Source organism: Rhinopithecus roxellana, chromosome 4, assembly GCF_007565055.1.
Source record: "Rhinopithecus roxellana isolate Shanxi Qingling chromosome 4, ASM756505v1, whole genome shotgun sequence".
NCBI lineage: Eukaryota > Metazoa > Chordata > Mammalia > Primates > Cercopithecidae > Rhinopithecus > Rhinopithecus roxellana.
The window spans coordinates 124,677,986-124,798,777 of NC_044552.1; the positions used below are offsets into that span (position 1 = coordinate 124,677,986).

Consider the following 120,792-nt stretch of genomic DNA (forward strand, 5'->3'; position numbering starts at 1 on the left):
TCTTCCCTTGGCAACCTTAACATTTTCGTATTTGGAAATTGACCAAGTATGAGGATACATTCTATTACATGCAGATAACTCTTTTCATGTTGAATACTTCCAAATTATTTCCTGAGTACATGAGGAGGTTTGAATTTGGTCTAGAGTTCTTGATATCCCTGAAACCTCTTCATGGGATTCTTCAACGTAGGCCAGGGTCTGGATAGCTAAAGTTGTTCCAAAGGGTTTAATTTTACCCCCCTTTGAATAGCCAAGAGTTTCCACATCTGTAAAATAGTATTTACCTAATAGAATAAAGGAAAGGTTAAATGAAATAATGTACGCAGAGCACTTGGTATAGTGCTTGGAAATAGGGGCAGATAATAATCAATACACAGACTATGACCCTATGCAAGCAGTGCTAGAAGGATACACATCCTGATATTAGCGGGGATTTGTTCTGCTTGGTGGCACCACGAATGCTTATTTCTTTGGCCTATCAATATTTCTCTGTTTAAAGTAAATATTTATAGCTTTATAATAAGTAGAATTAAGAGGTTATTTTTAGTCCTTAGGATAATATTTTAAATTCAGTACAAGCGTTTAATTCATTTCTCTTTACTCCTGAGATTTTCCTTTTAACTGGATAGTCCAAAATATCCACTTATAAAATGTCCTAGTTCTCCACTGGAAATGTAAGAAGTGCTTAAATTTTTGTTAGTGACATAAAGATATAATACTAAAGTACATGGGGAAGAAAATGCTCACCTAGGAAAGTAGTCTTTTTTTTCTTTTCTTTTTTTTTTTTTTTTTCCTTCAGCATTCTAAACTTGGAGGGAAAGTATTAACAACAGATAACTTGGTACTCCCAGCAGCATTTTCAGTTAAGAGGAACTGGATCACTGCCTGAAAGTCCAAGTGACCCACATGTGCCTGAAATCCCCTGGTAGTTTCTCTTCTCACCCTGTGCCCGTTCTGAGGCCAAACTCAGCATTTTACCACATCCCCCAAATAAATCCACCACCACAGTGACTTTGTTAGTAATACCAATTTTACTGAAGAGGAATTCTAGGGGAATTGAGAAAGAGAAATCACATCATCCACCACCCTGCAAGTTTAAAAAAAGTGAGGCTTCAAGATTTTCCCCCAAACTCCTTTCTCTCAAAATCCTGTGTATTGTCCTGGAATTCAAATCCAGCCTTTGACATGATTCCTTAGTTACTGAAAAAGAAACTCAGGCATGTAGTCAACAATGCCCTCCACAGACAACATCCATCACCACCACAGCAAAAACAAACCAGAAAACAGATCAATAACTATCTAGTGTTAGTCAAGTCTGACCCCTGAATATTTTACCCTCCATCTAAAGCAATTTATGACAATATTTACAATATTTACCCAGCACAGCAGTGTGTGTGTGAGTAAGGGTGGGAGGTGTGGTGGTGGTGAAATTCTGCAGCAAAAATAATATAATTTTCACCAGATGGGTAAATACACAAAAGGGTTATATGTCCATAAACACATAGGGATAAATATACAATATGAAAGTGACAGCGACTCTCTCGGTTCTGCTCTCAGCCTGTCTTTTCCCTGAGTTTTGGTTTCTGATGACAATGATCTGGACAGCCCTAAAGTCCCAAGTGATGGGACTGGGATTTTTGACTTAAGTTCCCTCTGTGTGAGAGCCTTCACCTGTATGGCCTCTTAAAATTGAGGATTTTTACTAAAAGAGTAGATTTTAGATGCTCTAGCTACCAAGAAAAAAAGGGGCAACTATGTGAGATGATGGATGTGTTAATTTGCTTGACTCTAGTAACCATTTCACTATGTATATGTATATCAAAATATCATGTTGTACACCTTAAATATATATAATCAAATAAATAAAATAATTGTAAACGCCCACGACAGTAGTTTCTGCAAACACATGGACCTCCAATGCAAGTATTTTTTAAAAAAACTTTTTGAAAACTCTAAAAAAGCCTTTCCTCTATATACGTTTATATAACACATTTGATTAAGTTGAATTTTAATTGAAAATACAGAGACAATTTCTACTTCTTCTTCAACAGCAGTGTGTCCTAAGAGCATATAAAACTATATAGAACATGAGAATTAGACTTATCTGATAGCTGTCATGAATCCAAATTCAAGCTTTTTTCCGACTATTTACACCATCACTCAGCAACCATTTAGTAATTGTCCAGTTACTGTTTCCAAGTATGTGGACCTTGGCTTGTAAAGTCAAGTTGGGGAAAGAGGAAAACCTGCCCTACAAAGTTTCCATCAAATAAGTCTAAACTCCAGACAAGTCTTGAGTCACTCTGACTCTACTTGGTTATTGAATTATATGGAAACTTTTCTCTACTCATTGGCACTGCTAAAACCTCCAGACAACGGGTTTCCAGTCTTATGGTGTTGTGTGCTGTTTTACTTTAATTGCCTTTTGAAACACAAGATAGTTTTATTTTCCACTTTCGCCCTGCTGTTTTGGGATTTCAGAATTTATATTTGCATATTATCTAGGTTATTCTTATTTTTAAACAAAGGCAATGAGATTTCAGATTTTAATATTTGATCTCTTTGTTACCCATTGCTTCTTAACATATCAGCCACCCTGACTGGGGCAGTCACATTCCATGGTTGTCCCAGACATACCTAATAAATACAGCTCCCCTGCAGCAAATATATGAGGGAGGAGAGAGTATTTGCCCTGGAGAGCTCCAGTCTGCCATTTTGCTGATCATTCTCCCATTATCAGCATCTTATCCTCAAAGCTTTACCCAAAGCATTTGTGTACATATTATCTCTCCATACCCCAGAAAAAACAAAACTAAGAATTGAATGCATTAATCTCTTAGGAATATATACAATTCAAAAGAGGCATAAAGAATGTGAAGAATTTATCTCCTCTCCTATGGGAATAGTTCAGGTCCCAGAAAGAAAAGTTTTCAGAAAGGGCCTTAAATCCAGTTGGTTTCACCCTGTTGGTCATCCCATACTCTGCACAGAGGGGGATGATACATAAGACTAAAAACAATACTCTAAATTCCCTAAACCTCACTTGCTGCATCTGTACCTACTTTCAGAGTTCCTTAAAAAAGTTGGTTGTGTGAACTTTAAAAAGTAGTATCTTATGAGTGCACGTAAGAACTGATGGAATCTGAAAAAGGTCTGTAAACTTGTTAACAGTATTGTACCAGTGACATGTCCTGGTTTTGATATTTTACCATAGCCATGTAACATGTTACCAGCGGTGGAAGCTAGCTAAAGGGTATACTGGGCTCTTTGTGCTATTTTTTTCAATTTTCTATGAGTCTATAATAATTTCAAAAATAATAAAAGTGATATATACACTTTAATTTTAAGAGCAGTAGTGTCATCAGTTCTGACATTAATAAGGTACAAAACATATGCAATTGACAGTATTCAAGAGTTTTGGACTTACAAAAATGACAATTTCATATGGTATCCTAATACTATAAAACGTGTAAAGTGCAGTTATACTTGGGGTCATTGCCAATAGACTTGTTTTTGCTAACAGAAAACAAACAAACAAAAAACTCCCACAAAATCTGAACACTTTTTTTAGTTGACTGTAATTTTAGAAAATAAATTCCCCTCTATCTAGTTTCTTACACTTTTTTTTTTTTTTTTTTTTTTTTTTTTTTTGAGACACAGTCTTCCTCTGTTCCTCTGTTGCCCCAAGTTGGAGAGCAGTGGCAACATCTTGGCTCACTGAAACCTCTGCCTCCCAGGTTCAAACGATTCTAGTGCCTCAGTCTCCTGAGTAGCTGGGATTACAGGAGTGTGCCACCATGCCCAACTAATTTGTATGTGGGTGTGTGCAAATTTTTAATAGAGATTGGTTTTGCCATGTTGCCCAGGCTGGTCTCAACTCCTGGCCTCAGGGATGCTCCTGCCTCTGTCTCCCAAAGTGCTGGGATTACAGGCATGAGCCACTGAACCCAGACTAGTTTCTTATTCTTGAGATGGATCCTAGGAAATGGTTATAAGAGGTCTGAGAGGACAAGAAATGTGTTCTAACAGCAGTGCCGGCTTCCACTGCTCCTTGAACACAGTGCTTGCTCCTGTGTTGACTGCTTCCCCATGTATCGGCCTAGTTAACACTTTGCCTCCTCTAAATCTTTGCTCAGATTTCAGCATCTCAAAGAGGCCTCCCCTGACTGCTCTGCTTAATATTTCTTGCAACCCACATTTCACAACGTCCCTACATTCAATTTTTCTTTCTTTCTTTCTTTGGAGACGAGGTCTCGCTGTGGTACCCAGGCTGGAGTGCAGTGGCATAATCACGGCACACAACAGCCTAGACATCTTGGGCTCAAGTGATCCTCCCACCTTGGCCTCTGGAGCAGCTGGGACTACACAGCTTCTTTTTACTCTTATTTACTTCTTTTCTTTTCTGTGGCATTTATCACTTTTTGTTTGTTTGTTTTTGTTTTTTGAGACGGAGTCTCCCTCTGTTAGGCTGGAGTGCAATGGCGCAATCGCGGCTCACTACAACCTCCACCTCCTGGGTTCAAGCGATTCTCCTGTCTCAGCCTCCCGAGTAACTGGGATTACAGGCGCATGCTGCCACTCCTGGCTAATTTTTTGTGTTTTAGTAGAGACGAGGTTTCACTCTCTTGTCCAGGCTGGTCTCAAACTCCTGAGCTCTGGCAATCCACCCGCCTCGGCCTCCCAAAGGATTACAGGTGTGAGCCACCGTGCCTGGCTGCATTTACCACTTTCTAACACATATAATTTAATTTTCTCATTTGCTGTACCTGTTGTTTACTGTGTCTTCCCTGCTAGAATATAAGGCTGTAAAGGGCAAGGATATTTGTCGAGTTTGTTCCCTGATTATCCAAAGCCCCCTAGAACAGTGTCTGTAACATAAAAGGAGCTCAATAAACATTCACGGAACAAGTAGATTTAAGGAGATCTTGAATAAGCAAGAATGTCTAGTCTTGAAAGATTAGACATTGGAATGACTACAGAAGACAGTTGCTCCAGATTCAGAGATAGCAAGAGAGGAAGACAGTTTGATGAACTCCGTTATATCAAAGTAATCAATTGAAGATTTGATTCTAAATTTCTGTTCTCAATTTGTGGAAAACTTTGCTTAAATGCTGTAAAAGGCTGACGTCAGAATCTGAGGTGAGAGTTGATGATGAAATCTCTGCAAACTAAGCCCGTTTTCCGAGATGAGATTCAGACAGATTTGGAGGATGTATCCACTGCCATGGCCTGTTTATCTGAGCCACTGTGGCCAATCTGTTGCAGTTTTTTGTCAATATCCAAAAGTAACAATATTGCCATGGTTCCTTTTTGTAAAATTGTTAATGTGGCCACAAGATAAAAATATCCTTGGACCTAACCAATAAATGGGGATTGTAATAGAGGCTGACCAAATTTGAAGATCAGGGCAACCACAAACCATGATGAAGGATGCTATTAATGTGACTAACTCATCTGGCAGGAAATACGGAAGTCAAACCTCCAAATCATAGGGCAAAGATCAATCTGACACAATCCACAAATTTGAATCACTTGTGCATAAATCCAAGTGAAGCGGAATTGCCTAGTTCATTCAAAAAGCCTGCTTTATATATGCCTGAGAAAGGATAATGCTACCACGTGGCAGCCTCTGTTGGACACAGTTTATATCTGGTAAGTTATTGAATCCTTGCAACTACTCTCTAAGGTAGGTATTAAATGATCCCCCTTTTGCAGAAGAGAAAAACAAACTGTAGAGTTTAAGGAACCTGTTCCAGATTAAGGAACCTGTTCCAGATCACACAGACAGGATTTAAACCTTGGTGTTTATAACTTAGGAACCCATGCTCTTATCAATACTCTACTGCCTTCTAACACTCAAATGAGAGCAGATGATTCCTTAGGAGATGATTATAAGCAACCTTTGTGGTTATCACTCTAAGGAGACAAGACAGAAGGAAGTCATTGTGTTAATCATTACACGTCTTTTCTTAATTTCAAGGAATGCGAAAACGGTTGTCAAGTCTTCGTTAGAGATTGACATTATAACGCATGAACAATGTTAACAGAATGTTATTTATTTAGTCCTTAAGAAATGGACTTGCTGGCCTCTCCAGCTTTCTCCTAGACCTACGAATCTCTACACCTTGATACACACGGTGTGCTAGGATAACAGAACCAGCCTAGCTCTAAGTCCAGTGTTGCCCTTTACTATGAGTTGTTATCCAGCTAAGTTTATCCTGTGGGTTTGGATTCTCTGTCATTGGAAGGCTGAGGTTTGTTCCTGTCTGGAAGTTTGTTCAAGCGTGAGTCCACTGATTGAGGGAGAGATTGTGGTCTGCCAGGGATGCTGTGTAAAGAGGAAGTCCTTTCTTCAAACAGCCTTGTTTGTGTTTTTAAAAACTGTTAGAGTTTATGTCCTGTTTCCATTCCCATGCCCAGCCCTCCCAAAGTAAACAGATGACAAGTGGTGGTGGGAGAGTAGTGGTGATACAGGGGTGGGGATGGGGAGGAGGAAGGAAAGAGATTTCCCTAGGGGAAGAGGAGTTTCAAAGAACCCAAATATAATTTGGAAATAAACTCAAGTGCCAAAACCAGATGGAGTTTACATCAAGATCAACCCAATTTATAAGCATAAACACAACTCCTAAAATCTTCATGTACTGGTTCTAAAATGACCAAACACTGATGGATACTCTCAGACTAAATTCCAGCTAAATGAGTGGCTAGAGGTGAATCCTTGGACCATCAATAGGTGCACCTCTTTATCCAATTTATTCCCCTCTCTCTACCTGACCCTACCTACCAGCAGGAGAAGCAGGTTTCTACTTGCCCAGAAAATTCATTTGTTTGTGACATTTTCTAGAATAACAGACCCAGAGCATTCTTAATTCCGACTATGGCACTAAATATCCTGAAAGAGAAAAAAAATGCAAAAAAGTGCATAAAAATAAAATTTCAGAATTTAAACTACATCTGGAATATAAGCCAATGTTGAGAATTTCCCCTCTTTCCAAGTCTGCTCCCAAGATCTTAGCTGACCTCACTTGAGTTAGAAAGTCCCCTTTCTACCAATAAGAATTCATTGTAATCCCTGATTCAGTAACATTGGAATTCACAAAAATATCCCTCTTACATGCCTGTCTCCCAAAATACATACAACTGAAAACTGCAGTAATACGTGGTTCCCTCTATTCAAAAGCAAGCAATTCTGTTGTATTAAATGCTCATCTATATGAAAAACACTTGTCAATAATTTGGCTTATTATGTATTTCATTGTCATCAGAATAAAAAGGAAAAGGAATTACTTTGCTTGGGATAGTTCTATCACCTGAAAGTCAAAAAATAGCTTGAGTCACGTGATGATTGGTGATGGAAGCTGACGTTATAGATTCTTAACAACACCTGCATGACTCTACATTAATTCTCAGCTACACATGTCTGGGATAATTTGTAAAAAAAAAAAAAACGCAGTTATTGAAATGTCAAGCAGTAATTTCCTTTTGCTCAGATAAGTTACACTTTCCACTAGAATACATTTTCTAAATATCCAAGACACAAGTGTTTTCTGAAAAATCTGAAATTCCTCTGAGGAAAAAAACACTGAACCAAAGTAACATGAATCGACATTTCCCAAATCCCATATTAAAACACAACACTTCAAAGAAGAGATATACCCAAGAGCCATGTATTAATAGGGTTTAGTCATTGTAATCATTGCTTGTGGGATTTTGTGTGATTTAAATATTTGCATATGTAAGTATAGATATTTATATACACATTTCGGATAGTCTTACAATGAATATGTATTACTTTTATAATTAACAAAAATAAATTATTTTCAGTGAATTAAAATTTTAAATGCACCAGTTTAAGGATTACAGTTGTGCCAATATAGGACTTTTAGTTTTTCTAAAATGAAGCCACAATATATGTTTACCCACTTATAGGAGCTTACCCAGAAGATATACTTCCAATAATGGAAAACTGCATATATATATAAAATATTATTTACTCCTGGATATTTGTAGTTACACAATGTTGGAAACAACCTAAAAGGTTTTACATAGGAGACTAATGTAATGAAATGATACATCTACACAATGGAGTACTATGCAGCAATAAACTAGGATGAAGAAGACCTATATGTATGGAGTGACTTCCGGGATACACTGTCAAGTTTTTTAAAAAGTGCAAAAGAAACCCAGGTGTGGTGTAATCCCAACAATTTGGGAGGCCAAAGCAGAATAATTGTTTGAGCTCAGGGGAGTTTGAGATCAGCCTGGGCAACATGGTGAGGCTTCGTCTCCACAAAAAATTTTTTAAAAAAAGGTTAGCCAAGTTTGATGGCACATACCTGTGGTTCCAGCTACTCAGGGGGCTGAGGCAGGAGGACTGCTTAAGCCTAAGAGGTCGAGGCTATAGTGAGGCCTATTTGAGCCACTGAACTCCAGGCTGAACAACAGAGCAAGACCCTGTCTCAAAAAATAAAAAATAAAAAAGATATTTTTTTTAAATAAAAAGGTTCAAAAGGAACATATGTCTCTTTTGCATAAAAAAGGAAAATAAGAAAAATATATCTATCTGCCTATTTTTGGAAAAACAAATACAGAAATGATAAACCAGAAACAAATGATGGTCATAAACACAGGGTGGATGGAAAAAGAAAGAGTGGAGGGAGGACACTTCTTCTGAGTGTCCCTTTTCATCTAATTTTGGCTTTTAAAATCATGTTAATATGTTAATATTTTATACACTAAAACAAATAAACTTGACCCAACAAGGATGGGGAAACTCCTTAACAGAATATAAACAGAAACAAATGAGCAGTACTATATTTCAAATGAATAATGTAACTACACTGAAGGGGGAAAATCAAGCCTAAATAATTCTGGAACAATATTCTGACTAAGTTCTTAGCCTAGAAACACTTCTTGAATTCTACTTGGTAGATTTCCTTCTTTAAGTGGTGTTCGTCTGCAGTTCTTACTCTCCATGTACTGGAGCATGTGGATAAATACATTGACAATTTTGGGAACCAAATTTCTCACTATTGGAGAAGGAAGTTGCAATTATAAAATAGAAAGTTGTTACGAAAACCATGCAGTATTGAATTCATGGTTTTTATTCATGTGTGTTAACTTTAAAAAAATCACAAATCTGTGAGTTTGGAAAAGGAGGAGACTTTATTTTTTGTGAGTGGTTACAGCCTGCAAAATGGTCACCCCTCGGGATGGAAAGTATTCCTCCAGCTAAGACCAGACAAGCACTTCAAAGCAGGAAAGATTGGAGTAGCAGTTTTATGCTGAAGAGGCTGGCTAAAAATACATATTCAACAGGTTATGGGAGAAGCTATAAATATTCATGAAGGTGGTCCTGACACATGCATACTGAGCAAATCTGCATGTAACATATGACCCATGTTCACTTGTGGGTGGAAACTAAATATTCAAAAGTATTCCAGTTATGTCTACGGCCATAACACCTTGAATGCACCCGTTCTTGTCAAATGTGTTACAGTTGGACCCTGTATATCAAAAGATCTTTTCAAGTTACAAAGTAACACAAGTGAGCAACCTCCGTAAACCAGTCAGAACCAGTCTGTGGTCGGTGGTCTCCCTATCAGAAAGTCACTGAAATCAGGCCCTTGTCCAATCAAAGCTGTAGTTATAGTTGGTGGAACAGCTGTTCAGTTAGTCAGCGTCTGTTAGCAAGATGAGTTGTAATTGTTTTAATACTGCTTATCTCAAAGCCAGTGCTTGAGAGAAAAAACAAAACAAACCAACCAAAAAAACCCTTGTGGCAGTTAGAACAGTTTATTCTAGGCCGGGCGCGGTGGCTCACGACTGTAATCTCAGCACTTTGGGAGGCCAAGGCACGGGGATCACGAGGTCAGGAGCTAGAGACCAGCCTGGCCTAACATGGTGAAACCCTGTCTCTACTAAAAATACAAAAATTAGCCAGGTGTAGTGTCATGTGCCTGCAATCCCAGCTATTCAGGAGGCTGAGGCAGGAGAATTGCTTGAACCCGGGATTCAGAGGTTGCCATGAGTCAAGATCGCGCCATTGCACTCCAGTCTAGGTGACAGAGAGAGTCTCCATCTCTAAATAAATAAATAGAACAGTTTATTCTTTAAGTGTGGGGTGCATGACTTCATCCTTGCCTTGCATGGTCTTTGTTTTTGTGTATAATTTGGTATCTTATTGCCACAGAGTCTGTTCTGTCTTATGATATCTATTTCAACATTAATGCTGGTCAATTGTGTCTAAACCACGAAAGAGTGGGTAGAATGAGGCATGTCTGACCTCCCCTCTCTCCTGGCGGTGGCCAGGAACTCAGTTTTAAGGTTTTTCTAGGGTCCTCTTGGCCACAAGAGGGTCTGTTCTATCAGTGGAAGACTTAGGACTTCAAGTTTACAGTATTATGAATGCGAAGATAAATACAGGCAAAGGGACGTAGATATAGATTCCACATTTGTTGACTGAAGGTGCCTAGGTGTTATGATACCCCAGAAGCAATTAGGGCACCAGTGCCCACTAAATGGAGCCAGGGCTTTTTGGAGAAAGGACTGATTCCAGAGTTAGTGCAGGGAAAATACAAAATAATCCTGATTTTTTTGTACTAGAAAATAGGAAAGTCCTCAAAAAATAATGGGGTATGTCCAAAGGACCCGGGACCCCACTTAAAGAAGCTCCTGGTGGCCAAATCTGGGACAATCCGAGTACTGACGTAAATAATGATCTTAATGTATTCTAATCCGTTGGAATACAAAAAAAAAGGTGAGTCTGTACAGACAAACAATAACAAATAAATAAGAAGAGAACACTTTTGCTTATAGTAGAATGCTAATAAACGTAAAATAATGGAGTTTTTAAGAATCACTCCCTTCGCAACTGCCATCGTAAAAACTGAATCAGGGAAAGATTGTTAACAGCTACTGAAGCTGTTGGGTAAAAATTTAATGAGAATCAGGATATGTGTAGGGTCTCAATATCCTTCTACAAATAACTTATAAATTACTAATGGAAAAATATTGTCTTTACAGAAGAGAAACTTATGAACCCTAACATCACCAAGTGATCAAATCTGGCATGGATTAGTGATGGCACAAATGAACATCATGTGCTTCCAAATATGAAGCGCCGAGGACAAATGTCACTAATGTAGTGTCCCTGCCAAAAATGCACTGTGTTAATCCAGTCATCTGGAAATACCAGACAAACCCAATTGAGGAACGGTCTGCAAAATAAATGACCTGGACTCCTCAAAAGTATCAATATTATTTGTTAAACGCTAAGGAACTGTTGCACATTATAAGAGACCAAAGAGAAAAAAGTAATACAATGAATGATTCTCTCTCAGATCCTAGACCAAAAAAGAAAATATCATTAAAAAATTGTTGAAAACATGACAAAAATTGATAGGTTCATAAATTAGATTATTTGTAGCATCGTACCAACATTAAACTTACTGTGAGTTAATGTTCTTGATCTTTGCACAGTGAAGTATTCAGTGTTAATGGGCATAATCACTACAATGTACTACCAGAAGTACAGGGGTAGAAATAAAATTATATATAAATGTACATACTGAGAATGTTAATTGAGGTATCTGGGTAAGGGTTATAAAGACTTCTTTTCTTCACATTATTCTTTTTTTTAATAGAAACAGGGTCTCACTGTGTTTCCCAGGCTGGTCTTGAACTCCTGATCTCAAGTAATTTGCCCACTTCAGCCTCCCAAAAGTGCTAGGATTACAGGTGTGAGCCACAGTGCCCGGCCTATACTATTCTTGCGAACTTTGTGTACATATAAAATCCTTTCTAAATATTTTGAAGTGTAACTAACTTTATTGCTTACATTTTCAGATTTTTAAAAATAAAACAAGTTTGTTGTAAATATAGGCTACATACTCAAAGTTATTAAGTAGATATACCAAATCCTCTATAATTTCATGATCCATTAAATCACTGGTATTCATTCATTCAAAATGGCTTTACATATACATATTTCTTTTTTAATGGAATAATGAATATGCAAAAGGAAGATATAATATTGCACAATCTCTGTGTAAAAAATATAATTTTATTAGCTGGGTGTGGTGGCGGGGATCTGTAGTCCCAGCTACTCGGGAGGCTGAGGCAGGAGAATCACTTGAACCTGGGAGGCGGAGGTTGCAGTGAGCTGAGATCACACCACTGCACTCCAGCCTGGTGACAGAACAAGACTTCATCTCAAAAAAAAAAATGTGGTTTTAATTTTTCTCTTTTTATTTTTATAACAACAATTTAGCCACTTTCAGACCAACTCAGAAGTAATGAGGAAACAGGGCTATTAAACTCCGTTCAGGGTTGTAAACATCCACCATCTGTCTTCCTATTGTGAGTTGTAAATTCCAGGTGATCTTATTTAGTTTCCGGGCCATGGTGGGGCAGGAGAACATTGATTGGAAAAATTGTCTCTATATGAAGAGTATTAACATTGTTGCTGTGTATCCGGAAATAATTTCCTATTTGTGTCTTAACTTGCAGCCTGTCTGTATTGCACATTTTGCACTGCATACATTTTTGACCTAAATTCTACATGTGAAGAAACTATGTTAAAAAAGATTCAGTGGGAATAAACTAACATCGCAATTGGTTGTAATTAATAACCATAATTCAACTGAAATTCTAATAGAAATAGAATTTGTATTCCTTGAAGTTCAGGTCACAAGATTTTTCATTAGCTACAAAGCCTGTGTCCCTGGATGAACTTATCTTTATATCAGAGAAGAATCTGGAAAATTATCAGTCTAGCAACCCTAAAATCTGACCAATAGTATTGCCCCTGAAATAATTGCTGGGATCTCTTTGGTTCATAACTCTATTTTGAAAATTCAAGAAATACATATAGAGAGTTAAAAACAAACAAACAAACAAACAAACAAAAAACTTCAGGCAGTACAAAGAGCAAAAAATAAAAATATTATCTTTTTTTCTGTTTTTTTCTATTAATTCCTGCTTCCCCCAGCCCAGATTTTATTATATAAATCAGGGGCTGACAAACTACAGCCCAGGGACCCAATCTAGCCCGCTACTTGTTTTTGTAAATAAAGTTTTATTGGAACATAGGTGATATGGTCTGGATCTGTGTCCCCACCCAAATCCTGTCTCGAATTGTAATCCCCACGTGCTGAGGGAGGGAAGTGTTTGGATCATGGGGGCAGTTTTCCCCATGCTGTTCTCATAATAGTGAGTGAGTTCTCATGAGATCTGATTGTTTTATAAGTGTCTGGCATTTTATCTGCTTACATTCACTCCGTCCTTTCACCTTGTGAAGAAAGTGCTTGCTTCCCCTTCTCCTTCTGCCGTGATTGTAAGTTTCCTGACGCTTCCCCAGCCATGCGAAACTGTGAATCAATTAAACCTCTTTTCTTTATAAACTACCCAGTCTCAGGTATTTCTTTATAGCCGTGTGAAAGCAGACTAATAGAACAATCACTCTTATTTCTTTTTTGTATTATCTATGACTGCTTTCTTGATGCCACAGCAGAGTAAGTAGTTGTAACAGAGACTGTATGGCCTAAAAAATTTACCATCCAGTCCCTTATGGAAAAGTTTGCTGATCCCTGAAAAATGACAGTAGGCTACATACATTGTTCTACCACTTGCTTTCTCACTTAACAATAGTGATACATTCAAGATATATATAGATCTACTTCTGTCTTTATAGAGATGGAACAATATTTGTTCAACAAAACAAATTTCATAATTTGTTTAACCAGTCTTTTAGGTTGTTTTCTGTTTTCTGCTATCATAAAAGATGTCATTTTCATGCATTTGTGTCAAGCACATCTGTTGGGACAGTTTTTACAGGTGAAATTACAGCATAAAAGTTCTGTGCATTTTAAATTTTAATCAGTATTGCCAATCAAATACAAAAAGTTTTGTGACAAAACTGATTTAGAGCTGATTCAGTTCCCAAGTGAGACATACTGCTTTTGTTCTCTCTTTTGTTTAGATAATTCTGGGCAGAAAAATATATTCAAAGATTCTGAGATAAAACATGTAATAAGGAAGGTATAATCTGTCATGAGATTAGAGTTTAAAAACCCAACAAAAAAGGGAAGGTGTAAGATAGCATCATCTCTGTGTGAAAAATATAACTTTAAAATAATACATATTCATAGAAATGAAAAAGAGAAAAGGGAATAATAAAAATTATGGCTTTTAGGGGACTTAAGGAATAATAAAAAACTTTATTTTATAAATCTCCAGAAAAAATCATTTACATTTTTCCAAAATTACTTTATACAGTAAATTATACATTAAGTAGACATTATTAAGTTAAATGGTGGTTTCAAATGTTGGTAAATATGTCTTTAGTTGCAAAATTTCAGAGACAGGTTGCACTTTATCCTGATAGAAGTCAAGCCCAGTGAGAAGCTCTACATCATGGACCCGGGCAATGTGAGCTGTAAATCTTTCTTCAACCCAAAGAGCTTCCAGTTTACCTTCCTGAAAAAGAAAAGCACAACACTTTCTTTTTCACAAGGCGGTATTTTTCATGAACAGAAATATTTTTATTGCTTAGAAGTTGTCTTTTTGCTGATGATATTTATCTCCTTAAATCTTAATTTGATACAGCTAAATTTAGTTTTTAAAAATAAAAAGAAAACAAAAGTACAAAGTATACTATAACTAACATAGAACACAGTATTCAAAATTTATCCATTTTTATGTTTACTTCAGATATAAATTTTTTAATGAAATTAAATATTGCAGATGAAGTTAAGTCCCCACTGCTCCTCTGTTCAGAACTAAACATCTTTATATCAGGGCGAATCCCAGTCTGTTTTTTCAAACTTTTACTGTACATCACTATACAATATGCACTACTGATGAGTCTTTAAACTTATGTTAATATTATAAATGGTATTCTACACATTTTTTTTCATTCGGTATTAATGTTTGTAATCTATAGTGATATATCTAGGTCTTGTTAAGTGACTTGTTCTTAGCTGTGGTTTGATATTTCCTCATTTAAATGCAGCACAATTAAATTTTTCATCTCATGTTGATAAAATTTTTATTATAAATAATGCTATAATAAATAACTTGGTATATACCTCCTGTGTTCAAGAGCATGAGTTTCTAGGATATGTTAATAAAATTGCTGGGCCATAGAGTACATTCAATTTCTTTTTTTTTTTTTGACATTGTCACTCTGTCACCCAGGCTGGAGTGCAATGGTGTGATCTCAGCTCACTGCAACCTCCACCTCCCAGGTTCAAGCAATTCTCCAGCCTCAGCCTCCCAAGTAGCTGGGGTTACAGGCACCCACCACGACACCTAGCTACTTTTTTAATATTTTTAGTAGAGATGGGGTTTCACCACATTGGCCAGGCTGGTCTTAAACTCCTGATCTCAGGTGATCCACCTGCCTTGGCCTCCCAAAGTGCTGGGATTCCAGGCATAAGCCACCACGCGTGACGGAGTACATTAAATTTTAACTTTATCAGATATTAAACCCAACACTCCTCAAAGTCTTCATACCAATTTACAGTTCCGTAGGCAGTAAAAGATAATTCCCGTTTCCCCACATCTTTGCCAAACCATGGGTGTAAAATAGTGTTTTATGCCATTTATATTTTATTATGCTGACTATTGTTATATTTGTGCATCTTTTCAGTTATTTCTCGACCGCTTTATTTTGGATTGTTTTTACAATATGAAAGTTAGTTCAATAATTTAGAAACATGGGTTTCTATCACATTCTTTATTCTTTATTATAAATAATAATTTTCTGGTATTCATATGATATTGCTAAAGTTCAGTTAACTTTTCACATAATAAGAAAGTTTCAGAGTTTGTTTAATCAGATTACTGTATTTTCATGATTCTCATTTGACTTTGACGCAGTGGTTTACTTGTTTAAGTATGCAGGCTTAATACAGATAGCCACTATCTGAGCCAGAGGAAGTGTAAGAGGAAATACTTTTTGTTCCTAACCTCTACAGCACTTGTGTCAGATTCACAAAGCGAGCTAATATTAAAAAAAAAAACAAAAACAAAAAAGAAAAAAAAAATTCGCTATGTTAGTTTGAGTTCATTCTTTCAATGGGAGTCTAATTCAAAGTCTTTCTATTCTGCCTTTACCATTGCACATTTCAGTAGCACCTAATATCTTTGATCACTTTTTTTCATAACGTTTTCTCCCATTTGGTTTATATGACTCCACTCTCTCCTGACTTATTTGGCATCCATCCCTAAATGTTTACCCAGTACCTGGCAGTCTTCCCTCTTTTAAATTTGCAGGGAAATGACCACAAAGCATAGCACAAAACTATACTTACGCAGAGACGATACTTAAGGTATTTAACACTGAGTAAGTCGCTGGCACCAACTAATCTGAACAGAAGCCAGCTGTAGACAACTGCCCTTGTTGCACCAGTCCATGCCAATGGAATAGGCTACACAGTTTTATGAGCTATATTTAAATATACTTTGATATTAATATATGTGTGTGGACGGGGGTACGTGTGTGTGTACAAATGACCTGTTACAGAATTAAGTGTATTGTATATACCCAAAATACAACTCATTTTTTGAGACAAAATTGATTTCAGCATTTTTCTGCCCTATCCACGTTCTTATTCTCTTTCCTTAGCCACTACAGTCCGGTGATTGCTGCTATCATGCTAATGCAACTACTTTGTCAATGATGACCTCACTGAATGGGGTGTCCTCAGACTTTTCAATGAGTTAGCTACTCCAGGTAGCTTCTGAATTTCCTCCTTTGTTATCCACAGTTGTTCTGTTTACTTGTTTGATAATACCTTCTGTTTCCTCAGATGACTATACTTCCTGGAAGCATAGACATTTTCCTCAATTTGATTTGGGATCTTTTCTTTCCACTTTCTCCCCTTTGGCAATTGTATTTCACACCCATGATTTAATCCCAAATCTAGATCTGCAGTTCTGATTTCTCCTCCAAGTTCCATATCTGTATTTTCCATATCTGCTGAGTAACTTACAAGGAAAGTCACTTGAACTCATGGCTACATTCTCATTTATCTGACAGAATTTAACAGTACAAAGATGACAGGAGGAGGGAAAAGGGAAAAGGAGGGAAGAAAAGATGAAAGGAACAAGGAAAGGACAAAATAAATAAGAAAATATGATCTAATGCCTTATACCAAGTGTGGGACAAAATTGTGAATCTATCATTCCTATAGCTTGATCTCAGTTCCCTCTAACCTCTTAATAGTGGGAGTACTTCTGTACATTGTGTAATTCAAATACTTAAAGTACAGAGTTTTCATACAATGCAATGTTTAAAGCAAGCCATCTATTTTATCAGGTGCATCAAAGCACAATTACCTATCCAAATGCTATTGGAAATATTGGCTGGTTTAGACTTACTAAGAAACAGTTTGTGAATGTACTATACTTTCTGGATGATTTGCATATAGGAGATTCAATTTCACTGTCTATTGACTACTTTATTTTATTTTATTTTATTTTATTTTATTTTAAGACAGAGTCTTGTTCTGTTGGCCAGGCTGGAGTGCAGTGGTGCGATCTCCACTCACTGCAACCTCTACTTTCCAGTTTCAATAAATTCTCCTGCCTCAGCCTCCCGAGTAGCTGGGATGACAGGCATGCACCATCACACCTGGACTAATTTTTGTATTTTTAGTAGAAATGGGGTCTCACCATGTTGGCCAGGCTGGTCTCGACCTCCTGACCTCAGGTGATGTGCCTGCCTCGGCCTCCCAAAGTGCTGTGGTTACAGGTGTGAGCTACTGTGCCTGGCCTCTGTTGACTTTAGAATGTAACTTTATCATAAGATATGATTCCTTTATAATAGCCACCTTTTTTTATATTGGGAAGTCTTAGGGTTTTATATAGATTATTTTGTTTTATCTTTACAAACTTCATAAGAGGAGGTGAATATTTTATCCTTAGTAGATATAACAGGTGAGGAAACTAACATACTTACCTAAAGAAACCAAGTCATTCACTGAACCCAGAATGTCCAACTCCAAAATCCATGTATTTAAGTTCTATTTTATACTATTTCTCATATATCCTCCTAAATATTCAACTAGTCTGTCAAACTGAAGACCACCAAGAGCAAATCCATCCTTCTCAAAACAAAAGATCATCTGTGGTATACATTTCCTGGTTAGTCATGCCCTGGATTTTTAGTCATCCTTGCCTCTCCCTCATCTTGCCTTTTCCTTACCCATATCTAATTGACAGCTACTCTTATTAACTTTGCAAACTCTTTTATAATCATAGCTTGGCTTAAGTTTGCTTTATACTCATTGCATTTTGTCTCATAATTATCTGTATAGATGTCACATTCTTATTACTATACTGCAAATTCCTCAAAATCTTGGATATGTCCAATTTATTACTGATGATGTCCTTTTCAATAGAGATGATGCTCTATTAATTTTGGAGAGATCACTTCTACTTTGAATAATCAAGGAAAGCTTCATATTATTTGCACTTTACCTTGACTCCCAGGTGGAATTTTTAGCAGATGGAAAAGAAGGGAATTATAGAGGAGGGAAGAACATAGGCAACAGTGATGAGGTAAGCAAACTCAAGATGTGCTCAAGTAATTTCAAGGGCTCCAGTTGGCCTGGAACATTAGCCTGTAAGGTCAATTGAGGGTAAATTGTGAAGAGACTTAAGTACAGGCTGGAAGTTGTTTTTGTTTGCTCCTTTGTATTTTGTTGTTATTGTTCAGCATAATTAAAAGTTTTGGGGTGAGAGGCTATAACAAAATATAAACTAAATTTTAAGATGAGTAAGTTTGTAGTAGTGCAAACTGACAAATGAAAAGAGAAGAGGAGACCACATATCTACTTAAGATTCATTTTCAAGAGTCCTAATAGAAGGTCAAAAGGGCCCAGACCAGGAATAGCAAATGTTTTTTTCTTTGTGTACTCATTGTAATCACTCCATTATGTCTACCTGGAACCTCTGTAATAACGAACAGTTTAATCCGGATTTCATGGTAGAGTACCACACCATATCAGTCATTGATGTCTGTCATTGGAAGAGGAAGTAAAGAATAATGGCTTACCCTTGTCTCAACCAAATAAAATGCTGACAGGAAAAGTAGGAAGGGATTCAGTTCAACAACATATCCTGATAGTTTCCTGTTTAGAAACTCTTCTTCCTCATTTTAGGAATAGTGAATGGCTCACTATTCAGCCTTTAAACTTGGCCACCTTCGTTAAACAATTTAAACACTCAAGTAAAATCGTATCTGCATGACCCAACTGAAATGTCACCCTCCCTGTCAGGAAATAATTCTCCTTTGAAATCCTACTATAGCAGTTTATCTGTCCCTCTCTTACATCACTTATCTCTTTCTTCTAATGTTTTCCTGGATTTCTAATTGTGAGTACCTTCTATAGTGCACAGCATGGTGAAGGCACTCATGTGTTGAATACCTGAAAGATATAGATGAATCCCAATCTGGCCTAGATCCCAAGCTTTAATTCTCAGGCTTTAATTGCCTATGGGACTTTCCACATCAATACCCATTTCCACAAACTTAAAATGCCTAGCTTTAGCTGATCCTATCTACCAACCAAAAAGTTCTCATTCGTAACTTTCCTCTTTCTGCCTTTTTCCTAATTACCAACATTCAAATCTGATTCATCTTTGAGTTTCCTTTTGGGGTGGGGGCTCTTGTATCCAATCAGTTACTAAATCCTCTTCATTCTTCATACCCACCCTCCATGGAAGACTCTTCGTAGTCTTCTCAATATACTCAAATTCTATCCATCCTTTGGGCACAGCCCTACTTACACCTTATTTTATAAAATTTTTATTGATCATTCCAGCCAAATGTGATTTTAATTTCAAATATTAAATCCTTTTAACATTAATTGTCCGTTGATCCCAACTTTGCAACCTCTTTTATTTTTTTAGTTTTTAGAATAATTCTTGCATTGTTGACTGACTAAATTGTGTGTCTATGTCTCATATATAAATTAAAGTTATATATGAACTCTTTAAAAGCAGGGACAATGTGTTCCTCCTTTGTGCATTCTAAAGAGTTTCTATCATGATACTGTATGCTTAATAGGTACTCAATATATTTGTTGAATGACTTCAGTAAAACCTAAGTTCCAGGATACATATTTTTTCTATAAGGAATTTATATGCAAGTTGAATTAACTACTTACATATAATCTGCCTTGATCCAAAAAGGATTTTGAGGTAGCCTAATAAATGATGTTTAAAAAAGAATGTTACTTGAACTGTGTGTATTTGTGTGTGCATGTGTATAATCAATTTCATACCCCATGGCTCAAGTTGATGGAATTTTTACATGTACATACTCATTCGGAAATATTAATTTAGTGATAACATTGGGAATAACTTTAAGATTTGTGACCAAAATCAAAATAAGTTCTGCTGTTTCTATTACATAGTAGAGTGGCTGTAGTTAATAACAATGTATTGTATATTTCAAGATAGCTAGAAGAGAGGACATTGAGTGTTATTACCACAAAGAAATGATAAATGTTTAAAGTAGTAGATATGCTAATTATCCTGATTTCATCAGTATACAAAGTATGCATGCATATAAACATCCCACTATAACTCATAAATACATACAATTTTCATGTTATAAATAAAAAAAGAAAAGAGATTAACAAGATTTCATCTCTTTCATTCTTAGTGAATGTGAATAAAACATATAAATAAAATACATGAGGTATACATATGTTCAACTATGCAGTATATGTTTAAATTGATATTAATTACATAGAGATCAATAGTCTAAGGAAAAGCCTAAAAATGAAGTATTACAACTTTCCCCATGAAACACTTAAGAAAATACATTTTAGAGCCACTTTTATGAGAGCCCAAAAGAGCTCTGACTCATTTTCTCATGTCCTGGACCCTCCCAAAGCATACTCACAGGACAGCTTTCCACGTTGGTAGGTCGGTGAGGGATGATAAAGGGTAGGACGTCCAGCCACCCAGGGCAGTTTTCCGGTGTGTGGCTCTTGTTTTTACAACTGGTCAGCACCACAAAGTAGTGCGTTGGGATGGGAATGTCAGTGTTCGCTATATGTCTTACAAAACATAATTGAAAACATGTTTTGATGTTATTACACTTTTGCTTCTAAAGGTGATAAGTGTGTTTACATAGTTTTTTCATATATATGTAAAACAATCATTCGTATAATTCTAAGTTTGACAGCATTTTACTACATGCTAGGTACTTTTTAAATAACTTGCATGCAAAGTTTTAAGTGCAAAATCTGACTCTACCAAAGGAATACAAGCTGGTATAAATATGCAAATATATATGAAAAAAAACTATGTAAAGACACACACACACACACACACACATATTTACTTCTAATGGTACTTTGGAATTTTTTTTTTTAATAGAGATGGTTTCTCACTTTGTTGCCCAAACTGGTCTTAAACTCCTGGGCTCAAATGATCCTCCCACCTGAGCCTCTCAGTGTGTTGGCATGACAGGCATGAGACACTGCACCAGGTCAATAAATGTCTTCATATAGTTTTAAAGAAATGCCAAAGTAAAAATATAGTAAAAGAAAGTAATGAATAAAAACCACAAAGTCATATATTTTTTACTCCCATCAGCCAGAATAGAGATTATAGCAGAAGTCCAAGCTTGGTCATTCTAACATGAAAAAATATTAGACTACAAAAAAAAGAAAAAGAAAAAAAAGAAGCAGAGCATGATATTCTGCCTCCTGCATTTCCTCGTTTTGTTGACTTCATACTTCACAGTAGTGTTTACTAATACAGCAGAAGCTGAGAATGAAGGAGCCCAGATTCCACCTCCAGCCGTGCACTTCCACAAAATGTTTGGACTTTCACTCATCCTCTAATTCTATCATTTACTGAGCTTCCTCAGCTTTCCAAGGATGTGATTCTGTGCTATCAACTTCACAGTGTAGACATGGGGATAAATCCATACAACTGATGTGACAGTACTTTGGTTTCAGATAATGAACATGAAAGTGTTTTCAAAAGTTTTAAGTGCAAAATCTGATTCCACCAAAGGAATGCAAGCTGGTATAAATAGAAATGTATTACTGTGATTTAGAACATGGACTCAGAGCCAGGCCGTCCAGGTTCATATTCTGGCTTTACCACTTATTAGTTGCAGAATTTAGATAAATTGTTTAACCTCAGTTTCTTTAACTCTAACTGGGGGCTAATGGAACCTAACTAGGGTATCTTTGCGGTTTAACTGATGTATATGTGAGTTCTTTAAAAAGTACCTAGCATATAGTAAAATGCTGTCAAAGTTAGAATTATTAGAATTAAGAAATTGTGAAAGATAGAGTCAATACTGAAATATTGATTCAGTATGCATTCAATACTGAAATAAAGACATCGTGAAAAAAATAGAAAAAGGCCACATACTTAGTAGTCATAAATGTTACTTTATCAGAAGGTACAGGTAGAAATCATTGCTTTACATAATCTAGGCTTAGTATAGTTGTTTAGTTTGGTCCTTCATATGTTTTGATAATAAAGAGAAATGGTAGATGAAACTTCTCTAAAACTCTGTTACTGTGCTCTGCATTCAAAACTAATTCTTAGCAACCTGTTATGACCAGGCTTAGTACTAAAATGTACAGTTTAGTTAGGACTAGTTCTCTGCATCATGAAATTTACCTATATTGTCTCCTGGGAAATGCTTTTATGAATTGTTCACTATTCTTGTAAAATTTACCTTAGTCTTTACATGACTTTTCACTATTCTTGTAAAATTTACCTTAGTCTTTACTTGACTTTTTTTTCATTTATTGTTAGATTGGTTTTATATTCACTGATAGTACATCAAGTTTTCTCTACCTCTTTAGCCTTTACAAAATTTCATGTTATCTTTGCCCATTAATTTAGCAATTTTCCAAATGAAATTTTTGCTAAACTTTTCCAGGAAGTGTTTTCTTTGCCCCTTAGTTTAAATTTTTTGCAATATAAGTTTTCTCCTAAATATTTAGATAGACTAGATTGAAAATAGTCAACAATAACATTTGTCTATGAATGTATTATGTAATATTTAAAGTACTAAGCTTTACTTAAAATATTGGAATTTCCCCTCATGAGACCTATTGATAAATCAAAAAGTCAAACACTTACTTGGTAATTTCGTCTGGAGCATCAAAATGGCCATCATAATTATAATCAAATATTGGTCCACTAACCACATTTACTCCATTGCTTTCTGTGGCGTGTTTTAGAAGAAGAACACTGTGGAAGTAGTCCCACATTTCTAAAAATAAAATAATAAAGTGCTTAAAATGGCTACTTCAGTTGAATGTGACAATATTTTCTATTATAGACAAGTACATTTAAATAGCATGAAATTCTGCTTTAATCATTGTCAGTGGTGATTGGGTAATTCTCTAGAACAGGCTTCACAAGCAAAAATAAACAGCTACATTGATGACAGCTTTTTGTTGTTGTAGTTATAGTCTTGAAATTACAGTTAAATAGGCCTCCAAATTTCTCCCTAGGGCTGAGTTGCTTATGGGACAGCGAGTGTTAAAAATAATCAGAACACATATGTTGCCTGATTAATTATTACTCTGGGGATGAACATTTACCTTTTATTTACTTTTAGTGAGTGGCAGTAATCAAATTAAGGGTTAAAAACAAATTATCAGAATTCTAGCAACAAGTCACTCAAAGTCAAAGTTGAAAAGAATCTATGTGAGGGATCCTTCCTGTATCTATATTTAAACCATTAGAACAAAATGACCTTAATATCAGGAACAAACTGCAATTTAAAAAATGCGTTTAGTTTGAAAGTTCAGGGAGTCGCTTAACTATTTTAAAATTAATACTCTAAACACATACTTACTTCTGAATTCTTCATACATAGGTACCAAATTGCTCGTAATTAAAGCATCATATTGGCTATCAGAAGTTCTATTGATGGCTGCAAAACAAATGGATCTTATTAGATCTAGCTATAAGAGAAAATATAACATACTGCACAATAGGCCTATTACTATTACATATTAATATAAATTTATTAACAGTCAAAGTACAGAAATAGTACTTTCTAACAGAAGTCATTAATAATGCAGGCAGTTTTATGTCTGTAGTGGGTTGAAGTGTGATCCAAAAAAGCTACATCCAAGTCCTAACCATTCCTTTCATCCCTGTGAATATAAACTTATTTGGAAATAGGTCTTCGTGGATGTAGCTAGGAGTCTCTAGATGAGACTCTCCTGGATTTAGGGGTGGACTGCAAATCCAGTGACTAGTGTCTTAATAGGGAGAAGGAGATTTGGGAAGAGGAGAAACACAGGGGAGAAGGTCTTGTTAAGATGGAGGCAGAGGTTTGAGTGATACCAGTACATGCCAAGAAATGCCTGGAGCTACCAGAAGCTGGGAGAGACAAGGAAGGATTTTCCCCTAGAGCCTTCAAAAAGAGCATGGCTGTCAACACCTTGACTTTAGCCTTCTGATCTCCAGAACTGTGAGATAATACATTTTTGTTTTAACTCAATCTTTTTTGGTAATTTGTTCCAGCAGTCCTAGGAAACAAACAGAATGCCAGAGATATATGCGTAGTTATTTGTAGTGCACAAAATAATAATGTTATTATAGACAGCTGACTTCCAAAATAAAATTTTCTGAAGAAAATGAGTTTTTACTTGATAGAGACTGATATGGTTTAGCTGTGCCCCTCTCAGTCTCATCTTAAATTGTAGCACCTGTAATTCCCACATGTTGTGGGAGGGACCCCGTACGAGGTAATTGAATCAAGGGGGCGGGTCTTTCCCATGCTGTTCTCGTGATAGTGAGTAAGTCTCACGAGATCTGATGGTTTTATAAAGAGGAGTTCCCCCACACACACATGCCTGCCGCCATGTAAGATGTGTCTTTGCTCTTCCTTCGTCTTCCCTAATGATTGTGAGGCATCACCAGCCATGTGGAACTGTGAGTCCATTAAACCCCTTTTCTTTTTTTTTTTTTTTTTTTTTTTGAGACGGAGTCTCGCTCTGTCGCCCGGGCTGGAGTGCAGTGGCCGGATCTCAGCTCACGGCAAGCTCTGCCTCCCGGGTTTACGCCATTCTCCTGCCTCAGCCTCCTGAGTAGCTGGGACTACAGGCGCCCGCCACCTCGCCCGGCTAATTTTTTGTATTTTTTAGTAGAGACGGGGTTTCACCGTGTTAGCCAGGATGGTCTGGATCTCCTGACCTCGTGATCCGCCCATCTCGGCCTCCCAAAGTGCTGGGATTACAGGCTTGAGCCACCGCCCCCGGCCTAAACCCCTTTTCTTTGTAAATTATCCAGTCTCGGGTATGCCTTTATTAGTATGAGAACTGACTAATACAGAGACTGCTGAAGGGAACACCACAAATCATGGGCTCTCAGGATTTATGGCTGTGCTGTCTAGCACAGTGAGTGTTCAGCGAGTGTGCTCTGGAAGCAGATAGCCCAGGTGGGAACCCCAGCTCTGCTGCTCACAACTGCACCCCTGGGGCAAAGTGCTGCATCCCTCTGTACTTCGTCTCATGGCATCTGTCTCACAGAATTATTGTGAGGATTAAAAGCTGCAAACCTATAAATGTTTATTCAAATCCTTTTTCATTTATTTTTTTTTTTTTTTTTTTTTTTTTTTGAGACGGAGTCTAGCTCTGTCGCCCAGGCTGGAGTGCAGTGGCCGGATCTCAGCTCACTGCAAGCTCCGCCTCCCGGGTTTACGCCATTCTCCTGCCTCAGCCTCCCGAGTAGCTGGGACTACAGGCGTCCGCCTCGTCGCCCGGCTAGTTTTTTGTATTTTTAAGTAGAGACGGGGTTTCACCATGTTAGCCAGGATGGTCTCGATCTCCTGACCTCGTGATCCGCCCGTCTCGGCCTCCCAAAGTGCTGGGATTACAGGCTTGAGCCACCGCGCCCGGCATCCTTTTTCATTTAATTTCATTTTGGTAAGAACACTTAACATGAGATCTACTCTGTTAACAACTTTTTAAGTACTGTTGACTCTAGATACAATACTGTACAGAAGATCCCCAGAGCTTATTTATCTTGCTTAACTGAAACTTTATGCCCATTAATTAGGAACTCCCCATTCCTCCCTCCCCCAGCCCTTGGCAACCACCATTTCACTCTCTGATTCTATGAATTTGACTATTTTAGATTCTGTAATATATAAGAACATGAATGAAACCTGAGGACGTTGAGTGAAATAAGGCAGTCACAGAAACACAAATAGTGCACAATTCCACTTATATTTTCTATTGTAATACTTTTTATACTTAAACTATACTTGGATATCTTAATTAATTCTTTTTTTTTTAATTACTATTGAGGCAGAGTCTTGCCATTTTACCCAGGCTGATCTCGAGCTCCTGCACTCAAGTGATCCCCCCTGCGTCAGCCTCCCGAGTAGGTGGGATTACAGGCATGCACCATCCTGCCTGGGTAACTAATTCCTCAATGAGAGGCCAATAAGTAGACACCAAAAGACACGAAGAAACAAGTAGCTCTTTTTTCTTAAGATTTCACATGGTGTTTATAGTTCTCCGACTCCACAAAAAGCCTCTTCTACCTTTTTAACTAAGCCCTGAAAGTTGGAAAGGCAATCAACATAACATTACCTCTGTTTTAGAGGAAAATAAGAACCTGCTAGTAATAGAACTTCTATTTTTAATAAATAATTGGAATTTATACTGGAGAGTTAGAAGAGAGTTTCATTTTATCCTTATTATTACTATTTTTTTTTAACTGACGAGGTCTCACTATATTGCCCAGGCTGGTCTCAAACTCCTGAGCCAGTGATCCTCCTGCCTCGACCTTCCAAAGTGCTAGGATTACGAGCATGAGCCACCATGTCTGGCCGTATCCTTAATTTTTTGAGACAAGTTGTTTAATTATTAATTTTATTCGTTGTCAGGCAAACATTGATGTATTAACTAATATCTTATGGCCTAACAGATACAATTTTATACACCAATTTCAAATATTTTATTAATAAAATGTTGCAACTTTTTTTTTTTTTGAGACAGAGTCTCACTCTGTCACCCAGGCTGGAGTCAGTGGCTCAATCTCGGCCACTGTAGCCTCCGCCTAACGGGTTCAAGCCATTCTCATGCCTCAGTCTCCTGAATAGCTGGTACTACAGGTACACACCAGCAAACCCAGCTAATTTTTCTATTTTTAGTAGAGATGGGACAGGGTTTCACTTATGTTGGCCAGGCTGGTCTCGAACTCCTGATCTAAGGTGATCCACCCACTTTGGCCTCCCAAAGTGCTGGGATTACAGGTGTGAGCCACCGCACCTGGCCTGTTGCAAATTTTTAATGTTTATCACAGGGCTTACATAAATTTGGTACCTCGATTGTACCTAGATACATAAAACATATCAGTTTATTTATCCTAACTCTGTTAGGAGTTTTAAATTGATAACGCTACTTGCTTTCATTAAGCTTTTTTGCCCATTATAAATTTCAGAATCTTTAAATTACAAATCTCTAAGAAGGTGAAATTGTTGAAAATCTCATAGGCAAGTTAATAAAAATGACATTTCCTGTTGCACAGGGAAGTGGCTTGAGTTTTAGGAAAATCACACTAGCTCTGGCAGGTTCCCAAAAGAGATCCTTTCCGAAAACAACAACAACAACAACAAAAACTTAAATTTCATTTGCCTGCTTCACCTGCAGTTTGAAACTGTTAGCCCTACAGCATGAGCGACAGGCCAAAATTCCAGCCTGATTTCTTATTTTATTTTATTTTATTTTATTTGGTGATCTTCTCTGTATCATTCCAATTTTAGTATATGTTCTGCCAAAGCGAACACCCAGCCTGATTTCTTTTCACGGGCACAGCTGTATTCTCCAGGCAGACCTTAGCTTGGGCAGGAGCCAGAAGAAATGGGTTTTTAGATGTTTGTGTCCTTCTGCAAAGAATCTTCAGTTTTAAAATTAAACTTAAACCTGCCGAACTCTCTAAACATCTGGGCCAGATAAGAGCTGCTGTGTGGGTCCCACTGCAAAATGTCTTAGTCTTTATTACAGCCGCTGTGCTGCTCTGGCCAGCCACAACCACTGGAAGTGTCTCAGGCAGCTAGCTTAGCCCAAGCAGGTAGTTTTGGTGGTGAGTATATGTTTAAGGCACATGCCCACATCCAGCTGATGAGAGCTTTCTAAGCGACTACTCTAAAAAAGAGTTCTACTAACCAGGAGGATAGAGGAAGCCGTGGGTGATATTCTTGTCTGCTAAATAGAAGGAACATTTTTGGCTCTCAGAAGGAGGAACCCTGACATCAGCCCGCAGACAGTCTGGGACAGTGGGAGGAAGAGGCGATGTGTCTCCCTGTTGAAAGAGAGAGAGAAAAAAATTACGACCACAATCGCGGCTCACCCATTGCCTTATATGGTTTGTCACTTCCCTAGAATGTTTTTCATTTAAGCTTTTCCTATTTTCTTAGTGAATCAGGTCTACGCAAGCAATGGGAATGAATGTCTTCAGTAGTGTTTTCTTCTGTGGTTCCCTTCTGGTTAAGGACATCGGGAGGACAAATCAAATACACCTTGGAAAAAAATATTTGCACAATGAAACCTGAATTGAGAGGAAAGGAATAATGGGAACTATTCCTAAGAACTAAAATCCTTTTCAAGATCTAACTTTTTTGTGGTGATATATATTGTACTTGTAAATAAAAATTGAAAGTAAAGTGTATTTACTTTTAAAATACAGATAAAAACTAAATATTAATATATTATTCTTCAGCTGTTCAAGAACTTTTTATCAACCTAAGATTAATTCAAAGAAGGTGTAGTTGTCTAAACAAATTAGTTTTGAATATAAATAAACTTACAGCCATGCTTCATTACTCATGAAATATAAGAATTTTTAAAATAATTTCTTAGGCCCGGCCGGGCGCAGTGGCTCATGCCTGTAATCCCAGCACTTTGAGAGACCAAGGCAGGCGGATCACGAGGTCAGCAGTTCAAGACCAGCCTAGCCAACATGGTGAAACTCCGTCTCTACTGAAAATACAACAATTAGCCAGGTATGGTGGAGGGCGCCTATAATTCCAGCTACTCTGGAGACTGAGTCAGGAGAATCGCTTGAACCCAGGAGGTGGAGGTGAGCTGAGACTGCGCCATTGCACTCTAGCCTGGGCGACAAAGCGAGACTCCATCTGAAAATAACAATAATAATAATAATAATAATGTCTTAGGCCAGGCTTGGTGGCTCATGCCAATAATCCCAGCACTTAGGAGGTTGAGGTGGGCAGATCACTTGACGTCAAGAGTTTGAGGTTCAACATAGTGAAACCCCGTCTCTACTAAATATACAAAACTCAGCCGGGTGTGGTGGTGTGTGCCTGTAATCCCAGCTACTCAGGAGGCTGAGGCATGATAATTGCTTCAACCTGGGAGGTGGAGGTTGCAGTCAGCTGAGATTGTGCCACTGCACTCCAGCCCAGGCAACAGAGTGAGACTCTGTCTTAAAAAATAGTAATAATTTCTTTGTAACCCTATTTAAAGACTAGTACAATAATTTATTTACCAAGGGGACATCCTATAAACGTGCTGCCTAACTCGAGTATTTAAGGTAATACTATATTATGTGGTCATCATATTTTGATTAGCACATAATCACGGGTAAGTGAACATTTTACTATTTGTTTATTTTTCTCAGACATTTTGATTTGTATGCTCTCTACTGCCTATAATGGTTATCTTTCTTAATAAAACTTGAAATAATTTATAAAAAAAAAATGAAGGTTAAGTTAAATTAGGATGACCTTCCTTTATTCACTGCATTGTGCTGAAAGCAAAATTAGCTACGTTGTCTAAAACCTCTGAGTTCAATTCACAAAGGAAGAGGCAACATACACTGTGTGCTGTCTTTGTAGCCAGGAGAGCACCATGCTGAGGTATAGAACAGGTGGGAGCTGAAGATGAGAAAAGTCCAGAAAAAGCAAGGCAGAGACTGTACTCCCTAACATAATACAAAGCTCCAGCTAGAAAAGATGCAGAAGTTGAGAAAACTTCTCAACTTGATTGAACACATACACTTACTTTGCTCCCTTCTAAAATTCCATTAAGAGGACAGTAATAATGAAAACACGTAAGAGATGACAAGGAATATTCAGAAGCTGGAAATCAGATAAATAATAATCTAATTCAGTAGACCAGTAGACACTGACTACCAAGAGCTTATGTTTGGGGAAAGCACCAAGAAAGTCCTACTGTAGAACCCCAGAAGGGTAGAACTTGGAGTCCTAAAGACAGGAGTTTGCATAAGGCTGGAAATAGAGGATAGATTGAAAGTCTGCAAAAAGGGCTAGACAGTATGTTTACTCTCTGGAGAGTTTAAACCAGAGGGATGATCAGACTAAAAGACACAAGGCACAGCCAATAGCAGGTGCACCATACTGAAAACAATGAGATTAAATAAAACTGTATGTTCAATAATAAGATTCCCCAATCTCATTGCCCATTTAGCCTGAAAATTGTACATGCTGAGTCAGATTAGAAGTATCCTCTCTTTGGAAAACAACCAGCCTGAAAGGAAACTAGATACTGTCAATTTGGAGTCCTCAACAAAATGGCTGGTTCTCTTCCTGATCAACCTATAGTGAAGCTTATAGACTGGAAAGACCCAGCCATAAAGTTTAGTGCCTAATTCTTAAAATAGAAGATGACAGTCAAGGACCACTAGACACTGGGCAATAAGGGAGAAGAAAAAGAGACAATGTAGAAGCCAGAAGAAAACTCTTTTCTCAGAGCACTGAGAGTATATATGGCATCCATAAAGAAGGAACAGAGGAAATTTTTAAAAAGGGAAAAGGTAACAGAAAGAGCTCTTGGGATTTCAAAATATGACAGCCAAAAGAAAACACTCAATAAGATCCAGAGGATGAAGTTGCAGATGTGACTCAAAAGGTGGAATGAAAGACAAAGAGATGGAAAAAATAGGAAAAATTCAAACACATTAGAGAATCAGGCCAGGAAGTCTAATTTTTTGTTTGTTTGTTTGTTTGTTTGAGATGGAGTCTCACTCTGTAGCCCAGGCTGGAGTGCAATGCCACAATCTTGGCTCACTGCTACCTCTGCCTCCTGGGTTCAACTGATTCTCCTGCCTTAGCTTCCCAAGTAGCTGGGATTACAGGCACGCACCACCATGCCCGGCTAATTTTTGTATTTTTAGTAGAAACAGGATTTTGCCATGTTGACCAGGCTGGTCTCAAACTCCTGACCTCAGGTGATCCATCTGCCTCAGAGTCCCAAAGTGCTAGGATTACAGGTGTGAGCCACTGTGCTTGGCCTGTCTTACTAATTTTGAAGAAAAATTATTTCTGAAATTCTGAAACCAGCTAAAACACCAATTAAGTGTATAGGCAGAGTAAAAACATGTTGAGACACACAAACTCTCAAGAATATCTCTTCCCCTTTTTCTTTCTCAGGAAGCTCCTGAGTGATATAGTCCACCAAAACAAGAAGTAAACTAAGAAAAATGATGACGTTTGTGCTAAATGAGTTGGATGAGTTCTCACCATTTATTTCACTCTCCTTCAGGTGGCAGAGCTGGAAAGCTAAAAGCATTTGTTTATATTCTTTCAAAAACATATCATAGTATACAGTTCTAAGTGACCAGGTTTCTCCACTTGGTATAAGGGCCACATAAGTATGTTGTAAAATTGGAGAATAAGGAATAGTGACTGCTGACCAAGTTGGTCCCATAGACCCCTGGTATATTGCGAGTTTGATATTTCCTAACACACATCTTTATCGCTGTACTCAAACATTTCACATTAGTAAGTTTTACTTGAAGAAATATACAGTGTATAAATGTAGCCCTAAATGCATTTTCCATAATGTAAGGAAATTGAGATGCTTAAATTTAACAGTTAAAATTATAAAAATGTTAACAAAGAAAGTTTATTGTAATTTTTAATGAGGCTGTGGCTGTAAAAGTTGTGCTTAAACACCTTAGTTGGTCAAAATATTTACCATGTTCTCAAAGTAGCTTAGACTTTGGGCCAGGGGAAATGAACTGGGATAGCTTCAGCCAGAAAGTACTAAAAAAAAAGTCACATTTTCTGCTAACCGAAAATCTTGAGATTTATTTCTTACATACCAAACTTGAACCCTCAAATAAAAGTACATCAATACTAGGAATGAGGATGTGGCCTCCTTTATCCAGGCAAGATTATGCAATAGGCAGCCCTCTAGAAGGATGGAGGGGAGGTACAGGAAGGTCCTTTCTATAGCAAAGAAGGCTTTAGTGAACCACCACCACCACTCCCCCACATACATAAACAGCTTCAATCCTGCCATCCTGTCAGAGTTCCCTGGAATTTTTGAAGCAACAGGATAGAAAGTCAGGAAAGCAATAAATAGAATTCAGACACTCAGATAAAATATTAACTTCTTAGCTCTCAAAATATTTCTGGAGAAGTAAATGATGAGTATAGACAGGAACGTGAGCTGCTTGTACTTTTAGTCTGGCATTGAAACAAAGTAGAACTTGAACAGAGTATAAAATTATTTCTATTGAAGTTACAGATGCTTCTTACCTGTAGGCTGAATGTACAAGCTAAAACCTACTTGTTTGAAGATTAAATAGTTACAATTTTGCCTTACGGTAAGGATAATGACTATGTATGTTTTAAATTATTTGGTTGTATGATTTATTTTCTACAGGGAAAAATAATTTTTTCATAGTTCAAAAATGTTTGCAACACACAATAATGCCCCTGTTTTAAAGACTCACAAAATAATCTTTAGAAACAAGAAAAAAAGGCTTTTTAACATGGAAAGATATGGGAGTTACATGTGTAGACTGACAAATAGATAGACATATAACTATAGGTAGGTAAATAGACAGAGAGAGATACATAGATACATAGGGGGAGAGAGGCATTTTTCAAAGTACACTAGATTTCTACTCTGAAAAATTTGATTTCATATTAAATTCTGAAATACCTATTTTAAACAATAATCATAATTCTTGCTCTTATTTTCAATTTTTTACTTAGCAACAGAAACACTAGTTCATATCTTCCTTCTGAACAGGCCCAGAAGCAAAATCTATGTACATCCTGACTAACCTTAATGGTTTTGAATCAGCTGTTCTAGGACCATGATTTAAAATCACAGCTATTTCCCCAGAACTCTTCTGAGATAACAACAAAAATTATAAAACCCACCAAAACCACAGAAAAACAAAAGCTCCACAAATCTTAAAAGCTCAGGCCAATTGGGTCCATGTTCTGAAAAGTGCTTATTTAAAGTCTGATTTTTTGAAACACAGAGCTGATTTACAACATTTTTATGTGAATCCCAAAACATCCTTGTATGTAATTTTCTTGAACCACAACACACTAACAGAGTAATTTCTGAATTAGAAAGCAGAAAATTGCTAGAATTCCATCCTGTCACATGGAGGGAGAAATACACAAGTACTTCTGTGGGATCAGTGAAAGGACAGGAACTTTTGGTAACAAAGAAGCTAGTTTTAAAACAATAACAAAGAAGAATTGTATTAAACTCCTAGCCTGAGCCCACTTAGAATCTCTCTGCCTTTGGTTTCCGCCGAAGCTCATAAAAATTCAAGAATGCAAGACAGCAGGGAAAAGTATTAAAAACATAAACATTCCCTTGAATGCCACACAATCCCTCATACTTGGAATTTTCAAAATAGAAAATTAAATAATAGGACTGACCCTGAGTGTGCCACTCCTCTCGAAAACAGTAACAAAATAGAAGTTATTTTAAGGAGTGTTGTGTGTTGAAGAAAATCACGAATTGAACATTGTGCATATTAAGAAAGTAATGTTGCCACCAACGTACATATGAACTCAGGTAACTGTTGGTAAAATATTTTCCCACATTGGCAAACAAACATTAGTACTGTTACTAGTGACCACAATTGAACCATTGACAGCAACAGAACTGGCTTTCAGAATATACAAAGTTTTAATTAGTAGTAGGAAAATACGCTCATTTTTCTCCAAAAATTTTGAATTGGAACAGGAAGAGTAGGTAAACCTATGGAATCAATATTTCCTTTCCATAAAAGAGGTCTCTGGATCTAGAATACTAAGATTTTCTCTACAAAAACAGCTCCCTGATTATTTACCCGTGTGGTTGGTGGTACAGCTTTGTCATTAAAAGTCTAAAAATAATGGTTGTGGTTAATTCATTCAATGCATTTCATTCAATAAGCACATACTGGGCAATTCTGTTGTGCTGAGGATACATTAAATAAAATCATCCCTGCCCCAGAGGAGTGTTTGGACTGACTTTTGGCATACTTTAAGTTGTGTTGCTTTTTTTTTTTGAGATGCAGTTTCACTTGTTGCCCAGGATGGAGTGTAATGGTGCGATCTCGGCTCACTGCAACCTCCACCTCCCAGGTTCAAGCGATTCTCCTGCCTCAGCCTCCCAAGTAGCTGGGATTACAGGCATATGCCACCCCACCTGCCTAATTTTGTGTTTTTAGTAAAGATGGGGTTTCACCATGTTGGTCAGTCTAGTCTCAAACTCCTGACCTCAGGTGATCTGCCTGCCTCAGCCTCCCAAAGTGCTAGGATTACAGGCATAAGCCACTGCGCCTGGCCCTAAGTTTTGTTTTAATTTACATTTTCCTTATTGCCACTGAGATTCAATTGCTTGGTTCCTATCCTTTGTTCACGTAGTAACTAAGATGCTTGTCATTCTGTTGTTGATTAGTGGAAATTTATTAGCTATTCTGAATCAAATTACTATTCTGGATACTCATAACTTGTTTCTTATGTGCAATGCAAATATATTGATCCATCTACAACTTTGTTATTTTGTCATACATTAATGTTTATGTAGTGTAATTAATCAATTCCCTCTGCATTTTTAATGTTGTTCTTCTTGTCTCCTGAGAAAGCCTTCTCTATCGCAAGATCATAAAGATAGGCACAAAGGGAACATGGACTTGCTGTTCCTATTTAGGTCTACAAATTCACCAGCAATTTAATTTTGTGTGTGGTGTGAGGCAGGGATCTACTATTTTCTTCTGGAAGGGTAGTCAACTGTCCTGGTACTACTTAGTGCAAGAGAGTCTGCCAGACAGTGAAGAGGGAGGGGGCTTTAAACAAGTGGACCTCAACCTCAGCCTGGAGATCTCTGACATAATGCATTTGTCCATGTAAGTCTAGTCTGACTTACTGGAGTTCCAGATCCTCCAGAGAAGAACTATGCCTTATTCACTTTGTGCCTACTATAACACACAGCAAATAGTAATGCACTTGTTAAATAATCAAATAAATACAAAGCCCTTTATAATCTAGTTATCATCACCTTCTATGTGCACCCATGATGTACATGGGGAATGTTAAATGAATAGTATTCCTCCATACTTCTGTTGCTTCTGTTTAAAATGTCCTTTTCTACCTTCCTTACCGATTGGCCAATTGGCCTGTAAACATTTTCCATTTTCTCCAGGTGAAACACAATGTTTTTTGCACCCATGTAGCACCTATAAAAACCTTTATGTAATACTTGCACATTGTCTTATAAGCTATAGGCCAATGAGTTCCCTCCCTTTGAATCTCTACTGCAAAACAAAATTCAGCTCTTAGAATATGAAAGGATTATAAATATTTCTTGCCTGCATGGATCAGTGGACTCAGGAACTTACCAACTGGGGGACTGTGTATGAACTCCACATGGGCATCCTCATAGCTTTTCCAAATCCACTGACATATTCCCTGTGGTAAAGGAGACAGTGGTCCACGTTCTTCTGCAGTACCCTAGGCCTCCCAAATGGCAAATTTACTTTCACTGTTGCTGTTACTAAAATCAAAATAACATAAAATAAAAAGATTCATGAAATTAGCAAATGCTTGTTTGCATGTAATAACTACCCATATAATAACTACCACACTCTTATGGCTTATTATATGACAAGTACTCTAACAAATATTTCACATATTTAACCTCTTTCAATTCTTACAACAATCCTATGTGTAATTATTATTAATAATAGTGGTGTTACTACTTAATTTTACAGATTATAAAACTAAGGTTTAGATAAGTAAGTTGGCCAAGCAAGAGCCTAAGCAAGGATCTGAAGCCTGCCCTCTGTGATTCTTTATGTTTTACAGCTCAAAGGATGTACATGAAGAGGTAAAATCTTCAAAGTCAAAAGTACATACTTTGTAACAAAGATGACCCACTTTAGTAATTGTCATAGGGAAGATGTTGGAATTTTATAAACTTATGTCTTATAATCAGAATGTTTATGTCTTTCTAAAACGTTTACATTGAAATCCTAATCCCAAAGGTGATGGTATTAGGAGGTGGGACCTTTAAGAGGTGATTAAGTCATGAGGTAAGACCCCCATGAGCAGGATTAGAGCTTTCATCACAGAGACCCTAGGGACACCTTCACTCCTTCCACTATATGAGCTCAGATTGAGAAGAAGGCCCTTTATGAAGAATCAGGCCGTCATCAGAAACCAAATCTGCTGGCAACTTGATCTTGGGCTTCCCAGCCTCCAGAACTATGAGAAGTAAATTTCTGTTGTTTATAAGCTACCCAGTCTATTGTATCTTGTTATACTAGGATAGAGCAAAAGTAATTGTGGTTTTTGCCATTACTTTTGAGACCAAGTCTCGCTCTGTCACCCAAGCTGGAGTGCAGTGGCATGATCTCGACTCACTGCAACCTCCATCTCCTGGGTTCATGTGATTCTCCTACCTCAGCCTCCTCCAGAGTAACTGGAATTACAAGGGGGCACCATCATGCCCAGCTAATTTTGTGTGTGTGTGTGTATTTTTAGTAGCGATGGGGTTTCACCATGTTGGCCAGGCTGGTCTCGAACTCCTCACCTCAAGTGATCTGTCTGCCTCAGCCTCCCAAAGTGCTGGGATTACAGGCATGAGCCACCATGCCCTGTTGGGTTTTGTCATTACTTTTAATAGAAAAAAAAACACAATTACTTTTGCACCAACCTAATAGCAACCGGGATGGACTAAAACAATATTCTATTGTATTTATTTACTTTTACTTGTATGCTTCTTAAAAATCCATCAATTAGTGATGGATAAAAAACCTGCAGGCTATTCATGCCATGGAATAACACTTGGCAGATTATAAGAGTATCAAAACAACTAGTACATTTACTGAGCTCTTAACTGTAGATCACGGAAAATATATTAACTCATGTAATCTTCATAGCAACTCTATAAAGTAGGTATCCCCATTTTATAAGCGATGGAACTGAAACAGAGTGAGTTTAGTACAAGAATACTTAAAAGATAACAGGTAATAATAATATTGCTACAGGCCAGGCACAATTGTAAACTCTTTCCATGTATTAACTTTCTAAATTTTTACAACTACATGAGGTGAGTACAGTTATTACAGATGAGAAGACTGAGGCACAGGGGGGCTAAGTGATTTGCCCCAGATCAAACAGCCAGGAAGCACAGAGGTAGGACTCAAACCCAGGCAGCTCAGTCCGCTTACGTCTAAGGAAAGGAAATAAGAGGACTGCAGATGAGTCACAACCGCTTCAAGGAATTTGTTTTGTTCTCGGAACCACTGGAACTACCCCATGCTTGTACTGTTGTCATTGTATCTGTTGTGAGTTTTGTTTTGTTTTGTTTACTTTTTGTATGTTGGCAATAAAATCTTTATGTTCAGGAACCTCTATCAGCTTATTTTGGAGAGTCCTAAAAGGGCCACGTTGTGTTTTATTAGGTCTAAATATCAAAGACTTAACATGTTTTCTATTGACTTACTTTCTTCTTCGGTGAGATTTAGCATTTGATTCACTTGTTCCAGCTGAATATTCTGCAAGATAATGAGGGATGGGAAAGGGGAGGAAATAAGTCAAAGTAACAGTACATGTTTTAAAGGGTAATCAAGATTATTTCTGTAGTAATCAATTTAGTGTTATACTGCCAAAGAAGCTAGACTAAAGATTCTGATTCTACCACTATTCAGAAATATAGAGACACTACTGCTCCCTGCATTGTGTGTGTGTGTGTGTGTGTGTGTGTGTGTGTGTGTGTGTGAGAGAGAGAGAGAGAGAGAGAGAGAGAGAGAGAGAGAGAGAGAGAGAGAGAGAGAGAGACTTCGCAAAAATATAATTGATAATGGGGCAAAGCATTCTGATCGCTGCTGGAATCAATGACTAAGTTGGGTGACAACATCCCAGTGCTCCTTAATCTTTAATATGCATACAGTCACTTGAGGGTTTTGTTAAAATATGGATTCTGGTTCAGTAAACCTAGGGTAGGGCTTGAGATTCTGCATCTCTAACCAATTTGCAAGTGATGCAGATGCTGGTCCTGGGACCACACTCTGAATAGCAAGAGGCATTCTTCACATAGAACTTGGGGTTTGCAGTCAGAACAAGCTTCTCTGACCTCAGAGAATTTATCTAACTTCTCTGAGCATGCTTTATCTCTAAAATGAGAAACAACATACCCACTAAGTAATATTATTATTTTTTAATGGCAGTTTGATCGAGGTTATCAGGAGCAGTCGGTAGGAAACCCACACCCTTACTCATCTTTGCTGTGGATTTGATCTTCATTGAGAAGTTTGCTAGACTTTTGTCCCGTAAAGCCCCTTTGGTTGGTTATTTAGTTCTGTGATATAATGCTATTTTGAAGAGATTGTGATGTGTTCACCTACTTCTGACTATAAGGAAAAATTCTTACCTGAGGCAGCAGGTGTTTTTATTTAGTTCTACAAACACATTTGGAACTTGGCATCAAATGACCCTGGACATTAATTTTAGCTTGATGGACTCCTGATAGCTGGGCTCCAATTTCACTCTGAAATCCCACCCCCATCCAGGTGCTCTGATTCTCACAAGTAGGCTTGGTCCTTATATTTTGAGCTGCTGTTATGACTCCTTGCCCTTGGGGCCTCTCCTAGCACTAAAACCTCACCTTGTTGAAAGTCTCCTGGAATCTGAAGTCCTGCTCCTGAACTCATCTGAGGGCCCGATCTACTAAAAAGACCTTCCCAGTGTCAACTGTCAGCCAGATTCTTCCCTGCTACCCAAGGGAATACCCTGCAGCACCTACCCTAGTGGGGGTGTCAAACAGCAGGCTACAGTCCCTACACCCTCCCAGTTCTTTCTGCTCTAAATAACCAGGCATGAACATCTGATTCATAAAACACAGCAAGAATGGTTTATAAGGATAATTGGAGAGAGCTCAAAGATTACTGTATTGAATGGTGAAGGACAGTTAGTTTATAATGATATTAACAATTACCAAATAGTGCTTTCCAGTTTACAAAGCATGTTTCCATACTTAATCTTATAATGTATGCATTCTCACTTCTTGCTTCCAAATAAGGTTCAGAGAAGCCACATATATTTACTAAGTAAATATCCAAGGCAGAACACAAACCTGGTTGTTGCTACCCCAGTTGTCGGCTACCCAGGTTAAGAATAGCTTGCCCCTTTACGTTCTTATGGATGCATGAAGTTGTTACTTACATTTTGTAGATGAGGGCATGAACAGTCAAGCTTATCTGTGGGCAATGGATTAGCAAAGCCACAAACAGAAAACTTTGACACCTCCTCTGCATGGGATGGCTCATAAAAAGGCACCTTCAGAAGATGGTTTAAACTACCATGGGTTCCGTTGTTTGGTGCTGGCTGAATGCGTAGAAGATCTGTTTTTTGAAAAAAAAAAAGCTCGAAGTTGCTTTATACTGGAAAGCAACAACTCCTTTGTGGGAGATGGAAAGAAACAAACACCTACTCTTTCACTCCCTTTAATAAATTCTGCTGTAACGAAGCTATGTACTCCATATGCCATTCAGTTTACTCACTTTCTTCTCCATGGTTTCAAACACTAATCTTGCTAAAGAATAGAACTATCCAGTTCAGCAGTGCACCTGTAGTCCCGGCTACTCAAGAGGCTGAGGCAAGCGGCTTGCTTGAGCCTGAGAGTTTGAGGTCAGCTTAGGAGACACTGAAACCCCATCTCTTGAAATAAATGAGGAATAGGAACAGTTGCTGCAGATGAACCAGAGGAACTTTCATGAACGGTTTCTGTTTCTCCAAAGAAAAGCTTCCTTAAATCACCACTTTGTTTCATAAGCATATCATGATTTTCTAGCATAAAAAGCTATATTCTTAATAAAAACAAGTTTAAATAAATTAAATAACTTATAATCTTCCTTATAGTACATTTACTTAATTAAAGTTCTCTAAAGATAGACACTTTTAAAAAATGGAACTAGTGAATTTTGCTTAATATTCAGAGAGATTTTTTCATTTTTTTCTATCCAAATATATAATACAAAATACAATTGTATGTTTCATAGAAACATAATTTGCATGTTTGTGTGTTTCTATGAAACATAAATATTTTACCAATATAGCCTTTTAAATAATTCCTGCCGACTGCCTGCCACTAACAGATCTCTCCTGGAACTGCAGTCCTATCTAGTTCCTTTTAGCCAGTTCTGCAAAGGGACAAGAGTCCAGACCATAAACCTAGCCGTGCGGATCAAGAATGTAAGTTTTTAAGGCTACAACACACCATTTTAAAAACTGATAGCTGGGCAAGGTGGCGGGCGCCTGTAGTCCCGGCTACTCCAGAGGCTGAGGCAGGAGAATGGCGTGAACCGGAGAGGCGGAGCTTGCAGTGAGCTGAGATCCGGCCACTGCACTCCAGCCTGGGCGGCTGAGAGAGACTCCGTCTCAAAAAAAACAAAAACAAAAACAAAAACAAAAACCCTGAATACCTTTTGGTCTCTAAGTCACATTCAGTTACCACAAACCAATGACAAGATTAAGAGAGACAGTTGTAAGCATGTTTATGTCCAAATTTCTAAAGCTAACAGTGAAATTGCAGCTTACTCATTGCCTTGCTAGGTAAATAAATGATTTGTTAATACAATGGCCCGCAGCAAGCACGCAGGTGGGAAGGTAGGTTAGGCTTCCTAAAATCCTAATGCTTTAAGGTTTTTCTAACATTGAGTATGATAACAAGTGTCTATCCAGCTAGGACTTTTTCCCCATGTTTTTATGCCAGAGAGCTTCTCTCTGTAATTACAAGAAAATATTTGGGTTTTTAGGTATGTTTCTCTTGCTTTGAAAAGTTGGAAGTATTATTTACCTAAGTTTTATTAAGTTAAATTATCATCTAGTAACTAACTAACAGAAAGGTTGGTCTTCTGAGATCTAAAGTTTATCATTACTGGCTGGGCTTGGTGGCTCATGCCTGTAATCCTAGCACTTTGGGAGGCCAAGGTGGGCAGATCACTTGAGGTCAGGAATTCGAGACCAGCCTGGCCAACATGGTGAAATACCGTCTCTACAAAAAATACAAAAAAAAGTAGCCGGGCCTGGTGGTTCACGCCTGTAATCCCAGTTACTTGGGAAGCTGAGACAGGAGAATAACTTGAACCTGGGAGGCGGAGGTTGCAGTGAGCCAGGATCACATCACTGTACTCCAGTCTGGGTGACAGAGCAAGACTGCATCTCAAAAATAAAAATAAAGTTTATCATTACTAGTAAAACAAAAAGAATTCACTCTTACAGCTGAATAAGTCTGAATAATGAATAATTCTTCCTCATCTTTTTTACTTTCTGCCTTCTCACTACAGAGTATCCAGGCTCTGGGATTCAGTTGGCTACCAATTTCAAATTACATTTATTTAAAACTATCCATATTTTGTTGGCAAACTTATTTAAATATACTTACCACACATTAGGTTATAGACTTCAATATTTTCAAATGGTTCAACTTCAGTCTTCTCTTTAAAACTGGGTCCATGTGCCAGAAAGATAGCCTAGGTGGTAATAGTCATATTATTATTAGATGTCATCTAAATTCAAAACCAAATATAGGAAGAGACACAATTTTCCTTCTGTAACTACTCTCCTATTTGTATTAGGCCTCTGTAGGGATTTTTTTTTAGTTTTGAAAATGATTTTCATATTTTGCCACCTGTAATGTTGTACCAATCCCAATCAAATATAGTCAATGCTATATTTACTTCTGTCTCTACCTACCTCCCTAGCACCTCATATACCAATAAAGTAGGAGAATACAAACAATAGCACCCAAGCAGTATCAGCATAATTCTGTAATATGTGCACAATATTTAGTAGAAATTTAATCATATAACATCATATTATCTTTTCATACTATTTCATATCATTAATCAAATATGTTAATACATGATACAAAAATGTTAACTTTTTTTTTTTTAGATGAAGTCTAACTTCCTGATCCACTTATACTTCTCTCTTTTACTTTTGGGATAAAAAGACCTAAATATTTTGGTTTACAGTGAATTAATTAATGTTAACTTGATTGCATTTATAACAGATCAAATTATTTTAGACTATAAACAATTAGAAGAAAAGTATCAAACATAGATAAGCAATTATGTTTTGGTAACAGGTGTGTGTGTATATACATACATATATTAAGATAATCATCAAAGAATTGGAGGCATAGATTTTTCTTGCAATAATTAATTTAACTATTATATAGTACCCCAATTAATAGTAAAGCTCTTTCTCCAGAGATTGTTTTCAAATATTTACAAAAAGATATAACTCACCATGGCAATGTTATAATAAAAAGAAACATATTCATAAAAGGCCTAACACATTTTTTTTTCTATTTGGAAAGGAGTGTGCGTGTGTATGTGTGTGTGTGTGTGTGTTACAAATGGAAGTAGATGAGATAACCAGGTTGCAAAGCTTTACCTATGGGGGATTATCAACTGCCTTCTACTCATAGACTCAGGCACACTCCCAATTTTGGCCCTTTTCAGTGGCTGTTTCTTCTGCCTGGGATACTTGTCTCCTGAATATTTGAAAGGCGAATTCTTTTACCTTTTTCAAGTCTCTGCTCAATGTCAACTCAATGACTCTTACTCTTTCCACCCTATTTAAAGTTGCTTACTGCCCCCAGGGTACCCCCAAATACTCCCAATTTCTCCCTTACTCTCTTTTACTTTTTCTTTATTTCCCACAGTATTTATCATCTGACATAACAAATAATATATTATTTTATTATTCCTACTGTCTGTATCCCCCTCTTAGAATAAAAGCTTCATGAGGGCAGGATCTTAATCTGTTTTGTTCACAGATGTATTCAAGAGTCTTGGACATTGCCTATAATAAAATAGGTGTGCAATAAATATCTGTTTTAAAAAAGCAGTAACTAGGCTTAACACCTGAGTAATGAAATAATCTGTATAACAAACCCCATGACAGATGTTTACCTGTGTAACAAACCTGCTCATTCTGCATATGTACCCCTGAACTTAAAATAAAAGTTAAAAAAAAAGCAGTAAGTTACCTCCATGCTCCTAAACTCATTGTTATAACCATGGTTGCCTCCTCCACAATTTGTATTTGATTTACTCCTATAAAGAAAAAATATTATTACACACTGATCAATATATTGATATGAGACCATATTGTAAGCTTTAATGAATTTTATATAGTTTCTGTAAATTTTATAAGTAAATTTTTAGTTAACAGAATAATATATTTTTCTATCAACAACAGAATAAGTAAATTTTTATATCAACAATGAATAAATGTATTTATTTTCATGCTCAAATTCATAACCATAATGGAACAAACAGAAGAGTATGAGAGAAGAACGGAAAATTCCAGGATCTATAAATAGAATTCAAAAGCCTCTGACTGATAGATACTGACTAAAGGCTAGTAATAAAGGCACAGATTTTTTAAAAAGTGAATTTGTCTTCAAGCTCATGTGTGTACACATCAATGTGTCATTGACACATCAATGACGACATGCTGAAGAATAGTTTGGTTAATATGTTATTTTAGCATTTCAATGCTTTAGGAATAAATCTTTGCAACTGGGGAAAAATAGCAATTTCTGTTTTCCAGTGAAGATGTCTAGGAAAATAATATGAAAGCATGAATAAAGAATAGGCAGGGCAAGTTAATTATAATCCAGTCATGCGTTGCTTAAGGGCAGGCAGGAATATGTTCTGAGAAATGCATTCTTACACAAGTTCATCATTGTGGAAACATCACAGAGTACACTTACACAAGCCTGGATGGTACAGCCTTCTACACACCGGGGCTATGTGGTCTAGCCTATTGCTCCTAGCTACAAACCTGTACAGCATGCTACTGTACTGAATACCGTAGGCAGTTGTAACACAATGGCAAGGATTTGTGTATCTAAGTACATGTAAACATAGAAAAGTTATAGTAGAAGTATAGTATTATAATATTATGGGACCACCATCACATAAGCAGTTCGTTGTTGACCAAAATGTTGTTATACAACACATAACTGTACTTGGTAAAAAGAAGCTAGTATATTCCGTAAATTCAGAGATTATTATTATATAATGTTTACCTTTGTGATTTTCTTCCATAGGCTGTTGCTTTATTATTTGAATAACTTTTCAAATTTAATTAATTCGCTTTTGCCTACATTTTAATACTGTTTTGAATTGAGCAGTATTAACAATTTTATAAGTAGCTGTTTTTCATATTTGGAAAATAGCGATAAATGATCCTAGATCTTTTAAAGCAACAGCGTTATACTAGGTCATATTTGGTCTCTGAAGGGAACAAAGGACTCCTATTTCCAAAGACTGGCCCTAAAAGGTTTCTCTCATTTGCTTCCCCACCCCCACCTCTCACCCCAACAGCAAATACACACACACACACACAGAGAGAGACACCACAGGGTTTCTGTTTTTACAAACTCGACTAACAACAGGACAGTAATTTAGTGTTTTTAAAAAATACATTAAACATAAAAACTTAAAAAAATTCATAACTGACTCTAATTCAGTTTAAATAGAAAATAAAAATAAATCACAAATAAAAAAATAAATCACAACTCTGACCAGGCCACACTCACTGAACTCTACCCAATAGAGCGAAGAAAAGAGAGACCAGGTAAGTACCTGGAATGGGGAAAGCAAGACAAGTCCTGCTTCCTAAGGAAATTAAGTTTGATACCCTAAGGATGTCACTTCATGTCCTTATCTTAGTGAATTCCAATAAAATTGTTGGCATAAAACTATGACAACAATAGGCTTTATTTATTTGTTTATTTATTTGTTTGTTTGTTTATTTATTTATTTTTGAGATTAAGTCTCGCTCTGTTGCCCAGGCTGGAGTGAAGTGGCATGATCTTGGCTCACTGCAACCTCTGCTTCCTGGGTTCAAGCAATTCTCCTGCCTCAGCCTCCTAAGTAGCTGGGACTACAGGCATGTGCCACCACACCCAACTAATATTTTTGTGTTTTTAGTAAAGACAGGGTTTTGCCATGTTGGCCAGCTGGTCTGGAACTCCTAACCTCAAGTGTTCCACCTATCTCAGCCTCCCAAAGTGCTGGGATTACAGGTGTGAGCCACCATGCCCAGCCCGAACAATAGGTTTTAAAAAGTGTTTTTATTCTCAGCTGGGAATGGTGGCTCACACCTGTAATCCCAGCACTTCAGAAATCCAAAGTGGGTGGATTGCTTGAGCCTAGGAGCTAGAGACCAGCCTGACCAACATGGAGAAACTCCATCTCTACTAAAAATACAAAATTAGCAGGGCATGGTGGCACATGCTTGTAGTCCCAGCTACTCGGGAGGCTGAGGCAGGAGAATTGCTTGAACACAGGAGGCTGAGGTTGCGGTGAGCCGATATCATGCCATTGCACTCCAGCCTGGGCAACAAGAGTGAAACTGCGTCTCAAAAACAAAGGAGAGATGGAGTCTTGCTATGTTGTCCAGGCTGGTCTCAAACTCCCAACCTCAGGTGATCTGCCCCCTTCAGCCTCCCAAAGTGCTGGGATTACAGGCATGAGCCACCACGCTCGGCCTCTATTTTTTAAATTATTAATAAATAAATGATTTTATTCTTACTGCATAGATATTTGGTTTTCCAATACTACTGGAATTATTTAGTAGGAGGTAATTAAGTTTTAAATTCTGTGTGGAAAGCTAGAATATTCATTAATGAAAGAAAGAAAAAGGTTTTTTGAACTAAGATTTTTGGTAAATTTTCTAATGCTCATACTGTGGTTATTTTTCTATTTTCAGAAAAATCTAGTTTTTAAAAATATTTCCATCTCCTAATCCAGCTCAATTTAAAAACCATAGTAAATATTGCAAAATTTCATTCAGAAGCAAAAGATTAAAACATTGTTTGAAAAGCTCTAATTTCTATTTATTTCCAAGTAAAAACTTTGGAAATTTGCCCTCTACCTCCTCATGTTCATGTCTAATCATTAATTTAGCTCTGGAAGTTACATATGGATCAATGATAGCTGGCACTTGGAAAAATGAGTTGATTTTATCTGTCATAAGTTAGCTCAACTTCCAAGTCCTGTATGAAATATTTTGGAACAAATTCTCCATTATCTTCCCCATGTCTAATTAACACAGTTGAAATCAAGGCTGGGGTTCTCTACCACAGCTGGGTAATGGCACAGGTGGGAGATGAGCAAGACTTCTCTCCTGATGCCAGATCAGTTGCCAAGTCCTGTCTTCCTGTGCGGCATCTCTCCTGTTTGTTCTTTTCTTTCCTCTTTAACTGCCACCATTCTTTTTTTTTTTTTTTTTTTTTGAGATGGAGTCTCACTCTAGCACCCAGCCTGGAGTGCAGTGGTGTGATCTTGGCTCACTACAACATCCGCCTCCCTGGTTCAAGCTATTCTCCTGCCTCAGTCTCCTAAGAAGCTGGAATTACAGGTGCCTGCCACCACACCCGGCTGATTTCTGTATTTTTAGTAGAGATGGGGTTTCACCATGTAGGCTGGTCTTGAACTCCTGACCTGAGGTGATCCACCCACCTCGGCCTCCCAAAGTGCTGGGATTACAGGCATGAGCCACCATGCCTGGCCTACTGCCACCATTCTAAGCTGGATCCTCTGACCTGAACAAGTTCCTGAATTGATCATCCTGCCTTCAGAACTTCTGAATCTTCCTTCTCACACACACACACATGCTCACACACACACATACACCCCCAACACACACCCCTAATTTTATTTAACACTGCTGGAAATAAAAACCTATGTTCTAATGAGAACAAATGTCAGACAGAATACGATAAAAGCAAGACTATCCTAGAAACTGTGGCTTCTAAGTTAACCATAATACCTTCCCGGTGATGCACTATATACAGTTTCACCATCCCCGTGGCTTCATGGACTCCCTTGGGGCTGCCGTCGAGCCCAGGAATGGGTCACTACATACCTTTCTAACAGGCTTCCCTGTTTCACACTAGACTAGGGCTCCCCAAATCCTGGACCATGGTCCCACACCTGTTAGGAACCAGGCCACACAGCAGGAGGTGAGCAGTGGATCAGTGAGCATTACTGCCTGAGCTCCGCCTCCTGTCAGATCAGCAGTGGCATTAGATTCTCACAGGAGCATGAATCCTATTGTGAACTGCCCATGCAACGAATTTAAGTTGCATGCTCCTTATGAAAATCTAATGCCTGATGATCTATCACTGTCCCCTATCGCCCCCAGAAGGGACCATCTAGTTGCAGGAAAACAAGCTCAGGGCTCCCTGATTCTACAATATAATGAGTTGTAAAATTATTTCATTATATATTACAGTGTAATAATAACTGAAATAAAGTGCACAATAAATGTCATGTGCTTGAATCATTCTGAAACCACCCCCTACTTCCTGCTCTGATCCTGGAAAAACTGTCTTCCATGAAACCGGTCCCTGGTGCGTAAAGGGTTGGGGACCACTGTGCTAGACCATCCTCGTCCATGTAGCATCTCGAAGGAACTCTCCAAATGCAAATATCCCTGTATTCACCTCAAGCCACCTGTATCTACCAATGGCCTACTTTCTTCAAAATCAAAGTCACACTCCTTTGTCATTTCAGATAAGGTCCTTTGTACACATGACAGCTTCACGCAGTCAGTGCTCCAGCAATGCAGAACTACTTGCAACTGTTGGAATCTAGTTCTTCCATCTGGAAACCTGCCTCCTTCTCTTTACCCTTCCTTGCCCTAGAGCTACTGCTGGCTTTAAAAAGATGCTCAGGCCGGGTGCGGTGGCTCACACCTGTAATCCCAGCACTTTGGGAAGCCAAGGAGGGCAGATGACGAGGTCAGGAGATCGAGACCATCCTGGCTAGCACGGTGAATCCTTGTCACTACTAAAAATACAAAAAATTAGCCGGGCGTGGTAGAGGGTGCCTGTAGTCCCAGGAGGTAGTACCTATAGTACTCAGGAGGCTGAGGCAGGAGAATGGCGTGAACCTGGGAGGCAGAGCTTGCAGTGAGCCGAGATCGCACCACCACACTCCAGCCTGGGCGATAGAGTGAGACTCCATCTCAAAAAAAAAAAAAAAAAGGTGCTCTGGGCAGATCATTGAGAGAAAAAAAGGTGCCTTTTGAAGGATGCAGCCTGGCAGTGTTCAAGGCTTGGCAAGCAGATGGCACTTTTGGTAAAAACAATAACAGCAACAACAAAAACGAATCCCCTTCCTCCGGCCAATGCAGCCCCCGTTAAGGGTTGGTGAGCTGAGCAAAGACTCCATTTCCACTCCCACTCACCTTGTTGGCAGGATGCTACTGTACAACCCACAGACTGTACATGGCAGACCTGCTGTATGGCAACGTGTATCCTGTCCCATCATGAGTCTTCCAAAACCCAATCAGCAACCACCCTTATCAGGAAGCATTCTCTGATGCTCCTTGACATTCACAGCTGGGTCTGTAATTTTTGCTTCCTTGAGCCTTGTACTTGTGCGATAGTTATCCCACCTGATTATAGTTGTTATCTTCCTACCTGGACAAAGATCCTTTGGTTGGGTGTTTTGTTGGTTATCTCTAGTTCTTAAAAAGGTGCCTGAAATTTATTTCTCAGTTGCTGTTCCAAAATAAAAAGCTAATATTCACGTTATTTTTAAAAAGCACTTTACTAATACTTCTACTATATCAAAACATCAGGTTTCCCGAAATTAGTAAAATCTAACACATTTTAGGCAAAATAAAGATAATGATGATGATGAAAATAGATTATACAAACTTTTGAAATTTGCTATAATTGTGCAAAGGGGATCTAACCTAGTTATCAAATAATGCACATTATACTAAATATGATGTACTTTCACTAGAAAATAAGTAGCCAGAGGCTTGTGTTTTAAGAGTTGGAGAGAATGAACCCAGGATTTAATGAGATTAGATTATTTATTAATTTTTTTTTTTGAGACAGAGTCTTGCTGTGTTGCCCAGGCTGGAGTGCAGTGGTGCGATCTCAGCTCACTGCAGCCTCCGCCTCCCGGGTTCAAGCAAGTATCTTGCCTCAGCTTCCTGAGTAGCTGGGATTACAGGCACATACCACTAGGCCTGGTTAATTTTTGTATTTTTTTAGTAGAGATGGGGTTTCACCATGTTGGCCAGGCTGGGCTCGAACTCGTGACCTTGTGATCTGCTCATCTCAGCCTCCCAAAGTGCTGGGATTACAGGCATGAGCCACCTTGCCTGGCCCAGATTAGATTCTTCACTTGCTCTCTTGTTAAGGCTGTATTCAAAATTTCCTTTGACGTAGGTTAGTTTAGTTCGTATGTTAATGGCAAGAAACTAATAAAACTAGGCTAATCTTGTGTTACAGATGAGAAAAATTAGACTCTGAGATATTAATTTTTCCTAGTTCCCACAACCTAGCTAGGTGGGGAGCCTGACTGTGAACTCTTGGGTTGCAGTTCTTTTAACATTTCAGTACTGGTTTTTAAAAGAATAAACAGCTCACCATTTGAGATTGGGTATTAATGCATGATACCCAGAGGTATTTGGATAGGTGAGCTCTCACTTTATAGCCCTTTCTCCTTCTGTACCAGTGACCTAACTTCTTTGGTGTTAGACTCTCAACAGTAAATATTTGCAGAATGCACCCCAACTTGGACATATATTTATTTATATATTACATACCTAAGTTACTAAAAATTGTATATAATATTAGTAGAGCTTAATTGTGTTCACATATTTAAGGAAAATACTTTCTAGAGAATGTCCTGAGCCACAGTACACAAAGGGCTAATAAACTTCGATCCCAAAGAGAGGGGTCCGCACCATCTAGTGAACCAGTGTGAAACTGCACTCTCAGGCCCAACAGGTTTCCAGGTTATTTTGTAGAATAAGCTTAGCCAAATCCCCAGTTCCTGATCCTGAATGTTGGAGCCTAATTCCCTTGTCCCTTGTCTTCTTTCATCTCCTTTTCCTTTCCTTTCCTTTCCTTTCCTTTCTTTCCTTTTTTTTTTTTTTTTTTTTTTTGATGGAATCAAATACGAATTCAATCTGTTGCCTAGGCTGGAGTGCAGTGGTGTGATCTTGGCTCACTGCGACCTCCGCCTCCCGGGTTCAAGCAATTCTCCTGCCTCATCCTCTCAAGTAGCATGGATTACCGTGCTACCATGCCTGGCTAATTTTGTATTTTTATAAATTTTTTGTATTTTTCATCATGTTGGCCAGGTTGGTCTCGAACTCTAGGCCTAAAGTGACCTGTGCACATCGGCCTCCCAAAGTGTCATCTCCTTTTTCTTTGTCAAACATATCTCTTAGCCACTGTATTGCCATTGTCATTCTATCCCCCTGGCATTACATTCATACATATTAAATAGGCTAGAAAAATGCCGTAAAGTCCAGATACTTTTTATATCTACTTACGCATGAGGAAAAAAGTGCTGGCATGAAATTCAAAAATAGGAATTGTCAGTTTAGCTATCACAAAGTGTATATTTATTTGTCTGCTGGCTTATTTTTCAGTTTTCTCCACTACAGTACATGAGAGCAGGAGACAGATCTGTATCTCAAATGCCTAGAGCAGGGCCTGGCGCATACATGACAAGCATACAATAAAACGTTGAATCAATGGATTAATTGGTTATTTAAGATGGAGTAAGTCATAATGTCTAATAACAATCACTTGAAATGCAGAACTGCTAAATAGCATGCACAAAGTCAAAAATGGTTTTAGTTTTCTCTAAGCACATTTAAATTTTGCAAATGTTTCAATAATCAACATAAATTACAATTATAAATAGTAATAAGAAATAAATGTTACAACTAATTCATTAGCTTGGTCTTACAGCCCTATATGTGCTCTTTTATAAAAACCACAAAGATGACAAAGGTCTTAAAGAGTTGTGTAATCACTCACTCTCTATCAGGCTGAAAGACAGCTGATATCATCTGTCTGCTGCATAGTGGGGGTAAGAAGGTGCTGGCACTTATAGTCCCTGGGCACAGTCTTAGCCTTACCCCTCAATATCATCTATATTGTGAAGATAAGGATGCTAAAATCAGCAATCTAATAACAATCACTTCAAATGCAGAACTGCTAAATAGCATGCAAAAAGTCAAGAAAATATCAATGCTCAGGAAAACTCAGTGATGATAATAGCAGGGTAAGGTTAAGTAGACTTACAATGACAAATGGTTGTTAAAGGCATTATGAGATAAGTAAACAGATACACGAACCTAACAGCCAGCCATTGTCGATCCACAAAGAGATGAACTTTGTCGATTCTGACGTTATTGGCATAGTGTAGTCGCTTAGGCAAATCAGGAGTCAAATAGGGTTTGAAGTGCTGATCGGGTTTTCGGCACTGAAAAGCAAGTAAGTATTACTTTATGACACATAAGATATGCAAATTAATTTTAAAAGTTCATCTTCTACATCAATTTATGAAGCACCTTTTAAAAGTAAGGGGATTTCAGCTTGGCTAATACAATAGGAATATTAAACCTATTATCAATGTAGTCAGATTCCCTGGTTATTAGTTTTATCGTTGCAATGATAATCAGGTTGCAATTAAAAATCTGATTTAACACAGGAGGCAGAGGTTGCAGTGAGCCAAGATCACGCCATTGCATTCCAGCCTGGGCCATAGAGTGAGACTCTCTCAAAAAAATAAAAATTCTGATTTAAATTATGAGTTAATGTTTTCAGTTTTTATTCCTGGTGGGGGGGTGTGTGTGTGTGTAACCATATATTATATATGATATATAACCGTATATATTATATATAACTATATAGCATATATATCACATATCATATATACATATCACCACATATAATATATATGACTATATATTATAAAATATATTATATATGATATATGGTTATATATTATATATTTCATGTATAATGTATAATATGTAACTATATATCATATATAATGTATTGTAACTATATCATATATCACATATCATCTATACATATAATCATATATAATATATAATATATGACTATATATTATAAAATATATGCGCCAGGCGCGGTGGCTCAAGCCTGTAATCCCAGCACTTTGGGAGGCCGAGACGGGTGGATCACGAGGTCAGGAGATCGAGACCATCCTGGCTAACACGGTGAAACCCTGTCTCTACTAAAAAATACAAAAAACTACCCGGGCGAGGTGGCGAGCGCCTGTAGTCCCAGCTACTCAGGAGGCTGAGGCAGGAGAATGGCGTGAACCTGGGAGGCAGAGCTTGCAGTGAGCTGAGATCCGGCCACTGCAGTCCAGCCTGGGCAACAGAGCAAGACTCCGTCTCAAAAAAATAAATAAATAAAATAAAATAAAATATGTGATATATGATATATGGTTATATATCATGTATTATATAATATAGTTTATATTATATATAATATATAACATATAATATTATATAATATATAATATAAACTATATTATATAATACATGATATATAACCATATATCATATATCACATATAACATATATAATATATATTAAACCACTATAAATTACCCTCTTTTTTAACAGAAATGGACAAACATCTAGATTTAGAGAGACAATGACAACTTTTGAGTCTAAATTATGTATAAAAATATATACCATATTAGTAGACATGAGTAAAAAAATTTTTAAGTAGTTTTAAATTACTTTAAAATGAAATTTTTCCTATTTCCTCATCTCATGTATTTCAAATCACAATATATCATATATATCAACAAGTGTGTCACTTTTAATTTATTTTTAATTTAAAAAATTGAAAAGTAGTTAACTGCACAAAAAAGTACTTTCCAACAGACTCAATCTATCTTTTAAATAACCTACATTTGCTTAGTTTTCCAATCAAGTCAATGGCTTTTGAAACCTATTATAGTCTCTCTATTTGTAAAAAAATTGTGGGTTCCTTACAAATTGGAGTAAAATTTTGTTTCTTTAATAATTATGACTGTATGGCATATTTTAAAATTGTAGAAATGCAGATCACATTGGTATCTATTTATGTAAAAGAAAAACGAGGTAATGAGAAATAGAACCACAAAGGAACTTTCTCTCCCTCATGACCATTTTGAGAAACAAGAAGAAAAACCATAAACAAAGAAAATGAAATTTTTCCTATTTCCTCATTTTCTTATTTATTTTAAGCCACAATATGTCATATACATTAACAAGTGTGTCACTACTATCTCAGGGACAATTTAGATAAGAAAAATAAGAGAAACTATGAAGCACATAATTTACACAAACAAAATTTAAACAAAATACAGACAGTGGAAGAGCAAAGAGAGTTTATAGAATGAAAGAGGAAAAACAAAAGTATATATTGCAAACATATTTTTGCCAGTTTTTCTTGCCTATTTTGGCATATTTTCCAGGTTTCTTATGCTTCTACTGTTTTATTTATCATTACTTCTTTCTTAAGCCAATATTTTTGTAACTTGCAGGCAGGCACAAGCTGGCAGCTGCTGAGTATGCAGCTTCCCCCAAGATGCAAGGGACTAACTATAAATTGTCCCTGTGTGTAATCCGTCACACTTTCCTGGCGTTTGTATAGCCAGAGTAAATCCAGAGAAAACCGAAGGCACACTGCCTACCTGCGAAGAAGTACCAGTGATTCTTTGCATTTGAGAATTTGGAATGAAGTCTCCAGAGTTGAGATACAATTTTTGACTTTTTTCTTCTTTCTCTCTCTCTCTCTCTTTCTTTTTTGACTGAGTTTTGCGCTATCACCCAGGCTGGAGTGCAGTGGTGTGATCTTGGCTCACTGCAACCTCCGCCTCCTGGGTTCAAGCAATTCTCCCGCCTCAGCCTCCAGAGTAGCTGGGATTACAGGCATCCACCACCATGCCCGGCTAATTTTTGTATTTTTAGAAGAGAAGGCATTTCAACATGTTGGCCAGGCTAGTCTTGAACTCCTGACCTCAAGTGATCCACCCACCTCGGTCTCCCAAAGTGCTGGGATTACAGGAATGAGCCACCATGCCCGGCCCAGTTTTTGACATTTTATCTCAGAATAAATGGTAGTGATGTCTCTCATGTAGTCAGAGTGCTGTAGAACTTAAAAAGTTGCCACTTCATGCTTGGTTATGTCTGTCCAAAATAAACTCAATATAGGTCCACAGAACAGCACTGCTGGGAATACTGTGCTACCACATGAAATACTTTCCTGGGAAGGATGGACTATGTGAAATGGTAGTTCATTTCTTTGGGGCTGTGTAATTCCAGGCCCAGTTCATATCTGTGATGCCATGCAATGGATTTCCAAAGCCTGCAATACTCAATCCCCTTGCACGACTGGGATTATTAGAGATTTACCCTTCCTCACCAACAGAGCTTCAGTTATGGGGATCATGAGGTGATGAAACAGAAATAAAACCATATGTGGATTTAGAGAGTGCACATGTTGAAACTTCTGAACTACGCATCCACTCAGCATGAACACATTGCATGTATACACTTCACCAGAAGAGGGGGCAAGAATGTCTACAGTTTTTACTCAAGCTCAGCATACTGGAAGGTGTTGAGAGAAAAACAGAGTGATCATCACTGTAAAGAATTTCTGCTCTAAAGGCCATTCTACTTGAAACTTGCAGTGGGTCCCAGATTATATTAACCACTCTTTGCTCACTGTTTATTTTCAGTCCTTCGCACTCCATCCTCAAGAGATTTTACTCTACAGGCATACCTTGGAGATATTTTGAACTCAGTTCCAGACCACCACAATAAATCAAGTTGTATGAATTGGTTTTCCAGTGCACATAAAAGTCATGTTTACACTATACTGTAATCTTTTCAGTGTGCAACAGCACTATGTCTAAAAAGTACATACCTGAATTTTAAATTTCTTAATTGCTAAAAATGCCAATGATCTTCTGAGCCTTCAGTGAGTTGTCATCTGTTTGCTGGTAGAGGGCCTTTCTTCAATGTTGATGGCTGCTGACTGATAAAAATGGTGGTTGCTGAAGGCTGGGGTGGCTGTGGTAATTTCTTAAAATGAGACAAAAATGAAGTTGGCTGCATCAGTGGACTCTGCCTTTCACAAAGTATTTCTCTGTAACATCCGAAACTGTTTTATAGCATTTTAACCACAGTAGAGCTTCTTTCAAAATTAGAGTCAATACTCTCAAGTCCTCTCAAAGCTGCTGCTTTATCCACTAAGTTTATGGAATATTTTAAATCCTTTGTTGTCTTTTCAACAATGTTTATGACATCTTCACAGGGTTGGATTCCATCTCAAGAAACCACTTTCTTTACTCACCCATAAGAAGCAGCTCTTCATCTGTTCAAGTTTTCTCATGAGATTATAGCAATTCAGTCACAGCTACAGCTACAGGCTCCACTTCTAATCTTCTAATTCTAGTTCTCTTGTTTTTTTTTTTTTTTTTTTTTTTTTTTTTTTTTGAGACGAGTCTGGCTCTGTAGCCCAGGCTGGAGTGCAGTGGCGCGATCTCGGCTCACTGCAAGCTCCGCCTCCCGGGTTCATGCCATTCTCCTGCCTCAGCCTCCCGAGTAGCTGAGACTACAGACGCCCACCACTGCACCCAGCCAATTTTTTGTATCTTTAGTAGAGATGGGGTTTCACCATGTTAGCCAGGATGGTCTCGATCTTCTGTCCTCGTGATCTGCCCGCCTTGGCCTCCCAAAGTGCAGGGATTACAGGTGTGAGCCACCACACCTGGCCTCTCTTGCTATTTTTACCACGACTGTAGTTACTTCCTCTGCTGAAGTCATGAACCCCTCAAAGTTATCCAGGAGGGTTGAAATCAACTTCTTCCAAACTCCTGTGAATGCCAGTATTTTGACCTCCCACAAATCACAAATGTTTATAATGGTATCTAGAATGGTGAATCATTTCCAGAAGGTTTTCACTTTATAATACTTTGCTCAGATCAATCAGAGGTATTATTTATGACAATAGTCTTATGAAATGTATTTCTTAAAGAATAAGACTTGAAAGTTAACATTGCTCCTCGATCCATGGCCTGCAGAATAAATTTTGTGTTAGCAGACATGAAAATATCCATCTCCTTGTACATCTCTATCAGAGCTCTTGAGTGACCAGGTACATTCTCAGTAAGCAGCAATCTTTAGAAAGGAATCTTTTTTTCTGAACAGAAAATCTCAACAGTGAGTTTAAAATATTCAGGAAACGGATGCTATAAACAGGTGAGCTGTCATGCAGGCTTTGTTCTTCCATTTACAGAGCACAGGTAGATTGAGCATAATTCATAAGGGTCCTAGGATTTTCAGAATGAGCATTGGCTCAACTTCAAGTCACCGGCTGCATTAGCCCCTAATAAAAGAGTCAGCCTGTCCTTTTAAGTTTTGAAGTCAAGCAATGACTTCTCTTCTCTAGCTATGAAAGTCCTAGATGGCATCTTCTTCCAATGGAAGGCTGTTTCCTCTACATTGAAAAAGCAGCAGAAACCTCTGCAGATACAAACGACCCTGTCTGACAGCTTTGAAGAGAGCAGTGGATCTCCCAACACGGAGGTTGAGATCTGAGAATGGACAGACTGCCTGCTCAAGTGGATCCCTGACCCCTGAGTAGCCTAACTGGGAGACATCCACCACTAGGTGCAGACCGACACCCCACACCTCACATGGCAGGGCACACCACTGAGAAGAAGCTTCCAAAGCAAGAATCAGACAGGTAGACTTGCTGTTCAGCAATATTCTATCTTCTGCAGCCTCTGCTGCTGATACCCAGGCAAACAGGGTCTGGAGTGGACCTCAAGCAATCTCCAACAGACCTACAGCTGAGGGTCCTGACTGTTAGAAGGAAAACTAACAAACAGGAAGGACACCCACACCAAAACCCCATCAGTACATCACTATCATCAAAGACCAAAGGCAGATAAAACCACAAAGATGGGGAAAAAGGGCAGAAAAGCTGGAAATTCAAAAAAGAAGAGCGCATCTCCCCTTCCAAAGGAACGCAGCTCATCGCCAGCAACGGATCAAAGCTGGATGGAGAATGACTTTGACGAGTTGAGAGAAGGCTTCAGTCCATCAAGCTTCTCAGAGCTAAAGGAGAAATTATGAACCCACTTCAAAGAAACTAAAAATCTTGAAAAAAGAATGGCAGAATGGATAACTAGAATAATCAATGCAGAGAAGGCCATAAATGAACTGACAGAGATGAAAACCATGACACGAGAAATACATGACAAATGCACAAGCTTCAGTAACCCACTTGATCAACTGGAAGAAAGAGTATCAGCGATTGAGGATCAAATGAATGAAATGAAGCGAGAAGAGAAGTCTAAAGAAAAAAAGAGGAAAAAGAAATGAACAAAGTCTTCAAGAAGTATGGGTTTATGTGAAAAGACTGATTGGGGTACCTGAAAGTGAGTAGGAAAGGGAACCAAGTTGGAAAACACTCTTCAGGATATCATCCAGGAGAACTTCCCCAACCTAGTAAGGCAGGCCAACATTCAAATTCAGGAAATACAGAGAACGCCACGAAGATACTCCTTGAGAAGAGCAACTCCAAGACACATAATTGTCAGATTCACCAAAGTTGAAATGAAGGAAAAACTGTTAAGGGCAGCCAGAGAGAAAGGTCGGGTTACCCACAAAGGGAAGCCCATCAGACTACCAGCAGATCTTCTGGCAGAAACTCTACAAGCCAGAAGAGAGTGGGGGCCAATATTCAACATTCTTAAAGAAAAGAATTTTCAACCCAGAATTTCATATCCAGCCAAACTAAGTTTCATAAGTGAAGGAGAAATAAAATCCTTTACAGATCAGGAAATGCTTAGAGATTTTGTCACCACCAGGCCTGCCCTAGAAGAGACCCTGAAGGAAGCACTAAACATGGAAAGGAACAACCAGTACCAGCCATTGCAAAAACATGCCAAAATGTACAGACCATCAATGTTAGGAAGAAACTGCATCAACTAACAAGCAAAATAACCAGCTAATATCATAATGACAGGATCAAGTTCAGACATAATAATATTAACCTTAAATGTAAATGGACTAAATGGTCCAATTACAAGACACAGACTGGCAAATTGGATAAAGAGTCAAGACCCATCAGTTTGCTGTATTCAGGAGACCCATCTCACATGCAGAGATACATACAGGCTCAAAATAAAGGGATGGAGGAAGATCTACCAAGCAAATGGAGAACAAAAAAAGCAGGGGTTGCAATCCTAGTCTCTGATAAAACAGACTTTAAACCATTAAAGATCAAAAGAGACAAAGAAGGCCATTACATAATGGTAAAGGGATCAATTCAACAGGAAGAGTTAACTATCCTAAATATATATGTACCCAATACAGGAGTACCCAGATTCATAAAGCAAGTCCTTAGAGACTTACAAAGAGACTTAGACTCCCATATAATAATAATGGGAGACTTCAACACCCCACTGTCAACATTAGACAGATCAATGAGACAGAAAGTCAACAAGGATATCCAGGAATTGAACTCATCTCTGCACCAAGTGGACCTAATAGACATCTACAGAACTCTCCACCCCAAATCAACAGAATATACATTCTTCTCAGCACCACATCACACTTATTCCAAAATTGACCACATAATTGGAAGTAAAGCGCTCCTCAGCAAATGTAAAAGAACAGAAATTATAACAAACTGACTCTCAGACCACAGTGCAATCAAACTAGAACTCAGGACTAACAAACTCAATCAAAACCGCTCAACTATATGGAAACTGAAAAACCTGCTCCTGAATGACTACTGGGTACATAACGAAATGAAGGCAGAAATAAAGATGTTCCTTGAAACCAATGAGAACAAAGATACAACATACCAGAATCTCTGGGACACATTTAAAGCAGTGTGTAGAGGGAAATTTATAGCACTAAATGCCCACAAGAGAAAGTTGGAAAGATCTAAAATTGACACTCTAACATCACAATTAAAAGAACTAGAGAAGCAAGAGCAAACACATTCAAAAGCTAGCAGAAGGCAAGAAATAACTAAGATCAGAGCCGAACTGAAGGAGATAGAGACACAAAAACCCTCCAAAAAATCAATGAATCCAGGAGTTGGTTTTTTGAAAAGATCAACAAAATTGACAGACCGCTAGCAAGACTAATAAAGAAGAAAAGAGAGAAGAATCAAATAGATGCAATAAAAAACGATAAAGGGGATTTCACCACCGACCCCACAGAAATACAAACTACCATCAGAGAATACTATAAACACCTCTACGCAAATCAACTAGAAAATCTAGAAGAAATGGATAATTTCCTGGACACTTACACTCTCCCAACTTCTCCAAAACCAGGAAGAAGTTGAATCCCTGAATGGACCAATAGCAGGCTCTGAAATTGAGGCAATAATTAATAGCCTACCAACCAAAAAAAGTTCAGGACCAGATGGATTCACAGCTGAATTCAACCAGAGGTACAAGGAGGAGCTGGTACCATTCCTTCTGAAACTATTCCAATCAATAGAAAAAGAGGGAATCCTCCCTAACTCATTTTATGAGGTCAACATCATCCTGATACCAAAGCCTGGCAGAGACACAACAAAAAAAAAGAGAATTTTAGACCAATATCCCTGATGAATATCGATGCAAAAATCCTCAATAAAATACTGGCAAACTGAATCTAGCAGCACATCAAAAAGCTTATCCACCATGATCAAGTGGGCTTCATCCCTGGGATGCAAGACTGGTTTAACATACGCAAATCAATAAACGTAATTCAGCATATAAACAGAACCAACGACAAAAACCACATGATTATCTCAATAGATGCAGAAAAGGCCTTTGACAAAATTCAACAGCCCTTCATGCTAAAAACTCTCAATAAACTAGGTATTGATGGAACATATCTCAAAATAATAAGAGCTATTTATGACAAACCCACAGCCAATATCATACTGAATGGGCAAAAACTGGAAGCATTCCCTTTGAAAACTGGCACAAGACAGGGATGCCCTCTCTCACCACTCCTATTCAACATAGTGTTGGAAGTTCTGGCTAGGGCAATCAGGCAAGAGAAAGAAATCAAGGGTATTCAATTAGGAAAAGAAGAAGTCAAATTGTCCCTGTTTGCAGATGACATGACTGTATATTTAGAAAACCCCATCATCTCAGCCCAAAATCTCCTTAAGCTGATAAGCAACTTCAGCAAAGTCTCAGGATAGAAAATTAATGTGCAAAAATAACAAGAATTCTTATACACAAGTAACAGACAAACAGAGAGCCAAATCATGAATGAACTTCCATTCACAATTGCTTCAAAGAGAATAAAATATCTAGGAATCCAACTTACAAGGGATGTAAAGGACTTCTTCAAGGAGAACTACAAACCACAGCTCAGTGAAATAAAAGAGGACACAAACAAATGGAAGAACATACCGTGCTGATGGATAGGAAGAATCAATATTGTGAAAATGGCCATACTGCTCAAGGTAATTTATAGATTCAATGACATCCCCATCAAGCTACCAATGAGTTTCTTCACAGAATTGGAGAAAACTGCTTTAAAGTTCATATGGAACCAAAAAAGAGCCCACATTGCCAAGACAATCCTAAGTCAAAAGAACAAAGTTGGAGGCATCACACTACCTGACTTCAAACTATTCTACAAGGCTACAGTAACCAAAACAGCATGGTACTGGTACCAAAACAGAGATATAGACCAATGGAACAGAACAGAGTCCTGAGAAATAATACCACACATCTATAGCCATCTGATCTTTGACAAACCTGAGAAAAACAAGAAATGGGGAAAGGATTCCCTATTTAATAAATGGTGCTGGGAAAATTGGCTAGCCATAAGTAGAAAGCTGAAACTGGATCCTTTCCTTACTCCTTATATGAAGATTAATTCAAGATGGATTAGATACTTAAATATTAGACCCAATATCATAAAAACTCTAGAAGAAAATCTAGATAATACCATTCAGGACATAGGCATGGACAAGGACTTCATGTCTAAAACACCAAAAGCAACAGCAACAAAAGCCAACATGGACAAATGGGATCTAATTAAACTAAAGAGCTTCTGCACAGCAAAAGAAACTACCATCAGAGTGAAGAGGCAACCTATAGAATGGGAGAAAATTTTTGCAATCTACTCATCTGACAAAGGGCTAATATCCAGAACCTACAAAGAATTCAAACAAATTTACAAGAAAAAAACAACCCCATCAAAAAGCGGGCAAAGGATATGAACAGACATTTCTCAAAAGAAGACATGCATATAGCCAACAGACACATGAAAAAATGCTCGTCATCACTGGCCATCAGAGAAATGCAGATCAAAACCACAATGAGATACCATCTCACACCAGTTAGAATGGCAATCATTAAAAAGTCAGGAAACAACAGGTGCTGGAGAGGATGTGGAGAAATAGGAACACTTTTACACTGTTGGTGGGATTGTAAACTAGTTCAACCATTATGGAGAACAGTATGGCAATTCCTCAAGGATCTAGAACTAGAAGTACCATATGACCCAGCCATCCCATTACTGGGTATATACCCAAAGGATTATAAATCATGTTGCTATAAAGACACATGCACACGTATGTTCACTGTGGCACTATTCGCAATAGCAAAGACTTGGAATCAACCCAAATGTCCATCAGTGACAGACTGGATTAAGAAAATGTGCCACATATACACCATGGAATACTATGCAGCCATAAAAAAGGATGAGTTTGTGTCCTTTGTAGGGACATGGATGCAGCTGGAAGCCATCATTCTCAGCAAACTATCACAAGAACAGAAAACTAAACACTGCATGTTCTCACTCATAGGTGGGAACTGAACAATGAGATCACTTGGACTCGGGAAGGGGAACATCACACACTAGGGCCTGTTATGGGGAGGGGGGAGGGAGAGGGATTGCACTGGGAGTTATACCTGATGTAAATGACGAGTTGATGGGTGCTGATGAGTTGATAGGTGCAGCACACCAACATGGCACAAGTATGCATATGTAACAAATCTGCATGTTGTGCACATGTACCCTAGAACTTAAAGTATAATAATAAAAAAAAGAAAAAAAAAAGAAAATATGTTGCTTAGTGTGGCCATTTTCATCAATGGTCTTAGCTAGATCTTCTGGATAAGTTGCTGCAGCTTCTATGTCATCACAAATACTTGCTGCTTCACCTTGCACTTTTCTGTTATGAAGAAGGCTTCTTTTTTTTTTTTTTTTTTTTCCTTTTAGATACAGTCTCACTCTGTTGACCAGGTTAGAGTGCAGTGGCGTGATCTCAGCTCCTTGCAACCTCCGCCTTCCAGGTTCAAGCAATTCTCCTGCCTCAGCCTCCCAAGTAGTTGGGATAACAGGTGCCCACCACCATGCCTGGCTAATTTTTTTTGTGTATTTTTAGTAGAGATGGGGTTTCACCATGTTGGCTAGGCTGGTTCCAAACTCCTGACCTCAAGTGGTCCAGCCTCCTCAGCCTCCCAAAGTACGAGGATTACAGGTATGAGTCACCTCACCTGGCCAGAAGGTTTCTTCCTTTAAACCTCACTAACAAACCTCTGCTAGCTTTAAACTTTTCTTCTGCAACTTCCTCACCCATCTCAGCTTTCATAAAGTTGAAGAGAGTTAGTGTTCTGCTCTGAATTAGGTTTTGCCTTAAAAGACTGTTGTGGCTGGTTGATTTTCTTTCCAGCCACCAAAACTTTCTCCATGTCAGCAATGAGGCTGTTTCGCTTTGTTATTGTTTATGTATTCACTAGAATAGCACTTGTCATTTCCTTCAAGAACTTTTCCTTTGTTTTGACAATTTGGCTAATTGTCTGGTGCAACAGGCTTAGCTTTTGGCCTATCTTAACTTTCAATATGCCTTCGTCATTAAGCTTAATCATTTCTAGCTTTTGATTTAAAATGAGAAATGTATAACTATTCCTTTTACTTTAACATTTAGAAGCCATTGTAGTGTTACTAATTGGCCTAATTTCAATATCGTTATGCCTCAGGGAATAGAGTCCAGAGGAGAGGAGAGGGACGGGAAGGGAAAGAGCCAGTTTGTGGAGCAATCAGCACTCACGTAACATTTGTCTGTTAAGTTTGCCATCTTCTGTGGGTAGGATTCAGGGTGTCCCAAAACAATTACAATAGTAACATCAAAGATAACTGATCACACATCACCAGAGCATATATAATAATAATGAAAAATTTGAAGTTCTGTGAGAATTAACAAAAGGTGAGACAGAGACACGAAGTGGGCACATGCTGTTGAAAAAATGGCACTGGATAGACGTGCTCAATGCAGAGTTGCCACGAAACCTTCAATTGGTAAAAAATGCAACATCTGCAAAGCACAATGCAGTGAAGCACAATAAACCAAGGTAAGCCTGTAGCTGCATACCCCTTGTACTCAAATAGTTGTAGTCGCATTGCAAACAATAGTGAACTCATGAATTTCATGTAGCAGATGTATATTTGTGAATATATTTTAAATATTTAACTATAAAAACTATTGCATCATGGTTTTGGTTTGCATTTTTCTGAAAATTAATGAAGCTGAGTATTTTTTCACATGTTTGCTGGCTACTTGCATGTCTTCTTTTAAGAAGTGTCTCTTCATTTCTTTTGCCCGCTTTTTAATGGGGTTATTTGTTTTTTGCTTGTTGATTTGTTTAAATTCCCTATAGATTCTGGATATTAGGCCCTTCTTGGATGTGTAATTTGTAAATATCTTCTCCCATTCTGTAGGCTGTTTGCTCTCTTGATAGTTTCTTTGGCTATGCAGAAGCTCTTAGTTTAATTAGGTCTCACCTGTCTATTTTTTGTTTTGCTGTAATTGCTTTTGGGGACTTAGCCAAAAATTATTTGCCAAGACCCAGGTCAAGAAGGGTATTTCCTAGGTTGCCTTCCAGGATTTTTATAGTTTGAGGTCTTACATTTAAATGTTTAATCCATTTTGAGTTAATTTTTATATATGGCAAAAGGTAGGGGTCTGGTTTCAGCATCCACATGGCTGGCTAGTTATCCCAGCACCGCTTATTGAGTCCTTTCCCAGTTGCTTGTTTTTGTCAGCAAATCACAACCACAATGAGATACCATCTCACACTAGTCAGAATGGCCACCCCTCAAAAGTCAAAAAACAATAGATGGTATGGTGAGGCTTCAGAGAAAAGGAACACTTATATACTGTTGGTGGAAGAGTAAATTAGGCCAGCCACTGTGGAAAGCTGTCTAGAGATTTCTCAAAGAACTTAAAACAGAGATATGATTCTACCCAGCAATTCCATTACTGTGTATATACCCCTCCGCCAAAATAAACCATTCTATCAAAAATACACATACACTCATATGTGTATTGCTATATTATTCATAATAGCAAAGACATGGAATCAACTCAGGTGCTCAACAATAGTAGATTAGATAAAGAAAATGTGGTACATATACACCATAGAATACTATGCAGCCATAAAAAAGAATGAAATCATGTTCTTTGCAGCACCATGAATGGAGCTGGAGGCCGTAATCCTAAGCAAATTAACACAGGAACAGAAAACCAAATACTGCATGTTCTCACTTATAAGTGAGAGCTAAACATTGAACACACATTAACATAAGCAGGGGAACAACAGACACTGTGGACTACTAGAGGGAAGAGGAGGTGTGTGCGTTAAAAAACTACTTATTGGGTACAATGCTCACTACTAGGACGATAGACTCCATATTAGAAACCTCAGACTCACACAATATTCCCATGTAACAAATCTGCACATGTACCCTCTGTATCTAACATGAAAGTTGAATTTTTTTTTTAAAAAGTGAATAAAAGCAAACATTGTAAAGGTAAAATAAATATAAATAAATAAATAACAAAACTATTACAGAAGACCATTCCAGGTCTCTCCAGGAGTAGTGAATTGTACTTTCAAAAATATTGCTTTAAGATATCTGGAAGTTTCTCTACTTATTTATTTACAATTTGGGATGTGGGAACCAATCAAAAGCAGTTGCAATTATAGTAGTGAGTAAAGAGATTATCTTTTTGACTTGTAAAAAAAGAAAGATCTGTAAGGGGTGTAATTCACTATCCTCTTATATTAGTCACACAAAAAATGAGAAAGACGATGCTACCTGAAGCTAACGGCACCCTTTTGAATGGGACATCAGCCCTTTCAATATAAGCTAGGATTTAGTGCTACTATTATTGCAGACTAATTTCTTTGGATGTGTCTGCTCCAAAATGAAAACAACTAAGATAAAAGCAACTCATACGCATATAAAATAATGTTGATGGAAGGTTTAAAAAATAAATTCCAAGTAGCTTAGACTTAGAAATATAAAATATGAATTTCTCAAAAACCCAGATTAAGGTCATTGCATTAACTTAAATATATGTATTAAGAATATTGTATACTTACACTGAGGTTTCTAACAATTTCTTCAGAATTAACTGTTTCAAAAGAAAAAGAAATAAATGACATTACAATTGATAACAAACAAATGCAAAGAACGTGAACCACTCAGATGAATTTGATACATTCACTTATTAGTAACTATGATCTGATAAAATTAAATTAAAAATTATTTCAAGCAAAGAATTATTTTAGCATTGAGAACACAGTAGGATATAGTTCAACTTAACAATATTAGATATTACCATAGACTTTATAGAATGTACTTAAGCATGGGAATTGCCCACTTGTTTCTGTGTGGTCTTCTCAAGAAGTCAGTAGGGGGTCTGATAATCCCAACTTCCTCTCAGAATTAGAGAACCACGGTTATTCATTTTCAGTTTTACCCTTTTTTTTTCATATAGGTGTCTTCATACTTACAACTAAAAAAGTCATGAGGTACATTAAGAGCTCTGATGCGGGGGGCAGGCCCTTCGTACATGTAGAAATTTATTCTGGGAAAATAATCCGTCATGTATTCCATCTTGTCACAATAAGTCTGGTCCATTCCTTAATCAAAAAATAATCACAATAATCCACTGAACATATATAAATGACAACAGTTGATCTCCGTCATGTCAAATAGAAGACATTTTATGTTACAGATCTCAAACCAAGTTTCACTGAGAAGTTACGCAATTCAGTGTATTACTTTACTCTGGCAGAAAATTGTGGCAGTGGGGAAGGGTCATGTTTGAGGGAAGCACAGATGGGTATTATAAACAGATCATTTGTTCAACGTATAATAGATTAATGGAAGTAATTCTTACTTTTAAAAGTATATTATTTAGGCTGTGGCTCACACCTGTAATCCTAACACTTTGGGAGGCCGAGGTGGGTGGCTCACTTGAGGCCAGGAGTTCGAGACCAGCCTAGCCAACATGATAAACCCAATCTCTACCAAAAAATACAAAAATTAGCCAGACATGGTGGTGTGGTGGCGTGCACCTATAGTCCCATCTACTCAGGAGGCTAAGGCATGAGACTCATTTGAATCTCAAAGGTGGCTGTTGTAGTGAGCCGAGATCATGCCACTCGCATTCTAGCCTAAGTGACAGAACAAGACTCTATCTCAAAAAAAAGTATAAAGTAATTTAAATTTATATAAAGAGTATGTGCTATAAAAAAATCTGGTAGTTAACTTTTTTTATTTGAAGATTTTTCAGACTGCATATAATTTTTTTTTTTTTGAGATAGTCTTGCTGTGTTGCCCAGGCTATAGTGCAGTGGTATATATACCACTGCACTATATATATAGTGGTATATATAGTGCAGTGGTATATGCAGCCTCACTGCAGCCTCCACTTCCTGGGTTCAAGCGATTCTCCTGTCTCAGCCTCCCGAGTAGCTGGGACTACAGGTGTGTGCCACCGCACCCAGCTAATTTTGTATTTTTAGTAGAGACGGGGTTTCACCATATTGGCCAGGCTGGTCTCGAACTCCTGACCTCAGGTGATCCGCCAGCCTCGGCCTCCCAAAGTAAGGGGATTACAGGCCTGAGCCATGGTGTCTGGCTTGCATATAAATTATTATTTTAATTAATTTCTTACAAAATTACACAAAAAGTTTCTCTTTAATTTTAAAACCATAGGGCAAAGTGTTAGGGAACAACCTTAGAAATTTTAAAAATACATTACTATGCTTCCCATTATCTGGATGCTCTAAAATATGAACAAAAGTTCTACAGACACACTCTTTTTCCTCCTCATGCCCCATGGCTGGTCCCTTTACAGATATTGGGGCTTGACTTTAAATGTCCTCCTCAAGAAGTCACTTTGAACACCCTAGCTAGGAAGGATCTACTCTATATCTAGGAAAGTACCTAGCATTGACTAGGCACTTAAAAAATATCTGTAGAGGCTGGGCGCAGTGGCTCACGCCTGTAATCCCAACACTTTGGGAGGCCGAGGTGGGTGGATCACGAGGTCAGGAGATCAAGACCATCCTGGCTAATATGGTAAAACCCTGTCTCTACTAAAAATACAAAAAATTAGCCAGGTATGGTGGCAGGCGCCTGTAGTCCCAGCTACTCAGGAGGCTGAGGCAGGAAAATGGCATGAACCCGGGAGGCGGAGCTCGCAGTGAGCCAAGATCGCCCCACTGCACTCCAGCCTGGGCGACAGAGCCAGATGCCATCTCAAAAAAAAAAAAAAAAAAAAAAAAAAAATTCTGTAGAATGAGTGCATATGTACTTCAAAACTGTTTGAATGCATTTTGCATGAGGTGGGAGAGGGTGTCCCCACTGTTTCACTTCCTTTAACATTCAGGTTAATCAAAATCAAGAGTTAACCTCAAGTAGAGAAATGTGAGGTGACAGTAACTTTAAAGATGAAAAGCTATGAATAAACACACATCTATTTACATAACTAAAAAAAATACACACGGTGTGGCAAAACTTGCCAGTTACAGTAAACTGCAGCCAATCTACATGAACGAACCATGGCTGGAATGAAGGCCCCAAAGCACTCTTTAGATTGAATAAAAACCCAACCACATCCCTGTTAAATATCATTAACTCCACTTTTACAAAACATAGTGTCTATGGGTAGGTTTTCAGGACTATTAGAATAATTAAACTAGAAAATTTAATGTAGTCCTCTTTTCATCACAATCTACCACAATTCATTCCTTGCTTCTTCAAGAGACTTTAGGTCTAGAAGTAGAGATTTTAAAATATCACTGTTATCTGTGTATGATTCCTGAAGTGATAAATTATAATCAATAATAAAATAAGAATGTTTTTAAAAGCATACCGTGGTCAGCCAGAAGGATGATATTGACACAGTTGTGCAAATTCCTCTGCTTCAGGCCTTCCATCAACATCCCAAAAGCATGATCTACTACCTGTAAGGCTTTAATTACCTAAAAATAATTTGGAGTTAAGATTGTCATAATGAATTGTTTTAATTAGCCAAACCGTTATCTAATCAAGTAAAAATTAAACACATCTCAGTCTCTGAAATTGCTGGTTTTGAAACAGAACATCAGAGCCCAGCACTAGCACCCATGCTACCATATTTATCAAATACCAATTCCCTAAATTTCTATAAACAAAAATCTAAACCATGCTTCCTACAAAGGAAGATAGACTGCTGGCCAATAAATACGTGAAACCATGCTGAATGTCAACAAACACTATCCAACTGTAAAGATTTTCATAGTGATGCTCTAAGTTAGAGAGAAGAGTGGACAGATACTTCTAAGACAGCCTAAAGGTCACACACCTTCCAGAGGGTCATGTGACAATAGATTTCCAAAGAGTTAAAAACAGCATCTGTAACCCAATAATTCTACTTCTGGGCGTTTGTCCTAAGTCAACACTTGGAGTACAAATGGAGACTTGCATACAAACACAGTCATCACATTATTGATTTATAATTTAAATGCAAGGAAAAATAATTTATTTATTTATTTTTAGAGACAGGGTCTTACTCTGTTGCCCAGGCTAGAGTAAAGTGGCACAATCACCGCTCACTAAAGCTTTGATCTTATGGGCTAAAGCAATCCTCCTGTCTCAGCCTCCTGAGTAGCTGGCACCACAGGTGGACACCATCATGCCTGGCTAATTCTTTAATTTTTTGTAGAGATTAGCTCTCATTAGGTTTCCCAGGCTAGTCTCAAACTCCTGGGCTCAAGTGATCCTCCTGCCTCGGCCTCTCAAAGTGTTGGAATTACAGGTGTGAGCTAACACGTTTGGCCGCAAGGAAAAATAAATGATGACACATTTTTAAGAAGACTTACTCTATAGCCATGAAAAGATACTTTTAAAGAACAATGGGGCTGGGTGTGGTGACTCAGGCCTGTAATCCTAACACTTTGGGAGGCTGAGGCGGGTGGATCACCTGAAGTCAGGAGTTTGAGACCAGCCTGCCCAACATGGCAGAACCGCATTTTTACTAAAAATGTAAAAATTAGTTGGGCATGGTGGCAGGCGCCTGTAATTCCAGCTACTCAGGAAGCTGAGGCAGGAGAATCACTTGAACCCCGGGGGGCGGTGAGCCAAGATTGCAGTACTTCACTCCAGCCTGGGTGAAAGAGCGAAACTCCCTCTCTCCATCCCCCCCCGACAAAAAAAAAAAAAAACAATGGCATAGGAAAATAGTCACAAACAATGTTAAGCATTAAAAATGAAAACCAAATTATATACATATTGCATAATCCTGATTTTGTTTTGAAATATATTTAGCATTTCTTAGTAAACATGCATGCATAGAAAATTAAAAGGAAATATATCAAAGTACTATTGACAGTGGTTGTCTCTAAATAGTAGAATTAGAGTTCATTTTTATTTTATTGTTTATACTCACTGCTTTGTGTTTTTAAATTTTCTACACTTTATGAATATAATTTATGGAACTGACATAAAGTTTAAGTAAATTTCACTGATGTAAATTTTCTGTGTGTGTGTGTGTGTGTGTGTGTGTGTGTGTGTGTGTGTTTCCCAGAGAATAAGAAAGCATAATAGCAATGGACTGGGGAAAGAAATGTTTTATCTCTCAGAGTACTGTTATAACAATGATTGCCTCTTTTTTCTTTTTTTGAGAAAGAATTTTACAAGCCTGATAGAGTTAAGATCTTTAGTGCATTGTCTCTTGAAATCCTCACAGCAAATATTCATGGATGGAGCTACTGGAATGGTCAGTTGTAAAGGTCAGGAAACTTGAGGTTTAAAGAAGTTAAGTGACATGTTCACAGTCCTTCAGTTAATAAGGGACAGTGCAGGACTTGAACACAAGCCGCTCTCTACCTACTGCTCAATCCATCATCAACTCCAAGATGCTTTCCTGGCCTTCAGTCTTAGGGTGACCCGCACTTTGCTTTGCCAGCGAGAGTCACTGTTTCCACCTGTTGTCATGACATAACGTCCCCTTTTACATAGTCATCTGACTCACTCCCCCAACCACACTGAGAACCCCTCCTCTTCTGTCCTCTGCCAGCACCCTGGCATCTGGCTGCCACTGGACTCTTTACAGTTTTGAAATCATCTGTGTACCTGTCTGCCTCTCAAGGACAGCATGAGTTCTCGCAGGGAAGGGATCATGCAACCCAACCCATTACATATTTCTTGAACTCAGATTCTGTCACGAAGTACACACTCGATAGAACATGAAATGCCAGTCCCCAACTCTCACCCAGCCAAAGAAAAGAAACAAGAAATTCCTATAATAGGAAACAATTGAGTAGCTTTGTTAAGTTTGAGTGATAAGTTTTCCACTTAGTGAATGGGCCAAAACAAACTAAAATAGCCTTTTTACTGTCAATTTATAAGTCATATTAACTGTGATTAAAGGTATGTGATTAAAACTAAAAATAATAATTAAGAAGTCACAAAACCTTCTACTTCCATTCATTTGCCTCTTCTCCTCAAGTTTTAAGTGACGTTTGGTCCTAACCCTTCTATTTTCTCACTTTGCTTTCTCAGGCCATCTCCCCTTCATGCACCATCTATATGCTGCCAATATCCCAGATCTCACCTCCTTTGAGCTTTAAATCCACAGTCATTTGCCTTCTGGACATCTCCATTTGGACAACACAGGCACCTCAATTGCAAAACAAGCATCTCCCCAAACTTACCCTCCTTTAGTGGTCTTATTAATATAAATGGGACCACCTCCCAGCACATGATAGAAACTAGGAAATCAATCTTGATCCCCCAGTCCCCTCACCCAACTCACACTAAGTCATGCCAAGTCTTTCTCCTAAATGAATCTCAGTTATATCTTCTTCCATCCACAATGGTTGCCTCTACCTTAGTCCAAGTCACTGTTATCTCTTTTCTGGAATGTTGGGAAAGCTAACCTGTCTCTTCCCACCTGTCTTTTCCTCTTACAAAATAAAAGTGATCTCTAAACACACACAGATCTGGTCCTGTCACCTCCCTTATTACAATGCTTCTCGTTTTACTTTTTCTAGCCTGCAAGGACTTGGTGCCTGACTCCTTCTCTGGGCTTCCTCTTAGCCCTCTTCCCTGTTTCACAATGCTGCAGACATTGGTGGGAGATAATTCTCATAGCTTGTCCAACAGCTCTGGCACAGCAGAGCACAAATAAGGGTGAGTTGCTACTATTATTCTTACCATGATCACGCTGTCTACTTGCTGAGCCATCTAGCCATTTGTTTGTCAGACCATTTGCTCATTTTATGTGTTCCTCCAATGTGCACAGCTCCTTCCTCAATAAGCCCACTTGCAAATTCTGCTTCCTTTTTGTCACTCAAAGGAGAGTCTCCTAACCAGGCCAAATTTGCACCCTACTCTAGACTAGATTGAGACTGCCTAGATAGATCTCTTGGGGGAAACTTGATCTTTTCCTTTGCAGCACTTTTCAAAATTATACTTAGAATGTACTTGGGTTTTAAACTAGACCACTGAATGGGGGGAAAAAAAGGACATGGTGCCTAATCTCAAGTCAGCTCCTGAGGTGCAACGAATGAAAATACAGTGTCCCTTCTCAAATGACAAATCATATCAAACATGGCTAACAGTTAAAATAGAAAAGAACGGCTGGACGAGGTGGTTCATGCCTGTAATCCTAGCACTTTGGGAGGCCGAGGCAGGTGGATTACCTGAGGTCAGGAGTTCAAGACCATCCTGGCCAACATGGTGAAACCCTGTCTCTACTAAAAATACAAAAATTAGCCTAGCACGGTGGCGCGTGCCTGTAATCCCAGCTACTCAGGAGGCTGAGACAGGAGAATTGCTTGAACTCAGGACATGGAGGTTGCAGAGAGCCGAGACTGCACCACTGCACTCCAGCCTGGGTGACAGAGCAAGACTCCACCTCAAAAAATAAATAAATAAAAAATAAAATAACATAAAAAGAAGGCATGGTAAATATATTTTAGATACTTGACGCTTAGAGTAACCTGAAAAGGCATACAATTCTGTGATACAGTCTAGAGCTGTGCAGGAATATAACAGAGGCCCAAGGCTTAAAAGTGGTGAGGCTTGAGCAAGTCTCTATATTATGAATCATTTTGGCCTAATAGGAAGGAAGGAAGGAAAAAAAGCTTTTCTGAGAAATTGCAAAGGCATGGTGCCAGAACGAATATGCTTGCATTCCAATTGAGGGTAATTGCTCAACGAGTTTCCATGGGGTGGGGAAATGCCATACTCATGGCAGCCTTTGCAACTTTCCATTGTGTCCATGACAATAGAGGCTTTAGTGGAGTTTAGAAGACAGAATGGCTTGTTTTGCTAAAAGCAATATTTAAGGACTATGTTTGTGTAGTAAAATCATAACAGAATGGCCTAGATAATGAATAAACTTATATTAGAGAGTCCACTTCAATGATAATGGGAGCCTAGAAGGGAAATAACTCTGCCTGAGGTAATAACATGTTAAATCCAATTATAAGGAACTTATAAATGAACTGTGGGAGACTAGACAGCTGGATATACCACAATGGACTTGCAGGTGACTTAGCCTGAAATACACCACACTAGTATGAATCGGTTTGTATAGTATCTAGCCTTAATGTTTTCATTATATGCAACAACAGTGCCACATCTAAGTATTCAATGAGGGTTTTTCAAATGATTCAAGATATAGTTATTAACGCAGTTGTCCTTTCTAGAATTTCAACTATTTTATGGTTAAGAAGGCAGTTGAACCATGGCATCCCTTTTATACCTTTAACTATTTTGATCTTACGTATGTATCAAATACATTTGTGCTCAGTAGAAGTTAAAGAATACTATTTTGTTTTGTGGGTCAGGGTTAGATGATTTTACATTGTTTTGTTTTTTTAAAACAAACAAACAAAAAAACTTACTCTGGCACTGACTGGTCCACCTGCATGTCCAGAGGAATCAGGTTCTTCAAAATACATGGTATAAAAACTGGGTCTAAGGGTAAAATTGAAACAGAAATATATTACCAATTTGCGATAAACTTACAGGCTGGATTGGGGGATTTTGTAGATCTCGGGCTTGCCGGCCATTGCCTTTTCTTTCTCTCTAACCTCCTCCTCTTTGTTCAGACCCGGTAGTTCTACTTGGCTCCAGCAAGGATAGGTTTCCTAACAGGAAGTAAATAAGACTTTCCCAGATATAAGTACTGGTACGCCCCTGTTGTGAAATTCTGTTTTGTTCTTGCAGTTAAGACCAGTTTTGGTGTGCCCCAGTCCTTTCTGTTTCCCGGTTTCTGACTTTTTGCTGATTCTTGGTTCTGTTATACTAAGTTCTTTCTTCTGGTGTCTGGTTTCTGATGCACTGTTTACCTGGAGCTCCTGGTTAGCCTTCAATGAGCCTCCATGCTCACTCCAATCTGTGGGCATGGGCTTGATGGAGCACCTCTGGCTCTTGGAGTCAGTCCTTATAACTGAGTGTCAGGCCTGCTCCCAGCTCTGCTCCCTTCCATATCTGGCTTTGGTTCTGTGCTATTTGCCTCTGCTCTCTGGTGTTAGCGCTATCTCTGTTGTTCAATAATGTCAACCACATTTTCGAAAACAAAAAGTTACCAGCTCTCAGGAATAATTTCCTTTATTTTATTTTTGAGACAGAGTCTCACTGTGTCACCCAGGCTGAAGGGCAGTGGCATGATCATAGCTCACTGCAGCCTCAAACTTCTGAGCTCAAGTGATCATCCCACCACAGCCTCCCAAGTAGTTAGGACTACAACTGTGTACCACCATGACCAGGTAATTTCTTTACTTTTTTTTAGAGACAGGGTTTCACTGTGTTGTTCAGGCTGGTCCGGGACTCCTGGGCTCAAGTGATCCTCCTGCCTCAACCTCCCAAAGTGCTGGGATTACACAAGTGAGACCCCCCTGCCCAGCCAGGAATAATTCATGAAAACTGCCCATTAAAAGGCAATGCCACATTGTTTCAAAAATAGCCAAAAATTGTAATTTAAATTGAAGAAATAACTTCATTTTTTATCCATATATATGCCACTATGCCAGCACTTTTCTGATACTAGACATTACCTTTCAGCTTTGGGCAGGTCCAGCCATTTTAACAATGTAGAAATCCTCTCTTCATATGGGACACTTCTGAAAAAATAAAGTAGAAATAATTCTTTAAAATGAATCAAATCAAGAATAATTCCATTACATTCCTATTCAGAAAAGTGAATATCTTCAGCTATCCATTTTGTGTTCCTATATAATCACAATACTGAAAGGTATTCACTATTATTCAAAGGGATTTCTGTTTATAGATACACTTGCAGCACTATAAATGAAATGCAGATTGTTTTATTTCACCCCACCCTTCTCTCCTTCAGTTTCCCCCAAATAAAATAAAAGACAATTGATTATGATCCATTAATTCCATTTTTAAAATTTATGCTTATGCATGTACTGAACATCTATTGACAGATACTATTTGTTCATTCAAAACAGAATTTATCAGTGAGTAAACCAAAGATTACATTCTAGTGCAGGAAGACAAGTAACAAACAATTGACCTAATATAAAAATAAAGTATATAGTGTATTAAAAGGTGACAAATGCTGTGGACAAAAAAAAAAAAAAAAAAAAAAAAAAAAAAACACTACAGCAGAGTAACTGAGATGAAGGTGGTTTGGAATTTTAAATCTTAAGTATAACTGGGGTAAGACAATATTGAGAAGGTAATTTTTCAACAGAGCCAGAAGGCAGTGAAAGACTAGGCATTCAGATCCATGAAGCAAATCATCTCAGGGAGGGTGAACAGCCAGTGCAATGTCCTGCAGCAGAAGCAAGCCTAGTATGTTGAAGTCCACCAAGGAGTTCAGAGTGAGTACCTGAGGGAGTAGCAGAAGAGGAGGTCAGAGAGGTAAGGGGACACCAGAGGTCATACCACATAGGGCCTTGTAAGCTTTTACTCTGAGTGACACAGGGAGCCACTGAAATTTTGGTGCCAAATAATGCTATAATTGGACTTGCATTTTATTTTATTTTATTTATTTGAGATGGAGTCTCCGTCTGTCACTCAGGCTGGACTACACTGCAGGAGTCCCTGATCTCAGCTCACTGCAACCTCTGCCTCCTGGGTTCAAGCTATTCTCCTGCCTCAGCCTCCATAGTAGCCAGGATTACAGGCAATGTGCCACAATGCCTGGCTAATTTTTGTATTTTTTCTTCTGGTAGAGATGGGGTTTCACCATGTTGGCCAGGCTGGTCTTGAACTCCTGACCTCAAGTGATCAGTCCACCTCAGCCTTCCAAACTGTTGCGATTACAGGCATGAGCCACTGCACCCGGCTGGACTTGCATTTTAAAGGAATCCCTCTGGTGAGTGGGATGAGACTAGATTATAAAGGATAAGAAGCAGAGAGATGAGTAAAGAGGCAACTGCAGCTAATACAGGCAAGAGATGACAGCTCGAACCAGAGTGGTAATGCTAGAGGTAATAAAAAGTTCTCAGGCTACTTAGATTTTTAATTAGAGCCAAAAGCATTTACTGAGAGACTGCTTGAGTGATATAAAGGAAAGGAATCAATGGTGACTCCCAAGATTTTTGGCTTAAACAACTGGATTAATGGAAATGCCGCCAAGATTAAGACAAAAACATCCTGATCATTTCTGTCTAACTGGAAGAATATCTGAAAGTGCTTCACTTCCACTACCGGTTGTAAGGCATGTATATGGAAGGAAAGGAGCCATTTTTAGCCACTTCTGATCCGGGCCAAAAGTAGGTGGCGGCTTTTAAACCTTGATACATTGCTGTCAGCCACATCTGTAAGAAGAGAAAATTTAGGATAAGCGAAGGTCAATAATTACTTTGGGTAGAAATGGTGTACCTTACCAGAAACTAAACAAGATTAACAGTTGCAACATGTATTAAAATTGAAATTTTAATCTTTGTAGCAATTAAAAGATATAATTATCTAAGAATCTGCCTCAAAAACCAAAAACGCAGCAAGCTACTAAGAAGCAAGATCATTTTTTTTCAAACTGGTGAAATTGGATGGTTCCTCTCTCCCTTTAAAATAATTACAACCTGTAATCCCAGCACTTTGGGAGGCCGAGGCAGGTGGATCACAAGGTCAGGAGATCGAGATCATCCTGGCCAACATGGTGAAACCCCATCTCTACTAAAAATACAAAAAAATTAGCTGGGTGTGGTGGTGCATCCCTGTAGTCCCAGCTACTCAGGAGGCTGAGGCAGGAGAATTGCTTGAATCCAAGAAGCAGAGGTTACAGTAATCTGAGATCACACCACTGCATGCCAGCCTGGTGACAGAGTAATATTCTGTCTAAAAAAAAAAAAAAAAAAAATTACAAAACAAAATGAGGAAAAACATTAACAGATAATCTTTCTGAGTAACTTCCAGATAGATACATTTATAACCCAACACCCCAGTTTAAACATAGCTACTTGAGTTAACAGCCATAAATGTTTTAAAAATTCAAGTTACAAATAGTGGTAAAACACCTTCCCACCCTCAGCCCTTAGAAACTATATGAGTGACATAGAACTTGCTCCACTGAGCAAGAAGAGTGACCTCCTGCCACACTGAGAAATGGAGGTTACTTCAATTGGCACGTGTAGAATGCTACATACTGGTTGCCCATGCCACCAGGCTGGATTATTTTGCTCCTCTGAAGAAAGTGAAAAACTCTTGTTGAGATTTACATCATACATATTATTGTCAATGATGCCATGTGATTCCGGATACAAGCCCTAAAATAATAATTTTAAAAAAGATGTAAGATAAAATATTAGTAAAATAGAAATTTAAATTAAAATAGCACACCATCTATTACTCATATCTAGGAAAGGTACTATATACCTTTCAGTGTAAAACACCTGGACCTGAACTTAAATATCAGAAGATATTGTCATCCCTTGGCTTTCATAGGGCATGGTTCCATGACCTCCCTAGGTACCAAAATCAGAAGATGTTTAAGTCCCTGCTAGAAAATGGCTTGGGATTTGCATATAACCTATGCATACCCTCCTATATATTTTAATCATCTCTAGATTACTTATAATAGCTAATACAATATACATGCTATGTCAATCATTGTTGTATTGTTTAGGGAATAGTGACAAAAAAAGTCTATACGTGTTCAGTACAGATGCAATTTTTTTCCAAATATTTCCTTCCTCCCTTCCTTCCTTCCTTCCTTCCTTCCTTCCTTCCTTCCTTCCTTCCTTCCTTCCTTCCTTCCTCTTTCTTTTCTTTCTCTCTTTCTTCCACTTTTATTTTAGGTTTGGGGGTACATCTGAAGGTTTGTTACTTAGGTAAACACGTCATGGGGGTTTGTTGTACGTATTATTTCATCACCCAGCTATTAAGCCGGTACTCAATAATTATCTTTTCTGCTCCTCTCCCTCTTCCCATCCTCCCCACTCAAGCAGACCCCAGTGTCTGTTGTTTCCTCTTTGTGTTAATAAGTTCTTATTATTTAGCTCCCAATTATAAGTGAGAACATGTGGTATTTAGTTTGCTAAGGATGATAGTCTCCAGCTCCATTTATGTTCCCACAAAAAACATGAGCTTGCTTTTTTATGGCTGCATAATATTCTGTGGTATATATGTACCACTTTCTTTATCTAGTCTGTCATTGATGGGCATTTAGGTTGATTCCACCCAAATATTTTTAATTCACAGTTAGTAGAATCCAAGGATTCAGAACCCACACATATGGAGGGCCAAGTGTATATATATATATTTTTTCTAGTTCTACCATGTTCATAGCAGCAAATAAGAGACATTAGGCTGACAGCTTGTCCTGATGGTGTTAATGTAACTTTTGTATGCTTAATAACTGTTTAATTAACTGTTAAACTTTCCCATATTAGAATAATGGTTAGCCACTGGTTATATTATCAATAATAGCAAGGAATTTACTAGCTAGAAGCTTTCTATATATCAAATATCCTGGCTAAATTGTATTAAAGGGTGTTACCAGCATTTTAAAGGCAGCCTGCCAAGTCTCTATCCGTCTTCCCTGCCATCCACCCACCTATCCAACCAATAATTTATTTAATCAAATCCCACATATTTATTTAATCATTGCACACATTTTTATTGAATGCCTATAGATTTTAGGGTCTTTATTTTAGAACATTGCTAGGTATATGAATATGTATGCATATACATGTATAAAAATATATAAATAGTAAATTAATTGCATTTATGCATAATCCCTTATTTTATGTATACATATATGTATATATGGTATATATTTATGTATATATGTATCTACAGTCAATTATTATTTTTCATAGTAGTTCTATAAAGTTGTCATGAACACTAAACTAATGATTACTGAACCATTGCTCCTAGGAAAAATACAGAGTTAGGTTCCTGAGAGCCTCTGATTACAACAGTTTTGTCTTCTGATCAATACATAACCTTGTTTTATGAGTGTTTTTGTTTGAAATCACCTTATTTTTGTATATTGTTGGTTCACTCATGGTATAACTCAGGCCTGAGCAAAGTTTACCTAACACACATATTTCCTCTGTAAGGCAATTCACAGCCTTCTTGCTCTTAGGAACACCAGAAACCACGTCAGCACTATGCAAGGGGACCATTTTAACTAGTGAAATAACTCCCCTAAAAACATGAGCATATAAAAAGTATGACAGTCAATAAACAGTAAGATTGTGAAAATGATACTTGTTTATAGTATGACAGCTAAAACAAGACAGCAGAATGTCTCCTGGTTAGACCTTAGCTAGGAACATGAGCATTGGGCAACTCAACTTTTTGTGCTTCTTTGTGATGGCTGCAAATGACCATAAATGCACTGTACTTATTGATTTGGGGGTTACAAATAAATTTTAGCAAGTAGGCAAACCCACAAATACAGAATCTGCAAGTAATGAGAATACATACATACATTTGTGTGGGGGTTAAAATTTAAATGTCATAGTTACTGTTCCATAGTAATAAAAGATTTAAAACCCAAAGTAATAAAGACAAATATCCTTTGAGGCAGCGGATGCCTTAAATGTGTTCTAAATCTACCTGTCTTAAATAATTTAATTTTTATTTGAGTTCATTTTAATCATTCTACCTACATCTTTTTATACACCAAGGATAATTCACTTGCTTTTATTGCTTTATCTAAAGAGATGTGGACTGTGTGAATTCTTTTATGCAAAAGAAGTTCTATCAAGTTAATTGTAATGAAAAGACTAGGAAAGAACAAAATTTCCCACATCAAAGTAGTTGGCCCTATATATAGGCTACTGTTCCCAGCAGACCTTCAGATAAACAAAGGGCAATCGGAAGACCAGAGGAAAATGGTATTTCTCACATCAAAGGGTCTGTTTTGGGCTCAGCACAGGTGAATTAACCTAATGCTGGACACTTATTCATAGTTCATGCCTCACAGCCCTGGATTGGCCTCATATTGAGCCATTCCTTCCAGCCTGAATTCAGCCATGAACTATTCCCACATGTGCTCGAGAAGGGTAAGTCTCAGAACTCCGCCACTTCCTGCCCAAACATGTCTGTCTTATGTGGTCAGTTCTGGTCTTTGGCCTGTCTTACCACTGGGTCAAGCACTCACCGTGACAATGGTGTAATGATTTGGGAAGGTTTTGGTAGGATACATAGCTCTCATGTATTTTGAATGAATTCCACATGTTTCTGCAACAGAATATGGTGAGAAATTAGGAAGTTGTTTCTTCTTCAGTTTTTTGGATAACTAAAAATCTGAACATGAAAGTCTCCCAGAAAAATAGAAAAAAAACTAAAAAGTTGATTGAAGATGGAAAGAGGTTGAAATTCTGGTCTCTAAGCTTCCTCCATCCCAGGGAATGTCAGTCTTTTAGGAGAGGAGTGAGCTAAATCAAGGTGTATATATTTTTTTCTGAAAGAGCCAGTGATACACATGTTAGGCTTTGCAAGGCCATATGGTCTTTTTTGCAACACCTCTCCACTCTGCCATTGAGGCCCCAAAGCATCCGTAGACAATAAATAAACAAATGAACATGGTCATGTTCCAATAAAACTTTCTTTATAGACATTGAAATTTGAATTTCAGGAAATTTTTACATGTCACAAAATATTCTTATTTTCTTCCAACCATTTAAAAATGTAAAACAGACTAGGCCCAGTGGCTCATACCTGTAATCCCAGCACTTTGGGAAGCTGAGATGGGCAGATCACTTGAGCTCAAGAGTTTGAGGCCAACCTGAGCAACACAGTGAAACCCTATCTCTCCATAAAAATTAAAAATTAGCTAGGTATGGTGACATGCGCCTGTGTAGTCCTAGCTACTCAGGAGGCTGAGGTGGGAGGATTGTTTGAGCCCAGGAGATGGAGTCTGGAGTGAGCTGTTATCGCACCACTGCACTTCAGCCTGGGTGACAGAGTGAAACTCTGTTTCAAATAAATAAATAAACGAATAAATAATTTTTAAAATAAGTAAAACAATTCTCAGTATATATGGCAGGCCATACACAAACGAGCAGAGTGAACCAGATTTGGCCTATGGGCCACAGCTTGCTGACCCCTGAGCTAAATGTACTCTATATTATACACTGCCAGTTTGTTTGCTTTACATAGCATTGGCATCCAGCTGATAGTTCTTACATGTAAAGTATCTAATATAACAAAAGTCAACACTACTGTCTAGACAAATGAAAAAGGATTTCACTTGTATAACTGCATAAGCCTATGTCATGTAGTACTGTTTACAAATTAAGCTAACTTTACTGCTTCTTACTTTTAGTACAGTTTCCATTAGACCAGGGAAGTTTCCTGTGATCTGTGTTTCACAAAGTATGACAGTAATTTAGCTTCATTGTTCTGTTGTTTTCAATCTGTGCAATAACCCTGTTGAAAGAGGTCAGAACCAGTGGGGCATATTGCTATTTCCTCTGCAGCAGTGAAGTACAAGAAATTTTCCACAGCAAAAGTGTGTTGCCTCTGCTTCTAAAATAAAGCTTCACCATTATAGATTCTCTTTAGGTCAAAACAAAACATGAAATCGCTTGTCGTCCAAAAAGTCACAAGCTTTGCTGCTGAACACAATGAGTGTTTTCTCAAACAGGCATGGGTTGGTCTCCTTCCCAGCCTCTGATTCAGTAATTTCCTCCTTCAGAATCTTCTAGGGCCCCATGTCAAGTCCACTATACAGGATTCTCTGATGGGTATTGGAAGGTAGGAGATGAAGGAAAGGGAGTTCAAAAAATCTGCTTTTTTTTCTTTCTTTCTCTCTTTCTTTGTTGAGATGAAGTCTTTCTCTGTCACCCAGGCTAGAGTGCAGTGGCATGATCTCGGCTCATTGCAACTTCTGCCTCCTGGGTTCAACTCCTGCCTCAGCCTCCCAAGTAGCTGGGACTACAGGTGCCCGCCACCATGCCCAGGTAATTTTTGTATTATTTAGTAGAGATGAAGTTTTGTTATGTTGGCCAGGCTGGTCTCGATCTCCTGGCCTCAGGTGATCCACCTGCCTTACCCTTCCAAAGTGCTGGGATTATAGGCATCAGCCCCTGTGCCTGGCCAAAAATTTACATTTTTAACAAGCACCCCAGGTCATCCTAATGTATTTAAGTTTGAGAACTTCTCCAGGACTTAATTTATAAAACATAAGATTCAAATAACCTTTATTTTTCTTATTTAATCAATATCACCAATAAGTTAATTTTGATCTCAATTAGGGAAAGACATTTAATATTGTTAAGAAGTCATATAACAAGAAAATAAAATGAGATCCAGTCCACTTACACAATTAAAATAATTTAAGTGGGAAATAATTCATACAATGAACAGATACATAAAGTCAGTTTCAATATCCTTGAAACATGGGTGGCAAACTCAAATTCTTAAATGGTTAAAGCTAGAGGATAAAATAAAATGTAAACTAAGCTACCAGTATTGTGAAAGCATGGCACCACCCTAGTTGTATGATGTCATAAATAAGACACATCTGCTGACTCTCTATAGACTCAAGCGACCGTTTCGTATCACCTGCCCTTGAACCACAGCTACTGAAGAAAGTCTACAGAAAGCACAGTCTTCTACCATGGTTTCTTCCAAATATGAATCATTTAAGTTATGCTTGAACAGACTACTTCTGGAAAGACACGCAGTAAACCAATGAGCAGTTGCTTTTGCAAAGGAAAAGTAGGAAGACCAGGAAAAAGGTTTTGTTCATTTATTTTTACTTATACCCTCGAATATTGCCTTAAAGTGTTTACGTATGTATTTTACTTCTAAAGAAAATTTAAAAAAAGAATATACTAAACAAAATATCTGAAAATATAAAGGAGATAAGCCTATGCAACTAGGTTTATAGTGACTAGAAACTATAAGAAGCAGCAAAGGTCTAAATGGGTGAGTAGGTAAAGCAACCAAAGAATGCAAGGTAGGCTGGGCGTGGTGCTCATGTCTGTAATCCCAGGATTTTGGGAGGCTGAGGCAGACAGATCACCTGAGGTCAGGAGTTCAAGACCAGCCTGGCCAACATGGTAAAACCCTGGCTCTAATAAAAATATAAAAAGTAGCCCAGTTCAGTGGCTCACGCCTGCAATCCCAGATACGTGGGAGGCCAAAGCAAGAGAATTGCTTGAACCCAAGAAGCAGAGGTTACAGTAAGCTGAGATTGCCCCACTGCACTCCAGCCTGGGCAACAGAGTGAGACTCCATCTCAAAAAAAAAAAAAAAAAAGAGCGAGACTCCGACTCAAAAAAAAAAAAAAAAAAAAAATGTAGTCCTTACGAAATTCTTATAGGATTGGCATAATAAAATAGTACTGAGGTATTTGTACAAATGGAAAAGATAGCAAACTGTTCACTAGTATTCACAGATTCACAGGCTGAAAATAGGTACTTTCATTTTATATGTAATTTGGTAGAATAACCTCTTAGAAAGATGAGCCATAATGTCGGCCTGTGTCATTTCTAGCACTCAAAAAAAAAAAAATAATAATATAAGGAAGAATAAGCTCTGCAGGGGCTTCATTCAAGTATGCATTCAAGCCCTTGGCACATAAAGAAGAAGGGTCAAAAGAGAGCAAAGAGGAGTGATGTTAGCAAGATAACAGAATAGGAAATCTTAGACGACTCTTCCCACAGCAGGCACTATCATTCAATAGCCACACATAAATCAATTCCCTTTGTGAGAAACCCAGAGACTACTTGACAGGCTCCTGCTTACCAGGCAAGTATAACCCCAGTTACATCGAAACCAGTAGGAAAAGCAGAACCATTTCTTTGACATAATACCCATTCCCAGAATGGTGCTATATGATCAGGAGAGAACTCTCAACTTTTGGTTTCTCCCCAAGGAGGGAAAAAATTGGACCACACATCTAACACTCCAATTTTTCCAGGTGCTGTCTGAAAAACTGGCTTCTATCTCACCTGAGTTAGAAGCGCTGAGGTCCAACATGTATTAGTCCCCTGTGTGCTACAAAGAACAAACAGGAGATTTGAACTAGCACGCGGGCACTCACCACAGCTTCTGCTCTTGGCTCAGCACAGAGAAATCAGACAATAACCCCAACTCCCAGCTCTCCCAGGGGAGGAAGAGTTGCACTAAGTGTCTAATGCCCCAACTTTTCCAGGTACTGCCCAAAGGACTGGCTTTTTCGGTCTTGTCTGTATTGGAGCACTAATGGAACCTAGCATACTCTAGTCACCTGGGGGCCAGTGAGAAAAAACACAGTGGTTTGATGTAGCATATTAGTCACCATAGCCCCTCTCCCTGGTGCAGCACAGAGGAAAAAAAGCAAAAGAAATAAGAAGAAAAAGAAAAGCCCCACAAAACCAAACAAAATCCAGATCCCAACTTATCTCTGGGGAGAGAAAGATTTGGACAAGACATCTAATGATCCAGATTCTCTGGTGACTGCCCAAGGAGCTGGCTTCCTTCCAAGATAAGTTTCACTCATCTTGGAACACCAATGGGACCTAGTGTGCTCTAGACACTTGAGGCCCCTAAGAACAAAAAACAAGGTTGGACTAGCATGAAGGTTTAAGGGGCCTCCAGAATCCCTGATCAGGCCTACTGGTGAGGGTTTCTCCTACACAAGCCCAGTCCATGCAAACTGAGAAAGGTGACTGCTTTGTCCAATGTGCAGATGCCAACACAGAGTAAAGGAAAATGAAGAAATGGGGAAATACGTTCAAAATAAAGGAAGAAGATACATCTTCAGAAATTGACCTGAATAAAGCATAGGTACAATTTTCCTAACAGACATTTCAAAATAACTCATAAAGATGCTCATTGAAGTGATGAGAACAATGCATGAATAAAGTGAAAATTTCCACAAAGAGAGGCAAACTCAGGCCTTTAAAAATTATTCAGGCAAAGGAGCAAAAAGAGAAAAGAATAGAAAGAAGTGATGAAAGATTAAGAGAACTGTGGGACACCAACAAGTGGATTAATATATGCATGATGGGGTTTCCAGAGAAGAAAAAGAGAAAGAACCAGAAAGTTAATAGAAAGAAATAATGGCTGAAAACTCCCAAATCTAGCAAGGAAAATGGGCAACCAGATCCAGGAAGCTTGAAGGATTCTAAATAAGATGAACCTAAAGAAAGCCACACCAAGACATATTATAATCAAATGTCAAAAGTCAAAGACAACAAATTTTGAAAGCAGCAAAATAAAAGCAGCTCACAATATACAATAGAAGCCCTATAAAACAATCAGCGGGGTTTTTTTGTTTTGTTTTGTTTTGTTTTTTCAGAACCCTTACAGAACATTAAACACAACACAACACGTTTTTCTCAAGTATGCCTGGAACATTATCCAGGATAGATCACATTAGATCACAGAACAAGTCTTAACATATTTTAAAAATTGCAATCATACCAAGTATTTTCTCCAACTACAATGGAATAACACTGGAAATCTATATCACAAGGAAAACTGAAAAATTTACAAATAATGTAGAAATTATATAACACACTTTTGAACAACCAATGGGTCAAAGAAGAAATCAGGAGAAATTAGAAAATATCTTGAAACAAGATGAGTGAACATGAAAATAGAATGCAGCAAAAGCAGCTCTAAGATGGAAGTTATAGTAATAAATGCCTACATTAAGAAAGCAGAACAATTTCAAATAAACAACTTAATTTTGCACCTCAAGGAACAGAAAAAGGAGGAAACTAAATCCAAGATTAGCAGAAAAAAGAAAACAAGATTAAAGAAGAAATGAAATAGAGAATAGAGAAACAATAGAATAAATCAATGAAACTAAGAGTTGGTTCTTCGAAAAGATGAACAAAATCGACATACTTTTAACTAGACCAAGAAAAAGAGAGAAAACTCAAATAAATAAAATCAGAAAGAGGAGACATTACAATTGATACTGCAAATATAAAAGATTCATAAGAGAATACTATGAATAATTACATGCCAACAAATTGGATAACCTAGTAGAAATGGATAAATTCATAGAAACATACAATGTACCAAGACTGAATCTTAAATAAATAGAAAGTCTGAAGAAATCTATAAACAGTAAGGAGATTAAATAAATAACTAAAATCCTCCCAAGAAAAAGACCAGAACCAAATGGCTTCACTGACAATTTCTCTACCAAAAATTTGAATAACTAATGCCAATTCTTCTCAAACTCTTCCAAAAACTGAAGACAAGAGAATGCTTTCAAATTAATAAGGCTAGCATTACCCTAATATAAAAGCTATACAGTCATCACAATAAAAGATAATTTCAGGTCAATAATCCTGATGAAAATAGATGCAAAAATCTTTAACAAAATACTAGCAAAATAAATTCAAGAACACAATGAAAAGATTATACACCATGATCATGTGGGATTTATCCGTGGGGTGCAAGGATGGTTCAACACATGAAAATCAATTAATGTGATATATAGCATTAACAGAATGAGGGATAAAAATTACATGATCATTTCAATAGAAGCAGAGAAAGCATTTGATAAAATTCAACACCCTTTCATGATAAAAGCTCTCAACAAACTAGGAATACAGTCAGTCATGCATTGCTTAAAGACAGGGATACATGCCTAGAAATGTGTTGTTAGACAGTTCCCTCATTGTGCAAACATAATAGGGTGTACTTAACAAACCTAGATGGTAAAGCCTACTATGCACGTAGCCTATATAGTAAAGTCTATTGTACAAATCTGTACAGCATGTTATCCTACTCAATACTGTAAGCAATTGTAACACAGTGGTATTTGTATATTTAACCCTATTTATCTAAATATAGAAAATGTACAGTAAAAATATGACCACGTGTCATGAATAAGGATTGCAAGACTGGAAGTTGCTCTGAGTAAGTCAGTGAGTGACTGGTGAGTAAATGTGAAAATCTAGGACATTACTATAAACTACTACAGACTTTATAAACACTGTACACTTAGGATACACTAAACTTATAAAAATGTATGTTTTTCAATAATCAATTAACCTTAGCTTACTGTAACTTTTCTGCTTTATGAACTTTTAATTTTTTCAACTTTTTGACTCTTTTGTAATAACACTGAGTTCACAAACACATTGCACAGTTGTACAAAAATATTTTCTTTCTTTATATCTTTATTCTATAAGCTTTTGTTTTTTAATTTTTTGTTTTTACTTTTTAAATGTTTCTGTCAAAAACTAAGACACAAACTCACACGTTAGCCCACACCCACATGGGGTCAAGGTCATCAATATCACTGTCTTTTACCTCCATCTCTTGCCCTACTGAAAGGTCTTCAGGGGCAATAATATGCATAGATAGGTCGTCTTCTATGATAACAGTACCTTCTTCTGAAATACCTACTGAAAAACCTGCCTGAGGCTGTTTTATAGTTAACATTTTTTAATAAGTAGGAGTACACTCTAAAATAATGTACAAAGTATAAGTATAGCATGAGCCGGGCACAGTGGCTCATGCCTATAATCGCAGCACTTTGGAAGGCCAAGGTGGGAGGATCGCCTGAGCCCAGGAGTTTGAGCCAGCCTGGGCAACATAGCAAGACCCCATCTCTTTTTAAAAAAGTATAGTATAGTAAATACATAAAACGGTAACAGTCATTTATTATCATTACCAAATATGATGTAATGTACATAAATGTGTGTACTTTTTTATGACTGGCAGTGCAGTTGGTTTGTCTTCACCAGCATCACCACAAAAATGTGAATAATGCATTGCACTATGACATTAAAATTTCCCTTACATCACTAGGTGATATAATTTTTTTTTTTGAGACAAGAACTCGCTTTGTCACCCAGGTTGGAGTGCAGTGGTGTGATCATAGCTTACTGCAACCTTGAACTCCTAGGCTCAAGGGATCCTTCTGCCTCAGTCTTCTTAGTAGCTGGGACTACTGGCACACCCCATTGCGCTTAGCTAATTTTTTTTTTTTTTTGGTAGAGACAAGGTTTCACTTTGTTGCTCAGGCTAATCTTGAACTCCTGGGCTCAAGCAATCCGCCTTCCTTGGCCTTCTGAAGTGCTGGGATTGCAGATATAAGCAACCATGCCCAGCTGGTGATGGGAATTTCTCAACTCCATTATAATTTATGGGACCATCATTATATATGCAGTCTGTTGTTGACTGAAATGTTGTTGGGTGGCACATCGCTGTAGAAAAAATACCTCAACATAATAAAGATTATATGAAAAGTCTATAGCTAACATCCTATTCAATGGTGAAAAACTGCAAGATTTTCCATCTAAGATCAGGAACAAAGCAAGACTGTCCACTCTCCCAGCCTGAGCAATTAAGCAAGAAAAGAAAAGGCATCCAAATAGGAAAGAAAGAAGTAAAGCTGTGCCTATTTTCAAAAGAAGTGATATTATCTACTGAAAGCTCTAAATACGTAAAAGCTTTAAATAAATTTTAGAACTAATAAATGCAGTAAAGTTGCAGGATACAAAATCAACATAAAAAATCAGTTGCATTTCTATGTATTAATAATTAACTATTCAATCTCATTTAAAAACATTGAAAACAATAAAATTCTTAGAAATAAATTTAAGAAAATGAAAGACTTGTATATGAAAACTATGAAAAATTGGGAAAAGAAGTTAAGGAAGACATAAACAAATGGAAAGACACCTCATGTTCATGGACTCGAAGACTTAATATTGTTAAAATGTTCGTATTACCCAAAACAATCTATAGATTCAATGCAATCTTTATCAAAACCCCAATGACAGTTTTTACAGAAATAGAAAAAAAATTAAATTCGTAAGACCCCAGATAACCACGACAATCTTGAAAAAGAACAAAGCTGAAAACATCAAAGCTCCTGATTTCAAAATACATTAAAAATCTTCAGTAATTAAAACAGTGTGTTTTTAAAAACAGATGTATAGACCAATGAAAAATAATAGGGAGCCCAGGCTGGGCCCAGTGGCTCACACCTGTAATCCCAGCACTTTGGGAGGCCAAGGCAAGTTTGAGCTCAGGAGTTCAAGACCAGCCTGGACAACATGGCGAAACTACATCTGTACAAAAAATACAAAAATTAGCCAGTCATAGTGGCATGCAGTGCCTGTATTCTCAACTACTTGGGAGGCTGAGGGGATCGCTTAAGCCTGGGAGGCAGAGGTGGCAGTGAGCTGAGATCACACCATCACACTCCAGTCTGGGTGACAGAGTGACACCCTATTTCAGGAAAAAAAAAAAAAAAAAAAAAAAAAAAAACGGAATAGAGAGCCCAGAAATAAATCAATAAATCCATGCATATATGGTCAAACAATCTTCAAAAAGGGTGCCAAGAAGAATACACAATGGGAAAGAATAGTTACTTCAACAAATGATATCAGAAACTGGATATCCATATGCAGAGAAAAATGAACTTGAACTCTGATCTTATACCATATACAAAAATCAACTCAAAGTATATTAAAGATTTAAAAGTAAGACCTGAAACCATAAATCTTCTGGAAGGAAGCATAGGGGAAAATCTGCAGGACATTGGTCTTGGCAATGATTTCATGAACATGATGCCAAAAGCACAGGCAACAAAAGCAAAAATATACATGTAAGAGTATATCAAACCAAAAAGTTTCTGCACAGCAAAGGAAACAATCAATAAAATAAAAAAGCAACATATGAAATGGGGGAAAACACTTTCAAACCATATATCTGATAAGAAGTTAAGTTCCAAAATATATAAGGAACTTCTACAACTTGATAGCAAAAAATCCAATAGTCTCATTAAAAAATGGGCTAATGACCTAAATAGATATTTCTTCAAAGAGGAAAGACATTGTTCATCTCTAAAGACATACAAATATCCAATAGGTGTATGAAAGATGCTCAATGTCACTAATCATCAGAAAAATGCATATCAAACCAAAATGAGGCTGGCCACAGTGGCTCACACCTGCAATCCCAGCACTTTGGGAGACCGAGAGGGGAGGATCACTTGAGCCCATGAGTTTGAGGCCAGCCTGGGCAACATAGCAAGACCTCATCTCTAACATAATAATAATAATTAAAAATAAAAATTAAAAAATGAGATATCATATCACTTCTGTTAGGATATCTAGTATCAAAAAAACACACAAAAAAACAGGTGTTGATGAAGATATGCAGAAATTGGAACTCTTGTACACTGTTGGTAGAAAGGCAAAATGGCATAGTTGCTATGGAAAACGGTATGGAGGTTTCTCAAAAACTTAAAAATATAATTATATGATCCAGCAATTCCACTTTTGAGTATTTATCCAAAAGGGTTGAAATCAGGATCTCAAAGAGATTAGCACTCCCATGTTCACTGCAGCACTACTCATAAGAGCCAAGATGTGGTAACAATCCATTTCTCTTTCAAAAGATAAATAGATCTTTAAGGTGGCATATACACACAATGGAATATTATTTGGCCTTAATAAAAGAGGAAAATCTTGCAGCATGTGACAACATGGACGAACCTTGAAGATATGCTAAGTGAAATAAGCTAGTCACAGGAACACTAACACTGTATGATTCCACTTACATGAGGTTATCTAAAATAGTCAAAATCATAGAAGCAAAGAATAGGATGGTAGATTCCAGGGGCTGGGTAAGGGGGAAATGTGGAATCGTTAATCAATGGATATGAAATTTCAGTTTTATAAAATAAGTAAATTCTAGGGATCTGCTTTACAACATTGTGCCTATAGATAATAATACTGCATTGTACACTGAGAAATCTGTTAAGAGGATAGATCTCATGTTATGCATTCTTAACAGAATTTAAAAAGCAGACAGCAAATGACATCTGCTGTGGCCAATATAAGAGCTCTGCTGTTCATGAATGCCAAATTTGCAAACTCTAATCTCTGAAACTCTGCATATGTCACCTGCTGGATCTTTGCTGTCTACCTGCTACTTCTAGTCTTATTTGATCCAGTTTCCCATCTAACTTTTCAGGAAGGCTGTCTTCTAAATAGTCCAAATCACCTCTATCCCACTTGACAGTTTCCTGATCTTGGCCCTTCTTTGTCTGCTGCCACCTGTACTAAGACAAGACAATGTTCTTGCCTGACTAAAGTGTGATTCAGAGACCACTTCCTCGTCCACTTAATAGTCATTCATATGACTCACTGCTCTGTGATATTGTTTAGGCTTGGTTTACGCCACCATGATGGCCCAACTCAGGCAGCTTGATGAAACCCTAGAGTTGGGACCCTGGACTCCCTTAACAGCAATGCCTGCTGTCACATACCTTAATTCAAGGCTAACATAATCCGAATCCTATTTAACCACATCTATCCTTTTTCAATTTTCCCTCAAAACAGCCTCAGGATGTCCTGAGAATATGTCCCCCACCTACCACATCTATTCTTAATCGGGCCTCCTAAAAACTAACAGCCCCATTTTGCCTAGGTAGGCCTAGATGATCATAGCTTCACACATTTGAGGATTAAGATGTTGTTTACATGACTAAAATTTTTTTAAATGTTTTAAAATATTTTAAACATCAAAAGCAGAAAGCTCTTAGTGGCTGTATTTCATTGATGTCATTTCTAATTCTCAATGGAATGAGCAAATCAAGGAATTTTACTTTAGAAAAGGTTCAGTTCACCCTGGTTAGTCAAATTCCCTTTTGACACCAGATTTGATATCCAGTTTATCAAGACAAATTTAGATAAGAAAATAGAAACTGAGAAATGTTAGCTAACTTTGTGGGACAAAATACTCAGCAGAAAAGTGACAGGTCCTGGATTTGGAAAACAATCTCTTTGCTAAAGATCTGCCTCAGGGAATGAGGGAGAAGCTGAAAAAATAATGCACCTTGAGTTGTAGGAAGTAGTGGTCTATCTTCCGACAACCATGGCATTTTAGGGCTGCAATTAACAGTAGAAATCATCAGATCTAGTCATTTCATTTTACAAATGAGGAAACTGAGGCCAAGAAAAGTCAATTGACTTACCCAGAGTCAAAGAGCTATTTTTAATAATTTGCAGAAAAAGAAAAACAATAAACCAGTAAAAAATGACACAAAATTTGAGAACTTTGGGGATATAAAACAGGGCCTCAGAGGAGGCAGAAGAAAAGGAGGAATTGCAGGGCAGTGAAAAGTGTGGGCCCTGGAGTTAGTTCTCTGGTTCTAACTATGCCACTTCTTAGCACTGTGTCATTGGGTACTCAACTTCTCTTTAAAAAAAAAATTATTATTAAATAGAGATGAGGTCTCACTATGTTGCCCAGCCTGGTCTCAAACTCCTGAGTTCAAGAGATGCTCTAGCCTCTGCCTCCCAAAGTGCTAGAGTGACAGGCACTGGCTACCACGTCCAGCCTCAACTTCTCTTTATTACTACTTTTATTAAATTATGTGAAGGCTAAGTGTCCTAACACAGAAGTACAACATAGTAAAATTGATAATAAAAGAATTATAACAATTACTTAAATCCACCCATCATATACCACATATCAAATAGCTATTTTTTGAAAGCTACCTGTACATTCTCACAGTAATCCTATCAGATTGGAAGTCACCATTTCACAGATGAAGAGACTAGGGCACTAAAAGATGAAGGAAAGTTGTCTGAGACCTCACAGCTAGCAATTAGTAGAGTCAGGTTGTAGGCAGTTTAATTCCAGAACCAGAAATAGATCCTGGACTTGACATCTGCTGAAGTGGTGGGAGGTGCTGGATCTGTCTAGCCCACCCGCCTTCAGGATCCGATTCTTGTTATATCCACCTTGCTAAGACCCAGAACCTAGGTCTGACAAACATCCCTTTCAAGGCAGTACACACGAATAGATTTCCACAGAACAGAAATTACATTCAAATACAAAACAAATCAAAATAAACAAACAAAAGGCTGACCATGCTACCAAAATAAAGGTAGGAGAAGCCAGCAAGTGTGAAAATACACTTCCTATTGAAAGTAGATACCACGTGGTAAAGTCAGAGAGGATCTAGGCTAAGACAAGCCACTAAGGTTTTTTTTTTTTTTTTTTTTTTTTTTTTGAGACGGAGTCTCGCTCTGTCACCCAGGCTGGAGTGCAGTGGCCAGATCTCAGCTCACTGCAAGCTCCGCCTCCCGGGTTCACGCCATTCTCCTGCCTCAGCCTCCCGAGTAGCTGGGACTACAGGCGCCGCCACATCGCCCGGCTAGTTTTTTTTTTTTTTTTTGTATTTTTAGTAGAGACGGGGTTTCACCGTGTTAGCCAGGATGGTCTCGATCTCCTGACCTCGTGATCCGCCCGTCTCGGCCTTCCAAAGTGCTGGGATTACAGGCTTGAGCCACCGCGCCCAGCCAAAACCATTAAGGTTAAAAGTCAGAAAGAAAGTTGCATCATCTAGAGATTGAATAACTAGGTGTCTTTATCATTTTCATGCCACTAGTTATAGAAGACTTACTCAGTTTATTGATATTTGGCATTAAAGTATCCCATGTGCTTAAATATTCAGCTCTAAATCCATCCATAGAAAACAAGATAACAGGTGGCAGGTCAAACCTGAAAATGAAAAACAAAATTTGTCAATTATTTTGGATAGTTATATTTACCTCAAAAGCATTGCAATCTTTTTTTTTAGACCTGTGTTTAAGGTAAAATAATTGGGTAACTTTTGGGCCATAGCCAGACACCGTCATTTTTTTTTTTTTTTTTTTTTTTTTTTTTAAGACACAGTTTCACCGTCACCCAGCCTCCACCTCCTGGGTTCAAGCGATTCTCGTGCCTCAGCCTCCCAAGTAGCTGGGATACAGGTGCACGCTGCCACACCTGGCTAAATTTTAGTAGAGATGGGATTTCACCATGTTGGCCAGGCTGGTCTCCAACTCCTGACCTCAAGTGATCCACCCACCTTGGCCTCCAAAGAGCTGGGATTACAGGCATGAGTCACCGCGCCTGGCGTAAAATTTTACTTCTGTTACACACACACACATTTCACAGATGTATAGTTTGATAAATTTTCATTAACTGAACTCCACTGTGTAGTCATCACCCAGATGAAGAGACAGAATATTATCAGGATGCTTGTGCTTCCTGTGGTCACTACACTCTCCAAACCATACCCTACCAAGGATGATCAGTATCTTGATTTCCAACAGCATAGATTAGCTTTGTTTATTTTTGTACTTACATTTATATGCAAATAAAATCATACAGTATGCATTTTGTTGAGTCTCAATTCTTTTACTCCACATTATATTTGAGATTCTTCCATATTGTTGCAAGTAATTATGGATCATTCATTCATATAGCTGTCTAATATTCCAGTGAATGAATAAACCAGAACTTATTCTACTGTCCACGGGCACTTGAGTACTTTCCAATTTGGAAAGTTATTAGGTTTCCAGACCTAAGAGAACCTGTGGTTTAACTTCATTTACATAAATTCTAAAACAGGAATGTATGATGATAGAAATCACAATAGTGATTGTCTTTGAGAAGTAAGCAATGGGAAGGGACATGAGGTATCTTTCTGGGATGGTGGAAATATTCTATATGTTGGAAATATTCTATATTAGTAAGTTACATAGCTTAGTGAATTTCCAAATTGCATTATACTATACAATTAAGATAGGACCATTTCAATGTATATGAACTATAGGATACCTCAATTTAAAAATAAAAATGGAAAACTGGGACTCTTTGAACTGCAGTGTGCAGAAAATTCATGAAGAAATTAAAGTGGCCTAGCGCAATTTGCATGAGAAAATACTTATTTTTTTCATAAAGTCATTAACATAACTCTGATTAAAAATTTTATATTCATAAATATGCCATTAAAATAACTTGGAAGATTAAAGACAGGGTCAACTGTCTGTGGGATCAAGAGTGGAATCCAAAGATCCAGTGCACCCCTTTTTTAATGGCCAGCTTGCCTGTCCAAGCTAACTGGAGAGTGCATTTTACATTCTGCTGATACGAACATTCTTGTAGCTAAAACATCCTTAATTATTTGCTAAAGATAAATTCATAAAGATCACATTTCCTGGTCTTACGACAAACTTTCAAAGGAGACTAAAATATTGCCACAATTCATTCCCAACAGTAGATATTAACTTATACAGTACTTTCATAAACAAGACAGGTAGCTGGGACTTTATATACACAAATCACGATGTACTGATTATTTCATGGAGTAAAAGTTGTATCTTCTTTTCATTTTTATTTCTCTGATTGCTAAAAAACTTGAACATTGCATCCATATTATTTTCATTGCCTGTGATGAAGCTTGAGTAAGAGCTCACTACATGCCAAGAACTGTCATCTCTGATCTATTATTTCACTAGGATCATGTAGCTTACCCAAGGTGTCCCACCACCAGTAGGGGCAGAGCTAAGCTATTGGCTCACATCTGTCTGATTTAAGAGTCTAAGCTCCTTACTATACTATGATCACTAGCAAAATAGTAAGGCAAACAAGCAAAGAGAATACTAGCATAAATGTCTGGCAAGAGGGTTTTATGTAATGTCTTTAGCCACTATAAAATTTTTACCAGCAAATATTATTCATGGTGAGCAGAATCATCGTTGTCCATTTTCCTTGCAGGGATGGAAGGTATAGGCAGGAATGACTTCAATGGAATAAAGAGAATGAGGGGTTTGTAGGTGATGGTCAGTGTCCTACTGACCACCACCACCACCCCTTTCCTCACCAGGTTCCTTTCTAGTCTTACCTTGCATCAAGGTTGCCAAATCAGTCCTGTAATTTCTCTGGGATGCTGCTCCAGCTCTCAAATCCTCAGGGGGACAGTGATTTGCCAGTTTGGAGAAGAACTAATCATTTGGGCTTAGTCATCTAGGTTTGTTGAGACTCTTTACAAAGACTTTAGTGAAAACCTTCCTGCTCACCTAATGTCTCTCCTCCCAGTTATCAACAGGTGAGGGAGTCTTGGTGCCTCAAACAATTCTTACCCTTATTCAGGCCCTTACCCCTTCTTCTGATGAATCGCACAGCATCACGGGCTCAGCCTATGACTTGAGGGAGCGTTATGCCACAGAGACTCTGGGACCTTGCTGCCTGGGTTTGCTTCCTGTTTCCAGCAACCACTAGCAATGCAGCACTGGGCAAGTGATTTCACAGCTTTTGCCTCCATTTCATTCTTTGTAAAATGAGGATGGAGATAATAGAACCAAAGGGTTTTTATAAGGACTAATATGTAAGATGACTGTTGTGTAATGTACATGCTGGTACATAATAAGAACTATATGAATGTTAGCCAGTATTAGTATGCTTTTCAGAGATGAATTGACAGGGTAATTTGAAATACGAGAAAATGCCATGGACACACCTTAATAGATTCAAGTATCAGGTTCATCCAATAAAACAAGTGACTACAGAAAAATTTCACTAGAAAAATATTAACAATTTCTTGAGTAACTACTATGTACCATGCACCAGAACTAAAATTAACCTACTGCTTGATAACTCGCCAAGCATATTCCCTTGCTTTAGGTCATTTAATTCTCACATGAAATTGTCTGATCCTGGCATTATTATTATTTCAATTTCATAGATGAAGCTCAGAGAAGTGACTAGTGCAAAAGACCCACAGGCAAAATCAGGACTCAAACTTCTCTCATTTTATTCTAATCCTTTGCTCTTCCACCCACAAAGTGGGAAGAGAGCAGCTGAATCTGAGCTACAAACCAAAGTAACATGGAACAAAAACAGGCACATTATCCATACTCCTTTTCAAAATGAAATAACACTATTTAAAAATGCCTCCACTGGGCCAGACACAGCAGCTCATGCCTGTAATCCCAGCACTTTGGGAGGCCAAGATGGCAGGATCAGTTGAGCCCAGAAGTTCGAGATCAGACTGGGCAACGTGGAAAAACACTGTCTCTAGAAAAAATACAAGAATTAGCTGAGAATGGTGGCACATGCTTGTAGTCCCAGCTACTTGGGAGGCTGAGGTGAGGGAATTGTTTGAGCCTGGGAGGTGGCAGCTGCTATGAGTCATGATCATGCCACTGCACTGCAACCTGGGCAACATACTGAGACCCTGTCTTGAAACAAAAAATGCCTCCACTGGCCAGCACAGTAGTTCATGCCTGTTATCATGGCATTTTGGGAAGCCAAGGCAGGAGGATCACTTGAGTTCAGGAGTTTGAGTCCAGTCTGGGCAACATAGTGAGACCCTGTCTGTACAAAAAAATACAAAATAATGTTTACCTGGGTGTGGGGGCCCATGCCTATAGTCTCAAATACTTGGGAGGCCGAGATGGGAGGATAGCCCGACTCCAGGAATTTGAGGCTGCAGTGAGCTGTGATCGTGCCACTGCACTCCAGCCTGGGTGACAGAGTGAGACCCTATCTCTTGATGATGATGATGATGATAATAATAATAATAATAATAATAATAATAATAATAATAGTTAAATTTAAAACCTGCCTCTACCAATTCCTCCTAAAGCCAGGTATTCCTTTATTTTTCATCCATCCTTCCACCATTCTCCCTTACTTGGCCCAGAAAAGGGTGAAGGGCAGAGGGGTAGATGGAGAAATGGGGAATCCGTGCTGGCTTGAGGTGATGCACATTTCCAGGCCCCGGCAGTCAGCGAAGCAGCCATGATAAACGTGTGGAAAAGATGCATGGGAGAGGTGGGGCAGGAGTGTCACCTCACGTGTTCATCACCTGTGCCCCCTGACAAAGCTCTCCTCATCCACCCTTCAAAGACCTCCTCTCATTTCAAGGCCTGCACAAACCTCTTTCCCTGCTCTCAACAAGAAGAATTTTGAGGCACCAAGACGTAAAATAGAAAAGAGTTCTGGCCAGACATAGTGGCTCATGGCTGTAATCCCAACACCTTGGGAAGCCCAGGAGGGAGGATTGCTTGAGGCCAGGAGATCAAGATCAACCTAGCCAACACAGTAAGACCCTATCTTTATTTAAAAAAAGAAGACAGGAATTAAGTTATTTAAAAAAGGAAAAGGAGTTCTGGCAGAAGTAATTTCAAGTTAATTTCAATTCTGACCACAAGACCTTTGGAATATCACTTATTTAATATTCCAACCAATTTTTTAAAGTCATTACTGTGGCTGGGTAGAGTGGCTCATGCCTGGAATCCCAGCATTTTGGGAAGCCAAGGCGAGTGGATCACTTGAACTCAAGAGTTGGAGACCAGCCTGGGCAACCTAGTGAAACCTCATCTGTACAAAAAAAAAAAAAGAGAGAGAGAGAGAAAAATAAAAAATTAGCCAAGCATGGTGGCATGCCTGTAGTCCCAGCTACTCAGGAGGCTGAGATGGGGAGGATCACATGTGTCTGGGAGGTCAAGGCTGCAGTGAGCTGTGATTGCACCACTACACTCCAGCTTGGACAAGAGAGCAAGACCCTGTCTCAAAGACAAAAACATAATAAAGTCGTTGTTGTAAGATATGAATATAATAAATTAATATAAAAGGTCTTTGTAAAAAATAAAGCAAACAAAAGTCCATTAGAACTTGGAACCCACAAGAAATCTAATCCTTTGTCAACTATTCTGTTTTGAAATGTACATGAAGTGGAGGAAATTCTACTCTGCATCTGAACTAACTACATTCTTATGTGCACCTTTGTTAAAGGAGGATAAAAATCCCTGTATCAGTCATGCTTACCCTTCTGGACACTGAGACTGCTGGGCTGTGTCACAGTTTTCTTCCAGCCATGAGGTTTCTCCTGAAAAGCATAAGATCGAAATCTTTATACTTGCTGCACCACAGACAAGAAATGAGAAGCAAGTGTTCAATGGACATGATCTTCCCAAACTACTTAATTTCTGTCCCATGACTAATTTCTTCTAAAACACGTAAAGTGCATTTTCAGTTGTTGGCAAAGGCAGTGTCTCTAGTGACTTGTAGAGACCAGTAATCTGCACTAACTGAGTACCAGGAAGTCTATCTTTACCAAGAGAAACAGAGGGGATTTATTTATTTATTTATTTTATTTATTTTGTTTGAGATGGACTTTCATTCTTGTTGCCCAGGCTGGAGTGCAATGGTGTGATCTCAGCTCACTGCAACCTCCACCTCCCTGGTTCAAGCGATTCTCCTGCTTCAGCCTCCCAAGTAACTGGGATTGTAGGCATGTGCTACCACGCACGGGTAATTTTGTATTTTTTGTAGACACAGGGTTTCACCATGTTGGTCAGGCTGGTCTTGAACTCCTGACCTCAAGTGATCCTCCCGCCTTGGCCTCCCAAAGTGCTGGGATTACAGATGTGAGCCACCACACCCAGCCCCAAAGGGGATTGTTTTAGATGAAAAAAAGATATTTCTTCTTTTTCTTGACAATGTTTTTTGCCTCAAGAACAATATTTTCCCAACTGCTAGAATAAATGGATTTAATAACTATAGACATACAGTCTAAAGAAGAGAAAAAGGAAAGTATCAAGAAAAAAAAAAGAAAGAAATAGCCAATGAGAATAACTGATATCAAATGGGGAAAATTCAACAAATTTTTAAAATCTTAACAAAAATTAGCAAAAACAAAAAATTTTGCTTCATGGATATTTCTCATTGTAGAACATTCTAGCTCATTAGTGAAGTAGAAATGACAGACTATCTGCAATGACTAGTGTCACCATCTGCAATGCCTAGTGGATCTTGGCAATGCTTATCAATGGCTAACATATCCCAAAAAACACACCTGCAGGCATGATGTGCCTCTTGATGGAAATTATCTTTATCTTTTTAGATATGTACTTAAAATATGTACCTAAATACATATTTTAGATGAATGATACTCTTGGTTTTGCTTTGAAACAATGTAAAATTATGGAAGAGAGGCTGGCAATGATGAGCATATTTTGTTAAAGAAAAAAGTCTAAAAGTTGAAAATAGGCAAGAGGACTGATCATTAGACTTCATTTTAATGTCATGCTGGGAATTATCTAAAAAGCCCAACAATATATTATCCAATTATCAAGGGGTATGTGTCTTTATCCAGCTTACTCTTTATTATTCATTTTACAAGTTGTTTATTTGGGAGTAATAGATAACTAGTAGAAAACAAATAACAATATAACTGATTCATACCTGATAGCAAATAAATTGTCCTACAGAAATGCAATTCATTTCTGTCCCACCAAAAGATATGGTTCTAGTGATTTTATTCCAACATTCTTTCAGTCTTATATACACAATTTAGTAGCTTAGTTTCTTATTCTCTTTGAACTTGCTTTAATTCTAGTTGGTTATCTTATAAATGAGTTAGTAAATCTTTGACATGTTCATTTTATATTCAAAATTATACTTTGTCAATGTGAGACAAGATTGGCCATGAATTGATAACTGTTGAAAATAGTTGATGGACTTAGAGAGAAAACATCATAATATTCTCTCTACCTCTGTATGTGGTAGAAATTTATCATAACGTTTTTAGAAATTCTAAACTTAACAAAATATAAAAGTAATTAGCTGGTTTCTCAAACAAAAATGATTCAAATTCTCTCAAACTACTCTCAGAAGATAAAATTTTAATAAAAATTCTCAAACTACTCTCAAAAGATACAATTTTGACAAAAATCATTTAGCTTTTTTTAATTCTAAAAGCTGGTAGGCACATTTAACATTTAAAATATAAAATGTTAACTCTCAGAGTGAGAAAACATTTATATTTGTTTTAAAAAATAAACTGAAATGATTACATAAACTCCATCAGAGTAACCAGTGAATTCAGTAAAAAAAAAAAAAAAAAAAAAAAATTACCACATGGCCTAAGCATCCATCTTGAGATTAAAAAGTTAAAAGTTACCAAATTGGAACAGAAGAAGGGAGAATAGAGAGGTCAGAGGTAATATGGTCAGTGAATTTGTTAAAGAAGCAGACTAAAACCTATACTTGCCTTGTGAAATTAAAGAAATCTTGAAATGATACAGTATTGAGTATTAAATATTGAGTAATTATTATTTTTAAAAAGGAGTTACCATTTCAGACTTTTCTAATAACCCATTTCAGGTGATTTTTAATTATATTTTGTATAAAAACTGATTCATCGATTGGTACATAACTTATTTTCTATTTGCAGATTATAGTTAAGGTTTCTACTACAATATTTTCATCCAATCTCAGAAATCAGAATTCAACCTAATCTTTTTTTGTCAAAAGTATTAAAATTGTCAGCTCAGTTTGGTGTGAGGTTATAAAAAGGGATTGATAGCTTGAAGAAATTTGGTTGATATATGTATATATGCATTTTTCATAAATTTCATCAGATGTTTGGAGGAATTGGTGATTTTTTTTTTTAAAGTCACATTACTTATAAAAGGGAGTGGGTAGAATAAAGAGTTGAATAACTTGAATAACTTGAATCCTAATCTTGACTCTACATTAACTCCGTGAGGATACTTAGCAATTTAAACCGTTGAGGACACATTTGTTTTGGCAATAACAACATTGGCTTAACAAGATGATATCTGAGCTAGAAAACCTCATTCTCTATATTTTAACTTTAGGATCTGCTATTCAGTGTCTGAAACTACAACTGCATCTGGCAAGGTCATTGGATTGGAAAAGACTTTGTCTTACAGACAAATAAGGAATTTTAAGATCTCCCTTCTATATCTATGCTGTGAGTTCTCCTCCTCTGTGGTTACAAACCGCATTTCATCCCACAGTAAATGCATTTGATCTTTTCTTCTACATGGAGTAACTAACGATTCTCTGACTTGTTTTGATTTTTGCAGCCTAGCATAGCTCTAGGAAACTCACAGAGTTCCTCTGAACTTGCAGGGGCAAATGAGTCAACATATTCCTGCTTACCTTGGCAAACACTCTTATAGTCAGCACAGCAATCTTTCCTCTGCAAACAGTCATCTGAACAAGAGCAAAGGCTGGCCTCTAATCTGGTCTCTCCACAACGAAATTTATTGCATGTCCATATTCGAGCTGTTAAATGATACAATTCAGTTCTGAGCATTTAAGCCTCCAATATAAAATACACAAATTTCATTTATTTACTGCTATATTATAATATTACAACCAAATATAATAATACAATACAATTCTTTATTGTAAATAATACAATCAAATAATACAATCAAATTATTTGATTGTATAATAATACATTTGATATACAATCAAATAATACAAACAAGAATTTCATTTATCTGTATTAATAAATGAAAACACATAATGCCAAATGAGGGGTAAACCACCACTTTTCTTCATTAGCTAGGTGGCAGAGAGAAATGCAGCTTTATAAACCACAACCCAGGTTTACTTAGCAGGTACACTGTGAGCTTGGAGAAGATCTGGACACAGCTCCTATTCCCACCCAAGAGCAGGAGCTCCCCAAAGTGAAGAATCACTAGCCCTGAATGATTATTGCCACCCAAGAGCAGCTTTGCCCAGCCTTGTCTAAGGACAAGCAGCAAGGAAGAAAAGGTGACAACAGAAGTAACAGGAGCACAGTCATGTCTTTGAGAATGTAGGCAGGTCAAGGTACTTCTCAGTGGAAAGTGACAGCAGTGACAAAGCAGCTACCACCCATGCCTCGGGGGTTCTCCCAGGCTATGGACTTAGGATGACAACAGTTTCAATAAATCCCATTGTTAAAAGCATCAAGAGGCTGGAGGAAGGTGGCTTGGCGCTGCCACCTGCTAGGAAACAGTGACTAAAATCAACGTCAGCCTTGTTCTGAGTCAAACACTCTCAATAGGTAACTTTTGTCCACCTCGGTTATATATAGATTTCTTCCTTCTCCAGCATTTCTCATTTACATAGAAAGAAACGGGTTTTGGAGATTAAGTAAAGGGAACACAGATCTCTATCTGTACTGGGTTATCCTCTCCCTCTTGCCCTTTTCAGGGAACATAAAGTAAAGAACTCTACTCTTCTAATCTTCACTCTCCTGCAACCACTAGACACCCCCCTCCACCACCTTCCCAGATTATTTAGGGAATTAAACATTGCAAGCTGCCTTTTCCACCTAGAGAACAGCATTTTTCAAATTGTGCCCTGTGGCATACTGGCATCAGAATGATCAAGAATCACCAGCTTTCCAAGTGACTTTTATGCACCTTGAAGTTTGAGAACCACTGCAAATGAAACAAACAAGATGTTGAACTTCAGCCATAGTAAAACTCCACTGAAACGTATGCAATGATACAGCATTTCATTTACCATAGCCTGTTATTCCTCAACCTTGGTTAAATAAAGTGTGAATTCTGTATTTAGCATTGTTAAGGGAGAAATGATAATAAGACCATGCATAGGTGTTATAGGTTTAATTGTGTCCCCTAAAAAGACGTTGAAGTCCCAACCCCCATTACTTGTGAATGTGATCTTATTTAGAAACGGTTCCAAATTACTTGCCGAGGCCAGGTGCAGTGGCCCACACCTGTGATCCCAGCACTTTGGGATGCCGAGGTAGCAGGATCACTTGAGGCCAGAAGTTCAAGACCAGCCTGGCCAACATGGTGAAACCCCATTTCCAACAAAAATACAAAAATTAGTTGGGCTTGATAGAGCACTCCTGTAGTCCCAGCTACTCAGGAGGCTGAGGCAGGAGAACTGCTTGAACCCAGGAGGTGTAGGTTGCAGTGAGCCAAGATTGTGCCACTGCAATCCGGTCTTTGTTTCAGAAAAAAAAAAAAAAAAAAAAAAAAAAAAGACATGGATTTAATAACTATAGACATACAGTCTGAGAAAAAGGAAAGTATCAAAAAAAAAAAAAAAAGAAATAGCCAATGAGAATAACTGATATCAAATGGGGGAAATTTAACAAATTTTAAAAATCTTAACAAAAATTAGCAAAAACAAAACATTTTGCTTCATAGATATTTCTCATTGTAGAACATTCTAGCTAATTAGTGAAGTAGAAATGACAGACTATTTCATTTCTGTCTTTGTTTCAAAAAAAATTACTTGTAGATAATTAAGTAAAATGAGGTCATTAGGGTGGGCCTTCATCCAGTATGACTGGTGTTCTTATTAAAAGGGAAAATTTAAACATAGACACAGACAGAGAGAAGACTATGTGAAGAGACACAGATTATGTGAAGATGAAGGCAGAGCCTGGAGCTGTGCTGCCACAAGCCAAAGATTGCCAGCACCCACCAGAAGCTAGGAGAGAGGCATGGAGCAGATTCTCTTTCGGAGTCTTCAGGAGGACCCAACCCTGCCAACACCTAAAAGTTGGACTTCCAGTCTCCAGAACTGTGAGAAAACAAACTTCTGTTGGCTAAGCCACCCAGTCTGTGGTAGTTTGTCGTGGCAGCCCTAGGAAACTAATACACAAGGTATGTAGATGAAAATTTGGACACAGACCTGGCGCAGTGGTTCATGCCTATAATCCCAGCACTTTGGGAGGCCAGGGTGGGAGAATTGCTTGAGCCCAGGAGTTCAAGACCAGCCTAGGCAACATGATTAAGTTTTGTATTTTTAGTAGAGATGGGGTTAAAAACAATTAGCCACGTGTGGTGCTGCATGCCTGTGGTCCCAGATACTCAGGAGACTGAGGTGGAAAGATCAATTAGACTCAGGAGATTAAGTCTGGAGTTAGCCATGATCATGCCACTGTACTCCAGCCTAGGCAACAGAGTGACACTCTGTCTCAAACAAAAGGAAAGAAAAGAAAAAAATTTGACATGTATTAATAGTAGCACAACCAACATGCTAATAAACTTATTCTCAGAACTCATACTTGATTCCACACAGGTGTCTTCAAAATCCCAGCAGCAATCGCCTCGGTCTTTACATGCCACATCACACCGGCAGTTCTCCAGTCCTCTAAATGATGCATCAAAGCACTTCCTCCTGCAGCTGCCTGCAAAGTAAAGGAAATAGGGCCCCAACATTTAGGAGCTATCCAATATCTCACACTTAAACAGTGGAAGCATACAGGAAGTACATGGCACAGACTACAACAGACAACTAGATGATTTTTATGGTGCTACAGGATCTACCAGTGCAATGTAATAAATAATGACACTGATAAGTCCGGGCGCCATGGCTCACGCCTATAATACCAACACTTTGTGAGGCCAGGGCGGGAGAATCACTTGAGGTCAGGAGTTTGAGACCAGTCTGGCTAACATGGCAAAACCCCATGTCTACTAAATATACAAAAGTTAACCAGGCATGGTGGTGCACACCTGTGGTCCTAGCTACTTGGGAGGCTGAGGCAGGAGAATTGCTTGAACTCAGGAGGCAGAGGTTGCAGTGAGCTGAGATTGTGCCACTGAACTCTAGCCTGGGCGACAAAGCAAGACTCTGCCTTAATAATAATAATAATAATAATAATAATAATAATAATAATGTGTTCAAGAAGTACATGGGAGCACATGGGGTGGGACAAAAACTAGCAAGGGGATTCAAGGACACCATTGAGTCTTGAGAAAGGATCAAGATTTTAAAAATCAGTGAAGCTAAGGAAGGCATATTTGGAGAACAGCAGATGGGTTATGATGGCTAAAGGGGTAGAGTTCAAAGGTAGAGGTGGACTAGAGTGAGGAAAGGTGCATATGCCATACTAAGAGGCTTGAAGCCCAACCTTTGGTAACGGGAAGTCATTAAAGAGTAAGCAGAGAGTAATGAATTAGATCTGTGTTTTAGAAAGTCACTCTGGAAAATAGGTGAGTAGGGTAGGGATGGAAACTCTTGAACTAAGCAAGAAATTTTAACCCAAACCAAAAATGATAAGGGCCTGAAGGAAGACAGTAGCAGTAGGCATAAGGAAGATGTAAATAGAGCTAAGAGAAATTAAAGTGCAATTAGTTTGAGTTTAGCTTTATATAAAGAGTGAAGAAGAGGAATGAGCCAAGGATGACTTCCAAAAGTAATTGTTTCAGGCACTGTGCTGGAAATTGCAGATTAAGTGATAAATAATGCAGATATAATTGTAGAGACTTTATATAATAAAAAATTTTAAGTGGTAACTGCAAAGTAACAGTGAATAACACACAGTAATGGCACAACTGGCTAGCTAATTCTGTAATAACATGCACAGATTTTAAAACTCACATTAGAAAAAAAAATACATAATGCCTATGGAAGGTGAGTTAACTGGAGTGGAAAATGGTGAAAATGACTCAGGGTTGGGGTTTAGGAGAATAGATGCAGTGGAAAAATGAGTAATAAACAGGATGACTATGTTAAGGATGCAGGCAAAAAGAGGCTGGAGTTAATTACCAATGTCCTGCCGGGGAGAGGGAAGAGAGTACTGCCACATAGGGCTGATCAACTCAGATGAAAGGAAGAGGACAAGGAAAAATGACTCTGGGAAGCCAGCCAATGGGTGTACTAAAGTGAATGAAAGAGTTGGAACAAAAGGAGGTTTTGTTCCGACATTAGATATGCCTTTTGCAATCAATTTATATGATTTAGGGGGTAAAATAGCCAAGAAATGATGCCCATTTGTGTGAACTAACGTCAAAACAATACTACTGAAATGGCCTGTCAACATTTCTTTGATCAAGGAATGGCACCATGGCCCAGAAACACAACAGCCAAATGACCAAGGGAAGATAGTAATCTTGCAGCAATTATTCAACTTTTCAGTTCTGCTGCGCTCCTAGGTCATATTAGGGAAACTGAGTATTTCTCAAGTAGATACATGGCTGGAAAATTGCCAGTTAACCTTACTGAGGCTTCCTAATGCTGCAGCAATGAGACTTACTCCACTGGAGTCACACTAGAAGGTTTCAGTGATATTTAAAAAGGGGTCCAGAGCTTTGTGCAGTGGCAGTATAGTAGCCAATGAGGTTTATTTGAGACATGATTATTGTTCATAAAATTTTTAAGAAGACAAAAATGGGGTAAGCGTGCTGGGCACAGTGTCTCACACCAGCAATCCCAAGGCTTCAAGAAGCCAAGGTGGGAGGATCACTTGCATCCAGGAGTTTGAGACCAGCCTGAACAACATAGTGAGACCCCATGTCTACACAAAATTAAAAAATTAACCAGGTGTGGTAGTGCATGCCTGTATATCAGGTACTTGGGGGGCCAAAGTGGGAGGATCACTTGAGCCCAGGAGATCGAGGCTGTGGTAAGCCGTGATCACGCCACTGCACTCAGCCTGAGCAACAAAGTGAGACCTTGTCTCAAAAAACAAACAACAGAAAGGGAGGGACATGAATGATCTAGCAACTGGCCTCATATTTCACCTTAGTAAAAGTAATAAAATAATATGTAAAAAGATTATAGGTAATTCTTTTTATATTGTCATTTGCAAGTGGTGCATTTACTATTCATAATAATGAAATACAGCAAAAGGAACGTGAGGTATTTTTATATTTGGGGACATATTTCTCCTGTTTTTCTTTGCTTCTTATGAGAAACAAATTTTTTGAAGATATTATTATGCACTACTTTTCAAAAATTTGGCACTGCCCAATCAGAACCAAGAGATTTTAAAGGCAGAACAGCTCTAGCATGGTGTCAAGGTACAGGGTGGTGGCAAGAGGTCATGGGAATGAAGCAACAAAGACTTTCAAGACTAAGTGGCTAGATATTTTGTCATCAGATGTTGAAAATGACAGTGGGAGCAGAATGAAAAGCCTGTGATCCACTTACCAAAGTCCATTATAAAGATGAAGAAGGGCTGGGCATGGCGACTCACACCTGTAATCCTATCACTTTGGGAAGCTGAAGTGGTTGGATCACTTGAGCCCAGGAGTTCGAGACCAGCCTGGGCAACATAGTGAAGCCCCATCTCTACCAAAACTGCAAAAATTAGCCGGGTGTGGTGGCACCCACCTGTGGTCCCAGCTACTTGGGAGGCTCAAGTATGGGAGGATCACCTGAGGGCAGGGAGGAGCTGCAGTGAGCCGAGATTGTGCCACTACACTCCAGCCTGAAAGACAGAGTAAGACCCTGTCAAAAAAAGAAAAGAAAAGGGTGGAGACATGTAAGAGAAAAACACACTGGAATGATAATGAATCTCAAACGAGCAGGGTGAAAAAGTAAAGTCCAGAAAGTACAGTGAGCAATGCCAACCACAGATGTGGGCTCCAGATAAGTAGAGTGTAGAGTGGGAGATGTCTAGGAGCAGAATGCTGCACAGAGGACAGAGGAGGCTTGGGATGGGAGATACATTTTAATGAATTAAGGCCTGAAGAGAGAAGAAATAAGGGAATGCTCTGAGAAAAGACTGAGGGGTATACCTTGCTTTTCCGGTTTCCTGAGTCCAAGTCCCAGGCCTAATCCAAGTGACATGATCACCAACAAAGCAAGAAGAACCTATTGCAAAAAAGAAAAAGTAGCTTTTATAATGTTTTAAAAAATTACAAAGATACAAATAACCACCCTTTCTCAGTATTCTCTCTAAGTACCTGCAGCATGCTAGTTATACCAGATACCAGATCCAACAATGATCTAGTATCTGGCCTAACTAGAGGTATAGTATTTTATTTAATGCTTGAAAATACGAAAGAATATTTTGGAAGAATTTAAAGATACCAATTATTACAGATCTTCAAATTCAAACACATTTACCATTCAAATGCAATGAACCTAACTGCAAATTGAGTTAAAGTTAAGAATTAAAACCATAAAACCATTTTTGTGGGCCATTTTTTTAAAACCAGACACCCATTTGTAGATCATTTATTGAAAAGAATTCCAGAACCATTAAACCCTTAACTGCCTCATTCTGAGGGATCAGGGCTTTTTTTTTCCTACTCTATCACAGGATGATGATAATATTTAACCTGCATAAAAATATATTGTCCAAATAAATGATCTGCTTTGGTCTTCCACTCATACAAACCACTTAGGTAATTTGGAAACTTCCTGACCAAAGATTGTTTGTGTCATTCATTATCACTCTGCTGACAAAGCCCTTTGGTGTAACGAACTTCATGCTATGATTAGATTAATCTATGATACAATTAAAGATAATTCTTCTAGCTGCCCCCTTTGGTCTTACATGAAGTTCAGAGATAAGTATGCTGGATGACAGGGCTTGAATACTGTGTGTTGTCATGAAGAATGGCAAAAGGACACACAATCAAATTACTCAGGAAAGTATTTTACAATAACCTTTGTTATAGTTTCAGACACACGCAAAAAAACTTTCACAAAAGAAAAATATCAGATTTTGCTTAGATAATTAGGAACTACATGATTTTTTTTTTGAGGGTTGATTTCATTCTGAAAGTCAACTGGAAAATTAACACATCTAATGTTTACAATGGAAGTGAATTCAACCATTGGGGAAGCTATGTTAAAATACTAAGAAAACAATTCTTACATGAAGTGTCAAAGTTAGCCCAAGGGTCAGTGACCTTTCAGTATGTATTCATTCAGTGGAAAGGACGGAGGGAAAAAATGAACATAAACATCTACTAAATAGCACCATTAGCAGTTCATCCCTTGTCATGGTGCTTAGAAGACACAGGCGACTGAGACTAGAGTTACTACAAAGCAGAAAAACAACATTGGGGAACTCCTGCTAAACCTCACGAGTCATAGACTTACAAATTAACATATTTTGGTTTACACTTTATCTTTGGTACTTTGGCTGTTCAAACATGCTAGAAAAATCAACAACATCTAGCTGTTCTTAAGATTCTTTAAAACTTCACAATGTTTAATGTTAGAATCTGTTTCTTCATGATTTTGTATTTGTTCCATGTATTTGTGGCTTGTTTTCTACATGATTCTGTGAGCTCCTTGAGAGTAAAAGGCTTATTTATTATTATTATTATTATTATTATTATTATTTAGAGTTGGAGGTCTCACTATGTTGACCAGGCTGGTGTGGAACTCCTGGCCTCAAGCAATCCTCTTATCTTGGCCTCCTAAAGTGCTGGGATTATAGGCACTAGCCACTGTGCTGTGCCTAAGAAGTCTATTTTAAAGCCTTTATAATCATTTACTATAAATAAGTAATTCCAAAAAAGCTTCTAGATATTGGGGTGCACATATATCTAAAACGATGTTACACGGTGAACAAAGTGGGGAGAATACTCTGAATGTCAAAAACCACTGAGAACACATCATTTGGCTTTAACTGGGCTAAACAAAGAGTGCTAGAAACACAGCAGATACCTTCAAAATGTTTACATGAAACTTTAGTAAAAGTTTGAAGACATCAGGGTGCTTTTGAAACAATGATTTAAAAATATTGAACTTCATTATATATACTCAAAACCACTAGAAAGATACAAAGAAGGGAAATTAATGATGCACAAATTTTGCTGTGGAAGATTTTATAATTTCCTGAATTGATAAGCTAGGATAAATATAATAAACATGCTTAAAGTCCCAGCTACTCGGAAGGCTCAGATGGGAAGATCATTTGAGCCCAAGTTGGAGCCCAGGTTGCTACAGTGATCTATGAACATGCCACTGTCTTCCAGCCTGGACAACAGAGAAAGAATGTGTCTCAAAATAAATAAATAAATAAATATATATATATATATGCATAAGAACTGTAAAGAACACTCTGAAATTGAAATTCCCAGAAGGATAAAGATTAAATGGAATATATTCAGGATTTATTTTGTTACTGGGCTTTACACACATTAATTCACATTGTTTTATTTACTTCTTGAAACAATTCTGGAGAGACAGAGAATAGTGGTGACCTTAAAGTGCAGGATACAGGGAAAAACTGCAGCAAGATAGGTGTGAAAAAATAATGCAATTAGTTTTGGTATAAGGTACTGAGTCAGGAGTCAGGACGCAGGCATTTGAAACAGGCTAGTGCACTGGGGCACACGCATAGTCCCCAGCTACGCAAGAGGCTGAGTGGGAGGATCGCTTGAGCCCAGGGTTCAGGACCAGCCTGGGCAACATAGCGAGACCCAGTCTCTAAAAATATACATATTAACAAAATAATAACATCTTTTAAAAAAGGAAATTGTGTGACAGAGACTGGGCAAAAAGTCGGAGTTAGTGGATTACTTGGAATTCTTGGCTGGGGATATGACTCTTAAAAAAACTAGAGGCCAGGTGCGGTGGTTCATTCCTGTAGTCCCAGCACTTTGGGAGGCCAAGGCAGGTGGATCATTTGATCCAGAAGTTTGAGACCAGCCTGGGAAACATGGTGAAACCCAGTCTCTACAAAAAAAAAAAAAAAAAGAAAAGAAAAGAAAAAGAAAACTCACAAAAACTTAGCTGAGCCTTGTAGCATGTACCTGTGGTCCCCAGCTACTCAGGAGGCTGAGGCAGGAGGATCACCTGAGCTGGGAAACAGAGGTTGCAGTGAGTTGAGATCCCAACGGAGGGAGACCTTGTCTCAAAAATAAAATAAAAATTAAAAAGACTATTAGAGAACATGAGATTTCTTAAGAGATCTTAGATAGGGTTTAGTGAAGCTTGTGTTGTAATTTTCATGAGAATAGAGAAATTGTTGACTAAGAATGCAGAAAAAGAAAAAGTCATAAAAATGAAAATGTCAGTGTCATAGTGGAAGCAAGGGGAGAGAATAATTCAGAATGAGAAAGTACCAGGCAGTTATTGTTGTTATGAACACTCAAGTGGACAAAGGATGAGGAGGACTGACTTTTGAGTCGGGGACTTAGTACGGTAGAAAAAAAGCCGGAGCACAAAGGAATGGTTGGGGGCTGAGAAAACTGAAGCAATGAAATAAGCCCTCTTTTCCCCAAAATTTTGATGGCGAAGGGAAAAGAGTAATAAAATCAAGGAAATGGATAAGCATATTTCTGGAGTAAAAAGAAAAAGGGAAAAAAATTTAAATTAAGAAAAATAAAGAAAAAAGAAAAAATCAAGGAAATTTTTTTTGGGGGGCTGAGGAGTGGTGGCAGGAGATCTTACCACATAAAAGGACAAGAAAGAGAAAATAGACAAAAGAGACTATCTCTAGGAGTGAAGTAAAATAGGATAAAATTGTTGGTTCGGTAAATAATAGGATATGATTATTTTAATTTTTCACTTTCTTGTCTTAAAATACTCATGCAATAAAAAAGTGATTGAGAGGTAGTTATAATCACGCAAAAAATCAGTGTCACAAAGCATTCTGTCATGGATTCCAACTTTTGAGATTAATGAAATGTTAACTTGTTGTTACTCAAATTTCTTGTAAAATATGATTTAAGATATTAATTTGCATTAGAGTTTTCATAGGGATAATACTTAATACAGTTACTTAAAAGTTTACATTTTAATAGCAATACAAAGCAATGTAAATGGGAAATCATACTTTTAACATTTGTCACAAAACTGGAAAGACTAAAAATAAGAATTGTACTTACAATGCAAGCTATTTTATATTTCTTAAGAGTGTTCTTCTTAACAGGTTGTTCTGTTGCTAAAGTCAACACAGATTCCATTGTCCTGGTATCAGAATGCGGTAGTGCTCCTTTCATCTAATCTGGCAAAGATAAACTGTATGAGTTACATAGCTGTGCTTGACTTTTAACTGTTTAGGAAGATCACAGCTCTTCAGTGATTGGGCAATCTGGAGAGAGGAAAAATGTTGTAATAACGATAGTGTGAAAAGATTCAAGTTCATTTCTAGTATATTGCAGACAACTGCTCCTTTTTTCCTTATAACTTTTACTAAATACTAGTCAAGACATATATAACAAGAATAATGCAATCATCAAATTTTAATACAATCTGATCTGTTTCCTTTAAAAATAACCCCAAACAAAAAGGCTTGTCACAGAAATTTCAGACTTTCTGCTTTTCTATAAACTTCATAGCAGTTGAAAATCAATATAGCAAAACAAGCTTTGACTATAGCAGAAATTCTGAAACTCTACTGAACCAATATAAAGTACATATCTCTGTGATAATTATGTCTTGCTTTTTACAGTCTTCACAATTTGACTAGTTTGTATACACATTAGCTCAAGTCAAACTTAATAATATCCCTTATAAACATTTTATTCTTGTTTTTAGGTGAGCAAATTAAGGCTCTGAGTATTTAAATTATTATATATGACTTATTGCTCAAAGTTACTTATTTACTAGGTGCCAGAACTAGAACTGATACCCAAGATTTCTAACTCCCCAAATCCAAGCAATTTTCACTAATCAATTTAAATTCACTATTTTCTTATTTATCTAGACTGGTGCATCCTAGCAAGTGTACTCCATGCTGAAAAGGGGTTACAGTTTTGTGATGAAAGAAGCTAAATTAATAATTGTGTTGGCCAAAGAGAATTTTAGCAAATAGTGGATGCTAAGCTCTTTTACTTTCAGTGACCCTAAGGCAGTCATTCTCAAAGTGTGGTTCCATGGAACATGAGTTCTATGATAACCCCCTTGATTAAATAAAGCTTGAGTACTCTTCTCTAATGAAAAGATTATCAAAATCCTGTAGACTGCAGTACACCCTTTGGAAAACACTACTCTAACTAAACTCTTCCAACCCTAAAAGCAGCGAGAAAAAAATATGAAAAGAATGCATTCCAACATAATACAATGACTGCGTCACTACTCTAACTAAACATGTCTGAAACATGGGATTTAGACACTATTTCTGAAAATCATGGGGAAGAGGATTGCTTGAGTCCAGGAATTTGAGACCAGCCGGGGCAACATAGGGAGAATCTGTCTCTACAACAACAACAAAAATTAGCCAGGCATGGTGGCGCATGCCAATAGTCCCAGCTTCCGGTGGAGGCTGAGGTGTGAGGATCCCTTGAGGCCAGAGTTTGAGGCTGCAGTGACCCATGACAGATACACAAACAAGCAGAGACAGATTTCAGACAAAGACAAGAGGGGGTGGGTACACTCAGGCAGAACAGATTCAAGACCCACTCAAAACTGATCTTAACCAAATGCAAAGTGGGTATATAAGCAAGCCCTATTGGCAGTACCAGGCAAATGGCTTGACAAACCTAGATAGGAAAATAATACGCTCCTGGTATACAATCTGGTTTTACCCTTTCAGCATGTCCACCCTGTTCTCCGTTATTCCCGGTAGGCAGAGGGACATGTGGTTTTGCGCATGGGATAGCCCTCAGGAGAGTCCCCAGGAAAATCTCACCCGGCAGCTGCTGGGAATCTCCTGACAACTGTCTTGTCACAAGGAGTGTGAGTATTCCTTCATTATCTTCTCATGCTTTAAGGCCGGGGAACACCTGGGCAAGAATCTTGGTGGGCCTTTGTTACTCGTTCCAGCTTTTGTGTAAGGGCACTGGCTCTCTCAGTCTTTAATATTTAACCTAACCATTCAGTCAGTGCTGAAACAGTTGTTATGGAGGCCTGCCTGTTTGTGAGACCTGGCCTGCCACATGATCACGCCACTGAACTCCAGCCTGAGAGACAGAGTGAGGCCCTGTAACAAAAAATAAAAAATAGCCAGTTGTGGTGGCTCACACCTGTAATCCCAACACGTTGGGTGTCTGAGGCGGGAGGATTGCTTGAGTCCAGAAGTTGGAGACCAGCCTGGGCAACAAGGCAAAATCCCGTCTCTATTAAAAATTCAAAAAATTGGCCAGGTGTGGTGGCACATACCTATAGTACCAGCTACTCAGGAGGCTGAGGTGGAACGATCACTTGAGGCCAGGAAATCAAGATGATGCCACTACACTCCAGCCTGGGCAACAAGAGTGAGACCCAGTCTCAAAAATATAAAAAAATGAAAAAGTAAAAATAAATAAAAAATAAATCTGCAGCATGAGAGCCACTTTTCCTTTTGGGCATTATGGGTTTGTGCTCGTCTTTTCCATCACTCCCTTGGTTCAGTATACTCCCCACTTCACCAATTTCACCTATATCCCTAACCAGCAAAAGCATCAGCATTAGTTGTTGATACAGAAGGAATTCATTTTAGAACTAGAAGATGCCATAAAGACAACCAAATCCAGGTTCTTGCAGATTTCTTTCCAGGAACCACATGGAGTATCATGTGTTTAAAAATCATAATAAAAAAAATTTGAATAATGTGGGCACCTGACTCTCCACACTGGATGAACTTAGAAGTACTCAGAGACATTTGGGTTTTCTTTTTTCATTTTTTTAAATTTTTTATTTTTCTAATTCTGAAGCCCAGGCTCCACTTCAGTTTAATGATCTTATGTAGTTTTGACTAAGGCAGCAGTATTTTTAAAATATCCTAGCCGGGAACGGTGGCTCACACCTGTAATCCTAGCACTTTGGAAGGATGAGACGGGAGGATCACCTGGGTCAGGAGTTCGAGACCAGCCTTGCCAACATGGTGAAACCCGATGTCTGCTAAAAAATACAAAAATTAGCCATGCATGGTGGCTCACACCTGTAACCCCAGCACGTTAGAAGGCTGAGACAGGCAGATCACATGGAGTCAGGAGTTCGAGACCAGCCTGGCCAACATGGTGAAACCCCATGTCTACTAAAAATACAAAAATTAGCCAGCCCCATGGTGGCACGTGCCTCTAATCCCAGGTACTTGGGAAGCTGAAGCTTGAGAATCGCTGGCACCTGGGAAGCGGAGGTTGCGGTGATCCAAGATCATGCCACTGCATTCCAGCCTGGGCAACAGAGTGAGACCGTCTCAAAATAAATAAATAAACAAACAAACAAACAAATAAATATCCCTCTTAGTGATATGTAGCTCAGGGCAGTCTAAACACTTTACATTCAAATTCTTTTCTGCAAACATTTTGTCATTACTCTCATCAGACGTTCAGATTTTACAGATAAGGTCAGAGGACCACCAAAGGGACTTGGTCACTTATGCACGGTTCTTTTAGTTAGTGATATCTCGGAAGTGAAATGCCACCAGTTCCTTCTTCAGAGTATTTTGCTGGTGAATCATACCTATTTTTTAAAAACAAAGACCAAACCTATGTCATAATTTGTCTCAAATTTAGGGGATTCCTAGGATCTGTGGCTTTTATCTAATCATTTGTTATGTGCCTTCCATTTTTATGGGTTTCTGAGTTCTGATTGCCTACTTGCACTTATGGCAGTGCACTGACTCTACCTTACCTTCAGTTGCTAGGGATCCTACTTTTCCTTCCTGCTGTGATGATTAGTTGTGTGTGTCAACTTGGCTAGGCCATGGTATCCTGTTATTTAATCAAACACTAATCTAGGGTGATGTTGTGATGATATTTTGTAGATGTGGTAATAACTACAATTAATTGACTTTAAAAAAGGAAATTGTCTTCAATAATGTGAGTGCACTTCATCCAATCAGCTGAAGTCCTTACAAGCAAAAACAGGCTTACCAGAGAAAAAATTCATTCCCAAAACAGCAGCATTAGCCTGAGTTGCCAGTCTGCCAGCCTGCCCTATCCTACAGATTTTGGACATTCCCCACTGCCACAATTGGGTGAGCCTGGGTTTCAGAATTAGAAAAATTAAAAATTAGTGTGGTATACCCTCAACTTCACCAATTCCACCTATAGGCCTAACCAGTGAAAGCATCAGCATTAGTTGTTGAGCTTAACCTGGTGCTTTCAATCTAGTCTAAAGTCCAATGCACTATCCATTGCACCACAGAGCCTGCTGTTAACCTGGTTCTGACACTCCAGTTGCCCTTTCAGATGCTTCTTCCTGGTATTCTCCAAAATGTAACTTGATTCTATACCAGTTTTGTACACCAAGTATATTAGTCCATTTTCACAGTGCTATAAAGAACTACCTGAGACTGGGTAATTTATAAAGAAAAGAGCTTTAATTGACTCACAGTTCCACACAGCTGGGGAGGCCTCAGGCAACTTACAATCATGGTGGAAAGCAAAGGAGAAGTTAGAACCTTCTTTACATGGTGGCAGGAGAAAGAAGAGAATGTGTGCATAGGAGGTACTGTCAAACACTTATAAAACCATCAGATCTTGTGAAAATTGACTATCACGAGAACAGCATGGGGGACATCACCCCCAGAATCCAATCACTTCCCTCCCTCAACATGTGGAGATTACAATTCAAGATGAGATTTGGGTGGGGACACAAAGCCTAACCATATCACCAAGGTACTACTGACTCTCACTCTGTATCTTTACTAAGTGATTCCTTATGCCCTACACTGCCAGAATTTCACTTCTCTCTTCCTTCATCCTCATCCCTCATCCTTTTTCTTTTTTTTTTAATTAAAAAAAATTGTGGGTACATAGTAAGTATATCCCCATCCTCTTTCAACCCTGAAAAACACACACACAAAAAATCCTAGATGGGGAAGTCAGTGGGCCTCTGATAAAGGCTTAGCTTGTAGGTGACTGTCTCTGTTACAAACTAATTGATTCTGGACACTGAATTCTTCATTTTTCAGAATTATCAGAGATTATTAGATTATCTCTAAGTCACTAAATTTTGGATATGATAATAGGGACACATCCTAGTCCTTCAGGTCCTGAGATGAATAAACCTTAAGGAATCTAGCTATGTATAATACAAGTAGGTATAGTGAAGATGGTTGGCATTGCCAAGTCGACAGCCACATTTTCAGCTATAACAATTCCTCTAACTGAACTCTAAACCCCAACCTCTTTTGAGTCTTTCAAGTTCTAGAAACTTATTCCTGGCTGGATGCAGTGGCTCATACCTGTAATCCCCGCACTTTGGGAGGCTGAGGCAGGAGGATCACTTAAGGCCAGTTTGAGATGCACCAGGGCCACATAGTGAGACCCTGTCTCTACAAAAAAATGAAAAATAAAAAGTTATCCAGGAGTTATGGTGCATGCCTGTAGTCCTGGCTACTCAGGAGGCTGAGGTGGGAGGATGTGGTCAGGATTGCTTGAGCCCAGGAGTTTGGGGCTGTAGTAAGCTATGATGGCACCACTGCATTCCAGCATGAGCAGCAGAGTAAGACCACCATCTAAAAAAAGAAAAAGAAAAAAAAAAGAAAAACTTAATCCTAACAGTTCACCTGATCAATGGACACAAGCCAAAACCACACCTTCCATGCAGCTTAGACTTTGGAATAGACTGCCTGTGTCAATTAGATCTGAACCTACACTTTCTAAGTTAACTGGACCTTGAAACCTTGCCTATTCTTTTCTTCTTTAACTTCAGAACAATCTGTACCTTCTTTTCTTTTCTTCTTCAACTTCAGAACAACCTGTACCTTCTTGGTTCCGAAAACTTTACTCTGAACATTTTAATGCTTAATGGCCCAGAACACTTGCATTCTGAGAGGCAGCTACCGTTAAGTCACCCATCAATGTAAACCATAAACATTCCTCATGTTACAGAAGGTCCCAATGTCCACAGAATTCTGGCAACAAATGGGTTGTTGTCTCAGAAAAGCCCTAGGGGCCTGCCAACATCTACTTCCTTAAGTCTCAGGAACCTGCCCTTCCTGGTTCCAGTGCTAGAGCTTGGGTGATAGGTGGACAAGCTAGACTGGGAGAGCCCAGAGAAACTAATCACACTGAGGAGGGTGGTGGAGGTGAGGTGGATGCTAGGCTCAGGTCCAACAGCAAAAGGAAGAAGGAGTCCACAAAGGAAGGGAGACCTCACATAATAACATAATGCCAGAGATAGATGGGCAGGTGACTAACTTCAGGGAGGGCCAGTCATGAGGAAAAAGCAGAAAAACCTGCAAGGAGATTGACAAGTACACAAAGTAATCAGAAAGCTAAACAGGTAGGCAGTTGGTACGGGAAGGACAGAAGCTAATCCTCAGCAAGTGGAGATCCAACATTGAAGCTGAATTGAGAACTGGCTGTCTTGGTGAGACTGATGTCAGCAGTGCCAAACCAGGTCTGAGAGGGAATGGTATACACTGGGAGACAAAGCAAACACCTCAGCAGGGAATAGAGAGTCCAGCTCTAGTCCTCCAAACAATGATTATGACAAAGTAGAATCAATGGTCACAGTTTGCACAGTTTGATACCACTGTTTGCCAGTACCTACGTGTGTGAAAAGATATTTTCTGACTAAATAAGTAAAAATCTCATTATTGATCAGCACAATGAACATCTATAATCAATTTGGAGATGAGGAACCTGATGTGATGACTCCCGTGGTGTAGTAATTGTTTTCTACTGAATGATCAGCATTCCTAAGGCTGTCTCTGGTTCCTGGAAGACTGTTTCTCTTACTTTGTCTCAAGTACAGACATCTTCCCTAGTAGTGTTAGATTTCTAGGAGCCCTCTCTTGTTCATTTTGAAACTCAGAAATAATTTGATTTCCAAACATTTTCCAGGTTTTCATAGGCTCTTCTCATTTGTAGTGTACTCATGAGGGCCTCATTTATGAGTCAGATTCTAGAGATGTCTCCAGAAGAGACGTTATAAAACAACCATGCTGCCTGGGCTCTCTGAGGTAGAGCTCAGTGTCACAGTGCTCCCACAGTGCCCGTCCATGAAGCAGAAGGTATAGGCCATGTCCTGTTTACATCTCTGAAACCTGGCATGAACCAAGCTATTTTCCCAAACCTTTAAACTCCTCTCTGCCATGTCAGCTCCGTGGTGGCAGGAACTAGGTCGGTTAGGGCTTGCAGTCTTGTTTTAGTGTCTAGCACAGTGGCCAACACCTAGAATACATTCAATGAACACTTGCTGAATAAATTTTGTAACAGTTTCAGAAATAACATTAGAAATCTAAGCTACCACATACATAAATGTCCAGTGAACCCAATTGTTATAAATTATAATAACTTTACTAGGTATGACTCTTTAGGTGTTCCAAATCTTTCTCTACACCCAGCATTCCAGAAATAGCTATTACCTCAAAGGAAGTCTTGCCCATAAAATAAAGGCACTTCGGTTGTTTTTATTCTACCCAAAGTAATGAAAAATGACTTGAGTACCACCAAGTATCAGACTTTATGCCAGGTGTTAAGAAAGGCAGGCATGTTTAGTTTCTGTATCTACTCTGAAAAGCTTTAGTCGAGTTGAAGAAGTAGACATTTTAAATGGTAATCTGGTGTAATCTGTGCAATACTAGTGGTGCTAATAAAGTGCCGGGGAAAGAGGAAGAAACACACATTTTTCTACAGAAAGGGATTTAGAAAGATACCTATGTGAGTTTGGTCAGACTGCTGTGAATAGCATACTGTAAACTGGGGTGATTCGAGTCTGAGCAAACTGTAATCTGAGAACTTGGGCTTCTTGTTTCATTTGGCTGCAAGACGGTTGGCAGCCAGTCAGAACTTTACCCACTTGTAAGAGATTAGATGTATCTTCCTTGATGATTCAGACCAACGTAAGGGGAAAGACCTAATGATACCAACTTTGGGGATTCTCCAAGAAACAATGCCCCCAGACCACACTATAATGATGCTTAAAGTTGATAAGCCCTGCCCAGTTGCTCAGAGTTTCCAGTTGGCTCTTTAGTCCCCCACTCTAAATCATGATAGGACAAGGATGGAACAAGAAGCCTGAATTCTCAGCTTTCAGTTTGCTCAGACTCAAATTACCCCCCAGTTTATAGTATGCATTCACAGCAGTCTAAGCAAACCTACGCAGGTATCTTTCTAAATCCCTTTCTGTAGAAAAATTTGTATTTCCTCCTTTTCCCCCCGGCACGTTATTAGCACCACTAGTATTGCACATATCACACTATATTACGGTTTAAAATGTCTACTTCTTCAAGTAAACTAAGGCTCTTTAGAGTAGCTACATGGGCCCTAACCTGACTGGTGTCCTACTAGGAAGAGAAAATTAGGACACATCCATGTACAAAGGAAAGACCACGTGAAGACACAAGGAGAAGAAGGTCATCTACAAGCCAAGGACAGAGGGCTCTATAGAAAGTAACCCTACCAACCTCAACCTCAGACTTCTAGCCTCCAGAATTACAAGAAATTTCTGTTGTTTAAGCCACCCAGTCTGTGGCATTTTGTTATAGCAACCCTAGCAAACAATATACGAAGCCTAACTCTTCAAGTTTTTCTCCAGCAGGGAATCTGAATTCTTTCTTTTCAGCTTTTAGTAGCTATTGTGTGGGCAACGATGGTTGCATGTGCATGTTAAAGTTGTTAGAAAACTAAATTTATGCCAGGTCAGAGACTTGTATAACAAAACCATGAATGGGGAGTGTCATCAGCTCATCACTTAGCAGCTACAAAGGAGTAGTTCATACTTAGCAGTTTGTGGCATTTCACAACCCTCGAAGAAGTGAAAGGGCCTTTGGATGTCTATGACTCTCATCA

At 38.2% G+C, this 120,792-nt stretch overlaps 1 protein-coding gene across 1 annotated transcript; it reads right to left on the minus strand.

Moving 5' to 3' along the window:
* Positions 1-14,188: 14,188 nt before the first annotated feature.
* Positions 14,189-112,214, minus strand: ENPP3 (ectonucleotide pyrophosphatase/phosphodiesterase 3). The gene is made up of 25 exons (XM_030929638.1): positions 112,009-112,214; positions 107,953-108,028; positions 104,493-104,615; positions 101,609-101,734; positions 98,465-98,525; positions 93,270-93,367; positions 80,040-80,119; positions 77,074-77,193; positions 76,136-76,245; positions 74,512-74,577; positions 73,357-73,429; positions 68,337-68,445; positions 65,965-66,093; positions 65,551-65,582; positions 51,446-51,573; positions 43,302-43,368; positions 41,688-41,775; positions 39,467-39,645; positions 37,749-37,800; positions 35,641-35,795; positions 28,188-28,323; positions 23,858-23,935; positions 23,134-23,266; positions 20,921-21,077; positions 14,189-14,478 (listed from the first exon to the last, which is right to left on the minus strand). Exons 1-25 carry the CDS (start codon positions 112,120-112,122, stop codon positions 14,308-14,310), a joined length of 2,661 nt encoding a protein of 886 aa, XP_030785498.1. The 5' UTR covers positions 112,123-112,214; the 3' UTR covers positions 14,189-14,307.
* Between the last annotated feature and the right edge of the window lie 8,578 nt (positions 112,215-120,792).

Bases quoted from the DNA above. Each gene is read 5' to 3' on its own strand.
- ENPP3 (XM_030929638.1), bottom strand. From the start codon at position 112,122: ATGAAAGGAGCACTACCGCATTCTGATACCAGGACAATGGAATCTGTG. The intron at 77,194-80,039 runs GTGAGTGCTTGA...TTATTATTTTAG, and splicing joins ATCATTACACCATTGTCACG to GGCTTGTATCCGGAATCACA. The intron at 41,776-43,301 runs GTAACTTACTGC...ATTACCACCTAG, and splicing joins ATGAGTTTAGGAGCATGGAG to GCTATCTTTCTGGCACATGG.